Raw genomic sequence first — 144179 nt, 5'->3', positions numbered from 1 at the left:
AGACAGCAGACCACCATGTCCGTGACTGCTTTCTCACTCTCAGCCCCTCCCTTTTAGAGTTTTACTAGGCCTTCTCGCCGTTCTTTTGCCGCCTTTTTTTGCCGCCTTTTCTTATCCCCAGACCTCCAGGCCTCCTCGCCGCTCCTTTTCCCGCCTCCAGTTTCCCCCGCCCGCCCGCCTCCCGCCTCCCAGCTGACCCCTCCTCCCCGGCTACCCTTAAATGGCGGCCGCTGCGAGGCAGAGGTAGCGACCACTGACCCTCGGGTAGGTCGCTCCCCTGCTCACGCAGCGCCACCAGTCCCCGACTGCCCTCCTCACCGTCTCCCCTCCTGTGAGTGTGTGTGAGTGTGCTCCTTCTTTACCCGTGTACCCCGAGTTCTTGTGTTGACGGACTGACTGGAATCCTCTTTTTTCCCGTGTATCCCGTGCGTGTGCCCCTGAGTGCCACTGAGTGCCGTGTGCCCCCTCCCGCCGTTCTTCCTCACTCTCAGCCCCTCCCTTTTAGAGTTTTACTAGGCTTTCTCGCCGTTCTTTTGCCGCCTTTTTTTTGCCGCCTTTTCTTATCCCCAGGCCTCCAGGCCTCCTCGCCGCTCCTTTTCCCGCCTCCAGTTTCCCCTGCCCGCCCGCCTCCCGCCTCCCAGCTGACCCCTCCTCCCCGGCTACCCTTAAATGGCGGCCGCTGCGAGGCAGAGGTAGCGACCACTGACCCTCGGGTAGGTCGCTCCCCTGCTCACGCAGCGCCACCAGTCCCCGACTGCCCTCCTCACCGTCTCTCCTCCTGTGAGTGTGTGTGAGTGTGCTCCTTCTTTACCCGTGTACCCCGAGTGCTTGTGTTGACGGACTGACTGGAATCCTCTTTTTTCCCGTGTATCCCGTGCGTGTGCCCCTGAGTGCCACTGAGTGCCCCTGAGTTCCGTGTGCCCCCTCCCGCCGTTCTTCCTCACTCTCAGCCCCTCCCTTTTAGAGTTTTACTAGCCTTCTCGCCGTTCTTTTGCCGCCTTTTTTTGCCACCTTTTCTTATCCCCAGGCCTCCTTGCCGCTCCTTTTCCCGCCTCCAGTTTCCCCCGCCCGCCCGCCTCCCAGCTGACCCCTCCTCCCCGGCTACCCTTAAATGGCGGCCGCTGCGAGGCTGCGCAGCGGGCGCGCCGCTGTCGCGCCGAAGGCGCGCCTAAGGCAAGCCCGTCTGCGCCCGTCCGCGCCTGGACCGCGCCTAGCGCCACAACCCCTGGCCCCGCGACTCCCACCTCCCCCGCCTGACCCACAACTCCGCCGTCCTCACCGCTCTCAACCCCGGCCGCACGCCGGGCTGCTGCCGCGCCACCCCGAAGCGGACCCACAGACCCTTCACCTGCCACAACTGCCATTTCACCTGCCTACGAACTCACACCACACCCAACAGGAACGACTCGCCCGGAAACAACCTCGACTGCATCCTGGTCAACACCAGATCCGTCCACAGGCACGCCATCGAACTGTGGAACCTCATCGACTCTACAAACCCGGACATCGCCTTCCTCACCGAGACCTGGATGAAACCCTCCTCGGCACCCGACATTGCCATAGCCATCCCTGACGGCTACAAAATCATCAGGAAAGACCGCACCAACCGCACCGGAGGAGGCATCGCCATCGCCCACAAGAGCTCCATCCGCATCGCAACCTACACCGACAACTCACTGCCCGACGCCGAGCACCTCCACTTCTCAATCAACAGCGACCCCAAGACCACCCTCAGAGGCACCCTCATATACAGACCACCAGGACCACGCACAAAGTTCAGCGAAGACATCGCAGACTTCATCAGCCCACACGCACTCCCGTCCACCAACTACATCCTCCTAGGGGACCTCAACTTCCACCTGGAGAATCGCACCGACAACAACACCACCGCCTTATTGGACAACCTCGCCAACCTGGGACTGAAACAACTAGTCAACACCCCCACCCACTACGCCGGACACACGCTCGACCCCATCTTCTCCTCCAGCAAACACATCTCTTTCAGCCACACCACCGTACTCCCCTGGACAGACCACAGCTGTGTCCACTTCAGTTTCAAGAAGACCAACGTACACCACCACGCCCAACAACCACCAAGAAGACAGTGGAACCGAATCTCCTCGGAACAACTCGCATCGACCCTCTCTCAGAACCCACCCACCAGCACTACAGACCCCAACGAAGCCGCCAACAACCTCATGAGCTGGATCTCAGACTGCGCCAACCTCCTGGCCCCCCTGAAGACCCAAGCAAACAGAAACAGCCACAAGAAAAACTCCTGGTTTACCCCCGACCTCAAGGACTCCAAAAAAGAATGCCGCACCCTCGAGAAGACTTGGCGCCTCAACCAGACCGACGAGAACATGTCTGCCCTCAAAAACGCCACCCGCAAACACCACCAACTCCTCCGTGCAGCACGAAAATCAGCCTTCCAGAACAGACTAGACAGCAACGCCCACAACAGCAAGGAACTATTTGGCATCGTCAAAGAGCTCTCCAACCCCGACGCCGAAAACAACTCCATCCCTCCCCCACAGGACCTCTGCGACTCCCTCGCAGCCTTCTTCCACCACAAGATCACTGACATCTACAACAGCTTCACCACAACCAACACGAGCCCTCCACCGGAACCCGCCACCGACAACACCACCATCCACACCTGGAACCCAACCTTCACTGAGGAAACCACCTGCGTCATGAACTCCATCCTCTCAGGATCATCATCCGACCCCTGCCCGCACCACATCTTCAACAAAGCCGACAACATCATCGCACCCCACCTCCGAGACGTCATCAACACATCTTTTTCCACCGCCACCTTCCCGGAGAACTGGAAGCACGCCGAACTGAACGCCCTCCTAAAGAAACCAACAGCAGACCCCACCGAACTCAAAAACTTCCGGCCCATCTCGCTCCTACCGTTCCCCGCCAAAGTGATTGAGAAAATCGTCAACGCTCAACTCACCACCGCCCTGGAAACCAACGACTCACTCGACCCTTCACAGTTCGGCTTCAGAGCTAACCACAGCACCGAGACCGCCCTCATCGCAGCCACGGACGACATCAGATCCCTGACCGACAAAGGAGAAACCGTGGCCCTCATACTCCTGGACCTCTCTGCAGCATTCGACACGGTCTGCCACCGTACCCTGATACGTCGCCTCAGCAACGCCGGCATCAGAGGCAAGGCCCTGGAATGGATCACCTCCTTCCTCTCCGGAAGAACTCAGAGAGTCCGCCTCCCCCCCTTCAGATCCAAAGCTACGGAGATCATCTGCGGCGTCCCCCAGGGATCCTCCCTCAGCCCCACCCTCTTCAACATCTACATGACCCCCCTGGCGAACATCGCACGCAAACACGGACTCGACCTCATATCCTACGCAGACGACACCCAGCTCATCCTATCCCTCACCAACAACCCCACCTCAGCAAGAACCAGACTACACGAAGGCATGAAGGAAGTAGCAAACTGGATGACAGACAGCCGGCTTAAACTGAATACAGAGAAGACGGAGGTCCTCATCCTCGGCCCTACACCTACCGCCTGGGACGACTCCTGGTGGCCTCCCGCCCTAGGCAGCACTCCCCAACCCACCGACCACGCACGCAACCTCGGTTTCATCCTGGACTCTTCCCTCTCCATGACCAGACAGGTCAACTCGGTGACCTCAGCATGCTTCAACACCCTCCGCATGCTCCGCAAGATCTTCCGCTGGATCCCCACCGACACCAGGAAGACCGTCACCCACGCCCTCGTCACCAGTCGCTTGGACTATGGGAACGCCCTGTACGCCGGCATCACCATCAAGCTGCAGAGGAAACTTCAACGAATCCAGAACGCTGCCGCACGACTCATCCTGAACATACCCCGCCACCACCACATCTCCGGACACCTGAAGAAACTCCACTGGCTCCCAGTCAACAAGAGGATCACCTTCAGACTCCTCACCCACGCACACAAAGCCCTGCACAACCTCGGACCAAAACTCATCAACCACCACATCTCCTTCTACACTCCTCCTCGCATCCTACGCTCGACCGGACAAGCCCTGGCAGCCGTACCTCGCATTCGCAAAGCCACTGCCGGAGGCAGGTCCTTCTCTTACCTAGCAGCGAAGACCTGGAATTCTCTTCCCAGCCACCTTCGTGCCATACAAGACCACCTCCACTTCAGAAGGCAGCTCAAGACCTGGCTCTTCGAGCACTGACCCCCCCCCCCCAGCGCCTTGAGACCCTAACGGGTGAGTAGCGCGCTTTATAAATGTGATTGATTGATTGATTGATTAATAAAGCATTTTTTTTTTTTCTATCTGCAGCCCGTTTTCCTTAAAGGAAAACGATCTGCACTTAGAAAAAAAAACCGAAACCTTTTGTTTCGGTATTTTTCAGACCAGGCAGTGGTCCATAGGACCACTACCTGCTCTGAAAAATTATTTTTGTTTCCATTCACAAAGGGGAAGGGGTCCCATGGGTACCCCTTCCCGTTTGCGACTGGGTTACCATCCACTTCAAGTGGATGGTAACTGCGATTTCATTTGCGACCGCTTTCGTGGTCGCAAATGAAATTGCATAGCATTGCGAGTCGCAAATAGGAATGGAACACCCCTTCCTATTTGCGAATCGGAAATGCATTTTGCGAGTCGGATCCGACTCGCAAAATGCATTTCTGCATACCGGAGAGGATTTTGCGCCTCGCAAACAGCGTTTTTCGCCGTTTGCGAGTCGCAAAACCCTTCGTACATCTGGCCCTAAGTCACTAGATGTGGGAGTGGCCATGCGGAAAGCAATAGAGAAAGGATCACAAAATAGAATAAGGGCAAAAACATTTTTATTGATCCAAAGCGAACTTTGAAGAAAAGGGAAATACAAATAGAAATAAGGATAAGAAGGGAGGGGAAAAGCACCTGACACCGAAAGGTCACTTAACCTCATAAAAATAGAAGAAACAGACACCCTGAGGCACAATTAAACAAAATAATTGAAAAGATAAATTAGAAAAATATGAAGATAATTAAAAAGTAAGTGACAATGCACCCTGGGAGACCATCCTCAATCACAGTGGACAATAACTGAAAAACATATCTTATATCTAATATTTCCTAAGTGAAGGGGGGACCTCAGAATAGAATAAAGGCACAGTATATGAATCAACCACACAAATCTCAAGGTAGCCACCTGTCTAGATATATTACAAACTGGATAATATAGACGCAGTCCAAGATGGATTGAATTGAATAAGACATATGCAAAACTAAGGAAGCAACAAGGGAAACATCATAGCAAATAAGGCCCAAAACAAGGGACAAATTGTCCTTTATGTTCTATCTTGTGTCTTAAAAGTGACCAGTTCCTTTTGACCAAGAGAAGTTGTACACCAAAAGAAGATTTCGTAGTAAGGCAGTCCAATCTTTTTTATAACGAATTTTTATTGATTTTGCAATAAAATAAAGTAATACAAAACAAACAATACAATTATATACTAAAAATAAAGTAACAAGGCGCCAATGGGCACCAAACAGTGGTCAGCTCCAAAGCCCCAGACAGCACCTTGAGTAGATAGACGGTACATGTCAATACCAACGTGCCACGTATGTGTCTCATTTCCCTCCAAAGGAGTTGGTGGAGTGTGTAAGGGTTCTTCTTTCCACTGTGTCGGTCCGCATCCCAGGGGGTTAAAATGTCATTCCGTCCCACTTCCCCCAGATCTTGTTAAGGCAGTCCAATCTTACAGCTTATTCAATCCATTGTGTAGAGTGTCTGTGCGTAGGAGCCATTTCAGTTCTTCCTTATTCAGAATTGTTGAACTATTCCCACCTCTCATAGGCTGGTTCACCACAGAGATTATTTGCCAGTGTATTTCATCTTCACTGAGAATGTGTTGTAAAAACTGTTCTACCAATGGGGCAGTCATGTCCTTATGCCCAAGGTGACTCCTACGTTGGCATATTCTAACACAAATTTTCTGTGTGGTTTGCTGAAAGTATACCAAATTACGTGGACGCATAATTCCATAAACTGCATTACTAGTATTACAGTTGGAAAACTGTTTAAGAGTGATTTTCCCATTCTTGTATATGAATTCTTTTGATTTAGTTGTCAGGGCACAACCATTACACTGACCACACTTAAAATGACTGACAGTGGACATTTCTCTGGATTAGATGCCTTTTGCCCTAGAGATTGCTCTTTTTTTCAGAACCGTCCATCTCCAAGAGTCTTAATTGTATGAGTTCTGCAAACATGACTTTTCACCATGCAAAATCTATCCACTGTAAGAAAAGCTACCTGGAGCAGCAACTGCTGCAACAGTAGCGTTTCACTCGCAGGCCTGTTTCTACATGTGCACTGTGATAGACAGAATGCAATCCTGACATGACAAAAGGGGTTGTCCTGGCAGACAGTGTCCACCCTAGTATTCACGCCCACCTGGGAACTGTCATACTCCCTAGCACATGCAGGTGTGAGCTGAACCATCAGCAACCATTATCAGTAGTGATCTCTAGGTCTGGATTTCAAATCCCAGCAAGTTCAATCCAGCCTTCCATCCTACCCAGGGTGGGAGACTGAGCAACACTGAACAAAAGAGATGTTAACTTCTCTTATTTACAGCCATAAAGGTGCTACATAAAAACATATTATTGCTAAATAGAATTCTAGCCAGAAAACATATTAAATAGCACTTCTGTGCTGAGTAGGCAGCAGCAGGGTAGAATTGCTGTGATTAAGCTTCCATGGCCAATGTGTTTTTATTCGTTCTTTGTCCTATGCCTACATTTTATGTGATAAACAGTTGCAGGAAGTATTTCTTAACTAAAGCCTCCAAGTTTGCAATATATATTTCGCTTGTTGTAAAGATTAAATTGCTATTTATTTCCAAATGTGCAAAATATTTCTGCAGATTTAGAGGTGGGCATGCCAGCATATTAATAGGAGAAGCTGAACCAAACCAAGTGTAGGGCTTTAACTTTAAGAGCCCCTGCACAAGCTGACCCTTGAGAATATTTGGCATGTAAATCAGGCAACAAACATGATGTGAGATTTGTTACCCAATTCTCTACATCAACCAATGACATACTGTATATATAAGATCATTAGGAAGCATTGGCATTTACTATTGGAAATAGCTAATATTCGTAATTGTATCCCGAAAAAAACTCAGATAATCTATCGAAGGGGTAGAACCCTTAGGGATCACTTGTGCCCTAGTTATATTGCTACAAATAAATCATCTATGTGGCTACCTATGGGCCCACTAGGTTTCTTTATATGTCATGAGTGCAACATCTGTAGCTTCGGTATTGATAAGATCAAAATGTTCTGTTACAATTCTCGTAAAAGCTATGAAATCAAACAGTTCATCAACTGTAAAACGAGATATGCTGTTTACATTGTAGGATGTGGATGTGGTAACATTTATGTTGGCAGCACTATAAGGCCTCTCAAACTCCGTATACAAGATCATGTCCGTGCAATTAAGAATAAAGACATTAGATATCCTCTGTCACTGCATATGTTGGAACAACATACAGATGGCAATAAGATCTGATTTCATGGGATTGATACAGTACCATCAAACAAAAGAGGGGGTGACAGAGAATTGACCCTGCGGCGCAGAGAGGCAGCATGGATATGCCGCCTATGCGCCATGAGTATGGGCCACAATACAGATGAAGAATTCCATTATTTCCTTTAAATAGGCATCGTTTGTCAGGTCATTGTTCTCTTTTTTCCCCTGTTGGCTAAATTCTATTTAGAATTTCAAAATTATTATTTTTTTTTTAATTGGATACTTACCGTCAATTGATGGTGGGCCATAATTGTCATATAACCTATATACATTTAGTATAGCTGACACCAGTTCAAAATGGCCGACGCCTTTATCCAAAATGGCGAATATTTCAATGATACTATGGTCGCTATAGTGACGGGTATGTTTCCTGTGTTCTATTCATCACGGATTATCTTTCTCTTCTTACCTTGTAGGGCTTTATTAAAATCTTTTTCAAGCCCCAACAATGTTTTATCAATATTCTTCCTTGTTTTGTCACCATCTACGTTATTGATTACATCTTTTTAAGATGGCTGACACTCCATTTTAAAATGATCAGTTTTTCGTGGCTCTTCCTATGTCATGTTCATATAACATGGCATAGTTTGTAAGCTTTACACTTTAGGGCTTTATTATAAGAATGTCTTAGGCTCCGTTGGTTCTCAGTATAGTTGACACCAGTTCAAAATGGCCGACGTATTTATGCGATATGAAGAGTAATTTTATCGTATAATAGTCGCTATAGCAATTTATATGCCTCTTGGGTCCTGTTTAGTATAGAGTATCAGTTTCTTTTTACTTTTTAGGGCTTTATCAAAATTCCTGTTAAGCCCCTATAATGCTATATGGATCCTATACATCTGCTTATAGAATGGATGACACCATTAAAAAATGGCCGATCTGTTTACCTAAGATGGCGACTATTCTCATTACAGAACGGTCGCCATAGCAATGAGTATGCCACCTGTGTCAAATAATCTTGTTATCAAGATTTCTAGGGTTTAAAAGCAGATGTCAAGCTGGGCTCGGTTTACTTTCTTTGACGACCGGGACGGACATGGCTGATCCCTTACTTTATGGGGTAAGCAGCTACTAATTGATTGCAATTTCACATGCTTCACGGACCTTTCAGGCAGTATTATCGATGACTAGGCATTTAAATTTAAATATACTGCAAATGCCCTATCTTTGTAAATGTCATCCTGTGAAACGCTGTTTTGTATTATGTTTATTAATTTCCTCTCCCATTGGGATTGTTTTGTAGTGATAACACAAATTAATAGCATATTAGTATATGTGTGGTGTTAGAATTTATAAATATATGTTTTTGTCTAAGCACTTGTAGGTTTGTGGGGTTATGGTTTATGAGTTGTGTTTTTAAAAAAAATAGAAATAGCTATATTTATATATTTATTCATTTAAGCTTTGGTTATTATCTTTAGAGCTTAATTTCTTGTGTCTTTTTGAAATTATATCATGGGTTCTTTTGGTGGTCTTTCTTTGTGGCATTTTTGGCCATTTTTGTGGCTATTTGTTTATGGAGTTTGTTGACTTCTTTTTAAATTCTCCATCTTTTGAAAATTTTGAAAATATTAAATTTATGTATGGGTAGTCTATAACTTTGGTTGTTACTCGTTTTTCAATCCGTGGGATATTACATAGTATTGTCGTTCTTTTAAGTAATAATAGGTTGGACACTTAATTCCAATAATATGGAAAGACAATCAATTTAAAGACTGTGCAAATATAAGGTATGACATGTTTGATATCATATTTATTTCTTTATAGATAAAAAAAATATTTTTTATTTTCAATAAATATATTGTTAAAAATTACAGAATGATGGGGATATTATAAAAACCTTTAGAACTATGTAGACTATATCCTTTTTTTTTAAAACTGGTGTTTGTATTTTGTCTTTTGTATTTTGTCTTTGTAAATATTAGCAATATGTGTCATGTGGTATATCAATATATATGTCTCTATCGATTATATGTGTGAATAACATTCCTGGTAGCATGTGTCCCTTGTCTCTTATGATTATGAGTTCTTTATGATCATAAGTATGTGCATTAGAGGTGATTTTTTGTATGTTCTTGTACATTTTTTTGTTGTTTAACTATTTTTGTATTTACTGTGTCTTATCTGTCCTGGTGTGATATATACATTCTTTTTGTGTTACATTTCAGCCCTGAAGAAGTCCTTTTGTGTAGGACGAAACGCGTTGGCTGATTGCTCGTTTGTTCAAGAAAAAGCAATAATAAAAAATGAAGATGTTTAAAAGACAGCGTTGTGTTACTGAACTTTACTGACTTTGCGCAGTGGTGCACTTTCCATTTCTTTTTTTTTTTTTTATGATGTTAGAATATGATAAGGTGTCCTCAAAATTCGAAACTAATTGTATTTCTTTAACACGTATATCGGATGATATCTCATCAATAAGAATTATTTATTAAAAGTGAGAGTTTTTAAACATGAATCAGGAAACATTTCCGTCCCCGCCCTAATGACAATGCTATTAGTATACTAAGAGGCAAGCCACGGGTCATGTATACCGTACATGTGGCCTAGAATCTTATTAAAAATGGTGCAACATTATAGTCTATTAAATCAAACATGAGTAATTTATGTACAGCGCACACCCTAAGCTCACTTATTTGAAAGTGCTCTCATATGTGTTAGTAAACAAAAATAAATCTTAATAAAATAAAGTATTTGCCTAGGAAAACACAATTTGATCATGCAGAGAAGCTGTGAATGATCCCAGGTTTTCCAGTTTCCCAGTGTATAATTCAGCCACTAAATGGCTCGAGCTTTCAGTTGTTCACCCACCTATATATAAGGCTGGTTTTAACCAAGCTGAATATTGGGAATTCAGGAATATTCCCTTGAAACAAAATTAACAAGGTACATAATGGTGCATTAATGACCCACTTGGGCAGATCTCATTTTCATTTAGACTTACATTGACAGCTGGGCTCACAAAAGATGCTGTGTATTTTCGTAAATCTGAAGCCATAAAACCAGAGAAAGTCGCCAAGCATATTTCTTTTTTTCTTTTTAGTCGCAGCTCACGGGGATTCCTGGGGGGAGGGGGGTGGCGCGCGAGGAGAGGAAATGGGGTGGGGGGGGGGGAGTCACGGCAGGAATTAAAAATAAAAATAAAATAAAAACTTACAACCCCTCGCCTTCGTCTGGATGCTGCAGCCAATACTGACGCTGCTCAAAGCAGCATAAGGATTGGCTGGGAGTGCTCAGCCAGGGCGCTCCCAGGCAGACTGGGAGCCTGTGCAGGCTCTCTCAAGCCCGGCAACTCTGTTGCCGGGCTTGACAGTTGCCGTGCTTGAGAGAGCCTACTGCGCATGTATGTTTGCCCGGCCCGAGACCGCGCATTGAGGAGGAGTGCTGCTCCCCTTTCAAAGAAAAGGATAATAAACATAGAAACCTTTCAAAGAAAAGTATAATAAACATAGTTTATTATCCTTTTCTTTGAAAGGTTTTGCAGCTGCCACTGCTGGGGGGGGGGGGGAGAGGGCAACGCTCCTCCTCCTGTATGGAGGAGCCAACCCCGGTATGATTAAAAAACAAATAAGAAGTAATGAGCTTGAGTATAAGGACTTTGCTCATCTATGGATAAGCCAACATGTTTCTGCCCATTTACCAAGCCTCTACAGGTCTAGAGCATTCATCAGGGCTGCGGAACCCTATCTAAACCAAACACTAAAGAGTGTAAAGTTAATAGTTTAATCTAAGTCCGTGATTGGAAATAGCGAATTCACATACGGCCTACCTGAGATTGATTGAATGCATTTATTTGTTCCCTTCACCGGGATGAATGTGGAAGCAGCTGGGAGGAGGCAATACGCATATGTAGCATCCTGCGATGCACTCTTTGACAAATGTGTGACTATAAGGGGCATTGCCCTTTTCCCAGACATGAGGCCCAAGATCCATTAACTATCGATCCTTTAGGACTGACAGATTCTCAGATAGACCCTGTGTGAATCCCAATGGTCCGACAGTGGTCGGACTTGTACTCAGCCAGGGGGGTGCTGAGTTCAGCGCCACCTGGCTGATTACAACTCAGCTTTCCACCAGCCTTCGCATAGCGGGGTCCCTGCTATGAGAAGGCTGATGGAAAGCCAGTGCCCGGGGCCACAGGGGGAGTCCCTGCATTTTCAATGCCCATGGCATGGCCAGTGCAGGTACCCCCCTTGCCCAGCACAGTCTGAATGCGCACTGTCTAGGGTGCTGTGTGATACGGTATTGACCTCAGCTCCCTTAAGGGAACCGAGACCAATATCGTAGCACTCTTGAACCGTGTACTACAATGTTCCCGCCAGTTAGCCCAGCGGCATCATTGTAATTCGCTCTGGAGGGACGCCACCACCATGGTGGTGGCGCCCTCCCGCAAGTTTGGCAGTCCCGCTGTAGGACCGTCAAACTCATAACAAGGTCCAATATGTTTTATAGGATAATTATTATCCCTGAATTAAGGATTATAAAGGAATTTGATGATATTTTAATGAAGTCAAAGGCATATAAAGTGATAAGAACAAATTTTGAATCATCACATAAAATGATAAGATTTTGAATCCAAAGTATAAAAAGTTATAAGAAAAGATATTGTATCAAGGCACATGAAATAAGTGGAGTGAGACAACAAATGGTTAGTTAAATTTTTGAGGTACCTGGTCGGCATGTCTTGTTACGTGGTGGATTAGGGCTTTGTAAGCACAATATTAGGGATGTGGCATAGAATCACAGTAACATTTGAATGATTTCATCATATAACATTTTTAAAAAGAATAATAACAAAGTTTTTGTCAAAATAGATTTTATTATCTGTAAAAGAGCTGCAGAGATAGTTTTATTTCGACACAGTGTCTACAATTTCAGTGAAACCAGACTTACATAACAGCAAAAACACAGAGGTAGTTAATTTCAGATTCATCATTCAAAATTGCATATACTTTATCTTGTTTAGTGATAATAAACACATAGAAAAAAATATATTTGGGTTTAATAATGGTATACTGAGGTAGTTATAAAATACATTATGATCTGCAGCATAGAAATCCAGGCGCGGCCCATCCTTTATGGCGGAGGGGCCACGCCCCCCACCTTTTGCCCACCATGAAGAGTGCCTGTCAGGCTGAACAAAGGTCAGCCTGACAGTCACTCTTCATGTTTAGGTCAGGCAGCCAGGAGCTGACATGCATGAGTTGCGCAGACTCCTGGCTGCCTGAGCTGAACTTTGCTGGGCTGAAGAGGTCACAACTCCTCTGGGTGTGACTTCCTCGGCTCAGCAAAGGTGCCTCGAGGCCCTCCCCCGGGTGACGCGGAAAGCGTCACTCATCGACTTTGACCTGGGCGCTTCAGGTTTAAGCCCTGAAGCGCCCAGGGCGAGTGTCAATCAGTGACACTTCTTCACAGAGTGGGGTGGGGCCAGCAGTCTCACTGACCCCATCCCACTCTGTGACGAGGCTGGGACTGCTGCCTTCCCTCATTGGCTGCTCCTGGGACCTCTGAGGCTGAAGGTAAGTGTATGCGTGTGTGTGTGTGATGTTTTAAAATGAATGTTTGGTGCGTGCGTGCATGTTTGAGTGTTATGAATGTTGTTAATGGATGTGCGTGCATGCGTGTGTGTGTGAAAGAATGAGTGTGTGTGATCTTTTAAAATGAATGTTTGGTGCATGTGTGCATGTTTGAATGTTATGAGTGTTAATGGATGTGCGTGCATGTATGTTTGAATGTTATGAGTGTTAATGGATGTGCGTGTGTGCCTGTGTGAAAGAATGAGTGTATGTGTGATGTTTTAAAATGAATGTTTGGTGCGTACGTGCATGTTTGAATGTTATGAGTGTTGTTAATGGATGTGCGTGCATGTCTGTGTGTGAAAGAATGAGTGTGTGTGTGTGTGCTTCCCGCCCTCCCCACTCCCTCCTAAAGCTGCCGGCCGCCACTGTATAAATCACAGTATCGTTATCAGTCATAAAATCATACAGACACTACAGGCCTGTCGTAAACCAGTGGAAACACTATTTTAAATGCCTACTTCATAGATGAGGTCTACCACAAAGCCTTTCTTCAGAGGACGTTCACTTCTACAGTGCCCCAAGGGCCGGTCAGCGCACAATCTGCATCAGGGTGAGCACACAGGGTCACCTGTCTGGCTTCTGTGCATGCGTGACACATGGTAAGAAGCCCTCTTTGTGAGACTGAAATACTGCAGGTGGTCACCAAAATCTCCATAAATTATCTCAGGATGTCTTAGAGGATAAATGTTTGTTTTATTTACAAAGAGGCATAGGCTTGTAAGATCATTGTAAAAACTCTTCATCAGCAGAGGCCTTTCAATAAAGGTTAACAACCTTAGTTCACCCCGCAGAGTTAATCACAGGGCTTCATGGGTTCGAGTCAGTCACGTCCCTTCAGAAAAGTCTGCAGTTCCATATTGCTCAACTACCAGAGCTAATTTCTCTTGCCCTTTGTATTGCAAAATACTTCTGGCATTAAGGTTACATCTTTTTAAAAACTCATGTTTAATAGTTGTGCTGTTAAACAACTGCCCGAATGTACACCTGTCATCTTGTTAAAGTCGTTTAAAGCATAGCAAATTGGACAACCATGAAAAAAGCAACCATTAAAGATGAAGGCTCTGTGGCCGCATCAATATCGGCACAGCTGTCTAAAACATAGGACCCAACTTATAGCTCACGCTGCTCAAAGCCTATCGGGTGGCGAGTCCTTCATGTGTTCCAAATACATCGACCTCTGAATAGTGGGTGTTAAGAATCTCTTGTCTGTGGTGATTATCAGAGGGGAGCAGCACTAACATCCAAGGTTTTAAAAAACAGAACCCGAACATCGCCAAGCAGATGGTGCCAGAGTGATATGTAAGAAAGGGAACTTTATACGCGTAATTTGGGTTCACTAGGATTTATTTCCTAGCCCTTGTTATGACACTATGGCCCTCATTACAACCCTGGTGGACGGTGACAAAAGGGCCCCCGCCCCCATTGAAACTACCACACATACCCCCCCACACCCCTCTACAAGCACCCTCACACCACTCACACACATACACGTGCACATACATGCACACATGCACACATACATACATGTTACATTTCCCTTACACACATTACACCCCTGCGTGCATACGCACACTCACACAACCCCTGTACACACTCACACGCACACCCCCATGCACACACACACACCACACAACACCCCCCCAACCCCTCCCCTAATGGACGATCACCTTACCTGTTCTGGTGATCCTCCGGGAGGGAACGGAATCCATGGGGGCTGCTCCGCCGCCAGCACCGGTGTCAGAACACCGCCACGCCGAATACTGAGTCGTATTACGGTGGGCGGTGTTCTGATGAGGTGGCGGTGACAGTGTTTTCTCAGAGGGTGACATCTAGTTTACACCATAAAATTCTGCACAGAGCGTTACAAGCGTATATTTCTGATTCTGCAAAATGTTAAAGTAATAAGGATCTGGGGAAACCCCGGCCTGGAAGGAGTTTAGTGAGCTTCATAGGCAGGAAATTTATGGAGTTGAGAAATCCGATATTGAATACTTTGGTTGTAAGACACATGTATGTAACTTTTTTCCTGCAGTAAAGGTGTCACTACAAAATAACAGTCATATCCTCTACAGAAATGTGCCAGAAAACTCCCAAGTTGACTCACCGCAAATATGTCTGGCAGAAATATAATTTTTTTTAATTACATTTTTATTTGATTTTGAAAGACTCATCACTAAAGGCACCAACTAGTGCCTAAAACAAACAGATACACAGAGCGGAAAGACTTCAGTACATCAGGTATTGCCATATAAGTGAATTAAAGCAATATTGGAGAAAGCTTAAGTATGTTAAGGGGGTGCTGGCGTGATGGTCCAAATCACCTAAGTTAGTGGTTGTTGGAGGAAGATATATGAATAGCGTCATCTTACACATCACGTCAATAGTAGTTGATACAGCTATCCCACACTTTATGAAATTTGCACGGGCATCCCCGGCTCCTATACGTCACCATTTCCACTGCCATGGACATATCTATTCCTGTTTTCCACTTCATCAAGGTCGGAGGTTCAGGGCCTCCCCGGTGTTTGACTAGAACCCTCTTTGCTACTACCAGGCCTGGGGAAAAATATAATTACACTCATGAATGATATTTTCCTGATGGCATTCCTTGTCATAAAATATATACTTCTCAGTTTTGGTGGGGGTTTAAGATTCCCATTAAGCACAGATGTGAGTTGAATGAAACACCCAGACTTTACAGATGTTACATACCAGGCCTTTCCAGTTATGCCTTTAGAGCCCGTAAAGACTACATGAATCGCACAACTTTTTGATGTGACAATTCACTTTCCCCACCTCAGCAAACGCTTGGCGATGCTTTAAACACTTCTTAGACTGTACAGCACTGTCGACGCATTTGAAGATCGTTGGTAAGAGCTTCCCATACAAGCCTTACAAAAGTCAGCACATGAGTGGCTATTTTTGTGGATAAAGGCCGAGTGGCAATATTCACAGTCATACCTAGAGCCAGGTACTTTATTTATATCTTTTGCGCCATAAAAATTGTTTTCATGAAGAACAAACACAATTTTCATTAGGGCACAGCTGGTGAAATACTGTCAGCCGCCTTCATGGTATAATACTTTGTCACACCTAAGTAATTTTCAAATGCCAGTATGTCTTTCAAAGTGACAGCTGTATCTGGGGGCATCATGCATTAACCTGGCTTGCTTCCAGGTGTTTTTTGGTATCCTTAATGCCATAAAATGGTTTTCATGTAAAAGAACAAACTGAATTTTCTTTAGGGCGCTGCTCATGAACTACTGCTAGCCACCTTAATGGAATAATACTTTAATTGTCACACCTAAGTAATTTTCAAATGCCAGTATGTCTTGCAAAATGACATCTGGGGAGATGTTCAGGGCGTCATGCACTAACCTAGCTTGCTCTGTCACTTTTGCATCACTGGGTTGACCTTAATCCAATAACTCCAGTAAGCAGCCAGCAAGGCACACATTTCCTGCAGTGTTGTTTAAATCAATCACCTAAGTTTCATTTACATGATCTCACTAAACAGTACCAAGTTAGTGATAGTGTCTTCTTCATGCTTCTGGCTTTTGGTTTTCGGATCAGCTTCTGTCAGCCTTGTACACCCTAATCACAACCGGTCCTTGTGAACTTGGATGCGATGCTTGACCTACATGGATTGTCATCACATTGGCATTATCTGAGTTATAAAAAACACAATTTCAGTTCAGCCTCTGAAAGCGACTGGAGGGCCATCGTAACAGGCCTAAAACTAGACTTGAGGCACAGACTCCCGACCCAGATACGCAGACACAGCCACGCAGACACACACACGCAGACACACACACACACACACACACACACACACAGACACACACACACACACACACACACAGACACACACACACACACAAGCAGACAATAGTACTCAGACTGTCTATATTTGAAAATAATTTTTTTAATCATTTAACAATAAAATGATTGTAACCATAATGAGTGCTATAACCACGTGAAGCAGAGCTAGAACCCTGAAGTGAGTTGTTCAATAAAACTGCTTCTGTTTCTTGAGCAGCTGCCTGTGAAGGGGAAATGAAAAACGCGGTAACACATTTTCCAGCAAAGAGATAAATAAGGAAATGAATTGATGAATATGCTACAGCTAAGCACAATGAAATACATATTTACACAGCACACACACAAAGACACATGAGCACACACACAGACACATGAGCGCACACACAGACACATGAGCACACACACAAAGACACATGAGCACACACACAGACACATGAGCACACACAGACACAGAAATACACAGGGCCTGATTTAGATTTCGGGGGTCAGGTTACTCGTCACAAAGATGACGTATATCCCGTCCGCCGAGATGTAAATCACATAGGAAATAATGGGATTTATATTTCATCGCACGGGATTTCCATCACCGTTGTGACAGAGTAACCTGTCTGCCGAAATCTAAATCAGTCCCACAGTTTATGACCCGCATAACGTCAGACAGAGATGCCACTTCATCCATAGAGAGCGGCGTGAGTCCTTCTGAGACTGACAGAAGCCTGGAGCATCCTCATCAAACCCCAGACACAGAGACAGACCGAGGCAGATATCAGGGCACACGCTTCCATCTTCAAGCTTCGAGCAAGAGTTAACTTAAAACATTTGTCTGCATCTCAGGAGATCTTGTGGCTAGACAAAGCAATATTTCTGTAAATTACCAAAAACTGCTAAATAATAGTTTTCCTACTCGTTCTCCATGCGCTAAAAAAAAACAGAATACTGTTTTACGTACGTAAGACCGAATTAAAGCCACACATTGACAAAATAGCTATCATTCAAATATCAGAGACTGAATCAGTGTAAGACGCCAGGCGTGCATAGTTGAAGTAATAAGTATTCATGTGACGTGGAGAGAAAAACATGGGTACATAGGTCCATATTTATACTCGGATTGCGCGAATTAGCGTCATTTTCTTTACCCTACTTCAGCGCAAACCTAACTATATATTTAGACTTCGGCGCTAGACATGTCTAGCACCAAAGTTATGGAGTTTGCAACGGTTTTTGCTTGCGGAAAACTACCTTTCATCAATGAGATGCAAGGTAGGCGTTCCCTGGCAAAAACCAACACTATGGCACTAGCGCCATATTTATCCTCCCGTGTTGAATTCACGCACGGGAGGAGGGCCTTAAATAATGTCGCTAAGCCTGCTTAGCTCCACTATTTAACGCCTGGGTATGGGCAGGCGTTGGGGGACCTGTGGGCCTTTTTCCATGGTCAGAGACCATGAAAACAGCCCACAGATGCCCTTCCCTGCCCCCAGGGGCACCCCCACCAATCCGCACCCACACCTGGAGGACACCTAAGGATGGGGGGGCCAATCACACGTAAGTCCAGGTAAGTATTTGTATTTTTTTTAAAGTGCCATAGGGGGGGCCCAACTTAGGTGCCCCTACATGCCACTGTGCCCAATGGCCAATGGACATTTGTCACCTGGGCATGGCCATTGGGCTGGGGGGCATGACTCCTGTCTTGTCTAAGACAGGAGGCATGTCTTTGGGGGTTGTGCATAGATAGAATGGCGCTAATCAGGTTAGCGTCAGTTTTACGACTCTATCCTGACTAGCACCATTCTATCATGCACAATCTCCATTTTCCCCTACGACTCCCCCACCCGGTTAGCATCAGGAATTTTGGCGTTAACCGGGCCTTAGTGCCGGCTAGCAACAATCCATAAATATGATGCCCTACAGGCGTCCAGGATTGGGGCTAGCCGGCGCTATACTTTTTGACACAAACCTGGGTCATAGTCAGCAAAACAATCTTTCATTAATCTATAAGGGATAACCTTAAAGGTTTGTTTGAAACATAGATCAATGTATAACAAGTCCACTCTGATGTAAATGTGAAACAAACAATTCATGGATGTAAAATCCAGAAATGTACCGTCGACATTGTGGTTTCTAGTGTCAGAAGTATGCAAGACCAACTTCAGGACTGTCTTAGCTACATGAAATGTATGGTTAATAGAAAGTCGCAGACTCAAAAGGAGTCAGTTCAGTCTGGATTTACTTAGTATGAATGTGTCAAACCTGCCTGTTGCAGGGCCTGAAGCACTTCCAGGAGGTGACAGGGGTGGCCCTCCCAGCTGTTACTGAGGGCAGCTGTCATCCAAGTAAGCAATAGAGGAGGCCTCTAACCCCACAAGTACCTTGATCACCAACCTCTTTAAGGTGTCAGAAGCGTCTTTTAAGTAGAAGGGCATCACTCTGAACTGGTAGTGGCCCTTTGGAGTGGAGAAGGCTGACCTCTCCTTTGCTTCTTCAGTTAGGGTGATCTGCCAGTACCCTGAAGTAAGATCAAATGTACTTAACTACTTGGCAGCCCCTAACCTGTCAATCAGCTTATCTGCCCAGGGATGGGATGGGAATGAGTTTTGGTTACAGAATTTAGCCCTCTGTAATCCACACAGAACCAAAGTCCAGGTGTGATGCTTGGTGGGGCAGTTTTTGGTACCAGAACCACAGAACAGGACCAGGGGCTGATGGAGGGTTCTGTGACCCCAAATCCAGCATTTTAATGAACTCTCTCTTGATGCTGGCCCTCACCTTACAAGACAACATTTAAGACTTCTGCTTGACAGGGAGGTTGTCTTCTGTGTCCACATCATGGGTACACTGGTGGGTAAGCCTTGGAGTAAGGGAGATAAGCAAGGAGAACTGTTCCAATAGCTGGTGACAGTCCCTCTGCTGTTCAAGAGTCAAAGTGGTGGAAAGGATTAGTCCTTCCACAGACCCATCCTTCTTCTTGGAGGCTAAGAGACCAGGAAGAGGTTCACTCTCCTCCTCATCAGCTCCATCCGTCACCTATTTTGCTATGCTTTGTGGGGTTGAGTAAATTTAAAGCCAGGGTTTGAAGCCTCATAATGAGCATAGTGTTTGTAAAGTCATTTGTGGGTTGTCAGGATTACTGTGACCATATCATTCACTATTGGATAACCTTATATAGTTTTCATTGTTGCCCAGTATTTCTGCCCAGAAAGGTTTAATACGAGCACATTTCCACTGAATGTCTTGAATGTTCCTTGTAATCTGTATTCTCTCCAGCAGCAAGGGCTTAGCAATGAGTGGAATTATGTATTTTTGGGGGGATATAGGCATTAATAATATGTGACTTTATTGGGTGCTTCTCTGCATTATATATTATGTGTATTTTTCATTAGGTCATTCAGTATACCTAACGCTGGGCCTGTGTGATGTCTCTTCCTATTGATATTGACCATCTATTTTTGTGTAGATTAAACACTTGCGGGGTAGATGTGCATTGTAAAATGTATAATGTGGATATTACTCATTTGGATTGGGTGCCTGTCTCATGAATTTAGATGTAGTTGGAATTGACAGATATAATATCCAGTGCTGTATCTGAGTGTAATGTAGCCTTTATATCTCTGCTACATTTATTTTTTACATTGCTCTAATGTTTTATTTTAAAAACACAGATTATGGGGGTCATTCTGACCCTGGCGGCCGGTGACCGCCAGGGTCACCGACCACGGGAGCACCGCCAACAGGCTGGCGGTGCTCCCTCGAGCATTCTGACCCCGGCGGTTCAGCCGCGGTCAGAAACGGAAAGTCGGCGGTCTCCCGCCGACTTTCCGCTGCTCGGGTGAATCCTCCATGGCTGTGGAGCGCGCTCCGCAGCCATGGGGATTCTGACACCCCCTACCGCCATCCTGTTCCTGGCGGGTCTCCCGCCAGGAACAGGATGGCGGTGGGGGGTGCCGCGGGGCCCCTGGGGGCCCCTGCAGTGCCCATGCCCATGGCATGGGCACTGCAGGGGCCCCCGTAAGAGGGCCCCACTGTGTATTTCAGTGTCTGCAAAGCAGACACTGAAATACGCGACGGGTGCAACTGCACCCGTCGCACCTTCCCACTACGCCGGCTCCATTCGGAGCCGGCGTCCTCGTGGGAAGGTAGATTTGCCCTGGGCTGGCGGGCGGCCTTTTGGCGGCCGCCCGCCAGCCCAGGGCAAATCTCAAAATACCCTCAGCGGTCTTGTGACCGCGGAGCGGTATTTTGACGGGGGAACATTGGCGGGCGGCCTCCGCCGCCCGCCACTGTTAGAATCACCCCCTATGTTTGGAGTGTTTGGCATAGAGGTATATTGTTAATTGTAAGCTTGCGTTTAGAAAGTTTAGAAAGTCCCAGACTCTTAATGAATTGGTTGGTGCACTACAATATTCTTGGGTGGTGGGGGATTGGTCTTGTCTGGATTTTTACAGGAAGTCACAAAGAGTTCTTCCCACCACTGCCACATCCATATGTACACATATTTTGTTCTGTGGTTCTGGTGCTCCACTCAGGTAGTCCTTGGAGTTGAGCCTCTCTGTAGTAGGTCTTGAAGTGTGATAGTGAAAATCCACCCTCTTGTCTAGGTCAACTTGTGGGCTAGCAACAAGAAATGTTTAAAAGTTTTGGTAAATGCTGAACAACATCAGCCACAGGAAATGCCATGGCCCTTTCCAAGAAAATTACAAAGCCAAGGTGAGGCCCATTGGCTTTGCCAATGCTTTTTTCCCCAATTGCTTCAGATAGGCCTGCCACACAGTTTCTCTGCCTAATAATTTGCCTGCATGAGAAACAGAAACTATGATGGCTACTTTATTCTGTCTGAGGATAACTGTGAAGTCAGCACATTATGAATGAAATCCGCCATCACACACCTCATTCATGCAAAAAAAGGCATCAGAAAAAATTGCTTAACATAAACAAAAGGCAGAATGCACGCTCCACAACAAACAAATTAACAGACAGAGATTGAGGTAAGGAAAAATAGTCTCTCAGAGAAAGCTTCTGCCTTTCAAAGAAAAATTAAATAAAGTGTCTGTGGTGGTTTGTTTATTTTCTTGGTGTGGTGTGGTGTGGCCATTCATACCATGCAGTGCTACATGAAAACTAAATTAAAGTAAACAAAACAGAAAATGTTGCATCCGGGCATGGAACTAATACAAGTGTGATCTATAGTTTATGCTCTTGAATGCACACAATGAGGAGTATTCACAAAGATAACTTTACTTGACAGTTAATCTACACATGTAGAATTACTCTTGCAGTTTAGAGTAACTTTATTACTTTGGGCTTTTCACAGTTTACAAGTGTAACGTTAGACAAAAGTGAATGTTCATGTCCCCTCCACCTGATATAGGGGTGGAGTCAGACGAAATTTATTATATGACCGAAAAGTAGTGACTTTATGACAGCATTTCACCTTCTACACACTTTGCAGAGATCTCCCTTTGGTAAAGTATAGAGAAATTTAAAAAAAGTTTATTAAAGTTGAAAAATAAAAAATGTGTATATTCAATGTTAATGTTAAATATTTTTACATATGTTTTTAAATGTAGAATAATTCTTTAAAACTGCTACTGTGATGTTAACCAAATTTTAATTTTTAATAAATGTAAGTATTTGAAATTATATTAACATTATTTTTAAACTTTATCAGAAGATTCATTAAATGTTACTGAAAGTTGTGTATATAAATAATTTAATTACTTTAAATGTTGGTTATGTTTCTTTTTAAATAAAATACAGCTAGCATTGTCCCTCAGTAAACATCCCCTCTAACCATCCTTTAACCCCTTCTTATGCCTCCCAAAACCCGTCCCATTTATTCATAAATATTTTCTAGCCACTCCCCCTGTCCTTCCCACATGTACTACTAAAGGCATACCTATGTGTGCACAGATCTCCACAGACAGGGTGGAGAATTCTGGCATGAAGAGAGGTAGAGAAGGAGATGTCAGCATGTAAGTGTGTGAATATCATTTTGTAGTATGTTAGTAGTACTATTACAGTGCTACTACCATACTCGAAATACAGTTTGTGAATGCCAATATATGTGATTTTATGTGCTGAAATCGAGCCTCCTGCAATGATCTAAACAAAATCAGGACATGGGTTTTAATCCAAGAAGGGGAGTGTTTTTATCTTCCGAGTTTGCTAAAATCAGTGAGTTGACTAATAGTCAGACTTGCTATTTACAGTGTTCTTTACAGTGTCATTAAAAAAGTGCTACATAAAATTCGATTTATTTTATACATGTTAAATGAAAAAAAGAAAGGTTTTCAACGGATGTTTTGAATATAATGGGTGTAGACTATAGGGCCTAAAAAGAGAAAATCTGAAATAAACCAGGGCCATTAGAATTGACTTTGGACTGGAGTATTTTTGGTGTTTTATGCATCTGAATGGCCTTTCGCTATTTGTAACCCCTAGACCTGTGTGCCAGATGGCGTTTTCGTCCTCAGGAGACCCATTTAACTAGTGGTTCAGGATGAAACATTGACACTTTCTCAGGAGTAGCCACTAAAATAAAAACAGGGCATATAAGGAATAGCATTCAGATTGGGCTTTAAATCATGTGAAAACAAGGAAACTTTTGGTTGCATATATGTTTATTATATTGTATATTCCATATCACTTTTGAGCACCGTGCCATCTGCACTGAAGTATGATGTTACACAAACCGAGGGAATTACAAGACTAAAATTGAATTGCTCTCTTTAAAGGTCTCTATTGTGGAATTTAGTATATAAAGGTGAGATTACAGATCCTTATACATGGAATAGACCTGCTCAGAAATAAGAGCCACAGAACCATTTATTCTAATTCTCATGTTTTACCCTTGTTCCGGATTCTGCCATAAAGGGTTTTGTCCTGTGTTACAAACTAGATTGTCAGAATTAGCCACTGAAAGAGTTGCTAATGTTGTCCAGATAGTATACAAATCCCTACATGATGGACTGAAGAAAGAGCTTTTGCCTGCACCTGCTGTTACCAATACAAATGGGTAGAAGTGACTTGGGAGAGAAGGGGTCAGATTTACCAGGTAACTGCAAGGGATACCATTAGGGCTCCTTAGAAAGGAACATTTACCCAGGGAATCTGTCACTTTAGGTTCGATTCTCGTAATAATTCCTCCTTTTGACCTCGAGTTTCACTCATATATTTCAGAAGCTTTTAGCAGACAAACTCTTTGGGTGAAACAAAACAGATCCACTGATCTCATACAAGCACTCTTTCAGCTGAACCAAACATCTGCCCAATCAAATGTTGCACTAAAGAAAATCAATATCTGGGTGAAGCCAAAGCCCCTGTCTCAGTTGTACTACTTACATTTTTTTCTTAATCACATAAGGACAACAACAGCTGTGCTGTGAAGCCAGACCTAAAACATGCCTCTGGGTGAATCCCCACCATCGCCCTCTTTTAAGTTATCTTCATATTGTTGTCAATTTGGCTAACGTTATTGGCCTGATAGACTTTAAAACCTTTTTCTCCTGCACATTCCTCGTTAACTTTAACAAAGTATTAGGAGCGAACAGTATAGCCATGCAACAATATTGTGTGTGTGAGGGTTTGCTATACTTAAGCTATCTTTACATGAATGGCTCTAAGGTGTATGCTAGCTTGTGCCCTTTGCCAACTATATGGCTTTGGCGGTGTGTGCATGAGGTTGTGGAGGCTCTGCTCTCTCTGGGAAAGGCAAGTTAGAAGTGTAATTGGGAGGGTGTTCTGTGGTCTGCATTGCTGAATGGAAAATGCATGATGGAGGAAAGTTGGGTGTGTGTTGCAAGGCCTGTCTAGGGTGGCTGTTTGGTGCATCTTACGTTTGAGTGATGTTTATATCATAGTGATAGGGAAGTGTTTGCTAAGTTTGTGTCTCATTGCTTACATTGAGGTGTTATGTCAATCAAGTAAGTCCTATTGACAGGTAGAATCTCCAGATGGAGAGATGCCAGGCCATAGAAACAGAGAATAATGGCCCAGATGGTTGAGCACTGGATAGGGCCTCGGCAAAGTGATGCTTAATGGTGGCACCAAAAGGTGTATTTTACACACTTTGTTCTGCCTCTGTTTCTTCACTGTGATATCTAAATGTGCATCGCCACCCTGTGACCTATGTCACATTTGATTCCATCAGCCATTCCTGTTTTTGCGGCTTTTTTGCCAACAGCATTCCAATAAAAACAGGGGCTCATTCAAGCCTTGCTGCAAAACCAGGGCACCACACCCCCGTTGGTAAAATAACATTTGAACAAGGCATTGAGTGTGATTCGCACCTGATTAAAATAGTAGAAGCATACGGAAATAAACCCAAACCACTTTTATGTCAGTTTTGCCTGTTAATATTTCTTTTTTTCACATTACCAAGTGAATGCCAATGGGAAATGCCTAAGGTTACTAAAGAATGCAGCACTTCACCAAGGCTAACCTGTCACCTTTCAGTTGCTGAATGCTGTGTACAGGTATTAAACTGGTACTAGAACTATACATTTGCCCAGAAAGTAATAATATCCCCAGGTGATGGATTGAGTAATAGTTTTTGTCATCAGCCCTGAAAAAAATATTAGAATTTAGTATTTAAATGTAATAATCAATAGTATTCACATGTAATTAAAACAGGGTGAAAGTAATATTTGCTTCGGTGTCATCAAAATGCTTCATTTGTACAAATTCATGTTACACGGACATATATGTTTTCAAGAGCGCACCCAAATGCGGAGAATGCCAAACCTTTTCCAAATTTAGTTAATGTTTGATATTTTTAATGTTAAAGACAACGACAGGCTTTTACATTTTACATATGTAAAGTGAGATAATGTTCTGCAAGTGTACTTCTAATGGCCATGTCATTGATACGGAATAAAACCAACATTGAAGACATTTCCAAACATAACTGGCACATACAGAGTTAAAAGAGCCCCCTCCTTTGAACTGTGCAAATGTCGGCCTGGCTTCAGCTGAGGTCGAACTATTTTACTCTGGGAGTTAAAAGAAACAGTTATAATAAATAGGTGTTCATGTACATCCGCGCAAAAAAAAACCTCTTCAATTATTGCTGGTGATGAATAACATGTTCTAGTGAATACGAGCACTTATAGTTAAGATCTGGTGTACAAGTGTACTTTTTATTCAGAAACCATTATATTTTGCATAACATTGGAATCTCTTTTGCGTCAATATATTTTAATGTGAAACAATTGTGACATGTTGCTATCACACAATTTGCCTTTTACTTTGGTATAGTTTAGTCAACGGACGATGGCAACACTTTCTATGCCGGTACCACCCACAAGAACCTCAAGATATTATAGCTCATCCAAAACGCCTCCGCCAGATTCATCCTGGATATTCCCCACTGCAAACACATCTCTAGTCACCTACGAGACCTCCACTGGCTCCCTATTGAGAAAAGAATTAACTTCCAGCTCCTCATCCATGCTTACAAGCCCCCCCCAACCTAGGACCCGCTTACCTCAACCACCGCAACACCATCTACTCTCCCACCAGACCTCTCCGCTCAACAAGCACTAGCCACTGTACCCCGCATACGGAAGACCTCGGCTGGTGGGAAATCCTTTGCCTACCTTGCGGCAAATTGATGGAACTCCCTGCCCCTGCACCTCAGGTAGTCACTATCGCTACCCCAATTCAGGAAGGACCTTAAAACCTGGCTCTTCGACTGAAGCTCAGAGGACAAACCCCCCTAGCGCCTTGAGACCCTTACGAGTGAGCAGTTGCGCTTTACAAACCCTGATTGATTGAACCCTGCTGCATAATCTGGCCCTCCACTGGTACATAATTCTATTGTCCCTGGTTTAACCCTACAGATTAACTTTAAATGATCTTGTAAGTCTCCAATTCTTGTGTGCATTTAGGGTGTCTCATCATAACAGCGGTAAGTAATTAAAAAACCGGGAGCCTTCGCAGGTCTGGCAATACAGTCCATATGTAACAGAATCATCAAATTTACAAATTAAAATACAAATGCGGAAATTAATGAGGCTGTAAGGTAGAAAAAGACCGGTTGAAAGGAAGGGGCTGGGACAGAAAGTCAGAACGAATTAACTAAACCTTCCTGAATTTGCCGGTTTTCAGCCATGAAACTGTGCATTCTACAACAGTGTCATGGAGTTGGGGGGGGGAGTGCAACGTCGGCTAAGGGCTTGTATAGGAACAAGCCGTTTAATGAAGTGGGTTTGACCTTTGATCCCTAATTTACTGCAGAATACACAGCCCTGGGCCCTTTCTGATTTGTGTCCCTTTGTCCGGCTGACCCGCCTCCTGATTCACTGCAACTGCCAGACTAAAGCACAAAGACACATGCTTCTAACATGAACAGAAAGCACTGCCTGAAGACATCACCCTACACGCTCCCACACCCCAATCCCCCAAACTGACTATTCTGAAGGACAGCCAGTAAAAGAGAGGGGCGCTGCTGTGTGTTCACAAACGTGCACCCGCTGCTAATTTTATCATCAAAAGTCATGCTCTTTAGGGCTTTGATTTTCTCCCCCAGAGGGAGGACTGTTATTTCTTCGCTCATGCTGTAGGCACAGGTTATAAACAGTGCTAACATTTCACAAATCTATATATTTATATACAAGGCCACTAGAATTATCTGGCTCGGGAGGGCTAAATTATGCTTTAGAATGCGACACATTTTGTGATAATGTAATTTAATTAATTTGTCATTTTTACACGTTAACACGGTCAGGCAGTGGTCTGCAGCTTATTGGTACCAGTTTAAGACCTAAATAGAGCAAAAGTCAACAAAAAGGTGACTAGTCATCCTTTGCAAAGGGCCTTCCACTACGCTGCAACACATTGCTACATTGTTAGTAACTTTTGAATAGTTTGAGCTAGGAACACTATCTTTTTTGTTAAAACCTGCAGATTATGCCACAGATGATGTATTCTGTAGCAAATGTGGCAAATCCACAATTATATGAAAAACGCAGCGGCCATGCAATTGCATAATTTTAGTGGTGCAGTTTTTAGGTCGAGTATAGCAGCACGCAAGCGCTCCTTTTCCAACATGTTGGTATGTATCTGGGTTTGTAACCATGCCCACCGCATGCCCGTCACTATCACTCGTTCATGGACTTGCCTTTCAAAAATCCTTTGCTTTCATCGGTAACAGCTTTACGTTTGTCCCTCCTTTGGGGAGGGGGGGGGTTGTTACCGCCTTGGCCATCAACCCTGTTACATGGATAATTGCACTTTTGTAGATAACTTTCACTGCGAGCAAACTTCTTTTTCCTTTTGGCTCTCACTTCAGGTTCATGGCGGCGCTTTGAATTGGCTTGCTTATGTCAACTGTTTTACTTTTTATTTTCAGTTTGTGTGGCAAGAAAAGTCCAGTTAGGAATTTACAATGCTAATAGCTCTACCTCGAGCAAACGCGAGACCCATTGCATTGGAAATGCTTGTTAAATTCAACCATTCCTGTGCTCGGCCTTCAGACGTGCTGGGCATAGGATTGGTCGCACGGTTCCTAAACAGTGAAAATGCCCATGGTGGACCCCATCTTCCTGATAACCAGCTTGCCAGATGGAATGCCTCCCAATCTCTATGTCTGAGAGGAGTGGGAAAAGCAGCGAAGAAAAAGAAGAACCCGCCTGCATTCAACATAGGCAGGAGAGAGGAAATGGAAGCTGGCTCCTGCACCAACTTTTCAACAAGCTGTACCAGCACAGGGAGCCAGCTGGACCACCCAAGAATCCCAGGATCGTCGGTGTCTGGTCCCGTCTGTAGTCTGCTTTTGTAGCAGGATAAAAGTAGAAGAAAGACCTGTGGACTCTTATTATTGAAACTGTGATACTTTATTGACAATGGCAAATTTCTCAATTACATGTTACATTATTTATCAAGAACATGAAAATTATTTATTAACAAACACAATGGTAACAGACAAATAATACATGTTTTCTTGAAGGTAATTGAAACGTTTTGAAGAGCTTTAATTACAATTACAAGGTTAACAGTGAGTCCTAACAAGCCTTAAAGAAAGTCATTGTAAGGTGGTACCATCAATGCTGTTGTTTTGGTTTATCTTGACATATTCTTGCTTTTATTATTGTGGTGACACCATAACAAAACCATTACACCTGGCTTTTGATGACAAACCCTATTATATTGTGTCTATTATAGGTGGGGTATTGTGGCTATACAGTCCAGGGTTCAATAGGGCTGTGAACTGTAATAAGGGTGTCACCATGAGAATTTTCTTCTACCTGCTTGTACTGTTTGGAGAGGGACAATGGGTTGCTAAACTGGAACTTGGTAAAAGTGACTCTATTGTGACGCACAAGCATTGTTGTGGCCTGGCAAACAGGTCAAACCTTGTTAAATGCCACCAGCACATCCACTGGGCAGCAAATACACACCACTGATTTCCCAATAACATTATGATCTCTTAGTTAGGAAAATTGAAAGGGAAAGAGATGCTGAATTCCACTTGAGAGCTGCAACTCCCGATACAATAGGTGAGCAATCCTCTAAAAGCTCGAGCAAGGCTTAAGCCTTGTGTCTGGCTTTGGCACAGCTTGAGATCCTCTTGGACCCTCGACCTCAAAATGAGTGGAGCATTAATGTGATTTCTGCCTGCCACCCACGCTCTAACTTTATGCACCACAAATTAAAGAAACAACATTATCATTTGAAGTAAAACAGGACAGGGAAATAGACAATCATTGGTAGATCTGACATCCTTGTTGTGTTTTCCCTGTCTTTTTGCATCGGCTTTCTGTATTTTTGACTGTGTGCTGGACTTCATTTTTGCTGTTTTTTGGTGGTACTCTGAGCACTTTACCACTGCTGATCAGTGCTAAAGTGCAAGTGCTCCCTCTATAAATTGTAATTTGACCTGCTAAGTGTACCCACTTGGCAGGCCTAAACCCTCCCTTTTACTACGTATAAGGCACCCTTAAGGTAGCCCCATGGCCAGGGTGCAGCGTATTTAAAAGGTAGGACATGTACTGGTGTGGTTTACGTGTCCTGATAGTGAAATACTGAAAAATGCAGTTTTCACTATTGCAAGGCCTGTCTCTTCCATTGGTTAACACAGAGACTGCCTTTAAATATTATTTAAGTGCAGTTTCCCATTGGGGGCAGATAGAGAAATGGAGTTTCGGGTCTTTGAAGTCACAATTTAAAAATACATCTTTTGGTAGAGTTGGTTTTTAGATTTTCTGTTGGAAAATGGCACATTTAGAAAGTGGGCATTTTCTTGCTTAACTATTTGGTGCCTCTGCCTGCCTGTGGAATCCACGTCTGGGTCAGACTGACAGTTGGGCTGTTTGTGAATTCCCTCTAGACAGTGAAACAAAGGGAGCGGAGGCATGTCCTGCATATCCTGATGTGTCTTCTGGGCTAAAGTGGGGCGGGAGGAGCTGATACCTGCACCTGAAAGGGCTATACCTGCCCTCACAAAATGCAGTCCCCAACCCCCTGATGCGTGTCTGGGGCCATAATTGAGCAAGGCAGGACCTTGTGAACAACAGAGACGTTCCTTTGAAGTTTGCCTACCTCAAAGGCAGAAATTAGTATAAGTAGTGGACCCAGAACCCCAGAGTTTAGAATACTTCTGGATCAAGAGGAACCTCTTCCAAGCAGAAGAGCTGGATGAGGAGTATTGCCCCTTTGCTGTGTGTGTGCTTTGATGGATTGGCCTGCAGTTGCTGCTTCTGCCTTAGAAAGGACAAAGACTGGACTTTGCTGAGTATCCTGCTTATAAAGTTTCTACAAAGGCTTGGACTGAGCTTGCCCACTGTTCAGAAGTCTGCCTCGCGGCTGGAGAAACGCCAAGGCGCCTGTTCTCAACACTGACTCTTCGAACAGCACATCGGAAATTTCCATGCACAGATCATGGGTGTCAACATCTTCAAAATCACTGCATGAACCAGAGGCTGCGCGGTCTCCCTTGCGAGTAAAGAATCAACGCATGCCATTCGGGGCGAGTGGAGCACTGATGCACGGCCTCGCTTGCGAGTAAGGAATTGACGCATCGCTTGCTTTTCTGATGCACCATTGCCCTTGCGGCTTTATTATTGACGCATACCAGGTACTTTGTGCTAAAACAACACGTCCATTGATTTCTATGGATTGACTCTTTTTTACTTCAAAAATTCAAATCTTTGCTTGTGTATGTTGGATTTTTGTCGTTTTGGTCTTGTTTTAGATAAATATTGGCTATTTTTCTAAACTGGTGTGGAGTCCTTTTGTGGTGTTTTCACTGTGTTACTGTGTGTGTTTTGTACAAATACTTTACACATTACCTCTGAGTTAAGCCTGACTACTTGTGCCAAGCTACCAAGGGGGTGAGCAGGAGTTATCATAGGGGTGTATCACCCTTACCCTGACTAGAGTGAGGGTCCATGCTTGGACAGAGTGCAAACTGACTGCCAACCAGAGACCCCATTTCCAACACTCATCTACTGGCAGAAAGGTCAATGTGGAATCAGAAAACCTAGGAATGTTCCTGACATCCCCGCCTGATAAAACTGTGTGATCCAAGGCAAATATTGTATTTCACCATGCTTCCTTTTTTATTGCACGTCAGACCACTTTGAAATACATGAGTTCACCGTGTGTGCTACATAAGCACCTTGGCCCATATTTATACTTTATAGTTTTTTTGACGCAAAACTGCGTTGGCGCAGTTTTGCGTCAAAAAAACTTAGCGCCGGCTAACGCCATTCTGAAGCGCCATGCGGGTGCCGTATTTATTCAATGACGTTAGCCGGCGTTAGCCGCCGGTGCTGTCTGGTGTGCGTTTAAAAAAACGACGTACACCAGGCAGCGCCGGCGTAGGGGGAAAATGGCGTATGGGCGTCCAGAAATGGTGCAAGTCAGGCTGAGGCAAAAAAATGGCCACAACCCGATTTGCGCCATTTTTTTACGACGCCCATCCCCCATTGAAATGACTCCTGTCTTAGCAAAGACAGGAGTCATGCCCCCTTGCCCAATGGCCATGCCCAGGGGACTTCTGTCCCCTGGGCATGGTCATTGGGCATAGTGGCATGTAGGGGGGCACAAATCAGGCCCCCCTATGCCACAAAAAAAAATAAAAAAATATACTTACCTGAACTTACCTTAATGTCCCTGGCGTGGGTCTCTCCATCCTTGGGTGTCCTCCTGGGGTGGGCAAGGGTGGCAGGGGGTGTCCCTGGGGGCAGGGGAGGGCACCTCTGGGCTCATTCTGAGCCCACAGGTCCCTTAACGCCTGCCCTGACCCAGGCGCTAAAATCCGGCGCAAATGCGGGTTTTTTAGACCCGCCCACTCCCGGGCGTCATTTTTGCCCGGGAGTATAAATACGACGCATATGCATCGCAGTCATTTTTTAAGACGGGAACGCCTACCTTGCATATCATTAACGCAAGGAAGGTGTTCACGCAAAAAAATGACGCTAACTCCATGAACTTTGGCGCTAGACGCGTCTAACGCCAAAGTATAAATATGGAGTTAGTTTTGCGTTGAATTTGCGTCGAAAAAAACAACGCAAATTCGGCGCAAACGGAGTATAAATATGCCCCCTTGTGTCTTAAATGAATCGACTATAGTGTTGCTTCATGTAAGACTCTAGGTCAAGTAAAGGGTGCATATGACAACTGACTTGCCTCTTAATTCACTAATGACATGGTGATGGGAGAGTGGGACATGAATATTTTTAAGTTCATGTTTAAAAACAGTCACTTTTGACAAAGCCTTTTAATGCAGTGATATAATTGTTGTACTAAGTTGAAACGCTTCTGCATGTTAAAGAAATTGCACTTCCTTGAATTTCAAAGAATCTTTATCGTATTTTTAGATGGTGTTAGTTGCACAATTTGCATACCAAACATGTTCAGGGCTTGACTTGTGCGTGGGCTGCTAGAGCCCAGCCAAACCCTCAGCTCTGAATGTTAATTTGTTGGCTTGCCCGTCACCACCTATACAAGTCAGATTTAGAACTTGCTTCAACTTCCCCTACCCTACATGCCCTATGAAAAGCCAGGCAATAAGTTGCTTTAATTGTACTGCTTCAAGGCTGAAGGACTTAAATCTGGGCGGGAATTTACAACTAAATCATTTTTCACATCTAAAGGAATTCAGTGAAGCTAGTTCCTGCCCTCAAGTCTCACCCAATCGGTTAGAGTCTTGTGGATATGGAATGAGCTGTCATTATCCTGGGTCCTCGTTACTTTGGCAAAGAAAGATAATATAGAGACAAGTCTTCTTGTACAAGCCGGAGACTTCCCTTCACCCCACACATAATCAGGATATCACCACAAGCCTCCAGTGAGAACAACTCTCCTCGTGGCATTTTTTATGAAACCAAATAATGCGGGAATGCTCCCTCTGGGGCTTTCCTTGTCTTGGGGCTCGACTGGCTGCGGCGAGGTCTGGGAGAACAGTGGACTATTCTGCCAAAGATCTGTTGGGTATGGAATAGCTTGTCTGCTGCCAATTTCAATTCTCAAGAAAACCAAAGTAATGGTTGAGCCACAAGTCTTTTCTACAGTAACTGGGATTCCCAAGTTCTCCATTAGACCAATGAAGACTGACAAAGAGATCTTGAACTGGGAGAAGCCTCTTGGCTCCAAGAATAGGAAATAATCGAGGTAGTGTGCGACCAGCCTAGGCCTTAATCAATGTGCTGAAACAATCAATATTAGGTCTGGGTGAAACTTCCTTTATGCTGGTTTATTCTTGGGTAATTTTATGTTATGCTGGTCATGCGCAATTCTCTAAATGATACTATTACACTACATCACATCATTATGTGCAGTCCATGGCAAACATTTAGCACAAGTACATGGGAACAACACAAAGGACCACAAAATGAGCAGCTGCTGTTTGCAGCACCTATGTTTTTTTCATTTTTTGCACAAAATTCAGGTTTAGTATTTCACATAATAACACGGAATTTTGAGTAATTGTTCTCAAAATGTCAAGAAATCACACAAAATCAAAATAAGCCCAAGAGAATGCACAACCCCCGGGCATGCATTTATCAAAAATATACTGTCAAATTAGAAACCTAAAATGAGTAAATCTAATTGAATTGACAGCAGATGGGATGCAGACATTTTATCACCTTTTGCCAGGCGTCCACCTTTTCCAAGCAACTTCATCATGGCAATGGCATGATTAAGGGGTGTGTATCTGACTGAGCGCAGAGATGGATCTATGACTACCCTTTGGGAGCCAACAGACTGTGGGGAAAAAATCTAAAGGTACCTGGCTCCTCCTTAGGAACAGTGCCTAATGAAGAGCACACAACATTCCTAAAAGGTTCAGACTCAAAACAACCAGGCACCCTCTTTACAGTCTTTCTTTTTCAGCCTTCTTTGTCACTTCCTTGTTTGCTAATCAGGACAGCTGCGCCCCTTTGCACCACTGCTCAGGATTCTGAAGCTGTGGTGAAAACCAAAATGCAGTAGTTGAGCTGCATGTGAGTTGGGATGCAAGTTAAGCCATCGAATCACTGCCTACCAATCAACTGCAGAAGGCACTTTAAAAAGTATCACTGGTGCTGCACCTCACTTCTGACCGCCATTTTCTTAGATTTCTTGAAGCACTTAAACTTGGGATGGCAAAACAGATATGCTTAAATTTGCATGTATTAGCATGACATGTGCAGCATGTTTTTTAAAATCACACAAGCTCCTTTCTTCTGGTGGTTGAGGTGTCTGAAGGCGTAGATCTCCCCACTTTCGTCCTTTTTAACATTATACATTTCAATCATGCAATCCCTTCTGTTCGATCCTCCATACTCGGATTAGATGCCGTTTTCTAGCGTAAGGCCCAGTCATTCTCCTTCCAACAATTCCCACCGATTGCATCTTGGTCATTATCAATCTTATTCTAGTTGTAAACGCCTGGCAGCCCTACAACGTCCACTTTCCAACACAACAGACTGGTAGATAGTAAAACATTTCACCTAGTTTGTTAGTCTCCTCAACTTTAAGTTTCCATTGTTTATGAAGTCTCTCTTTGGAGTCTATGTTATTCTCCGCACTCAGCATCTTGGATATTAAACCAATTAGTTCAAACAAAAGGCTACTTATGAATCCTTTCTTTAACCCCATCAGACAAATATAGCCACAAGTGATCCTTCAGTAAAAGTATTGGCTCTCGTCTGGCAGGGCTAGAGATTTATCTTCTTTTCGGTGTCCTTGTCATCTATCTTACCCCTAACTAAAGGCATGACAAGTGAGGACTGTGAATGTCTAAAACCCCCTAGACTGTTAAACACCGGACCACTGAGGCTGGGTAGATAACCCTGCACCAGTGCTTAATTTGTGCTTGTTGTTTCCGGTGCTGAGCACCGGCACTTATTTTTGAGGGCCGGTGCCTATTCTTTGCCCCCAAGCATTTGCTGCGAGCAAAAGACACATATGGGAAAGACGGAGGAAGGGAAAAACGAAAAAGCGTCACAAAGGAAGAAAGAAGAAAGCTGCAATAGTGAGCTGAAGGGGCAGGGAGTGGCTTTTTATGGATTGAAGAGGCCCAAGATGGCTTCAGGATTAGCTTCCTGAGTATTCCGTGTTCACACATTTAATTGAAGCAGCTGCGTGTTTGAGGAGGGCTTTGAGCGCCGGCACCTTTTTATTTACAAATTAAGCACTGCCCTGCACCAGCCACAGGGGAGGAATAACTGAATTATCTCCCTCACCTGTCATCACTCTGCTGCTAATAATTTTGCCATGGTGAGGTTGTCCTTGCTGGCACCTTAGACTGCACCTCCTGAATTAGAAACAACAACTAATCCCACCCTGCCCCAATTTATTTATCCATGGATGTACCTGAGCCAAGGTAGAAACAAATTCAGTGACCTGATTGGCTCCCACTGGGCCATCTCCCAGGCACAGATCCAGCACCTGAACCTAGTTGGGTCGAGGAACCACTGAAGGAGATATTACTTGTGATGGCTTCACAGTAACAGGTACTTATGGAGTGGTCGTAGCTACTGGTGTGTCGAGAGCCCCCTGGTTTCTGCCCTTTTTAGAGGAGGTGTTTTTCCTAGGCGTTGTAGAAATGAGTGGAAAGACATCTTAATCCTGAGGAACTCTCCCACCATAGCCCCTTTATTATCATTACGTGTCTCCCTAGCATCAGAAGTACCTGGCCCCTCTGAGGACCTAAGCAATGCCAGAAAGTCCTTAGTACAGTCCAGCCTACTCACCACCTGGGTCATACCCACATCCTTCCATGCCTCTCCCCCTGCTTTGGGGGCCACAATGCTAATAATATCCCCATGACATTAGGATTAACCCCAATGCTATGTAAAACTGTGCCCTACAGAATTAGCAAAGAGCACAACTGTGATTGTAGGGCAACTAGCCTCAAAATTATTTGAAATTCCTGAAGTAATAATCACAGTAAGCTCAACTGCAGACAACCAGCGCAAACATGAATCAACAGCAGTCACTGTAAATAGGGCATTAAGGTAGGTGGAATGGCAAAAAAATGTGAAAGTAGATGCTGATAGTATAGTAATGTTGAGAAGAAAACCTCACTCAAGGTCTAAAGCTCCATGAACCATGGACCCATTTTTAGGGGCTGGCTTGGCAGCGCAGCTGTCACCAGACAATAGTGAGAACACAGGGAAAGGAGGTTTGGCATGTTGGCAGCCATGAATCCATGTTTTGATTGGGCAGAAGTTGTGTGCTTCCACAAAAAAGTGCTTGCTCTCCACACAGCTGTGATAATTTTATTAGACTTGAAATTTCGAGGGCACGCATATGCTATTAAATTGTTTTAAATGACTAGCTAATTTAAGGTGTTTTTCTCTGGCAGCCGCACAGATGGGAGGAGGACAGTCATTAACCTAAATGGATTCTTAGGTCAGGCTTGACAGTGCAACTATCTTCTCACCTTTTAACCTACACCAATATTATTTGACAGTTCTTTGCTTCCACACAAATATATATCCATTCCCACACTATCTAATTGAAATGCTTCAAATTACCATACAATGTTATTTTAGAAACAGATCTATTGGGATTGCCAATCTTTGTTTCACCCAAGTGGTTAAAATACTGCGCACAAAGAAAACAAGCGTTGGCAATGCCAATAGTTCTTGCTTACCTTTACATTATAACCAAGACGAACTGGACTTGGCAAAGATTGTTTAAAGTAGTCTTCAATGTCTGTCAAGATAAGTGTTATCTTCCACATTTCTGTTTCAGTTTTTCTTGTAACTACTAGATAACACTGAAATCCCGCAAACTGGTTTTTACAAGAGGCTCTGTATTCTTACATATATGACTGACAAGTCTACTAACGCAGAATCAAAAAGCTCTTGAGAGCAGATCAACCATAGAAAGGGAGAAAAGCAACTGCAGCTGGCCATGTTTCCTGCAGGGTAATATAGAGGGGACAGCATCTTTTTGTATGGCCCCTACTATGCAGGATGGGCAGTCCTCCAAAAGGTTATCATGGGTAGAGGAATCCCCTGCTGTTTATTGCCATACAGTGTCTGAATTGGGAGGGTTGAGGCCATGGGGTTCTATAAGGTCTCAGCAAGTAGATCAGGGCCTCTTCAGTCGTTGGTATTCTATATATAATTAAGAAAAATAAAAATAAATAATAAATGAAAAACAAGTTTGGATGTTTTCTTTTAAATTGGCATGGTGCAGTTACAGAGCAAATCTAAGGCTTTTTTTACAACAACAAAGGTCTCATGATAGAGGATCTTGCAGCCAAATAGAAATTTCTCAGGTCACTGGGCGTCATTATGCCAAGTCCTGAGATGACATACCAGTGCTCCTTAATCTTTCAAGCAGCAGTTGGAATCCTGAGCAACTGTGGCCTTTGGTTTCACTCTGACTTGTCAGGAGCATGACACAAAAAAAGGATTAGGGTGGCAACCCAGGTTAAGTGAACGAGCTGTAAAGTACTGAAGTGCATCGGCCCTGGTACCATCAATTGAAAGCCATCCAATCTTGAGTAAGGATTCGCTCTCTGAAGTATAGTATGTAGTGGCGTCTCCCAACAAACAGTTGGAGCTGTCTTTAGCGAGCCCACAAAAATGAGCCCAGGTTTTGCTCTGCCCTAAAACATTCTGCTGATTGACCTGCCCCATGACCTGTATTTTAAAAACAAATGAAGGACTCAGGGAAGCCAGTAGCTCTCTGTGCAGGGATAGTAATATTTTACTGTCAAGTCTGGTTACTAGAGTCATGTATATATGTTCGCATCTAGTTTCTGAATGGGAATAGGATGCGCTAACATCAGGGAGGGATCAACAGCACCTTTCCCCACTTCAAGGGCACCTTCCTGTAGGACAGAGAGGAATCAACACCACCTCCAGGCTGGAGAGGGAGCTTCACACCAGTTTCCTCCCACCGGGGGACTTTCACCACTGCTGCTAGTGCTAGTACCTTGTTCCTTGTTTTGGTGTAAGGTGGTCCTGACTGGACCACTTTCCCACAGAGACAAACCACTGTGACTACCCTTGTTATAAGTTGACCAGACTTTGAGATGGGACCAGAACTTAAATCACCAGCAGTATCTCCACATCAAAGTACAAACAGTTTTTTCCCAGAGATGGAGACTATCTGCTTGGTCCCATTGTTACTGGGTGCTTTATCGGGGAGTGTTTTCTGATTTTGGTAAAGATAATGTGAAGTTTTGCACCCGCCCTGAGGAAGCAGAACGTGTCACTGGAAATGTCGATGCAGGTTGAGGGGCAAGATGGTGTGAGGGAGTCCATGACATGCTTGTCTGGCACAAGCATGTCGGACTCCCTCACGCCATCTTGCCTGTTCCCCCAGACCGCTGAAGGGGATGGGCAAGGGCAGAGAAATGTTGCTGATCACAGCTCCTGCCCTGTAGCATTAGTGACCTGCCCAATGTCTCCAGCCCCGAAATTATCTGCTCTCGAATTTTCAGATCTGATAATTCAGGACCCGGACACACTTAGAAGGGTGACTCCGGGCGAAACACCTCAACTAGTAATTAGGTCCTAAGAGGCTGTCAACGGAGTGTATTTTGTGCTACAAAGAATGAGAAAAGAGATTCCTTTACCAACACTCTTAAATTCTCAAAATCAAACTTAGATGCATACAAGCTTGAGCCTAGTGCATCCATTTCTACTTTACTGCTATCAGTCTGACTTAATGCCACAAGAGAGTGCCTCTCCCTTATAGCACTTGCTGTTAGTTGTCATGTCTGTATTAACTTCTTGTTATGTTTGTGTTAACTTACCACTGTGCAACACACATGAAAAGGGGACTCTTTACTGATATTCTTCTTCCTGCCCGCTCCCTCTTACTTATGATACAACGCCCTCGACCCTCATCCAGACTAATCATAATACCAGGCCATCAAATCCAAAACCTGCCACTCTCCTTACTAACCACACCAACTGACTGACAGTAGCATTCCTGAATGAAAATACTCCTACCTTGCCTCTCCAGAAAATGCACCGAGAAATTGAAGTGGATGAACCAGCCAAAGTTGCACTGTGATGAAACAGGCATATATTGTACATTATATAAACCCGAAAGGAGAAGCGAAATACAGTGGCAACTATCTCTGCGTACTTACACATTTCTCCAAAACTACGTCACTGATGAACACTGGAGCAACCAGAAAATATCCCACGCCAAGGGGAAGTGGTAACAACCTGCTGGAAAGCAAACACATGTTAGCAACAGCCCTCAACGGGAGTGCAGGTGGAGACCCGAACACAAGAGGAACCGATAAGGAAAAAACAAAATACATCTCCAAGTGCTAACAAAAGCAAGAACCCACCACAAGGTTGCTAGGTAACGTGACTTCCTTTTGACTTCTTGTACTGACTTGGAAGGCCTCATCTGACCTTTGCGAGTGCCTAGTCTCACCCTGCCAGCGTGCACCAACCACCACTGGCCCGTTCTCCACCCTCTCCACTGGGATCTGTAACAAAAGGAAACTGCACGACCCCTGTCTGGTGTCGGCTTTTCCTGCGTGGAGTACGAGGCTTTGGGAAGATCCTGATAGAGTGTGGACGATAACTATCCTGTGGCTTTTCATTTTCATAAGAAACATAACAGTGAAACTCTTGCTGTATGTTTGTATAAGTAACTTAAAATTAGATGAAATTGAGAATTAAGACTTAGAAGGATGGCCTTGTAGCCTATGCTTCTCCTATGTATTTAAAAAACCAGAGGGGCTACACACAGAAGAAAGGTTGCATATATTTTTATGAACTTTGTTATCCGTATATTAGGATAATTTGATTTTGGATACCATGAATCATTATGTATATAATCCTACGTTAACACTTCATCCATTCTGATGGACCATAATGTTCAGCTGACTCATAGAATCCTCTACTTCTTAAAGGCTTGGTGTTAGTGATTTTTGATTTAATTGGTCATTGAATTCATTCAGCAGGCTATTGTAGTCAACAAGCTGGCATACTGAAAAAGTGTACAACCACAATTTCGAATTCCCAGTTTCGACCTATCCTTATTTTGCACCCTGGAATCAGGGTGCAAATGAAAATTAAAACAGAAGCTTATTATTGTTTTATTTTTCATCTGCTGGCTCAGCCAGCGTGTGAAGAGAGGGGCTGGGCCACAGGAGGTGGGAGGGTGGATAAGGAGAGAGTGTACCTAAGTGCGCATGTGACACCTCAGCTCCATCCTGGAATCTTCTGGGATATTCCGTAAAGTGGGGGCTAAGAAAAAGGGTGGGTCACAAAACCCTTTCCCACCCCCATTCATCTTTTCATATGAACTTTAGACACAGCTACAGCCAAAATGTCTGAACGGATTTACACCAAATTTGGTAGACAGCTAGATCTAGGTCCAGCTTCTTTGATTTGATGTATATCCCTTCAGTAGTTTTTGAGCAATCAAGGTTTACAAAAATTATACATTTCTTGCCACAGAGGATCTGCTGCACAGACAGGTATCCTGCTGAGATCTGATTGGCTGCCACCAGGATGTGGTGACAGCCATCTTAGACTCGGTATTCAGTCCTGAGTCCTAAAAAAGGTCTAAAAAGACATAAGGGGGCAGGGTATGGATATCCTGATCCCCTGGGCCCGGTGGAGGAGTCCTGGGGCCCAAAAACATTTTGTTTTAATTTTGTGCAAATTCACAGAGGATTTGCAACATATATATATATATTGTTTTAAATGTGGGCTCCAGTGTTACTATAAACCCCCCCACCTCAGGTTGGGCAAAGACCCTGGGGGCAGTACAAAACATTATATAGGGGAGGGAGGGCACATGCCCCAACCTCCCTGAGACTCTGGGAGGTCCTGGAAACACCACCCCAGGGCTGACATAAATACTAAGTGGAGAGGGGGGCAATCGGCACCTCCTCTCCGAGCCTAAAAAGGCTGAGGTACCCTATCCCCCGGAGCCGACATCACTGAAAAGACATAATAGGCTCTAGGGGCCCCACCCCATTGGCCGATCTCAAATCAAGGGGAAAGGGGTGTACAGACCCCTCCCTAAGCCTGTAAAAGCTCCGGGGACCCTATATCCCGGAGCTGGCTTAATCACTGGGTCCCTTGGTGCCCACCCCACAACACAATAGTTTTGCTCCCTCCAGTAGCATGAGCAGGGGAAAAAAAAGCTTGCTTTCACCCGGCGGGAGGATTTTTAAAGCTCCCGTTGGGTGTAAGCAAGCATACCTGCCCTGTTAGAGGGAACATGGGCAGGGAAGGCATGTCTGCTCTCACTAGTCAAGAGCTTTCAAAATACTCCAGCCGACTGGGAGCCGCCTTTTGCTTCCCTGTCTGCTCTTTTGCAGGCAGGGAAACCACATTGCTCTTGCCCAGCAAGATAGTTGACAGGTGCTTCCACCGGGCAGGAGCAATGCTGGCTCCCACAGCACATAGGATGGGTGCATGTGGGGAGTCAGCTGGGGCCTTTGGGCATTCAGGCTCCCTCTGCAGCTCCCAACGTACTGTTTAATAGGTGCCTAAGTAGTTGCCCAGCCAGAAGCACCTCAGGCCCCAACAGATGGTGTCCCTGGTGCCACTATATGCTGGGGGGAGGGGGCTGTATGTCCCCCTCCCCTTTATAAGAAAAGATGGCCCAGGGGATGGGGTCCGAGGGGTCAGTATTGTGCCTTGGGCCCCCTGTGGCTCAGGGAGGGGGGCTGCGTACCGCCCTCCCCTTTAAATATATATTTTGACCCTGGGGGATGGGATGCCATGGGCCTCTATTGGCGCAGGGAAGGTGGCCATGTGCCCCCCCTTAGTTAAACAAGAATTTGCAATCCAATTGGTATCGCATTCGCTTGAGTTAGAACTGTTGGCGTTGTAAATTCATAACTGGCATTTTCTTGCCACAAAAATTGGTCAACCCTGCCTCATAATTTGGTCTTTCCTGACACATAATTCCAGTGGCCCTGTGTAGGAAAGTACCATCTTGCCTGGCATGTTACCCCCATTTTTGACTGTATATATGTTGTTTTAGTCTATGTGTCACTGGGACCCTGCCAGGCAGTGCCCCAGTGCTCATAAGTATGTGCCCTATATGTGTTCCCTGTGTGATGCCTAACTGCCTCACTGAGGCTCTGCTAACCAAAACTCAGTGGTTATGCTCTCTCTGCTTTCCAAATTTGTCACTAACAGGCTCATGACTAAATTTACCAATTCACATTGGCATACTGGTACACCCATATAATTCCCTAGTATATAGTACTGAGGTACCCAGGGTATTGGGGCTCCAGGAGATCCCTATGGGCTGCAGCATTTCTTTTGCCACCCATAGGGAGATCTGACAATTCTTACACAGGCCTGCCACTGCAGCCTGCGTGAAATAACGTACACGTTATTTCACAGCCATTTACCACTGCACTTACGTAACTTATAAGTCACCTATATGTCTAACCTTCACCTGGTGAAGGTTGGGTGCAAAGTTACTTAGTGTGTGGGCACCCTGGCACTAGCCAAGGTGCCCCCACATCGTTCAGGGAAAATTCCCCAGACTTTGGGACTGCGGGGACACCATTACACGCGTGCACTATACATAGGTCACTACCTATGTATAGCGTCACAATGGTAACTCCGAACATGGCCATGTAACATGTCTAAGATCATGGAATTGTCACCCCAATACCATTCTGGTATTGGGGGGACAATTCCATGATCCCCCGGGTCTCTAGCACAGTAGCCGGGTACTGCCAAACTGCCTTTCCGGGGTCTCCACTGCAGCTGCTGCTGCTGCCAACCCCTCAGTCAGGTTTCTGCCCTCCTGGGGTCCAGGCAGCCCTGGCCCAGGAAGACAGAACAAAGGACTTCCTCTGAGAGAGGGTGTAACACCCTCTCCCTTTGGAAATAGGTGTGAGGGCTGGGGAGGAGTAGCCTCGCCCAGCCTCTGGAACTGCTTTGATAGCCACAGATGATGCCCATCTCTGCATAAGCCAGTCTACACCGGTTCAGGGATCCCCCAGCCCTGCTCTGGCGTGAAACTGGACAAAGGAAAGGGGAGTGACCACTCCCCTGACCTGCACCTCCCAGGGGAGGTGCCCAGAGCTCCTCCAGTGTGTCCCAGACCTCTGCTATCTTGGAAACAGAGGTGTTGGGGGCACACTGGACTGCTCTGAGTGGCCAGTGCCAGCAGGTGACGTCAGAGGCTCCTTCTGATAGGCTCTTACCTCTCTTGGTAGCCAATCCTCCTTCCTAGGTGGCCAAAACTCCTTTTCTGGCTATTTAGGGTCTCTGCTTTGGGGAATTATTTAGATAACGAATGCAAGAGCTCATCAGAGTTCCTCTGCATCTCCCTCTTCACCTTCTACCAAAGGATCGACCACTGACTGCTCAGGACGCCTGCAAAACCGCAACAAAGTAGCAAGACGACTACCAGCAACATTTAGCGCCTCATCCTGCCGGCTTTCTCGACTGTTTCCAGGTGGTGCATGCTCTGGGGGTAGCCTGCCTTGACTTCCGCCCCATCTCTCTTCTGCCTTTCCCAGCCAAAGTAATAGAGAAGACCGTCAACAAACAGCTGACCACTTTCCTGGAAGACAACAACCAGCTCGACCCCTCACAAACCGGATTCCGAACCAACCACAGCACTGAAACCGCCCTCATCTCAGTCACTGACGACATCAGAATCCTGATGGACAACGGTGAAACAGTCGCCCTCATTCTGCTCGACCTCTCGGCTGCCTTTGACACTGTCTGTCACCGCACCCTAATCACCCGCCTCCGCTCCACCGGAATCCAAGGCCAGGCCCTGGACTGGATCGCCTCCTTCCTCTCAAACCGTTCCCAAAGAGTTTACCTCCCTCCGTTTTGCTCAGAACCCACCGAGATCATCTGCGGCGTACCCCAAGGCTCATCACTCAGCCCGACACTCTTCAATGTATACATGAGCCCCCTCGCCAACATCGTACGCAAGCACGACATCATCATCACCTCCTACGCCGACGACACGCAATTTATACTCTCCCTCACCAAGGACCCCGCCAGCGCCAAGACCAACCTACAAGAGGGTATGAAGGACGTTGCAGATTGGATGAGGCTCAGCCGCCTAAAGCTGAACTCTGAAAAAATGGAAGTCCTCATCCTCGGCAACACCCCGTCCGCCTGGGACGACTCCTGGTGGCCCACAGCCCTCGGCACCGCACCGACCCCCACGGACCACGCCCGCAACCTCGGCTTCATCTTGGACCCTCTTCTCACCATGACCAAGCAAGTCAACGCCGTGTCCTCCGCCTGCTTCCTCAACCTCCGCATGCTCCGCAAGATCTTCCGCTGGATCCCCGCCGACACCAGAAAAACCGTGACCCACGCCCTCGTCACGAGCCGCCTGGACTACGGCAACACCCTCTACCCCGGGACCACAGCCAAACTCCAAAATCGCCTGCAACGCATTCAAAACGCCTCGGCCCGCCTCATCCTCGACATACCCCGCAGCAGCCACATCTCCGCACACCTGAGACACCTGCACTGGCTCCCAGTCAGCAAAAGGATCACCTTCCGACTTCTCACCCACGCACACAAAGCCCTCCACGACAAGGGACCGGAATACCTCAACAGACGCCTCAGCTTCTACGTCCCCACCCGCCTCCTCCGCTCCTCTGGCCTCGCACTCGCTGCTGTCCCTCGCATCCGCCACTCCACGGCGGGTGGGAGATCTTTCTCCTTCCTGGCGGCCAAGACCTGGAACTCCCTCCCCACCAGCCTCAGGACCACCCAGGACCACTCCGCTTTCCGGAGACTCCTAAAGACCTGGCTGTTCGAGCAGCGATAACCCCCCCTTTTTCCCCTAGCGCCTTGAGACCCGCACGGGTGAGTAGCGCGCTTTATAAATGTTAATTATTTGATTTGATTTGCCTTCACCCTGCACCAGAAGCTCCAAAGAAATCTCCCGTGGGTCGACGGAATCTTCCCCCTGCTAACGCAGGCACCAAAAGACTGCAACACTGGTCCTCTGGGTCCCCTCTCATTCTGATGAGCGTGGTCCCTTGAACTCAGCAACTCTGTCCAAGTGACTCCCACAGTCCAGTGACTCTTCAGTCCAACTTTGGTGGAGGTAAGTCCTTGCCTCCCCACGCTAGACTGCATTGCTGGGTACCGCATGATTTGCAGCTCCTGTGCCCTCTTCCAGGATTTCCTTCATGCACAGCCAAGCCTGGGTCCCTGACACTCCTTCCTGCAGTGCACAACCTTCTGAGTTGTCCTTCGGCGTCGTGGGACTCCCTTTTGTGATTTCGCGTGGACTCCGGTTCACTTTCCTTCCAAGTGCCTGTTCAGGTACTTCTGCGGTTGCTGCCTGCTTCTATGAGGGCTCCCTGAGTTGCTGGGTGCTCCCTCTGTCTCCTCCTCCAAGTGGCGACATCCTGGTCCCTCCTGGGCTACAGCAGCACACAAAAACCTCTACTGCAACCCTTGCAGCTAGCAAGGCTTGTTTGTGGTCTTTCTACGTGGGAACACCTCTGCAAGCTTCATCGCGATGTGGAACATCCGTCTTCCAAAGGAGAAGTCCCTAGCTCTCTTCTTTCTTGCAGAACTCCAAGCTTCTTCTGTACAATGGCAGCTTCCTTGCACCCTCAGCTGGCATTTCCTGGGCTCCTGCCCACTCTCGACACTGTTGCGACTATTGGACTTGGTCCCCTTGTCTTACAGGTACTCAGGTCTGGAAATCCACTGTTGTTGCATTGCTGGTGTTTGTTCTTCCTACAGAATCCCCCTATCACGACTTCTGTGCTCTCTGGGGGTAGTAGGTGCACTTTACACCTACCTTTCAGGGTCTTGTGGTGGACTATTTTTCTAACCCTCACTGTTTTCTTACAGTCCCAGCGACCCTTTACAAGCTCACATAGGTTTGGGGTCCATTCGTCATTCGCATTCCACTTTTGGAGTATATGGTTTGTGTTGCCCCTATACCTGTGTGCTCCTATTGCAATCTATTGTAATTCTAAACTGTTTGCATTACTTTTCTTGCTATTACTAACCTAATTTTGGTTTGTGTACATATATCTTGTGTATATAACTTATCCTCATACTGAGGGTACTCAATGAGATACTTTTGGCATATTGTCATAAAAATAAAGTACCTTTATTTTTAGTAACTCTGAGTATTGTGTTTTATTATGATATTGTGCATATTACACCAGTGGTATAGTAGGAGCTTTACATGTCTCCTAGTCCAGCCTAAGCTGCTTTGCCATAACTACCTTCTATCAGTCTAAGCTGCTAGAAACACCTCTTCTACACTAATAAGGGATAACTGGACCTGGCACAAGGTGTAAGTACCTCTGGTACCCACTACAAGCCAGGCCAGCCTCCTACACCCTGCATATAACTAAAGCACTTCCATTTATTTTCTTCCTCTATCTGCAGATCAAAAAGGAAATGTTGCCATTTAGCATCCTAATTTAAATCTGCCATGCTAATTCCAATAGAATACTACTTTCACCACCCCACCAGCAAAGTTGCTAGCTGGCTAAGACAATTCCCAAAAAAACAGACACAAGTCAGCCATGGAGGAGTAACGAGATAAATAAACTAGAAGGGTCACCCAAATATATCAAGAGTGTTCGAACAGTCATAGTGTAATAAGGATGTTAAGTTGGCTTGAATCATGGTCATAATGCAATACGAAGAGATTAATAAAACAGATACAATTATCCTGTAAACCCTTTAAAACCATTATCAGAAATACATTTTTGGCATTAGACTGTAATGTTCAGAACAGCACCTAGAGGACACCACAATGAAAATAGCATTTGTAAGAAACATGGTCATATAACCATTTGGACATAACCAGATAAAAATAAAACGACCAACAGTAATGCAGTGTAACCATATATTTGGCCCCTAGAGAACATAGTGCATTATACATTTTCAGGACTGGTCATCAGGCCTACTGCAATTATATTACAAACAAGACCCTGAAAACACAAATTACTCTCAACTGTAAAACAAACATTCCAGCCATAAGAGAGGTTAAAAAGACACTCAATGGTGTCTGGAGTTATTATTTTGGGATCCCCTCTTACCTAGTGTGGGGACCCAGGGATGATCTAGACAGAAAAAGCAGGCTGTGGTGAACGTTTTGAAGGTGGTCCCATTGTCCTAAAACCATCACAGGCTGCGTTATGAGCAAAAATGTTTTATAAAAATAAGTCCTGAAAAGCATTATGGGACGACAGAGTGCAGCAAATATTGTAGTATGTTGACTGTAATGCTCCAAATAGCCCCTAGAGGACACCATGGTCACGTAACCATATAGTCAGCCCCTAGAGAGCATAACAACATGAAAACAGAATGGAAGACAGTAATGCAGTGCAGCCCTATATTTAGCCCCCAGAGGGTGTCGTACATGACATATTTTCAGACCTAGCTGGCCAGCTGCAATAGCGAATCAAACTGGTATGTATGAATGTTTTGCAACTGGAATACGGTTGTAAAACATTCATACTTTACCGACTCCGTGTAGGAGGTGGTAACCATTCGCAAATGGGAAGGGGTCCCCAAGGGACCCCTCTCCCTTTGTGAATGGGGGTGGCAACATTTTTTAAGAGCAGGCACTGGTCCCACTGACCACTGCCTACTCTTAAAAAATATAAAGAAAACTTTTCATTTCTCTTTTTGTATTACATCCCATTTTCCTTCCAGGAAACCGGTTTGCATTTTTTAAAAATTGCTTTATTTAAAAAGCAATCACAGACATGGTGGTCTGCTGACCCTAGCAGGCCACCATCTCTGTGTTTGTGGCCATCCCCAAATGGGTCTCAAATTGCAATTTGCCTCATGAATATTAATGAGGCAGGTCCCTTGAGACCCATTTGGGTATCGCGAACAGTGTCTGAGACACTGTAATACATAGTAGTTTGCGATTTCCTAACAGCAAATTGCATACATGCGCTATTAGGAAATTGCAAACCACTTTTTAGTGCATCTGGCCCTTGTTTTTTTTTTTTTTATGAATTCCTAAGGGTTTTTTTAATTATATTTCCTAACTATAATGTCACTGTAAACCTTTTTTCAGTGCATTTCTAAGGCTTTTTAAAATTAAGTAATATTAAATGACCTCACATTAATCCAACCCTTGCGGTGCAAGGCCTTTAGCTGTGCGCAGCAGGGGGATGGCTGCAGGGCCTAGCCTGCAGCCCACACCCCCAGGCATCCCACCATGCACCATGGTGCAGCAAGGGTTGCTTGCAGGGCCTGGCCTGCGGCAAGGCCTTGTGTCCACACACTCCTAGGCATCCAACTCTGCCCCACGCAAACTGCAGAGAAAACACCCTTGCTTTGCCTTGAATACATTCAATAACTTGAGAGGATTTGTCCTTTACAGAAGCCGAGCTTCAACTGGGGCACCTGCTATGTTTTTATTTTTAAGTGCTTCCAGTTGAAGTTTAAATTATGTGAAATGAGCATAGGTGCCAAAATGAACCCTCATCTGCTTATTTGTCCAAGAAGAGTCCACAGTTTTGCACAAAATGTCTACCCAACTGGAGTAATTTCTATTGGCTAATTAGTAAGTGCTACCTAGTTGGATAAATGTAAACTGCACATTGTACACTCCCTCTGCGTAAAGCACCACAAGTGACCATGACTGGTGTAATTTGGGCAATCTGACTTTTCCTGCTGCGTTTTGCGTTGACTGTGGAATGAGCCTCAATTCCCCTGTGGTCCCATTGCTCCCGCACACAATGAGCGGCAAGAAATGCTGCTCCCGGCATGAGGGAGCCATTTTTTTATCTGCTTTCCTGCAAACAGATGAAAAGTCTTCTCCCAGAGAGTGGGAGCAGTTTTCCTGCTCCCGTCCGCTAGGAGCAGCCTTATAGTTTGCTCTCGCTTGGGAGGAGCTGTCATAGCTCACGCCAAGCAAAGGCAAAACTGCTATGTCCTGAAGGGGGGCACCTTGAGACATAGGGGTGGTGGTCCCCAGGGCCATTAATGCTCCATGTGGGGTGCAGTGCGGCCCCCTCATTTTATTTATCAGGAAACAGACCCAAGGAGGTGGATGCCGCTGGGGCACGATCCAGCCCATGCGCATCCCCCCCAGTTAAAATATGGCCATGCCGCAGGGAAATGGTGGTCCCCAGAGCTGATGATGGCATAGGAGCAGTTTTCCTGATCTCAACCTTTGGGCGTGGACTTACAGTTTGCGCTTGGTTGGGAGGAGCTGTCATAACTCCAGTTAAGTGGCAGCAAACCTTTATGTCCCGAGAGGGACACCTCAGGACATATGGAGCTGGCCCTGGGAGGTGGGGATCCCCAGGGCCATTAATGGCTCCAGGAGTGGTGCCAATTTGCCAGGCTCCTTTTATTATCTAGGGCCAGACTCGGGGAGGTGGTGGTACCCGGGGCCAAAAACAGCACAGAGGTGGGGGGGGAGGGGCACGCAGCCAACCTCCTCTTTTCATAATTCTGGTCACCCCAGGGAGGCGGTGGTCCCTGGGGCAATTTCTTAGTAAAGAGGGGTTCTGCAAGACCCCCCCTCTCTTTTCCAAGGCAAAGCCCCAGCGAGGTGGTAGTCCCCAGGGCCTTAAAAGGCCTACGGAGAAAGACCATGAGGTCTGCCTCCTTATATTTGCATATTGGAACAGCCCCGGGGAGGTGGCAGTCTCCGGGCCCCATATCAACCAGAGTGATGGGGGAGGCCAGCGCCACCTCCCTAAAATATATCTCTAAATATGTCCCTGGCCCACCAAGTGGCTCACATTCAAAAAAGGGTGGGATACCACGCATGTATTTTTTTTCACTGGGATTCAAGGATCCTCTGAGATTTTTGTTGTGAATTTTTTTAAATGATGTTTGGCTGAGGTGGCGTCTAGGGGCTCAGGGTATTCCTACACTGACCCCTTTTCTTTATTTTTTAAGTTTTTGCTTTTTTTGGGACTCAGCTGTGTCTGAGTCCCAAAATGGCTGCCCTCACTTCCTGAATGAAGTGTTGGCAACCAATCAGATCTCAGCATGAGATCTGTTGGATTAGCATCCCTAGATACCTATATATTTTTTTTGCTTTAGTATCTCTGAAACTACAGAATGGATTAACAACAAAAGCACACTTTCGGGACCAAATCTAGAGTTCTGCCAAATTTGGTGCAATTCCCTCCAGCGGTTCGGGTTATAGTCATGTCTAAAAATTCCTACAGAAATTTCATGGCGAAAAGCACCTTGGCACTCCCCTTTTATTTCGGCCCCAACTTGACGAAGCACCTTAAAAGTTTCAAGACAGCAGCGGAAGTGAGTGGCAAACTAGTTTTGAAAATGTCATGAGGATGTGTCAAATGGACCAAAGTTATTGGCAAAACAAAAAACATTTTTTCTATAGAAACGAGGTCCTAACTATCACTAGCTACTAGATACCACCAGTACAATATATATATATATATATATATATACATATATACATATATATATATATATATATATATATATATATATATATGTTCACTGAAGGTTACACGAAAGTCATAGTTAGGCTCACATTCAGCTGTTGTAGTTGTAGTTATCTCAAGTAGCTATAATTAGTGCCCCCATGGTAACTACAATTTGCGCCACGCCATGCACATCTTATCAGTAATTTTACTGCAGATGTTACAGTGACATTATCAGTGATGTTATTAAAGATGTCATGAGTGCTGTAATCTGTGGGATAATTAGCAGTGCATCGAGGGCGGTAATTATAGTTACCTCAGGGTACGAGTTATAGGTATTTGAGATAACTCTAACTATAAAAGCTGAATTTCTATGGATTTGTGTGTTTAAAATGTGAGCCTAACTATAAAGTCCCTGTAACCTTTGTTTTTTTAAGTGAACTGCTATGTGTTTTTAATTTTATTTCTTTTTTTTTTTAATAAAGATTTTTTTTATTATTTTAAAGAAAAAACAAAAGGGAAAAACCATAACAATGATACATTGTAGCAATAATTGAAATATACAGATGACAATACCATAACACCCTCTTCACGATGTATCGTCTGCCACTTCTGTCTTACTCGTCCTGTGGGCCGAAGGGCCCTGGTAGGCCTCATGGCCTCAGTATAGTCTGGAGTAAATTTTATTTTGGAGTATTTGATTTTTGGCCTCGTCATTATAGCACTAGAGTAAGGTGGTGACCCTTGTTGATGTCACTTCTGAGGGAGATCAGCCTGCTCTCTAACTCGTGCGGCCCTTGTCTGGCCCCTCTCACACACAAAGCGGGGGTTGCTATTGTTGGTGCCCCATATACCCTGGGTGACTTTTGTTGTGGGGGAACCGCCTATAATTATCTGCTGTCCCAGATTAATCAGTCGGCCAGCAGACCCACCCAACTCCCCCATATTCTATTATATTTTTCAGGGCATCCTCTCGCCTCGTATACCATTTTTTCACATCCTGCACACCAATCCACTCCCCGTCTCCATTTGTTAAGGGACGGTGCTTTTACGGCCTTCCATTCCGACATAATGTCTCTTTTTGCCACTAGGCAGGCCACTCCCAGGAATTTACGACTCAATCTATTTAGCCCTGTCTCGCCCATTGCCCCCAGTAAAAGTGGTGTCGGAGATATCTCCACTGTTGATTGCAATACTTCGGAGACCTCCTCTATGATTGCTCTCCAATATGACTCAGCAACCGGGCAGGCCCAGACCATGTGGAAGAAGTCCGCCCCCGTTTGAGAGCACCGGGGGCACTCATCTGTGGGCCGAAGACACGCTCGGTGGAGTCTCTTAGGGGTAAAGTAGGCTGCATGTAGGTAGAGAGTCTGTAACAGCTGAAACCGTGTGGATATGGCCAATGTTCGGGGAGCCATTAGAGCCTCTCTCCAGTCTAAATCCTCCATGGGGCCCACCCAGCCCTCCCATTTCCGGCGAAGTTCTTCAAGGGGAGGGGATGTGTTGGTAAGGATGGAGCGGTATATTCGAGAAACGCCCCCTTTGTTTAGGTGCCCCATCATAATTTTCACTTCTAGCGGACTATATTCTGGGATGTTGTCCCCGGGTCGTACATGTACCAATAGAGCATGCCTGAGTTGTAGATATTTGTGAAACTGGGTGTTATTTAAAGAGTATGTTTTCTGAAGCTCCTCAAAGGGTCGAATGTGTGTGTCGTCCCAGATGTCGCTAAGTGTAGTTATCCCAATAGTGTCCCATTTCTTAAAGCCCTTTAGCGTGGAGACTTCCTTTAGCCATTTCCCCTGCCAGAGAGGTGTCTGTTGAGTTAGACAAGACCACCATCTCGTGGCCCCCTCTGCTGCTCTCCATCCCGTGAAAACCAATCTGGTCACCTCTGGGATGGACTGCGGGATCACGCCCCCATACAGGGCACTAAAAACCCCATTTTAGCCCATCTCCTGAAGTTCCAGTCTGTACGCGGGGTCGGTCCATCCTCCTGATAGCCAGTCGTTGATCACCAGTAGGCGCATGGCTAGGTAGTAAAAATAAATATTGGACATTCCCAGTCCCCCTTCGTAGATGTCTCTTTGACATGTGGCAAGGGCTAGTTTGGGGTGGGAACCGTGCCACAGAAATTGGCGTGCCATAGTCTCGACCTTGTTAAACCATTTCCGGGGGATGAGGTGGGGGAAGTTTTGCAGTTGGTATAGGAATCTGGGGAGCACCATCATTTTGTATAGGGCTATTCTCCCCAGTGTGTTGAGTGGTAAATTCTGCCAGCGTTGAAGGTCTTTTCTGGAGTTCTTAATGAGCGGTGTAATATTTAGTTCCCACGCAAGCTCGGGGAGTAGAGTTATGTGAACCCCCAGATACTTAAAACTATTGCGGCGGATTGGGATATTTTTCTGCCAGCTTACACAGTCTCTCGAGGGATGTAGTGGAATCAATAGGGATTTGTTAGCGTTCAGGGTAAGCCCTGAGGCTTGTGAGAAGAGCTTCAGGAGTTCTAGGACTCGCGGGCCACTCATTGCTGGGTTGGAGAGGTAAAGGAGGAGGTCATCAGCGTACAGTGCTACCCGGTCCTCTGGTCCCACAGGCCAAGCCCAGCCTGTTATTAATGGGTCTTCTCTCAGCAGCTTTGCCAGTGGCTCAATTGCCAGGGCTAAGAGTAACGGAGAGAGCGGGCATCCCTGTCGGGTCCCGCGACGAATGGGAAATGGATCGGATGTCACCCCATTTACCTGGATACGAGCTGTCGGATTGGAGTAGAGCAGTTTTATCAGGCTTCTGAATTTGGGTCCTAATCCGCTCTTCCTTAGAACTTGCTCTAGGTATGACCAATCCACAGTATCAAAGGCTTTTTCAAAGTCTATTAGAAGGAGGGCAAGAGGGGACTTGGTCAAGGTGCCGCGGCAAGCCAAAGCATTATGCAGTCTCCTAATGCAGTGTCTGGTGCTACGTGAGGGCATGAAGCCGCACTGATCTGGGTGCGCCAGCGAGGGAAGCACTGCCTTCAGTCTGGTAGCAAGTAGTGTTGAGAGCACTTTGATTTCAGTGTTCAACAGGGAGATGGGTCTGTAGGCTGAGCGGTCACTTGATGGCGGATCTTCGGAATCACCACTATTGTGGCTTGATCAATTCCGGTGGGGAAGCGGCCTATTTTCATTGCTTCATTAAACATATTGAGCAGATGAGGGCTTAGAATATCCCCACATCTGCCATAGAGCTCAGATGGGAAGCCGTCTGGTCCAGGTGTTTTGCCTGATGTTAGACCGGATATGGCCGTTGTTATTTCGGCAGGGTTATGGATTCCTCTAGGGTCTCTCTGGTCGCCTTCGGGATTTTAGGGAGGATTATGTCATCTAGAAGGGGGGATTCCCTTTCAATTTGTGGGCGGGGGAGCATGGCGTATAGCTGGGCGTAGTATGATGCAAAACTCGCAGCAATTTCACTGGGGGTCTGTGCGACTGAGCCTATTTCGTCTGCGACCTCTGGGATAACTCTATCGGCTAGGGGGCGCGAGGCCAACCAATGCAGGAGTTTGACATTCTTATCACCCCATCCATACACCCGGGCCGTCAACGCTCTCCATGTGTGCCTTGCAGCCTCAAACACCAACTGTCTTATTTCCTCTCTAATCACTGTTAGACGCCTCAAAGCAGATGCTGATGCTGCGGTAGTCTCTGACTGCTCCAGGGTCAGAGCTTTGGCTTCAAGATTTTGATCAAAGTACTGGGTAAGGTGGTCCCTTATATCGAGAGTGAAATAGTTATTTTGTAGGTACCATGCGTTCATACGCCACATGGGGCATTGATTTGGGGCTATGTCTCCTACCCGGATACGCACTGGGGAATGGTCCGAGACTCCTCTAGGTAGTATCTCAGCACCCATGACTCTAGGGATGTCTAAGGCGGGCATGAGCACAAGGTCAATTCGTACCTGGGAGCCATGGGCCGCTGAAGTGTGTGTGTATTGTCGCGTTCTGGGGTGCCATGTCCTCCAAACCTTGCACAGGCCTAGGCCTGCTGTCCAACCGTGTAGTTTGGTTGCTCTCCCGACTCGGGTGGATGAAATAGGTCCGGATACATCTATTTTAGGGTCTAGGACCGAATTAAAGTCACCTCCAATAAGCGTGAGTCACTGCGGGAGGCCTATAATCGTCCGGCGGAGGGTTAGTAAGAAGGTATCAAAGCCAGCTGGGGGAGCGTATGCGCATACGATGTTAATCGGCGACCCGTGCAGTATGCCGGTCACCGCAACAAATCTACCCTGTGGGTCTGATTGCGTGGCTGTAACCACTATGGGCAGTGAACGATGAAACAAAATGGCCACCCCTCTGGAGCCCCTCGAGAAGCCCGCATGGTAAGTATGTCAAAGCCTCCCCGTGCTAGGATAGGGCACTTGGTTCCAAGTAGGTGGGTCTCCTGTAGGAGGACCACCGAGGGGGCATACCTGCACAGGGTGTTAAACACTGTGGTTCTTTTAATTTTATCTAGGAGGCCGTTGACGTTCCATGAAATAATCTGTGTCAGTGCGGAGGTTGTATGTGCCATGAGTGCGTTACGGGAACTCGGGGACCTGACCAGGGGCTCAGAGACAGGCCTATTGATTGGAAGGGATCGGTACGGCAGGTATCGGCATTGCTATGGTTTCTTGTCATAAACACTTCATTAAGCCCTAACATGAGCTTTAAACTCCCCAACTTCCCCCCACCCCATACTTCTACCTCTGAAGCATCTGTCGCCCTAATGCTCAACGGGGGCTGTACAGCCGTGTAGACTGCCATCGAGTGGAGTGGTGGACCCCTACTGTGTGTCGGATCAGTTGCAGTTAATTAACAAAAAACCCACTGCCTATAATAAAGTCTTCAGCTTGCTCGGCGTGGTCCCGTCGTGGGTGCGCCTCTGCACCAGTCGCCCGGGACACCAATCGGTTCCGCCGGAGCGGGCCAGTGTGTAGGAGCTCAGTACATGTAGACCAGTGTTAACTGAGTTCGGGGGACTGGCTCAAGCGGCCCATTTCTCGTTCTTCTTTCGAGGCTCGCTCTCCGGAGTGAGCCACCGGCACCTCCCCCGATGGGGGGACCAGGGTCAAGTGGGCATTCTCGTCTGTTTGGGCATTGGAGTTCCTCGGCCTTCCCCTTCTGGATCTGGTGCGTTTTCGACCTCTCCTCATGGTTGCTTGTGTGCCTGGGTGTGATTCCCGGGGTCCCCCAGACGGATCGGCAGGTCCCTTACGGTTTCCGATACCTTCCTCCGTCAGCCAGTCCCACGCCTCCTCGGGTGATTCAAAGAAGTACGCCTTACCAGCAAGGATTGCCTTCAGGCGCGCTAGGGAAGAGGAGCATGTACGAAAGTAGAATCGCTCTCAGCTTCTGTTTCTCCTGTTCATACGATCGGCGCTTGGTCTGGACTTCTCGAGTGTAGTCTGGGAAAACCAAGATCTTCTGATTGTCCCAAAGGAGGTCGGGGGAGTGCCTGGCTTCTCTGAGGATTGCGTCACGGTCTTTGAAGTTGAAGAAGCGCGCTATCATGGGTCTTCGGGGGCCACCCGGGGGGGCGCGGGTCCAGGGCTCTATGCGCTCGTTCAATCGCGAACCATGGCGAAAGAGAGTTCTCTGGCATCCAGGATTTAATCCAGTTCTCTAGGAATTCGGTAGCTTTGCCCTCTTTCACACCCTCCGGGACACCAATGAATCGTAGGTTGTTGCGTCTGGAGCGGTTCTCCGCGTCTTCCGCTCTACGGTGGAGTTCGCCGGTCCGAGTTTGTAGCTGGGCCACTTTGGCTCTGAGGTCGGTCAAGTCGTCCTCTGTCTGTGAGACACAGTTCTCCACCTCCATAATGCGGCCTACTGCATTTCTGAGATCCTGTCTTACGAGGCCCATCTCTTCTCTCACTTCTCCAATCTTTGTTTCCACCGCTCGTTGTGAGGTTTGAATTGCAAGAAGGATAGTGTTGACCCCGTCTGCAGCCTGTTCATTAGGCGGAGCATCTCCTCCGGTTCGGGGGACCGTTGGTGTGGTAAACTGATTAATCTTCTGCTGGGATGGCTGCGCCTGTTTGGAGGCTCTGTCTTTACCCATGTTGTCCGATGGGTCAAGTAATCGCAGGTTTGGTCTATTGGGAGCAGTGCATATCCATGACAGAGCTCCTGTGTCTCTTGCTCAGGTGGGACTGACTCGGGGTATTCGCCCGGGGCGGGGAGCCCAGTCAAGGGGCGATCAGAGTTTGTGCAACGCCCAGAGACTGGGGCACTAGGCCTGTCTCAGGATCCCCCCCACTTGATATGTCTCAGGATTAGTCAGCGGAGAAAGGGAGTTCACCCCTCGACAGATCCGGGGCATGGACGTGTTTAGCTGTTGGGTTCCTCCGGAGTGATGGTCCTCGAACAGGCGAACCGACTGTTGCCCCGACTTCCCCCCGGTGTGCCCGTTAGGCGGAGTTGCTGTGCCAGTTGGGCGCCGTCCCTCAGTGGGCCGATATCCCCTTCTGGGCACCAAATTAGGGATATCAATGTGTCGGTCCACCTGGGCCTAGGCCCTCGTCGCTCCTTCTCATCACCCCTTCCTTGCTCCTCCGCTCGCTCTCCCCACTCCAGAGCCGGCTCGATTTCAGCGCCTCCCTGCCCGGGTGCGCAGCCGGCGGACGGCGCCCCGAGGGGGGCCAAGGCCCAGCAGGGCACCGGGGCACGGATCCCAGGCCCAACCACCCGCTGCGCGGCGGCGTGTAGCGCTGTCTTCTGGGGCCTCGGAGGGCGCAGCCCCCAGCGCACGACCCTCTGCGCCGTCCGCCCTCCGAGGCCGCGCCGCCTCTTACCGGTGAGCTGCTCGTTGGGCTCCAAGTGCCCGGTCCGGAGGAACACGGGGTCCCAAACAACTCCGGTGCCCGTCGGCTCCGGGGCCGCGCACTCTCGGCCCCGCCGCTCCCCCGCTCGCCGTCCTCTAGGCTCTCTCTCGGGCACAGCAGAGGGTGCGGCACCTCCGGGTGCGGCCCCGGCGGTCTCGGCCGGCCCCTGCCGGGCTGGGACTGGCTTGCTGTCTGGTTGCTCGACGACCTCGGCCACGGGGCGGTCCCTCCTCGGGCGCGGCCCGGTCTTCGGGTCTGCGCCGCCCCTCGATGTCCACAGGCATCCCCGAGCCCCAGATTTCAAGCTCCCGGTGTCAGATTGCACCAAGGCACCCCTCGAGTCTCGGTGGGGATCACAGCAGGATCATGTGCGGTAGTGGATTCTGGCGGATGACGGAAGGGTCCGGAGCACTCTTAGAGTGCGGCCGCCATCTTGACGCCCTTGGCCACGCCCCCTTAATTTTATTTCTTAAAAATAATCTCCCTCTAACAGTTTCAGTGAATTTCTATGTTTTTTTTTAACATAAAATAATTTTATTTACTATACGTTAATTCAACCTCCGCCGCGCCTGGCTGCAGGGCCACCCCCTATAACTACCCAACACCTCGCCACGCAGGCCTTCGGTCGTAGGCAGAGGGGGTTGGCCGCAGGCAAGTTCCTGTGTCCAACCCCGTATAACCACCCAATTCAACGTCAGGCATGGCCTGTGGCTATGCGCAGTGGGATTTGGCTGCAGGGACTGACCACAGACCAGGCCTTGTGGCCAACCCCTAATAACCACCCAACTCCAGCCACGCTTGGCCTTCAGCTGTGCACAGCGGGAGTTGGCTGCAGGGCCTGGCCTATGGCCAGGCCTTGCAGGCTATTCCTCTTAACCACCCAGAGAGTTTTTCTCAACTTGGGTCAATAATATACTTATAATGAGATATCTTAGGACAAATTGAAAAGAAAAATGTATTTGTCAATTAAAAAAGTGAGCTCATATTTCAGTATATAACTTAAATATTTGAATATTAAAAGTAATTAAAGCAGGAAGGGGGCTACTGACACACCCAGATTGGAACCCTCAATCTTCAGGATGACAGCCTGAGACGTTAACCTCTAGTCCACAGGTGACTCTTTGATATGCAGTTTGCAGACATAGATATGACATTCAACCCAAAGATTTTGATGCCAAAAAGATATGTTCCATCGCTAGGAATGTTTAAGAGTCAAAATATTAGAAATAAACAGACACACTGCCATGAGATACCAGGATTTGAACCTTCAACCTATTGAGTAACAGTCCAAGATCTTTACCAGTATGCCAGGCGTGACTCTGGTCTGCTATGACTCAAAATCCAGTGATAACTTTCAAACCTAACATTTTGCTTATGTGTTGAGCTTTGAAGTTGTTCTACAGAGAGACTATTGTTATTGGAATCCTCTCTCCATAGAATGACTTCAAAACGGCACCAAAGCAAGATGCTTAGTGCCAGGACAGGACCGCTGGGGGAGCCAGAGGGTCCCTGCGGTCCACGCCATCAATGCTCCAGGAAGCAGGGAGCTGCTTTAAATAGCAGCTCCCTGCTTCTGGGAGCAATGTTTTCATCTCTTTCTCTGCACGCATATTTGTGTGCAGGGAAATAGATGAAAATTCTGCTGTCTGCAAGCGGGAGCTGTTTGACAGCTCCCGCTTGCAGAAAGCAGAGTTATGTTTGCTTTTGCTTGGTAGGAGCTCTCAGCTCCCACCAAGGAAAAGCAAACAGCTACCTTCTGAGGGTGGGCACCTCGGGAGGTAGTAGGAGCTGGGCTGGGCTGAAGGGGTTGGCAGTTCCCAGGGCCATTTATGGACCCCATTTTTTATTTTCTGATGTTGCCCCAGGGAGGTGTTGCCCCCCCGAAGCGCATATTTGTAATTCATGGTGAAATTTGCAAATTTGCCAGGTTTTTAGCCGTGATTTGAAACAAAATAATTTTAAGCCTTGGGGGGGTCCCTGGGAGACCCCTGCACCAAGCCTAAGGGGATAGGGTAACAGTACCCTGCACGTTTTCTTTTTTCCTTGCTTTTATTTTAGACCCGGCTAAAACCAAATCTCAAAATGGCTGCCAACACTTTCTGGTTCAAATTGCTGGCAGCCAATCAGATCTCTGCATGGGATATGGAGTATTTGGAAAGAGTTCATGCCTTTAGATATACAAATTTGGTTTTCCTTTAATATTTCAAAAACTACTGAACAGATTTACACCAAATAACAGAAAGCACTCTTTCTGGACCAAGCGCTACCTTTCTGCCAAATTTGGTGTAATTCCGTCAAGCAGTTCGGGCTGTAGTCATGTCTAAAATCCCTATTGGTATTTAAATGAGAATTGCAGTTTTTTTTACCCCCCTCCCATTTTTTTCTCTGCTCCTGCTTCATGGATCACCCCAAACCTTTCCATGCACAACAAGATTCTCTGGTGCACTTTTTTATACCAAAGACATAGGCAAGTCAAAAAAAGCATGTTCAAAGGAATCTAGGTCCTAACTATAACTACCTACTTGTGACCGCCAGTAGGTAATATATATATTCACTGAAAAAACAGAGGTTACAGGTATGTTATTGTTAGGAAACACATTTTTTTAAAACACAGAAATTCACTTAAAAAGCCAAAAGTTACAGGGACGTTATAGTTACGTTCTGAATTTACTTGGACTAAATCTCAGAAATTCACCATTTATAGTCAAAGTTATTTCAAGTACTTAAAACTCGTGCCCTTTGGTAACTATAACTTGCGCACCTGCCATACTCTGTTTTTTTAGGAACAACTATCAATGATGTGATAAAAGATGTCAAGAGTGCAGTAATATCTGGGGTAATTAGCAGTGAATAACGAGGGTGTGAATATAGTTGCCTAAAGGCATGAGTTATAGTTGCTTGAAATAACTTTAATTATAACTTGTGAATTTCTAAGGTTTTGTACAAGTAAATTCAGAACCTAACTTTAACGTCCCTGTAAGCTTTGGTTTTTTTAAGTGAATTTCTCTGAATTTTTTTATTCTACTTCTTAACTATAATGTCCCTGTAATCTTTTGTTTTTTCAGTGGATTTCTATTTTTTTTAACATAAAGTAATTTTAATTTCTATACAATAATCCAACAACCGGTCATGCGTGGTGGGGGTTTGCCAAAGGGCCTGCAGCCAATCCTCTATAACCACCCAACTGCGTGCCGTGCACTGCCGAAGGGTCTGTTGCTCTGGGTGTGAGAGGGGGTTTCTGGGTGTGAAAGTGTCTGTCTGGGTGTGAGAGTGAGTGTGTGAGGGTCTGAATGGATGTGTGACCGTCTGAGTGCATCTGTGAGTGGGTGCGTCAGTGTCTGAGTGGGTCTGTGAGTGGGTGCGTGAGTGTCTGAGGGGGTCTGTGAGTGGGTGCATGACGGTCTGAGTGGGTCTGTGAGTGGGTGCGTGAAGGTCTGAGTGGGTCTGTGAGTGGGTACACAAGGGTCTGATTGGGTCTGTGAGTGGGTGCGCTAGGGCCTCAGTGGGTCTGTGAGTGGATGTGTGGTGGTCTGAATGGGTCTGTGAGTGGGTGTGCCAGTGTCTGTGTGGGTCTGTGAATGAGTGTGTCAGTGTCTAAGTCAGTCTCTGAGTTGATGCGTCAGTGTTTGAGTGGGTCTTTGAGTGGGGAAAGAAATTGAAAGAGATAAATTAGGAGAACGAGAGAAAGAGTGAGTCGGCGAGAGATATAGAGTATTTTAGGCTTTGATGAATGATATACTTAGAATGAGATATTTCTGGACAAATTGAAAAAAAAATGTGTCAATTGAAAAGGGTGAGATTACCTTTCAGTATGAATCTTAAACTTTTGAAGTTCAAAAGAAATTAAAGAAGGAAAATGACAACTGTCACACCTGGTGTAGAACCCTAAACTTTCAGTGTGAGGGTTTGTGACCATACACTTTAGGCCATAGGTGACTCCTTACTGTGATGCTTCCAGATATACCTATGACCGTCAAACCCATGCATGTGATTGCAAAGAAATATAAATGTTCCATCACTAGGAAGGTTTAGCAGTCAAAACACTAGTAAATAAACAAACACACTACCAAGCTATACTAGGATTTGAACCTTCAGACTACTGAGTGACAGCACAAGACCTTTACCGTTAGGCGAGAAGTGACTGTTCTGCTCTGCATCCAAACTTAAAATATAACAGTCATACCAAACATCTTGCTTGTCAAACTCTTTTAAGTCATTGTACTGCAATAACAATCTCTCTCTCTCTCTTCAATCCCTTTATAGGATGGAAGAGAGACAGAAAGTGACAGAACTGCAGGGAGAGCCTGAAGGCCCCGTGGTCATACCTGGCTCCCCACGTCCTGTGGGAGCTCACATTGCTCCCACAAGCAGGGAGCTTCTTTAACAAGCAGCTCTCTGCTTGCAGGAGCAATGTTTTCATCTTATCCCTGCATGCATATTTGCGTGAATGGAAACAGATGAAAACTCTGCATTATGCAAGCAAGAGCTGTTTTATAGCTCCTGCTGCAGAAAGTGGAGGTTTTTTTTTTCTTGGTGGGAGTTATCACCTCCCAGCAAGTAAAAGCAAACAGCTATGTTCCGGGGGGGGATACCTCGGGACACAGCCAGAGCCGGATCTGGGGGATGGTGGTCCCCAGGGCCATCACTGGCTCTTCAAGGGGGGTAGTGTGGTGCCACTCCAGCATGAACTAGCCCCAGGGAAGTGGTGGTCTCCGGAGCCGGGGGTCCATGTTGGTCAGACCCCTTTCTATTTTAAATTCAGCCTTGGGTGCTGGCGGTCACTGGGGCTGCCGGGGGCTGCATCCTCTCCAATTATGTTTAAAGCTCGGGGGAAGTGGTGTTCTGCGGGGCTGTTGGGGAGAAACGTGGCACCCCCTCAACTATGTTTAAAGTCCCAGAGCTATTGAAACTATTCTTTTGCCCCAGGGACTTGGCAGCCCCCGGGGCTAATAGAACCCCAGGAGGGGAACCCCACGTGCCTCTTCTTTATTAAAGCTCCCAATGCCCCCAGGACCTGGCCCACTCTGGGCTAATTAAAAGAAAAGGACAGAAAACAGCCCCTTTTAAAAAAAATAAAAAAAAATAAAAAAAAATCTGCAGATCCAGATCCACTGATTTGTCTGACTTTTTTTTATGTATTTTAGCTCTGTTGTGGTACCTCTGGGACCCCTGCACCAGAACTATAGGGTCAGGGTGTCCCTACCCTGGCTGCTTTTCTTTTTTTTAACTTTTTTTTCTGGGGCTCGGCTGAAGCCAAGTCCCAAGATTTCTGCCAACACTTCCTGCTTGGAGTGTTGCCAGTCAATCAGATATCAGCACTGGGGCATTTGGATCTGTGGGGGATCTGCGTCCCTATATATCTATATTTTTTTTACTCTAATTTCTCCAAACTACTGATGGGATTTACACCAAATCACAAAAAGTGTGCTTTCTGGACCAAGACCTAGCTTTCTGCCAAATTTGGTGTCATTTCTTTCAGTGGTACGGGCTGCAGTTGTGTTAAAAAATGTGAAAAATCCCGTTGACATAAAACGGGCCCTGCTTGATGGATCACTTAGAAACTTTCAACACAGCAGCTGACCCAACTAAAGTATACGTTTTAAAATTTTCGTGGAGATTAGTCAAGCAGCACCAAAGTTACTGGTAAAACAAAAAACTCTCTCTCTGTGGAAAAAATAGTCCTAACTATAACTACCAACCGCCAGTAGGATGGATATATATATCTTTTTTGTTTTCACACATTGAGAACGAACTAGGGTACATCAAGTTGCCAGTCTGTGCCCATCTCAACAAGGCGCAGCTTACATTTTAAAAACAAGCATTAGCAAAGCCAATAAGTCTTGCTAGATGCTAGAGTTCCGTAGAGGGGAGTATTGCAGAGTGGAGTGTTGTGGATTACAGTGGAGTGGAGGAAAGTGGAGTGGCATGGAGGAGAGTGGAGTAAAATAGTAAAGTGTCAAAGTGGAGTATAGTGGTATGGAGTGGCGTAGCAAGGAGTATTGTGGAGCAGAGTGTCGTAAAGTGGCTCAGAGTGTCGTAGAGTGGAGTTGTATAGACTGGAGTGGCCTGGAGTGCAGGGACATCTTAAGGATTTTGGGGGCCCTGAGCCAAACTTATTTTGGGGGCCACTGTTCGTAACAGCTTTGAATTTATGTTCCAGTTTCAACTCTTTCAAGCCCTCTTTGGCCAAGTCACTGACAGTGCACAGGCATACTCGTCCACATTTTAAATGTGTTTACATCCAAGATTCAGGGATAGTGACTTGTTTTTAATACTGTAACACAGCAGGGGCTCACTAATTTTACTGAAAATAACCTCTGCAACAGCCTCACATTTCTTATATGTGAGGTTGTGTTTTCATCTAAAAGAAATATTTATGGATGTTGAACGAAACATAAACACATTTCTATGCAAATTATATGTCATAAACTCTCCCCCAACAACCATATTAAAATGAATTAAAGGAAAACAGTATTTAAAGCAATATGTTTAAGAATTATTCAAGGTCATCAATACAAGACTCTCTGCAGAACAAAATTGGCTCTTTCAGGGGCCTCCTGAAAGGGTGGGGCTCTGGGCCAGAACCCCTTTTGCCCATGCCTTAAAACGTTGCTACTGGAGTGAAGAGTGGAATGGAGTAGCGTGCAGTATAGTGAAGTGTCCTAGAGTGGAGTAGAGTGGCCTAGAGTGATGTGCCATAGAGTGGCATAGAATGAAAAAGGAGTGGCGTAGATTGAAGTGACATAGAGTATAGTGAAGTGGAGTATCATAGAGTGGAGTGGAGTATCGTATAGTGGAGTATCGTAGAGTGGAGTAGCCTACAGTGGCCTGGAGTGGTGTAGCATAGAGAGGTATAGAGTGGCATAGAGTGAAGGAGAGTAGAGCGGAGTTACGTAGAGTGGAGTATGCATGGTGTGGTAGCGCACTACCATTACAGCCAACACATTTTCAAAAGGAATGATCATTACATTTGCACAGACATTCTGTTTTACTGATAAAGTGAATACAGCACACAAACAATAATGTGTGGGAATTGAATCAAGTGCACTGATTTGTTTTAAATGCATTAAAATAATTGTTTCCTCCACACTTCAAAATTACAAAAAAAGTTTTTCATTTTTGCTTTGCTAATTCTGATATATTCTGAAATATTTGCACAGTTTATTTACAGACCTGTAAATTGTGTTGTGTGCTAAGAAAAATACCATCACACACCATTTCCTCTCACGTGTGTTCTCAGCAGGATTGTCACATAATTGCTATCACTTTGAAGTCAGAGACAGAAAAGTAAACAGAAAGTTCCCGTAGAAGACTGAGCCTGACATTTGACCTCTGCCTTTGAATGCACAGCAAATGTGACAGCATAACAACAGAATTTAAAGGCTTGTCTGCAGAAAGCGAGCAATTGTGGAAGAATACAAGAAGCAATGGTGAACAGGCTATGCTCCAAGAGAGGGACCAAGACTGCTGGACAGCCTAAAACAAAGCCAGCAAACAGAGAGCAAGCAAATGTGAGTTACAAACCACAAAACCAATGGTATGCAATGGTGGGGGCTGCATTCTGAGGTAATTTTTCAGAATGTCATAAGATGTCTTTGCACATTAGACAACTGCGCTGTCTGGCTGTCTGGGAGGCTTCAGCCTAAAAAGCAAAAAAAAAAATAGATTTAATGACCCACTGCCATGAGGAACTACTCAGGGCAACAAGGGATAAGGTTGCTACTTTGCAGCTGCATCCTGTCACTTGCACTAAGCCCCACCCAAGGATACTTTAATATCCCTTAGAGAACCAGACATAGACAGGAAAGTTTGGACACCTTCACCAGGGTCAACTTTTCCAGAATTTGTCAGAGTAGGAAGGCGTAGGGTGCCCAACTGTCTTCATTTCTGCAGGTTTGCTCGTCAAGTAAGATCTAGTCCGTCACACATCTAGCTATTGTGAAACTTTAAATATTCATTTTTTGTTCCTCACTGAGCAAGAGTAGCCTGAGGCAATTGTAATCTTCAAGAAATATTTATCTGCTCATAGTGGCACAAAATATTTTACCCTAGGTCTTAACTTTTTAGGGTCGAGCCTGCGTTGCATGCGCTCGCGCATGTGTATCGCAGCGAGACGCTTTAGTTCTTAGAAAAGGGCTCGGAGCCCTGTCGACGTCACGTCAGTGTGTTTCATTGGTTCGTGGGCTTGCCTAGTAAAATCTGCTTGCTTTCATTAGTGGAAGGCGCGCATACGTCATGCCTTTTCCGGTGGTTAGCCCTCCCCGAGCGCAGCGACCAAGTACAGAAAACATGCGAGGCTCGCTGTTTTCTGCCGGATCGTGGACTACTTTTTCTCTATTTTCCTAGTGCGATTTCACTTGGCAGAAGTCGAGCGCTTTACACAGTTAGTTTCACTTTTTTGCGTTACGTACATAAAAGCACTTTTGCCGATAGATGAAAATCCGGGTTAGGAGTTTACAACGCGATCAGCTCTAACATGAGCAAACGCGAGACCCGTTGCATTGCAAATGCTTGTTATCTTTCCAACCCCTTTGAACACTTGACCCTCCAAGGGTAGTGACTGCAGAGGGTCGACCAACTCGGACACAATACGATACAGTAATCACACTTGATAAACTCAATGTCATGTCAGGTCTAGATCTTTTAAAGAGACCGGGACCTTATTTAGAGGAGGTGTCATAGAATAACACCCCAAAAAATGTGCTCAAAATGCATGACCCTCTCAAATGATCAGCTTCCGTTCTGAAACTTGACAACAGAAAGCTGGACACCCTGCTCTGAAACGAAGAAAGCTGGACACTCTACACGGGTGTAGTAAAAACTTCAACCAATCTTGAATCCGGGCCATGATTTGTTTATTTGCATGCTGGTGCAATAACTCGTGATTTTATAATTAGAGAAACGCCACTGCAAGTTCCCACAGTGCAGAAGAAATAAACGGGACCTCGAGGGCTACTCGCGCATGAAATATGGAAACTTGAGAGTTCTGACGTGAGTTATTAAATCACAGCTCAGCACTTCCACGTTGTTGTGCCTACAGGGGCCGGCGTATGGAGCCGAGGCTGTGAGGCGCCCGTACCCCTATGCGGCTCGGCACTCGGGGTGAAGGCGGGGATGAGGCAGTGACCACCAGTGAGGTCTGGGGGTCTGAGGCTGTGAGGGGAGGGACGGAACACCGAAGAGCACTGAAACCGAGGCGGCGCTGCTCCAGTTCTCACATGATTCGGGGAGGGCCTTGCTCCGGTCCCGCCCCCACAACAAACTCCCAGAAGAAGCCGAGACTGAGCGGCACGGAGAAGGGACTGAGGCGACGAAACCTGTTCTGGAACCGGAAGAATTCTGCCACAAAAACTGTAAGTAACTCCCTCTCTCACTTCCGCCGCTTTCTATGAATATGTGCCTTAACTCATAAGCAACCCTTGGGATACAGGGACCCCCTCCCTTTACCCCCTGAAAACTTACTGTTTTCGCTGTGTCTGGGGCTACGAGACCTCTTGCCCCGCGGTCTCTGGGGCTATAGTACACGGAGCTCTCCCCGGAGCTGAGAGAGCACCCCTCCCCATCCACTTGGAGTGCGACGCCTAATCTTGTAGGCTCAAGGGCTCTATCCTTTTTCAGCGACTCTCTATCAATTTGGCTGGATATGATCACTGTTCATTCCGATTCTCATCCCCCCTCCCCGGAGCTCCAGGGCCGCCGACAGTAGCACTCCAGGATCCCATACATAGCTTACACCTATAGTTTGTGCCCGTTCCATGAGTCAGAAACTCGCCCACTCCAGGTTTTGCGTTTCGCGCTAAGACTTGATGTACAGTTGGTTCTTTCTCTGAGATCGGTACTCCCAAGTCCAAGGATGTAAAGGCAAACAGGTGGAATGGCTGAGCAGCTTACCCAGGAACCTGACAAACCGGAGACCTTCGAGAGCTGGCAAGTCATTCCATGTCATATAGTCCTGCTGTTTAGCTAAGAGCCCCCTCCTGCTGGGTATTTATCATAGGGTCACACCGAGGACAGTCCCAATTATAAGGCCCAAAATGCAATATTCTGGTGGCTGTATGTCTTTTGTCAATAGCCCTAAGACCTTAAAGCAGTGTCCGAGCTACATAAAATCCATAGCTTAATTAAAAAGTCAGGGCAGGCGTTGCATTTGGCAATCTGGCAGCAGTAGCAATTGATGCTCAAACTGCAGTTGCATTTATATAGCGCTTCAAAGTTCTGAGTAGGCACTTGGGCCTATTTACCTCCATCTTCTGCTATAAATGGCCCTTGCCTTATCTTGGGGGGATGTAATATTCCCTTATTTTAAGGCTGTAGACCCCTGTCCCAATTTCTTTAGAATACTGTGACCCCCCACTTCTCCCTGGTGCTCTAAGACACCCTCCCAGGGCTTTACGTGGGATGGAAAAAGTGGGGTCCTTAAAAGAGGCATGACCAGTGTAATTAAAGGCATAACTTAAAAAAGAAACTAAATTTCTGTGATTTCATAGTGTGACATTTGACCCTATATATTGGTATCTCTCTGAGCTTTCGGTTATTGCATCCAGATTTAATAACTCAACTCCCATACACCTAAGACCAGCCAGGACTACTGGCTTTGTCAGTGTTTGTCTCTGTGCGCTTTACAGGGAGACCAAGGATTGCATGAGCATGTACTCTGGACGTCTTTTCTGGCTCACTGACAGACACTGTGAGAAACCCACACTGCCTTCAGCCTTAACGCCAGAGCTCCCACTGGAAGCGATTCTGATCAAAGTATGCACTATACAAGAGTAATATGATACACGGAAAAAAATACAAAAACATAACATTCTGAAATAGTCTATGGAGTGCAAAATTAAATAGAATGTTTTTACCAGTAAAATTAAGGACATGAATAATGGGCCTTTATAGGGCCCTCATTCAATGCCTGTTTTATTTACTACCAGGTCTGGGACCTGGCCTGCTTAAAGCCCTGCCTCCTCCCGTTGTGACGATATTCCCCTGGTGTCTCTACCTAGGAATTCTGAGCACCATCCTCTTTGGCAAGCCTCACCCTCTCAATTTCTGGGGCTCGATGACTTCTCAGAAGTTTCCTTGGTTCTAGCCACATTTCCTGAGATGCTTCAATAACCTGACTCCTTAGTTCCTCCTCCCACTTCATTTGGTCGGCTCCATCACGTATCCTAGGTCCTGGAACATCTTCCCCGGTGATCTCTGTCAACCCTCGCCCCCTGGAGCTCTCATCCTAACCAACTTCTACCACGTTTTCATTCCTTAATTGCTCTTCTGGTGATCTGCCTCTGGCCTCTCGCCCACCAAAGTCCCAGATTCAGACGCTGCTTTATATTGACACCACAGTAGCTCTGATGTAGCTGCCATCTTTGAGAGGAAGAAACGCCCATGAAGCTCTTTTAGCATCTAGCTCTGGAACCGGTCACCCTGCCGCCGCCCCCGCTCCCCCCCCCCCTCCTAGACCTCTGAGGCTGAGCTGGGTCTAGACACTGTCACTGTGATTGATATCTTTTTCTGGTTTTCCTGTTCTGCTGCTTCTGACAGTTTTCTGTCTTCTCCAGGGTCCTCCTTGAAGCTTCTGCTGCATAGTCCACCAGCTGTTGGTTGATGCTCTAGATACAGGGACTTCCAGACCTTTGATGATGACCCAGAAGCAGACTCATCGTTGATTGACTTTCCCAGCTACGTTTTGGTGCTATGTCCTAGATGCGGGTCCCCCTGGATGTTTGTTGAGCTGGCACCACGTCATCTGGTTGATTGATGTCCCGCATAGAGGTTTTCCTTGTTGTTTGTTGATGACCCGGATAAGGATTTTCCAGCTGTTTGATGGCCCAGATGGAGAATCACCTAGCTGTATGTTGATGACATCACCAAAGGGCCTACTTCCTATCCTGGCTTATCTTTGACCTCCACAATGGTACTGCTGCCCAGCACCACCGCAGTCCCGCTCCCTGAGATATACCTGTCGGAGCAGGTGACAGTGTTGCTGTCTTGCGCCCTGTCCGTGGCAGGCTGCATGCTCATCATCTGCACCCATGCCCTGTGGCCTGAGCTGCGCAGTCGGCCACGCGAGTTGCTTCTCTACCTCTCCGTGGCCGACCTGTTGTCTGCTGTTGCGTATTCGTATGGCGTCCTGCAAAACTTTAAATCCACCACATGGGACTGTGTGGTGCAGGGTGCACTGTCCACCTTTGCCAACACCAGCTCCTTCTTCTGGACTGTGGCCGTGGCCTTGTACCTGTACATCACCATTGTGCAAGCCAAGCCCAGCCTAGCTGATAGCCTTCTCTGCACCTTCCACGCAGTCAGGTGAGCAGGGGCTACATGGAAACAGGTGCTTGAGTGGTGGAGGGAGGGAAGCCAGTGTGGATAATTTCTTGCCTTCCAATCTCAAATTCTCAGGTTCTGATCTCTTAGATACTGGAAAGGGGGTGTCCCCTCTCTTCAGACCCTGCCTACCTCATATTGTGCAATAGTTTGTTTAAAAACCAATAAATCACTGACTATAAATCATATCCCTGTATATTCTCAGTGACAGTTTTCCACTGAAAAAAATATAAATTGTGTGTTTCCAAATAGAGAATCACGTTTATGACACTTATTTTTCAGACATTTCCGTCGGTATGTATACATATTTATTTTGTTATCCTCTTCAGTATTATTTAACTGATAAACATGCATCCACACTTTTATGTCTAGGAGGTTTTAGTGCACATAGTAACTTTTTTACAAAAGAAATACTCTCGCCTGAGATGACTAGCGTTGTAGCCCCTCCACATGTGCCCATTTGCCACTACTTCAGCTTCATTAAGAAAATAAAGAAATATATTAGCTGACTTTTTTTTTCTGTCCATGTGCACAGCATTTAGACTGACGGCATGGAGTGACTCTAAAAAGATGCAGTGGTATATGTTTATGTTAAATACCACATGCAAAAGAATTCTATTGTCCTCTACTTTGGGGCCACGTCCTTTGGCTAGAGGGTTGGGGGGTTTTCTGTCTGTAGTTATGTGTAAAATTCGGGAAAAAGGGGAGCACATTTACCACAGAACAATTTAGTTGCACAGTCAGAGATGTGCATGAATGAATAAAGGGACATGAAGAGGGACAGATGGGTACATTTGTATGTCAAGGGTTTGCTGCTGGGAGTAGGCCCATGCGTTGTGGACTGGGATTAGACTGGCTAGAGCTGGTGGTCTCTAACTTTTTCTGTTGTTAGAGCTACTTATTTTCAATGAAAATCATCCTGAGCTGCTACTATTATTGTTGAAATAGTTCCCAGCTTTGACACGATTACATTAGTGGCCACACAATGCAGGATTACTGTTATGGGCTACCTCGGTGCATCCAGTAGATTTGAAAGCAGTAATGTAAAAACAGGCTTCATCAATTTAGAATGCCTTTACACTTGACAGCCACAGCTGAAATGCCCCTAGCACCAAGTTAATGGTAGTTGTAATAAGTCTCCCCAACACTGCATGAATTTTCATGCAAATATCAGCTTTAAGTATATTCTTGAAATCCATTTTGCTTAAAACATCACTTTATGAGCATACGATTTCATCCAGAATGCATGCTTTTCAATTTTCTGATAAGTATATTAATTCAACAAAGCAAAATCTCCAAATTTAGTGGGCTGGTCTGCATGCAAGAGAGCTACTTGCAGTGAGCCAGTGAGCTACCAGTAGCTCACAAGCTACTCTTTGGAGAAGCCTGGATTAGAGCAGTGAGGGTTGAGAAGCTTCATCTACCAAATTCTGCCTGGAATTTCTGGCCTTCACAGATTGTTCTGTGACAGTCTTTCGGGGCGCTTTCAGGGATAACCCCATCCTTTGTAAAACCAGTGCAGGGTTGGGTTGAAAATGGCGACAGGCGCCTTAAATGAAATATACAAGTGCATGCAGTCACTGACCCTACCTTTTCCTATTGAGAGAATGGCAGCACTGGAAAGGGGTCCTAAGCATGTGTGACATAAGGAGGACCCGCTTTGACAAATGTATATCAATAAGTGGAGCTCAGTTTCCTAGTGACTGATGGGGCCTTGCCCTGACAATTGCAGGGACACACCTAGAGTGCCAGGTAGGAATTAGTCTTACCTTTATGCATGTATGAAAACATGTCATGTAACAGACAGTAGGAAACCAGACCAGACACTTTTGCCCTGATGAAGGCCACAGGACTACTTGGTTCAAGAAGTTCTCAAGTCCAGTAGTTCTGAAAGTGCCGAAACATGTTGGCATCCATACAAAGCAGTAATTATGGTGTACTGGTTCATCGAGACCTGTATCACACCATGGTCTTGTTTTTATCCCGACCTTGTGCCGTCACTAATAAAGTATTATCTTTTGACAGACACTAAGGTATTTTATTTAGCTTCCTTAACCCTGGTTCTCCCTGACCAGAACAAATATTATTCTGATCTCCTGGCCCAGTATGAGCAGGCTCTCCTGTGGGGCCACGGTTGAGCCCGCCTAAACCAGCATCAGCTTGGTTTAGCGGGTTGGCCTGGCCAAATGATGAAGCATGCCACTGTTAGGTGGGTGAGGCCTTTCCATCAATAAAAGAATATATTTTTCTCGTCGGAGACCGAGAAACGAAAAGGTGATAAGCTAGCAGTGATATTTGCTTCGGTAAATAGGAACCCACTCCAGTGTGTGATATAGAGGCGTTATCTTGCTCTGAAGTGTTTCCCTTTGTAACCATTGGTGTTTGCAGCAGGGGGCAAACGTGAGGGCTGCGTTGGTGTACTGCGGTTCGCACACTGTGTTGCCAAAGCCAAGTCATTTAAAGCCGCTTACAACTGTCAATCCTTCCTCGCTGTGGGGTCCCCGGGATGAGCAGGGCACTTCAGATATGTATTTCCAAGCCTGCTGCTTCCCACCCTAAGGGGCAGATCGACCTGGCTTGGGGTAGGATGGTGGAACGCACAGAAGGCTGCCTCAGCTTCAGGGAGGGAAAGACAGACTCTGTGGTGAAGTGTGTTGTTTGTTGTGAAGCTATGTATGAAGTGTTTGGTGTTGTGGGTTCACGATCAAAGAGGTACGCTCATCCTGCTTTGGATATAGCGCCTAGCAGTGGGATGGAGCGCAAAGTGTGAGAGCTGGATTTGCAAGTGGGAATTGAGATTAGCTGTCATATAATTTGCTCAGGGGCACCTGTGTACCGTTTAAAACGTTCCATATAACCTGTAACTAATTCTCATGCTGATTACAGATCCTTTGTCATTTTCTGTGTGGCGGAGAAGGGGCAAACGTGTCCTTCGCAACCGTCGTCCTTTGTGATTGAGGTGGCCAAGGTTGGTTGGGCAGTATGGTGGCTGGGGCCCTCAAGAATGGAGTACATTAGTCATTCAGTGGCCCAGCTCCACGCAGCAGATCTCTTCAGCCATTGCCTGTCCGTTTTGACGTTATGATGAATTGATGTCGTTTTTCTCATGCTACTGCGTGCCCTGAAGCAGTTCTAGGTCAGATATTAATGTTTTAACTGGGCCTCCAAGTGGCATAACAAAACTTGAACCCGCCCTCTGCAAAGTACCTGGAGGGGGCACCCTCCCACTGGTACCCAGACAGAGGCCTACGCCAGTGCACAGTGTACTGTGCTGAAGGGGGCCCCCCTGGAGCTCGCCCCATAAACCCACCCCCGCGGGGGCCTTTGTTACGCCACTGGGACCTCCACGGGTTGTACGTGCCCTGTGTCCTTTACCGAATGCAGCTGGCCACTTACCTGCCAGTGTTTTCTTTTGCCATTTATATATTGCGGTTTTCTGGCCTACCCGGATACAGTCGGCCGTGAGGTACACCTGCCTTGATAGTGGTCAAACGCGAGAGCATGCCAGCTGGTGTGGCTTATCCAGCCTTGTGGTCACTCAGGGCAGTGTGTACAGAAATTGCTATTTCCGGTCTTAACGGTCCTGGGACTCTGTCCACCCTCGGGCAGTGTTGTGCAGTGATCAGGACTGTAGTTTGATGTTGAGATCAAAGAACAGGGTTGTCTTGAGCCTTTACCAATTGGCAAATATAGGGGGCGGCTGAAACCGGCATTTGTGTAGCACATTTCAGCCTTACTCATGGCTTCTTAGCACTCTGCCTTCCGAAAGAACCACTCCTAAACGACCTCTGCTTCCTCGCTGCCCGGAGTGAGGAGCACAGCGCCTGAGGTGCGCTGGACTTTGATATTGACCGGGTGGGAGTGGTGTGTATTTTGTCTGCACTTGCATCCACATTCTGGCAACTTCGAGGCGCTTTGAAAACAGTACTGTAACACAGCTATATCGTTTATATCGACCACATACAGATGAAGCATTAGGTCTTCTATGTAGGAATTGTAGCCACGTCACGCACATCTCGCGGACAGTGATGCTTAAAGATGACAAGCTATTTTACCTCTGAGAAATCCTCGTCAGGCTGATGTTCTTGAAAGATCGACAGGGCTGGGGTCCAGGAAGCAGGGGTGTAGCTTCAAAATGTATTGTGATAAAAATTTGGGTACAAGTTCTTTCATTAGGGTATGGCGAGGAGTCTTTCGCATTTCACCAGGAATTTTAACACACAGACAAAATGCGCGCGCACACACACACACACTCTGTGTGGAAACACTTACAAAAATATTGGTTATTTCACAAAATGATGTGTTTTCCCTCACTTGGAACCCCTACCAGTCTGCGTTCCTCTCTCTTCGCGTTGCCTCTTAAGACCCCTCCGTGCGCCCTGTTGTCGTATAACGTATTTTATTTATGTGCCAGCGTGATTGCTGGGACATCTGAAGCTCGCACTGCATTAATATTACTGACCAAGCAACGCGCCCGCCCAGCAGTGACATGTTTACTGCTTAAACGGGTCCTAGACTTGCTTTTCTCACCGGCAAGAAACTACGAGGCTGGCACGTCGTGTTTTTTCCTTCCAAGTTCCCGAGACACGTGGCTTTGGTAGCAGGCTTCTCCTCTCACTTCCTCCATGAAGTGACGCGTCAGAGTTCTGGCCAGCTGCGGATATTTAAAGTTGCCTGCGTCATCGTACGATCGCCCTCACTGGGGTTCTCAGACGCTGACAAGGGTTGCAGTTTTAACTTGCTTGTGTCCTGTCCTGCTCGGTGTGTTGACAGCCGGGTGCACAGAATTGTGTGAAAACTGCAGGTCACTAGTATAAATCTGCATTCATCCTTCGGGGCCGATAGACTGAGGAACGCACCTGTCACTCAAGAGGCAGTGCAGTTTAGTTTTTCGTGTGCACCATATTCGTTGTTAGTATATATGTTTCGTTGTAATTAAAGGGATCCGTCTCATTTTACCTTTTAGTTTCTGACCAGAAAGGGGGGTCTTTACAGCTGTGGCCGAGTGAAATATTCGTAGACCGATCTTTTTTTAGGAAATTGCAGACTACTCGCTATCTTTACTGTAAAGCTGAAGTTGGCTCTCACGTTGTCGCAATCGGTCTGTCCTCGGAAACCGCAGCTCTGCAGATATATACCCTTCCGGTGCCAGAAGGGGAAGTGCTCTGATTGTTCTAAAGTGTCTGAAACCAGATTTTAAGGCTCTGGTTTCGGTGACGCAGGGTCGCCAAGGGGATTAAACACTTTCTGTGCCTGAAGTATCGTGCGTCACCGGAGGTGCCTGGTCAAAGCCTACAGACAGACCTGGTGTTTACACCTGGAGCCCCTGAAATCTTGTGATTTTGAGGCTGCTGCGTTTTTTGCATAATTGTGTAGTTTCTGCATTTGCCTCATAATTCACCACCAGTTGCATAATTTGCAGATTTCACCAAAATAAGTTTTGTTACTAGTTTAAGCGGATACAAAATTACAAAAACAGCAAAATGTTCCACATACTGGCGAACCTTTGTAAAGGTTAACAGATCACCTAACAGTTGTCGATTGCTTTATTTAGGTGTGAACTGTTACCGATTACCTGCACCTTTAATCACCAGTGTTAATAGGTGTTGGAATGACAAACCAATGTAGTCACAGGTTGTGCTGCATTAGGCCACATAATTTTCCTTTTCTTGTTTCGTCAACCCTTCTACATAATTTATCCCGCCATTGCTACATAATTACAGCAGACCTGCCTATAGCTCCCAGGGAAGTCCTTCCGCCCTAGCCTTACTGGCCTGTTAGAGTTCAGCTTTATTGCAATTGAGCTGCTGCCGCCGTTATGTTGCAGGTGCCACCCCAACTCTACCCCTCTATTCTTTGTTCGATCGGACTTGTTGGTTCCCCAACTTTTTTAGGTTAGTGCACGTGGTCTCCCATAGTATGATATGATATACTAACCCCAGGTTCTCCCCCACCTATTATAGCAGGTCAAGGTTCGGGTCTCCCATTTTGGGGTACTAAGCACTAGAATACCCCAGTTCAGGGCTCTGCGGTGCTACCTCACCCCTTCCTCGGTTTGTCGGTGCCATGCCCCCTTGTTGCCTTGGAGTTCCCGGGATCCTTAGGGGTGCTTAACCTTCCTGTTGCTTTATATAATGGACCCGGGGCAGGCACCCTTGTTAGGCTGGGTGTACTTGACCCCCCCCCCTCCCCACACCCCCCCCTCCCCCTCCCCACACCCACCCTTCTGTGGGGCGAAATATCTTTTGCTTACATGAGGGGCCATGACACCCTTGCTACGTCAAAGGCCGGGGCCCTACTGCAGCAAGCAAAATGTGTCTCCCCCACTTCCTGTTTGAGTACTGAAAACAGAGCGAGTGCGGAGGGACTCGGACCCAGCGTCCCCGCGGCATCATAGATAGCGGCATCCCTGGTTTCTCTTCACATTTCCCTACAAAACCTACACATTTTAGCTAATATATTTGTATAGTGAGTGTTCTGTAAAATTACTATTTCTTATTTCATAACAGCTGAACTCGCATGGGTGTCAACTCTGTCTTCCTGGTATTAAAATATTTCAATGCCAGGGCGGGTTTTAGTGACGGTCCAGCCATGGAAGCCGGCCCGGGAGCAGCAAGGCCTGTGTGAGGCTCCTTAGGGCTCGCCCCGGCCTCACCCTGCCCTAGGAGTGAAGCCAAGAGTTCCTGCACCTGAGATGAAGTACTTGTCGAACACGCCCACTGCTGACCAGGGAACACGTGCCCGACACGTAGCGGTAACCAGAGCCAACAGAAGGCCCTGTGTCCCCATCAAGCCGTGTTCTGTTCTCGGTCCGTGACGGCCTGGGAGGAGATCGAATCGGCCAATGATTGGTTATTCTCATTAGTCCGCTTTCTGGTCGCATCCCTTGTTGCCTGGCAGGATACCTGCCTCTTGGGCTGTGTGAGCGCTTGTCCCGCACCCTTCGCAGGGTTTCCGCCAACTTCCAGGCAGTAAAAGGAATTATATTCGGGATTTTTACCAGAAAGTATTCCCCCTCCAAACTTGGAGGGAGGATAGGTTGTAAGAACGTGGAGGAACAGTGTGTAACTCTTTGCTTCCGAGGAACACCAAAGAAAAGGAGGCGTCTGCCCTGCCTCATTCGAAAACAAGATTTCACAGAGTCCACTAATCCTGGAAATAAAATAAACAACATAAAAGTGCCGAGTTCAATGTTTGGCCTATTCTCAACCACTGGTAATTACTCTGGTGTGTTCTGCCACCACATCTATTTTTTTTTTAGCTCCCTGTGCCACTAAACACCAGAACAAACCTTATGCAAATTGTCCTTGGTCCTGCTCCAATACGTACAATCCAGCTTGAACCGCTGTGCTGTATTGCACCTAAGCAGGAACTATAGCAACCAAAGATCAGCTTTGGCTTTGTTGGACTCCTATAGTGAGGTTCAGCTTGACTTAGCCTTTGGCACTAAACTAGAACAGAAAAATTACCAAATCATTGTACAGCAGCATACAGGGCTCTTGCACGAGTCCTTATTCCAGTGCCTTCCACTATCAATCTGTACAGTTGAGCAGAGACCTGGGGCTTTCACCACTAGTCAAGCTTCTCTCTGATCAAATTCCCATAAACTCCTGTAGAGAGGGAAACCTGAATAAACAAATAAACCAGGAAAATGGTGGATCCGATTCACCTTCTGAAGGTGACAATGGATGATTTCTTCGTGACCTGATGCACAAACACCTTTCAACCTCATACAAGTGATCTCTCGAGGTACAGACGTATTAACCTGATAACATCTAGACCAAGAAGGCTAACCTCTTCCGCAGAAGGAAAAACATTTAGAAGGTCCTTGGCTGGAACTGAGAACAAGTGAACAACTTTCAGCCACAGTTCTGGATCAGGCCTTGTGACTAAGGATTCCTAGAGCACTTTTAAAATTAGGAGACTGCGGCACTCAGCTCTTTAAAACATGTAACATATATATTTGCTCAAGAAATTTAGGTTTTCAGGTCTAATACGATCCGAAATGAAGCTTGCAGTGCTTCCCGTCACCAGGAGAGATCCGATGCTGGCACAACAAGCTGAGAAGGGTTTGGGACAGCATGAACTTGCAAACAATCTAGTTACTTTAGACTGATAGCTTTCTTAAAAAGTAGCTCAGCTTTCTAAGTGAGGGAAACTCTTTCTGTAGAAACTGACCCATTACTGGAAAAATACAAGACGGGAAATTGTAATCCTTTAAGTCATTCCATCTCTGGAAGATCTTCCACCGCCTGCCAAAGGACAGTGTGATTGGTGTAAGTAGCGGGCAGGCTCTCGGGACCACCCATTGCTTCATAAGCCCTCATGCTCAGTCTGCAAATGACTAGCATTAGACACTGAATTGGCAACTCTGATTAAACGGTCTGCTGAAAGCACATACAAAATATTTTATTTTGTGTATCTTACTATTTTGTAGAAAAAGGACTCATTCCTACATGGTAGACCCCTCCGTTTGACGTATATACCCAAATAATTGCAGTTACAAGGAATCAACCCAGCGATGATCACTATCGAAAGCAGTATTTAGCTGGGCAATGTATACAAAAATAATAATAAATACAAATACGCAGGAGACGCCTCACAAGGGTAATGTTTTGGGACCACAGAGGTTACGCTCTACTGCGTCCTGGGCTTCTCATATAGATGTTCATATTTTCCAAACGGACAAGGTTTGCAGAGGGCAGAACATATCCCTTTCAGCTCCTCGTGCACCGCCTATAGTGAGAGCCTAACCCTCACTTGCTCTGTACTTGGATAGTTATAACTAGACAGGGATGTTAAAAACAATATGTAATGATCTCTTAGAAGGGTGTCCTCTCCTGTATAAGTAGGCAATAGTAGTAGGGGTCCTGGGGGGGGGGGGAAGGGGTGTGGCAGCACCACAAACGATGACTCGGTTACATATATCCCAGTCCCGCCATGTGACATACATTTAGTATTTTTCTGTAGAGTCTCATTTTGTGGCCGCACTTTGGGTTCTCTAACTTGGTGAGTCTGGCATTAGCAAAAAAAAAATTCTCCACCCAATACTTGATCTTTTGCATGTTTTCTAGATGGACTCTTTTTGAGTCACTTTGTGCATGCATCAGGTGTAATAACTTTTTATTCTACGAATGACCTACTTATCTCATTTTTTTTCACACACTGACTGGTTCTGCTTGCACTTGGGTGTTTTACCTCATTAGCACTTTTCTATCAATGATTCTCTTTGAGGAGCATCTTCATTTTCTTATTGACGTCATATCATTCGATGATATGGTTTTATTTGTATATATTGTTTGCAGCATTGAAAAACTCAAGTTGACAACACTTGTTGGCTGTCTTTGTGCCTATATGAGCACCGTTCATCCACATTGCAAAGAATCGATGGATGCTGAAAGAAATATGAGGAATCAAGTTCCAATCACTTTTATTTACTAGAATTGACTTTGGACCCTACATTTATATATTGTTTGCACTTTATGCATATGTGTGCTTTGGTATAATTATTCATACATTTTCCGCTCTTGAGCAGACAGGTCGGTCGTATCACCCTTGAGAGGCAGAGTGACCATAACATGTGAGCACCAGTCAGCAAAAGAATATTGCACTTTTCTGATAATGTACTCCCTTACTCTGGCTTCCATATAGATTTGCGAACATGTGGCATAACCACCATTATATTTGTAGCGCCCAAAACAATAACTGTGGACTTCAGTGGGTGAACGAGCAACAAAGGAGACCATTGAATTTTGTTTTTATCTTGTCACATTTTCTGTGTGTTCAAAACAAAGGTTTAATAACAGGCTATGGTTCCTGGCAAATGTCTGCTTATTCTTTTAACATGGAGACTTGTCCTTACTTTTCTTGCTCTGACTGCAAATTGAGATGATTTTAAAAAGGGAGTTATGTGACAATCTTGCAAGGGCACAACCAGTGTGAAAGGAAAGGCTGCACAATGTCAATATTATTCTAACACACTTCAACATTTAAATGCCTGGAAATGACTATATAAATATTTTAAAATTTCAGTCGTTAGGGAGGCACTTTCTATTATTTATTTTGGTCATTCTGAAGTGCGATGGAAATAAAGATTTTAATACGATCCAAAATTAAGACACTTTTCTTTGAGATGCACAAATGATGATTTGCTGAAACCAAATTTCAACATATTGTTTGTGCACTATATAGTTTTTGAGTAAAACTGCTTGACAATGCAAATTTAGTGTCCATTTCAATGGAAAATGTGCTGTTTGTAAATGGCAGTGTTCAATCACACCACGCTTTAAAAAAAAAAAAAACTACTGCCCACATACTGCACCCTTACCACTGTCCTGCTGAATGATTGTTCCACATTTGCTACTCCTGTTCCTTGGGGGCACTTGGATTTTCCACAATCTCTCGGACTTAAGTGATGTAACATTGACCTCACCCCCACTCTGAACATTTTTCCAGCCCAACTATATGTATGGTGTAGTTGTAACACAAAAAATTGCTAAACATGTGCACAAAGAAGTAATGTATTTAATAGTACATCTTGAAACACATCTACATGAACCTGTCATGAATAATGTGTCATTAAATGTAGATATGTTTTAAAACCCTTGTAGGAGTTTTGTTTCTAATCCTTTTTTTTTTAGGTTTCGCTTCCACACTGTGCTTGCCAAATTGTTCATGGATTAAGAAAAAATCTTAAAAAGGGCTCCTAACCCACCCCTTACTTACCTGAATTTACCATTGCCTTAATCCAATATAGCTCTAATTTACTTGCTTCTGATTGGCTAGCAAATCCTCTGCTTTTACTTACTGCTCTCTGTTGCTTTGCTGTCATGCCATCGGATGGATTCTGGACCAAGTACTCCTTCCCGCCACTGTCATTCACTAACGGCCAGTCTCCTTCCACTAGTTACTCCACTGTGAAGTACCTTTTTAGGTTTTGCCTGCACACGCGCTTGTGAAATATATTGTTGAGAAAAACTTTACTTACCTGAACTTGCCATTGGTTTAGTACAACATTGCTGTGATATACTTGCTTCTTATTGGCCAGCATGTTGTCTGCACGTCGTCCTGCTTTACTTCCTGTTGTCTTCTTCGCCATTCTTGCCATCCGGTTCACTTTGGACCAACTATTCTTGCAGTCACTTCTCTTCGGACACTGACCAGTGTCCTTCCTCTCTGGGTACAATGCAGAAGGCCCTTCTTTTTCCTTTCTGCATGCTGTCTTCTTTCTTTGTGACGTCTTCTTTTTTCATTGCTGTTTTCTCTGCCTTCTTTCTTCACTGCCGTCTTCTTTCTTCTTTACCGCATGCAGTCTTTTGACTTCTTTCTTCACTGCTGTCTTCTTTCTTCGCTGCCATCTTCTTTACCGCATGCCGCCTTCTGTCTTTTTCTTCACTACCGTCTTCTTTTTTTCTTTACTGCATGCCGTCTTCTTTCTTCACTGCCATCTTCTTTCTTCTTCTTTACCGCATGCCATTTTCTTTCTTTACTGCAGTCTTCTTTCTTCTTCTTCACTGCATGCTGTCTTCTGTCTTATTTCTTCACTGCCATCTTCTGTCTTCTTTACCGCATGCGTCTTCTGTCTTCTTTCTACACTGCCATCTTCTTTACTGCATGCTGTTTTCTTTCTTTCTCACCGCATGCCATCTTGTCTTCTTTCTTCACGGCAGACTTCTTTCGTCGTCTTCACCCCATGCCGTTTTCTGTATTATTTCTTCCCTGCCATTTCCGTCTTATTTCTTCCCTGCCGTCTTTTGTCTTATTTCTACACTGCCATCTTCTTTCTTCTTTACCACATGCTGTATTCTTTTTTTCATTCTTCACTGCCGTCTTCTTTCTTCACTACTCTCTTCTTTACTGCATGCCGTCTTCTGTCTTCTCTTCACTGGTGTCTTCTTTACTGCATGCCATCTTCTGTCTTCTTTCTGAACTGCTGTCTTCTTTCTTCTTTACCGCATGCCGTCTTCTTTCTTCACTGTCATCTTTCTTCTTCACTGCATGCCGTCATACCAATAGGTTTCGCCTTTGTTTCTTCTTTCTATCTAACTGGATTACAAATATTAGATATATTTAATAATAATAATGTTTGTAAGATAGAAGAAACAAAGGCGAAATCTATTGCCTTTGACAGTGCTTGTTTTATTTACACACGGGGGCACTGCATCTGCACTCCCGCCCTCCTTCCACTCTCCCACAAGACCAAATGCTCTTTCCTCTTATCTTTAGTGCAGTAGTTGGAGAAGGATTAATATTTGCTTTTCTACATTGTCACTTTACAGAAAGCAGTAAAAAAATACTCATAAAAAGTCGGGTGACATGGTTGTTTAAGCCCGGTTTGCTTTGATGGCTTGTAAACATTATAGTGATTGTACAATCTGTTTACGCTGTCCATTTTCCCCGAAGGGTGAACGCACTTCAAGCGCCTGCGATCGTTTCCTCTGATCTCTTGGCACACGTAGCGTCATTATTGAGCAACACCGGCGAGTCACTCACTGAATTTTTTTCATGTACACTGGTAATTTGAGAAATGACTCACATGGCATAGTTTTTCAATATGGCCGAGACCCTGCAATATTCTCTGCAGTCGTTGTTGGACTCGGACATCTGTTACTGTTTTACTGATTATGCAGTTTAACATTGTTAAAAACATCCTACATAAAACAGGTCGGCAAAAAATAAAGTCAAGAAAGGCCTTCCAGTGAAATTGTAGGGAGAGAAGCAGGGATATCGTGAGTGATAGGTTGGTTTTAAATGAATGTAGTTAAATTAGAAACCATATTCATGGCTTCACATACGGCTTTCTTAGAATGCGGTCGTATGATCAACATTACACAGAGAAGTACTTATATCATAGATCGGGACAAAATTTAGTTGACATGCTTCGCATGCGCCAGAAATTACTTTTCTAATTTAAAACTCTTGTGTTACCATCTGGTCCTGGGTGAGTTGTATCATTATGTCGATTCTAGAATGACTTCTATATTGGTAAAGTTTAAAAAAAAAAAAAAAAAAATGATTTCTAATATTTCCTAGATACTCTCATCTCATCTATCGTCCTACAGTTATTTGGAAATTTGAAAGTGTATCGATGCTTTTCTGAGTCATTCCATCCCAAATTCCTTTTTGTCTCCTTTGCTCCGATTGGTAACATTCAAAATTGCTTCCTAGCTTGTGCCTTTGACACACTAAAACATAAATGTGGGAAGCAGCGTAGAGATGACAGCTTCAAAGATGACAAAAAACATTCAAATGTTACAACTTTTGAAGACTGTTTATTTAAGCAAATGTATATTTTTTTAATATATATTTTTAGGTTTTATGTAGCGCAGAACACTTCATTGACAATGTTTGAGCAGTTTAGTTGGGATGCAATTAACGAATATCAGTACATACAAAGAAAGAAAATCTACATCACAGTGACACAGTAATGGAAACCGAGTGTTTAAATTTGTGAATATCTTAGGTGGGATGTAGTTTCTGCCTGATTAGCCTAGGTTTTTTGCCTTTGGGCAACGCTTTCTGGAAAAACAATTTGGAACTTTTCAATCCTTCTCTTTTTTTATTTTATTTATATATATATATATATATATATATATATGTGTGTGTGTGTGTATATATGTATGTATACATATATATATATATATATATATATAGATATATATCTAGCTATAGATCTAGCTATAGCTCACGAATGCCAGACACCTGAGGCTACTATAACGGTGGCGGTCCGAGCGTGGATCTGGCTCTCCACAAATATTCCAACAATTTCTCCAGATAATGTATCGATACATTATCTGGAGAAATTGTTGATATATAAAAAAAAATTGGTTTCAATTTTATATTCTAGGACTTGAGTTAGAATAGTAAATATGCACCCTGTACTATTTTTCTGAGAACGTTTCACTTTCCCCAATAACTCCAATAGTAAAATTGGTATAGTATATTTTCCTTCCCAATCTCCATAAGTCCTCTGCTGCCCTGAGATTGTAACTGAGCTTTCGGTATTGACGCTCTGCGTTTAGTTACAGAAAGCAAATACTGGGGAATTGTTCTGCTTTGATCTAAATCGTCTGTTTACCAGTAATTCTTTCACCCCTCTCTGGAAGGCCATGTTTTGGGTTGTTGCACTAGGTGCTGGGCTCTCATTTCAGGCTCCTGGTGCAGAACTAGAGAAGGACTGGCAGAGTTTGTTTTATTTATTGAATTTTTGGATTTCAGAGTGAGTTCTTTGTTCATTCACTTTCTTGAAAGCGCAGGCATTTAATGTTAGCGCAGGCATTTAATTTTCGAGTTGGGTATTTCATAGGCTTATTGGGTAGGGCCTTCAAGGTGATCTATACAGTTCCTAGTACGCATCGTCTGTCCATCTGCAGTCAAATTCAATTGTTGTTCATTTCAAACATTTGCTTGGAGAGTTGCTTCATGCCCCTCTAAAAATATAACTGGTTCCAGTGGATGGTGGAAAATTACCTCCTTTGCTTTTTAAAACCATTTCATGAGATGCCATCAGGGTCATGTGACTGTCCTTCCTCCGAAAGGGATCCAATACCCTGAAGGGTCTTTTCTTGTGGCATTGTAGGAGTCCATTAGGATAAGATGCATGATGTCACTTCCACCATTCCAATATTTAGATGGATAAGCATCACTGACCATAGCAATATCCTAAATGTCATATAACATAGGACCTAACTGGTCAGTGTGTTACTAGCCGATTGCGTCCTTTTTCTCTTTTTTTTTTTTCTTCCTACCAAAGGTTTGTGGATTTCTGTTTCTTCCCCGGAAAATAAACTAGGGTAGAAGAAGCTAGTGAGTGCTGCTTTGTGTTGCAGTGGCACGCTTTTTGTTGCAAGCATCATATTTTCTTTTGTGTATGATTATGATTTTGCACAGTGTGTATGAATTTATAGTCCTGACAATGATGGTTTTCAGAGAGAGCCAACCTAAGCTACTAAGCATTTCCAACTACCTGCCTAAGGGGTGGAAGAGCAAAGGCAGCGGAGACTACAACTTTGCAAAAGACTATTAAAAACCGGTTAATACAGTCCTCGTCTGCCTTCTGTGCTAATGTACTGTGTGTCAAAATACCCGTTTGCTGGCAATCCCTCAGCGCATGTGCCACTGATATCTGTTTCACAAGCTATAAATAAAGGCTTCCACGTATCAGCTGGCACTCTTTCTCTCACAAGCTCCCAGAACAGATGTTGTTTCTCTTCTGCTTTCTCTTTTACAGTCAGCTGCTGTGTGCACTATTTTTAGGTCTTGCATTAGGAGTCGTCAAAGACCTATTGTGTATAGAATCCGTTCTTATAGGGACTTTGAGCCGGGCCGATGCCTGTTTTAGGTAGGCGGACGAGCCAGTCTCATCTGCTTCCTTCTTATTCAATGGCTTTCCCTCCTCTGCTTTTGTTTGCCCCTTGACTTGTATTCTTCCCCGCCTGGCATTAGGGAACTACTGTTTAGGTCTAGCCTAAGTCCACTCATGTTAGTTTACAGTGGGCTTAGAGGCCGCCCATTACTTACCATTGGTTGGCTTCATTGCCAATCAGCGTCGTGATTGGAAGGGAGTCTGGAAGCCTTGTTTGCTTCAAATTTGTTAGCATGTATTGGCTTTGCTTCCTCCTCTTGGGTTTGTCCCTGCCCGGCAGCATGCACCTGTTACTTATGTTGATCCACTGTTCTGTTATCAGGTGCTACTTATTTCTTTTGATTTGCACACTCTAAAGTGTATGTGTTTCTAGCAGTTTCCACCTACATGCCTCCCTCCGCCATGCTCGTCCTTGTTACGGTTTCACTGCCTGTGTGCTTACAAGAATGCTCTTGTGTGCTTCTACTACCCCCGATTTCTTTTTCCTCCTGGTGCTTCTCCTCCACCTTAATATTGAGCTGTCTCTCATCCTTTTGTCCCACCCCTCCCCACTGCTTGTTTGCTTCCACCCACCCTCTGTTCTTCCCACAGCCTATTTGCTGTTACTTCCATTTGCGCTTCCAAGTAGCTTCATGCACTGCATCCAGTTATTTCCCCGTTGTTCTCTCTCCCGCATGTTAATTCCCCCTCCTGCTCTACATTTTTGTTTTTCAGCAATCCAACCTGTGGCTACAAATTAACGCAAGTTAAAAGTCACTCTGCACAGCATCAGGAATGCTGTACAGTATGGCTAGTTGCACTGGCAAAGCCATAGGTCCTGCAGAAGAGAACTATTGCCTTTGCCAATGCTTGTTTCTTTTTCTTTCAGCATTCCATTTGAGTGCACGTTTTCTTTCCCTGTACCTTACCTGCTGTGCCCCATCACGTTCCTGCCCCCTGCAGTCCACACATTGATGCACCTCAATTCCTCCGTCCACTTCCCCAGTTTTTACTGTTTTACTCTTTTTAAAAAATTCTTGTTTGTATAAACAAGGCCCCCACAGCTGTACACTGCTACCAGGCCTTACGCTGCTTAGTTTTAGTACTTGAGCATATTTTCTTGAAATTTACAGTTCCATCATGGCGCAAGACTTGTGGGATCAATACATCAAGAATGGATGCCTGTTCATCATAAGGTAGTCTCACACATGTGAAAGTAGTCCTGGAATGGTGGGGAAAAAGGAAAACATCTTTTCACTATTCCAAGATGGCTACTCTATGCATGCACCTACGTCATGATGTATCAGTGACCATTTTTAGTGTAGTGTTCCACTATGGTGGACAGCACGTTTGGAATGGCAACTTAACCAAGCATTAACAAAGCAGGTAGATCTTGCCTTTGCTAGTGGTTGCTGACATGTTGGCATGGCAAATTGATTTTTTTCTTTTCTTTTTTTCTCAGATGGGCAGTTGCCAAGCCATCCCTTTGCCTTTTTCTTCCAATACCCTGTCCTCGTCATCATTGCTTTAATACTTTTTATTCTTAATTTGCATGTGTTTGGGCCACCAGCTGCATACTTCTGCGGGGTTGATTGCTTTCCCATCTATTGCTATATCACACTGCTCCTTCCATCTCCTCCCTCCTGTGTCGCACTTTCTCTTTCTCTCTCTTAAAAAAAAAAAAAACTTTTTTTCTGAGATGGCTCCTCAGCTTCACACTGCTGCCAGATTGCTAGTTTCCATGTCTCTTGTACCTCCACTTTTTTTTTAGGGTGACCCTGCAAAAGCATGCATCTCGCTTGCGAGACACTGTTGTTAACAGCACGCGCTGGCAAAGCCAATAGGTCTTACTAATGCTGGAGCTATCCGCTTTGCCAGCATGTTTTAGCCATATTGTACAACAGGGTGGCTGCTGTTCCGCCTGAGTAGAATAGCATAGAGTGGTGCAGAGTAGAGTATACTGCTGTGGAGTAATGCAGAGTATAGTTCAGTGGCATAAAGTACAGTGATGTAGAGTGTAGTGGCAAAGGGTGCAGTTGTGTAGAGTGCATTGGTTAAGAGCAGAGTGACGTAGAGTGCAGTGGTGTGGAGTGACGCACGGTGGCATAGATTGCAGTGGCATAGAGTAGATTGTTTCAGAGCAGAGAAAAGTGGTGTATAGTGGTGTGGTGCAGGGTAGAATGCACTTACATAGGGTTTAATGGCATAGAGTGAAGTGTAGAGTGCTGTGGCATAGAGTGCAGTGGTGCAGAGTAGATCAGAGTGGCGTACAGTGTGTTGGCATACATTGCAAGGGCATAGAGTTGTGTGTTATAGAGTAAAGTACATTGGTGCAGTGTTGCAGATGGTGAAGAGTACAGTGACGTAGAGTGGAGTTGTGAAGGGTAGATTGCTGTGGCCTAGACTGGAGTGGTGTAGAGTGCATTGGCGTGGAGTAGAGTGGTACAGGGAAGAGTGGAGAGGCACACCGTGAAGTGGTGTAGAGTAGAATTGTACAGAGTGTAGTGGTGCAAAAGTGGAGTGGTGCAGAGTAGAGTGTGGTGGTGTGGAGTGGCATAGAGAGGAGTATGCATGGTATAGTAGCACATTGCTATTACAGACAACATATTTTCAATTGAAATGACCATTACATTTTCACAGACCTTCAGTTTGACTAATAAAACTATACAGTTCACAAAGGAAAATGTGTGAACATTACGTCACCTAGTGTAATGATTTGTTTTGATCATATTAAAGTATTTGTTTCCAGCACACGTCAAAAATAACAAAAAAAATGCTTCATTTGTGTTCCCAATTGTGATATATTCTGAAGTACTTACACAGTTTATTTAAATTTTGTCATGTGCTAGGGAAAAACCTCTTTCCTACCCCTCATATCCATCAAGACTGTCACATAAATCCTCTCACTTTGAAGAGAAAGAGGCACCCTGAGAAGACAGCACCCGACATTTGACCCTCTCTTTTAATGCACAGCAAATGTGACAAGATAAGAACAAGATTTAAAGGACTCTACAGAACGGGTGTTTGTAGAAGAATACAGTAAAGACTGTTTAGGCAACAGGAGGAACAAATTGAACCGGGAGAGCCTAAAGCAAATAAAGTCAGCAAACAGAAAGCCAGAAAATGTGAGGTACAAAGCATAAATGGTAATCAATGGCAGAATGGATTCCTAGGTCAACTTTCTGAAAGTCCCCAAGATGTCTTTAGCAACCAGACAGCTGTGCTGGCTGGTATGCTGTGACCTAAAAAAGGACCTGAAGCCTACCCGTTGCTTACCATTTGTTGGCTTGAACACCACTCTTCTTTATAGCCTTGTGATTGGTCATGGCAGGCCTAGCATCGTTTCCAGCCCATTCTGTGGAACAGGAACCAAGCACTGATTGATTCAACTCAATCATTGCCCATCCGCTGCTCCTGACGTGAATGAGGGACTGTTTCATTTTTTTTTTTTACTTCTAGTGCCCTGAAACAGAAGGCGTGTGACTGCAAAAACGTGCCTGGCTTGACAAACAAAATTGCAAAGCTTTATTTTCTGTAGTTAACCTTTAATTTTGCCAAGTCTTCTTTTCTCACTTTGCACTTGTGTTTTGTTTTTTCTTGTGGGCTCTGTTCTCAAAAGATGTCTATCTTGCTCTAAATATTGCAAAGCAACATTGTTTCTTTTTTATATGTAATTTTTCGAAATTATGCTTTAACATATAATCGTGCAGTACACCCCAATCAATGCCACTCTAGTCCACGACAATCCACCCCACCTCACCCTACACCAATCCACCCCACTCAATTCAGTCCACCCCAGACTAATGTAAACCACCCCACTTCCTCCAACCCGCTCACTCCAATCCACCACACTTCAGAACTCCCCACCCACCCACTCCAATCCAACACAATCTGCCCAATCCAAAGCAGTCTTCCCCACTCCAGTCCAAAACTATCTGCCCCACTCCAGCCTGTCCCACTTCAATCCAAAACAATCTGCCCTACTCCACTCTGCCCCTCACCATGCTGCCCTCTCCAATCCAGACCACTCCCATTCACACCTCTCCTGACTACCCCACTCCGGTCCATCCCACTCCAGTGGAATCCACCTCATCCCAATCCAGCCCACCCACTCCATTCTATCCCATTTCACCTCCTCCTATCTAGTCCACCCCACACCAATTCAGTCCAGCCCATCTAATCTACCACACTTAAATACACCTCATCCCAATCCAATCCACCCTAAATGCCCCCCACCCGCTCCAATCCAGTCCACCCCATTCCAGTCCAAACTAGTGTGCCCCACTCCAGTTCAAAACAATCGGCCCCAGTCTAATCCAAAAATAATCTGCCTCAGTTCAGTCTGCCCCCGAATCCCCTCCAATCTGCCCGTTCCAAACTGCCCAACTCCAATACAAAACAATCTGCCCACTCCAATACTTTCCACTCCAATCCATAACAATATGGGCCGCTCCAATCTTCCCCCTTCCTGTTTGTCCTGCTCCAATCCAAAATAATCCGCTCTGCCCCAATCCGCCCCATGCCAATCCAGACCACTCCAATCCACACCTCTTCAGTCCACCCCACTCAACTCCAGTCCACCCCATTCCAATAAATTCCACCTCATCCCAATCCAATCCACCCGCTCCATCCCAGTTAACCCCCACTCCAATCCAGTCCACCCCACACCAATTCAATCCAGCCTACCCCACCCCACTCCAATCCACCTCGCCCCAGTTAAATGCACCCTAAATGACACACTCCAATCCAAACCAATCTGCCACACTCCAATCCAAATCAATCGGCCCTTCTCTAATCTGCCTCAGTCCAATCCAAAACAATCTGCCCCACTCCAGTCTTCTCCACTCCAGTCTGCCTGCCCCACTATAATCCGCCCCACTCCAATCCAATCCACCTCACACCAGTCCAGTCCACCCCATTCTAATCCAATCCATCTCAACCAAATCCAATCCACCCATTCCATCCCAATTCACCGCACTCCAATCCACCTCCCACCAAACCCATCATCCTCTCATGGAGCATGGCCCAAGCACTTGTGTCCTTCCACTGCTTCTCTTCCAGGGGCTACTTTTTGCTTTATCTTTAAACTGTCCTTGCAAGTGCAGGTCTCACCTATCTACTGAGTTTTACCCTTTTTTCATAGTTACTCATTTACTTTACACTTTTGATTTTCTTTATCACATTACTTTTGTTTTATTCATTAATGGTTCAGCAGACATGATTTGTCATTACACTTTCAAACAAGGTTCTTTATGCTCTCCATTCTATGTTTCCTTCTTGTTTTATTTATTTATTTTCTCCCCACCTGCCCCTTCCCTCGTTTATATTGTTTCTTTTACATAGTCTATGCTGCTTCTTATCCCATCCACCTTCACTGTCTGTTTCCTGTATCCCCCAACCACCTTGTCTCATCTATCACTCACCCGTCTTGTCCCTGTTCCAGATAGAGGTCTCTATTTCTTCTTATCCTCCTCGCCCCCTTTCCTGTTAGGGTGACCACCGTCTGTAATTTTCATGGACTGCCCTTAATTTCGCCCTGCCGTCTGTTGTCCATGATGAAAGGCTTAATGGACGGCACTTGTCTGTAATTTTAGTCTTTCACCTAAATGACAAAATGTAATTAGGACCGATAAGTTCCCTCAACTGGATTGAAAGACAGGGAGGGGCAGACAGGTAAGAAAAGGCTTTCTTGCCAGGGTGTCTCCTTCCCTAAAGAAATGCAAATGTGCGCAACTGGTAAATCTGCAAATGTAAAGGGGCTTTGAAACCTGCATTGACTTTAATCAGGGACACTTGAGCCTTTTTGAATGACAGGGATATTTTCTTTTAGAGAGGAACTGTAAGGGTGTTCCAAGGTGAACTGTGGAGTGTGTGGTTTTATTGGACTGTTATAAAAAAAATGTTAGTACTACGAAGAAACTGTGTATTATTCAAATCTGTATTTCAGAAGGACTTTTTTTATTTAACCAAAATGTATTTGCACATTTTGTAGAAGCCTATATTACGATGTGTGTAATGCATGTTTAAAATAAGGACTTACACATTCACAGTTCTTTCAGGGACCTCGGTACCTCATAGTACTATCAAACATTGGCAAATCCAATAGGTCTTGTCTACACAAGAGTTATTGGCTTTGCCAAGGTGTTTTAGCCATGTTATACACCAGAGTGGCTGCTGTTCAGCATGGCTAAAAGTTAGTGGTAAAGGGGTATAGAGTGAAGTAGAGCGCAGTGGCATAGGAGCAGTGGCGTAGAGCGCAGTGGCGTAGAGCGCAGTGGCGTAGAGTGCAGTGGTGTAGAGTGGCGTGGGACAGAGTAGAGTGGCATAGAGTGCATTGGAGTAGATTGGCATACACTAGAGTGGCAGAGAGTGCAGTTGTGCAGAGTGGTGCAGTGACGTAGAGTACAGAGTAGACTCTTGTGGCATAGAGTGCAGTGCATAGAGTGGTGCAGTGGCATAGAGTGCAGTAGTACAGAGTAGAGTGGTGTAGAGTACAGTGGCGGAGAGTGCTATGTTTCAGAGTAGAGTGTAAGTGCAGTAGTGTAGAGTTGCACAGAGAGCAGTGGAGTATAGTACAGTGCTGCAGAGTAGAGGGCAGTGGCATACAGTGCAGTTTAAAGTGCATTGACGTAGAGTGGCATGGGGCAGAGTAGAGTGGCATAGAGTGCAGTGGAGTAGATTGGCATACAATAGAGTGGCAGAGAATGCAGTAGTACAGAGTGGTGCAGTGGTGTAGAGTACAGAGTAGACTCTTGTGGCATAGAGTGCAGTGCATAGACTTGTGCAGAGTGGTGCAGTGCAGAGTGGTGCAGTGCAGAGTAAGGTATAGTGCTGTAGAGTACAGTGGTGTAGAGTGGAGCAAGGGGCGGAATGCATTCCAAAGGAAGCTCTATGAATGTACTTAAAGTGACAGCCGTGGGATACTTTGTGGGGAAAGTCCAGTATTTTAGTCCAGTCCGTATCTTGCAGAGGATTGGCCACATCAGTCACCCAGGTAGTATGACAAGAAGACCTGGAGTGGTCTCAATGTTGCAGGAAAGGTCTGTACACCCATTCTATCAGTTTGCCAACAATCCCTACAGTGTAGAGCTTCTGGCACACCTCATGGGGGGTTAGTGCTTGGTGGCAGACATGAAATAGAGCATTTAATGATTGTTTAAGGTGGTTGTAAGTAAGGAGTTGACCGGGGTGAAGATGGTAGTCTTTCCCAAAGGTTTGGAAATTTAGTAGTTTGCCGTCTAGAAACAAATCCCCTGCAGTATGCCACTGATGGAGTTGCTCTGAACACAGTCATCCTGTGCGAGTGGGAAGGCTTAGCAAAGGTAGTGCAGGAACACAGGGTTTCTTTGTGCCAGTGAATTTACAAGTTCTAGCAAGGCAAGAGAAAGCTGTGCATGATAACCCCGGATGGTGATCCATAGAATGGTCTGTAGGAAACAATGAGCAGTGCAGTAAGCCCTTTGTAAAAGTCTTTACAGATAAACCCCATCTCATGGAGGGGGGTGGGCAGAAAGCCAGCAAGCCACCCATTGGACCTGTGCAGCTGAATAATATAGTTTTAAATCCAGAAGGCCTACTCCACCCGCAGTCACGGGTAGTTTTAGAGTGAAAAGGGCTACCCGACGGCACCCCAGTGACCAAATCAGATGTGTGGCATATCTGAATAAGGAAAGAAGGACGAGCAGGTGAAAGTTTGCAAAATACTAGCATCAGGGTAGCACACTATCTTCACTAGTGCCGTGTGGCCCACTACAGAAAGCAGAAGAGAAGACGAAAAAGCAAACTGGGCTCGGAGGGACCACCGTGATCCTCTGCCGAGATTTCCATCCAGCAAACCAGTGGGAGAATGGTACATATTAATCACTAGGTATCGAAAGGTAACTGTTCCCCAGTTCGGTCTGAGGTCTAATTGTATATAAAGGAGAAAACAGTGCCATATGTTTAAAAAAACACTAATTACATTTTTAAATGTTTACATTTTGTTTGTGCAATTGACATCCCAAATATTTTGAAGATTCTATGTGTACTTGACACTTAGACATAACCTAGATCACTGGTTTGGCTTTTGTTCAATTTCAAAACCATTTTAAGACATGGACAAAGCGGGCAATTGCCTTGCACATCCTTGCAAGGGGTCTGGCCCCTGCTCACCCTTCACAAGCATGAACAGCGAACCATTGCACCAGAAGAGTTTGCCAAGGTGGGTGGGTGCTGCTTGTTTAACCACTTGACAGTGCCTCTTCTATATCTCTCCTGTCTGCAGAGACAACTCCCCAGGTACCCAATACCTTCCGATAGTCTTGGTGGACCCATCTTGTCTGATTTTTAGGAACTGGCCCACCTTGTTCTTCTCTGCCTTATTTATCCTGTTCTTAGCAACAACCTCCCATTTGATCTTGATTTCATGCTCCTCTTTTATTCTCTTTTATTGGTAGTCCGGGCTCCCAGTTCTGAGATAAATGTAGAATCCCAGACAAACACTCTAGTGCTGTGAGACTACAAACAAGTTGTGGGTACCTCACATCCTGAAATTAGGTGTGAGATTGTTGCCCACACCATCTGCCCTGCCTCATTACATTTGTTTTTAGATTGAAAGTACATGGGCGGTTGGGGTGAGCCAGATGTTTTTGTTCAATTTGTTTAAACTAGCATAGGGTTAATTACCTTAATGTTTCCCAAACTGTTTTCCCAGGGGTTTTAAAATGTTCAGAATCATGATAAGATGTTTGTTGTTACTTTCCCTTTAAGAAAGATTGGGTAGATTTGGGTAGGGGTGATGGTCTTGACGCAGTGCTGAAGGGCATTAAATTACTACTGAACAAGGACTTAATGTGACACCTGAATGTAGCATACCAAGAGGCAATCACACAAAATCCACAGTGAATAAATAGTGCTATGTTAAAAAAGAGTAAATAAATGCACCCATAACGTAATGTGGTATGGCCTCTCTTGGGTGTGTCTGTAAAACTGACGTTTGTTCTTGAACTTTTGTCATGAATTTTGAACCTTTGTCCTGAACTTGTTAAAGTCTTGTCCAGAATTTGCTTCAATGCCAGGTGGTCACCCTAGTTCCTGTTTCTACACCCTCTCCCAAGGGACAGAAGGAGAAAACAAAAGCGCTATGATGGGGCCAGCACTGGCCGCTTTATAGTGCCTTTTTTAACCGTCCTGTTCTCCACCCCTACCTGCCCTCCCGTTCACTACTGCCATCCGAATGACCAGGCCAATAGCTTGCCCATAAACTAGACCCCTTGGCGTTGCCATTGCTTGTTTCCCTTGGAATTACCATTGTACAATGTGATTAGGTTTCAGCATGTGATCTGGACAATAAATCAATCAATCAGGAATTTGTAAAGCGCACTACTCACCGTGAGGGTCTCAAGGTGCTGAGCGGGGTGGGGGGGCAAGAATGGGAGGGGGTGCTGCTACTGTTCGAACAGCCAGGTCTTGAGAAGTTTTCTGAAGGTAAGGAGGTCTTTGGTCTGGCGCAGGTGGGTGGGAAGAGTGTTCCACGTTTTGGTGGCGAGGTGCGATAATGATCTACTGCTGGTTGTAGTTCTGCAGATGCGTGGGATGGTTGCAAGGTCGGCGTAGCGGAGGTGCCAGGTCTGGGTGTCGAAGGGGAGCCGTCTTTTGAGGTATTCTGGTTCGGTGTTGTGCAGTGCTTTGTGAGTGTGAGAGAGGAGTTTGAAGGTGATTCTCTTGTTGACTGGGAGCCAGTGCAGGTTTCTCAGGTGGTCAGTGATGTGGTGGGGGATGTCCAGGATAAGGCGTCAGAAGGCGTTCTAGGTGCGTTGCAGCCTCTTCTGGAGTTTGGCTGTGGTTCCTGCGTAGAGGGCATTGCCGAAGTCCAGTTTGCTGCTTACGAGGGCTCAGGTGACTGTTCCTCTGGTTTTGGAGGGGATCCATTTGTAGATCTTTCGGAGCATGCAAGGGTGTTGAAGCAGGAGGAGGAGATGGCGTTGACTTGCTGGGTCATGGATAATAAGGAGTCCAAGATGAATTCTAGGTTGCATGCGTGGTTGGTGGGAGTCGGACCGGCTCCGAGAGTGTTAGGCCACCAGGAGTCACCCCATGCGGAGAGGGTGGAGCCGAAGATGAGGACTTCTGTCTTGTCGGAATTGAGTTTGAGGCAGCTACTCTTCATCCATTCAGCGATGGCCTTCATTCCTTTATGGAGGTTGGTCTTGGCGGAGTCCTTGGTGAGGGAGAGGATCAGCTGGGTGTTGTCAGCGTATGAGATGATGTTGAGGTTGTGGGACCGGGCGATGTTAACGAGCGGGGCCATGTAGACGTTGAAGAGTTTCCGGCTGCAGGACGAACCCTGGGGTACGCCACAGATAATTTTGGTGGCCTCTGAGCGGAATGGGGGGAGGCGGACTCTCTGGGTTCTACCGGTGAGCAAGGAAGTGACCCAGTCCAGGGCTCTGTTGCAGATTCCTGCATTGCTGAGGTGTGAGCGTAGGGTGTGGTGGCAGACGGTGTCGAATGCGGCCCACCGGTCCAGGAGGATGAGAGCCGCGGTTTTGCTGTTGTCCAGTATGGTTCTGATGTCGTTGGTGGCAGCTATGAAGGCGGTTTTGGTACTGTGGTTGCTTCAGAATCCGGATTGGGAAGGGTCCAGGGTGCAGTTCTCCTCGAGGAAGCGGGTTAGTTGCCTGTTGACAGCCTTCTCAATGACTTTTGCCGGGAAGGGGAGCAGGGAGATAGGCTGGAAGTTCTTGAGGTCCTTTGGGTCCGCCTTCGTTTTTTGAGGAGGGCGTTGATCTTACCGTGTTTCCAGCTTTCCGGGAAGGTGGCGGACTCGAAGGAGCTGTCGATGATCTTCCGTAGTTGGGGTGCGATGACGGAGCTTGCTTTGTTGATGATGTGGTGAGGACAGGGATCAGATGGAGAGGCAGAGTGGATGGTGTTCATGATTTCGATGGTGTCGTTGATGGGGGTCCAGGACAGCAGGAGGTTGGCCGGTGGTTAATCTGTGGTGTTGGTGGTTGCCAGGGGGGGGTCTGGGTGCTGAAGCTGTCGTGGATGTTTGCAATCTTGCGGTGGAAGTAGAAGGCTAGGGAGTCGCAGAGGTCATGGGATGGCGGGATGTCATTGGCTTTGGAGCTGGGGTTGAAGAGTTCCTTCACGATGTTGAAGAGCTCCTTGTGGCTGTGAGCATTGTTGTTGATCCGGTCTTTGAAGGCTGTTTTCTTGGCAGCTCGGGTGAGTTGGTGGTGTGTGAGGATGGCATTTTTGAAGGCTATGTGGTTGTCCAGAGTTTGATCTTGACGCCAATTTCTTTCAAGTCTTCGGCAGGTTTGCTTAGATTCGTGGAGGTAGGCGGTAAACTAGAAGGTCTTTCTGTTGTTGCGTCTGTTGGAGGGATTCTTGACTGGGGCGAGAGTATTGACACAGGTGTCGACCCATTGCCTGAAGTGTCAGTGTCGGTGGTGTCGATGGTTGGGTTCCGGGAGAGGGTCGTGATAAGTTGGTCTTCGGTGACCTTGTTCCAACTGCGGTGGGGGATCCGTTGTGGGTGGTGGTGTGTTGTGGGTTTCTTAAAGGAGAAGTGGATGCAGCGGTGATCTGTCCAGTGGAGTTCGGTGGTGTGGCTGAAGGAGACGTGATTGCTGGCGGAGAAAATAGGGTCGAGTGTGTGTCCTGAGGAGTGGGTCGGTGTTGTGACGAGCTGTTTGAGGCAGAGTTTGGCGAGGTTGTTGAGCAGGGTGGCGGTGTTGTTGTTGTCTGTGTTCTTGAGGTGGAAGTTTGAGTTCCTGAGGAGTATGTAGTCAGTGGATGTGAGAGCGTGCGTGCTGACGACGTCGGTGATGGAGTCACTGACCTGCTGTCAGGGGCCGGGGGCCCTGTAGACTAGGGTCCCTCGGAGGTTGGTGTTGGGGTCAGTGTGGATCTGGAAGTGCAGGTGTTCAGCGGTGCTGAGGGTGTCTTCGATGCTGGTTGTGATCCCGAGGGTGTTTTTGTGGATGATGGCGATGCCTCCTGGTTTTTTGGAGGGGTCCCTGCCAGTGATTTTGTAGCCGTCCGGGATGGCTATGGCGATGTCAGGCGCTGAGGAGGGGTTCATCCAGGTCTCGGTCAGGAAGGCGACTTCTGGAGAGGCTGAGTCGAGTAGATTCCACAGCTCTACTGCATGCTTGTGGATGGAGTGGGTGTTGAGGAGGATACATCTGAGATGGTTGCGTCCTGCCTTGGTAGGTGTGTTGTTGGCGTGGAGGCTGGTGAAGGTGCAGTTCTGGCAGGAGAAGCGTCCGCGGGGAGGCTTGAAGGTAGGCAGGAGAGTGGCCGGTGTTGAGGGTGCGGAGGGTGACGGTGTTGTAGTGAAGATGTGTGAGGCGGCTGTGGGGGGGGGGGGGGGACGAGAGCCAAGGATTCTAGAGCTGGGCACGGTCCAGATACAGACGGACTTGCCTTTGGCGTGGCTGCGCAGCAGCCACCATTAAGTAGGGAGGCGGGGGGAGGAGAGGTCAGCTGGGAGGCAGGAGCGGGGGCGAAAAATGGCACAAAAGGAGTGGGCTGCAGGCCCACCAGCGGTGGGAGTGCAGCGAGAGTAAGAGGTGGGGGTGGGGCCGCAGGGGCAGCAGTGGCTGGGGGGAGAGAGAGCGGGCAAGAGCGAAAGTGAGAGAGAGAGAGCGGAGTGAGAGAAAAACGAGGAAGGGTGTAGCGCGAAGCAAAAGAAGCACAAAGGGACAGAAACAGAAGTGAAAGCAGAACAGAGAGCAAAGCAGAGAAAAGAAGGAGAGAGGCAGAAGGCAGCCTAGTAGGAAAGCAGAGCTCTCCCATTAGACACCAGGGATGAGGTGAAATTCTGCGGGTAGAGGAGGTGCTCAAACTCCTGACAGGGGTCAGGAGTTCAGAGGAGTGAAGGATGAGGGCTCTTCTTGCCAGGTGGAACCACAGGAGGCAGAGCAGTGCACTGACCAGGTCAGTGGACACACATGCTAGGCTCTCTGCTCCCATCTAGTGTTGGTTTGGGAGAAATGCAACTTGAACTAAGGATTTCCAGTGAACAAAATCCCAAATGCAGCAGCAACTCATGTGGGTGGCCACCAGGATGTTCTGAGACAGATTTAAATACTGACAGAGTGTGCTTGGCAAATATTTGTACCAAATGACTGGCCTATATGACATATGCACACCACGGGAGACTGATAATCTTGATTCCTGAACCAAGTGTGATTCCACTAGCGGAAGCTGTGTACCCACATAATATATGATGTATTGTTGTACAATTTTCCAGCCCATCTACATTCATGTGGCAGAAAATACAACCCCATACAATGTCCCACACTTTGCATTCATGTAGCTTCAGATGTGAAACGCTCATTCAGTTCAGTTTCCATTATATTCTGGGACCTGTAGTCCTGCATTTCTAATGGCTTATGTCAAAGTACAAGTACCAAAATGGAAAAGTAGGGGAAAGAGTAGGGGTTCATCACTGACGAGGAGCGGCAGACCCCATTTCATTCCTCTCCCTTCACATTTTACCCTTCCACGCTACACCACAATTAGCTGTTTTTGCAGTTCTGCATTGTGCAGATTTATTCTGCATATTTTTGTCCAGGATGAATACCAACACGTGGTTGGTAATAACTCTTTTCATTGATTATTTATCTTTTAAATTTACTTTTGATATTTTTATGCTTGATGCCTCTAGTGCTTTTAGACTACACAAATTCATCACCAGAAGATATGTTACCACTGTGATTTTACAAAAGAGCACAAACGATTATCCCCTTCTTGTGCCAACAGTAAAAAGGATAAGACTATATTTATGGAATCTAGGCTAGAAATACATTATGACCGAATTGAGGGCCATATGTACGAACACATTTTCCCATAGACACAGAATGGGCAAAACTGCTTGCTATATCTGGCCCTTAGTCACACCAGCACCCTTATATTTAAACTTTATCTACACAAGCTGTGCTCTAATTAAGTATATTGCACTTGCATATGGAAGTAAAAAAGATAAATGTTTAATAAGACAAATTGCACAAAAATGTAGGAAATCTCCGTGGAAGATTTTTCTTTTACATGAATAGTTTTTTTTTTTTTTTTTTTTTTTTTTTTTAAACCAATAATTCTCTACATTTTCAAAATATTTATGGAACAAAGGGCCAGATTACAAAGCACTTTTTGGGTTGCAAACGGCCTGATTCGCAGAATCAGGTTGTTTGCGACCGGAAAAATTAGTTTTCTAATGTGCAAAATGCGATTCTGTAACTTGTTACCAAGTCCCTTTTTACATTTGAGATTCAGTATTTGGGAGGGGCGTGTTTAGGGCATCCCTTCCAAATACCAAATCTGTATGGTATGTATACTGTTTTGCGACTGAATTCCGGTCGCAAAACAGTAATACTTTACTACCAGTTTACAGCTAGTGGTAACCCATTCGCAATAGAGAAGGTGTCCCTGAGGGGCTCCTTCACCTTTTGAGAATGTAAATAACATTTTTTTTATGAGCAGTCAGAGGTCACATGGACCACTACCTACTCCTAAACAAGCATTGGCAAAGCCAATAGGTCTTGCCTATGCAAGAGCTATTGGCTTTGCCAATATGCTTTAGAATCTTTGGCTGCTGTCCAGCATGACTAAAGATAAGTGGTGTAGAGGAGAGTCATGTGAAGTGTCATAGAGTGGAATGGGGAAGAGTGGAGTAGAGTGCTATCGTGTTTTGGGGTTGCATAGAGTGGAGTCGCCTAGAGTGGGGTAGAGTACAGTACATTGGTGTACAGTGGCATAGAGTGCAGTGGTGCAGAGTGCAGCAGCATAAAATTTAGTGGTGTACAATGCAGCATTCTAGATTCCAGTGGCGTAGATTAGACTGTTGCATAATAGAGTGCAGCGATGTAGAGTACAGTGGTGTGCAGTGGTGCAGAATGGAGAAGCGTAAAGAAGAGTGGCATAGAGTGCAGTAGCATGGAGTGGTGCAGAGTAGAGTGGCGTAGAGCAGTGCAGAGTGGAGGATAGTGCATTAGAGTGCAGTGCGATGGTATGGAGACATGTAGAGTGCAGTGGCGTAAAGTGCATTGGCATAGAATGCAGTAGTGCAGAGTAGTGTGCTGTAGAGTGTAGTGTTGCAGAGTAGAGTGCAGTGGTGTAGATTGCAGTGGCATTGAGTACATTGTGCAGCGCAGAGTGGCTTAGAGTGTTGCAGAATATAGTGGTGTAGGGTTACAGTGGCATACAATGCAGCATTTTAAAATGCAGTGGCTAGGTTAGAGTAGTGCATAGTGCAGTGGCATAAACTGCAGTGGCATGGAGTGGGGTTGAGTGGCATGGAGTGCAGTGGCGTAGCATACAGTAGTGCAGAGTAGAGTGCAGTGTTGTAGAGTGGAGAAAAGTGCAGTGGCATAGAGTGCAGTGATTTGGAGTAGGGTGTCATAGAGTGGAGTGGGGCAGGGTAGGGTGGAGTGGCGTGGAGTGGTGCAGAGTAGAGTGGTTTACAGTAATGGAGTAAAATGGCAATCCCTTAGAGTCCAGTGGTGCAGAGTAGAGTGGCATAGATTGCAGTGTCGTAGAATCCACTGGCATAGACTGCAGTGGTGAAGAGTAGCTTAGAGTGCAGTGGCATAGAGTGGTGCAGAGTAGAGTGGAGTCGCATAGACTAGAGCATAGGCGAGACGTAATGGCTTTGCCAAAGCTTATTTATTAATATGGCTCTGCGTGGCTTTTGCCCCTTTTGTGCATCACAGAGACTTTGGGTGCTGTACTGTGTTGCACTAAAAATAATAAATATGTCCCTAAATGTTTCTTGGGAGGACTGCATACATGCCACAATGTTTAGTGTACATGGAAGAAATTATATTTTCAGCATGCTATTTGCTAGGAAAATGTTAATTCACAATTGGGCAAGGCAACGATTCCACGTCGATCTCCAGCGGTCCCATTCTAGGAGTGGGGAGGTCATACATTATAAAATAATAATACATTGATTTTATATAGCTGGTCACTCTATAGTCTGCAGTTTCTAAGCACTTCGAATATCAAACATTTTATTACTCAATCTAATTGTACTAAATTAACTGACTTCAGAAAATGGAAGGTTGAGATTGCCTTTCTTGGATTTGAACACTTGACATGCAGATCTCTGCATGTTTAAATCGTTTTACAACAAAGTAAATTTATATTTGATTTTTTTATACATACATTATTCAAATTAGATTTTTACATTTTATCATATTCACAATTATTTAAAAGGTTTTGGTTGCAGCACTTGGGGGCATCATGGTCGTCCTTATTTGGCACCCCATGGAGGTTACGAATATTTAATGAATGCCCATTCAGAACCTGTAGATTTGTATCAGATTTACGTGAAAATAGTGTTCTAAAATGCACTTTGGCATAATGTTTGAAAACTTTCTTTGATGCCGCGAAGGTCCTAAAATAAAGTCTGGCTCCCTCATTTGGTGCAACCTGGTGCCGGCATTTACCACTTTGTAAGATAACCTTCTGTGTTATGTTAACAGAGATTTGTTTACTGCAATATTGCTATTCTTATAGCTTTGAAGCATTGTGGTGCAATAATCAGTATGAAAGAACTAAGGGCACATGTATCAAGAGTTTTTGCATTTGCAAACAGTGCGAATGGCAGTTTGAGAATGCACAGATGCCTTTCATTATGTATGAAAGGCATTCGCTACGCCATTTTAAGGAATCGCTAAAATAGCAATTCCTTAAAATTGCGAGCCCATTTAGAGAATGGCAAATTGCGATTCTCTAAATAAGAAATCGCAAATAAGGAATCCTTATTTGCGATTTCTTAAGTACATGTATGAAGCTTTTCCTTAATGCGAATTGGGCATTAAGGAATCGCAATTACAACCAAGTAAAATTTGGTGGTAACCATGTGCAAATTTTAAAAATGCATTAAAAATGCATTTTTAAAATTGACATGTAACGCACACATGCCCCTTTGGCATATGTGCGTCTTACATGTCCTAAATGTATTCTTTTGAGGTGCAGCAGACTGGGCCTTAGGCCCCCAGCACACTGGGGTTTGCATTTCCCAAACTGCGAATTCCAGTTAGGAATTCGCAATTTAGGAAGTGCAAAAAATTCACAAATATGGGCCTAAAGGCTCATAGGTGCGAATGGGTTCAGAATTGCTATTTGCGATTCGGTAATAGCATTTGCGATTTTTAAGAAATCGCTATTACCGAATCGCAAATATGATACATACCATTTTGACACTCAGAAATAGCGATTTCTTAAACGCTATTACCAAATCGCAAAAGGGTTAGATGATACATCTGTCCCTAAAGTATGTAATTTACCGAAGGATTATTAGTTGTCAGCCAATTAAATTGTGCCTTCAAAAAACAAACTAAGATTGATTTCCACAACGGAAGTCATGACTGTCTGTTCACTGAAATTGTGTAACCCATTCAAAATGAAAAAGTACCAGCTTTCCCCAGCAGTGTCTTCTTAGTTCCAGAAGTTATTGTAAATCTATTTTGCAAACTATCACAAATTATCTTTATGCATGTTCACAGGGACTTCCGGGTTTCAGTAGTATGGTCTCTCGCAATTTGAGACGTGTTGGCACTACAGTCTCAAAGCTGTCCCCATACACCTCCCCACCGCCATTCATACATGGACAACGATAAGAAAACCAAATTGAAAGTTGTTATAATTATATAATGCAAGATATGAGGGAGTGTATAACGCGATTTTTACCAGGGCTATATATACTGGAGCAAGTGCATTTAGAAGATGCGTTGCATGAAATAGTTGTGAAGTTACCCCATGTAATGTCTGATATCTTCGCCCAAGATGGACTTTTCTTTTGCCCACAACACACTGCATTATGGGACTTGTATATTTGCATCTCCCATACCAAGCATGCAATTACATCGACCAGCATGCAAAATTGTTGATTTAAGAATCATAACTGGGTCTGTGGTAACACTGCTGTGGGATTATTATTTTTCAACAATTTAAGAATTTTGGTTTAAATCTTTAATTTTACACTGACGCCCGTACTGCGAAGTGAAATTTTTTGTAAGAATCCGAACTAGCACAATTATCTACATTATAGCACTAAGCACCCCTGGAAGACAGAGCCTGACATTCAACATCATTATTGGAATGCACTGAAAAATCTGCGAGATAAGAACAAGATTTACAGGCCTGTTTACAGAAAGGGAGTCCTTGGAAGGATAAGACAGTGCCTGATATTTGACCTCAGTCTTTGAATGCCCAACAAACCTGATGAGAGAAAAACGAGATTTAAAGGTCTGTTTACAGAAAACAAGTTAACCCCTTCGCTGCCTTTTCCCCTCCTGTGCCGAGCCTTTTTTTGGCTATTTGGGGCAGTTCGCACTTAGGCCCTCATAACTTTTTGTTCACATAAGCTACCCACGCCAAATTTGCGTCCCTTTTTTCCAACATCCTAGGGATTCTAGAGGTACCCAGACTTTGTGGGTTCCCCTGAAGGAGACCAAGAAATTAGCCAAAATACAGTGAAAAGTTTTGTTTTTTTAAAAAAAATTGGAAAATAGGGCTGCAGAAGGCAGCTTGTGGTTTTTCCCCTGAAAATGGCATCAACAAAGGGTTTGCGGTGGCAAGCTCACCATCTTCCCAGCTTTCAGGAACAGGCAGACTTGAATTGGAAAACCCAATTTTTCAATATAATTTTGACATTTTACTAGGAGAAATACCCCGTTTTTACTATTTATTTGTGCTTTCAGCCTCCTTCCAGTTAGTGACCATAATGGGTGAGAAAACAATGCTGGATCCCAGAGAGCTAAACATTTCTGAAAAGTATACAGAATTCTGAATTCAGCAAGGGGTCATTTGTGTAGATCCTACAAGTGTTTCCTACAGAAAATAACATCTGAAATGAACAAATATTGAAATTGAGGTAAAAAAACAGCCATTTTTCTCCACGTTTTACTATGTAACTTTTTCCTGCGATGTCAGAGTTTTGAAAGCAATATACCGTTACGTCAGCTGGACTCTTCTGGTTGCGGGGATATATAGGGCTTGTAGGTTCATCAAGAACTGTAGGTACCCAGAGCCAATCAATGAGCTGCACCTTGCAATGGGTTTTTATTCTACACCGAGTATACAGCAATTCATTTGCTGAAATATAAAAAGTGAAAAATAGGTATCAAGAAAACCTTTGTATTTCCAAAATGGCCACAAGATAAGGTGTTGAGAAGCAGTGGTTATTTGCACATCTCTGAATTCCGGGGTGCCCATACTAGCATGTGAATTACAGGGCATTTCTCAAATAGACGTCTTTTTTGCACACTGCCTTACATTTGGAAGGAAAAAATGTAGAGAAAGACAAGGGGCAATAACACTTGTTTTGCTATTCTGTGTTCCCCCAAGTCTCCCGATAAAAATGGTACCTCACTTGTGTGGGTAGGCCTAGCGCCCACGAAAGGAAATGGCTCAAAACACAACGTGGACACATCACATTTTTTCACAGAAAACAGAGGTGTTTTTTGCAAAGTGCCTACCCTTGGATTTTGGCCTCTAGCTCAGTCGGCACCTGGGGAAACCTAGCAAACCAGTGCATTTTTGAAAACTAGACACCTAGGGGAATCCAAGATGGGGTGACTTGTGGGGCTCTGACCAGGTTCTATTACCCAGAACCCTTTGCAAACCTCAAAATTTGACCAAAAAACACGTTTTCCTCTCATTTCGGTGATGGAAAGTTCTGGAATCAGAGAGGAGCCACACATTTCCTTCCACCCAGCGTTCCCCTAAGTCTCCCGATAAAAATGGTACCTCACTTGTGTGGGTAGGCCTAGCGCCCACGAAAGGAAATGCCCCAAAACACAATCAGGACACATCAAAAATATCAAATACAAAACTACCTGTTTTTGCAGGGGGGCACCTGCGTTTTTGGTCCTGGGCTCAGCAGCCTTCTAGGGAAACCTACCAAACCCAGATATTTCTGAAAACTAGACACCCGAGGGAGTCCAGTGAGGTGTGACTTGCGTGGATCCCCCAATATTTTCTTACCCAGAATCCTCAGCAAACCTCAAATTTAGCTAAAAAATCATATTTTCCCACATTTCTGTGTGAGATCACCGCACTGGGACACATTTCATACCACGCAATGTTCCCCTCAGTCTCCCGGTAAAAATGATACCTCATTTGTGTAGGTGGGCCAAGTTCTTGTGAAAGGGAAGAGCCAAAAACATGTCGATATTGAGGGGGAACAAAAGGGGTCCAAAAGGGCAGTTTGCAAAAAAAACATTTTTAGGCTGACGAGTGCAGCAGAATTTGTATCGGTATAGATAAGACAATGCTGGGTGGTAGGAATTTTGTGGATTCCTGCAGATTCCGGAAGGTTCCATCACAAAAACGTGGGGAAATTGTGTGATTTCCAGCAAAGTTGGAGGTTTGCAGGGGATTGTGGGTACAACAATGGTGTGGTGTGCCTGTGAAACACACCACCCTGGAATCACCCAGATGTTTAGTCTTCAGATATGTCTAGGTCTTGTGGATTTTTCTACATGGCAGCGTCCCAAAGTCCATATAGTGCAGTCCTCACCATTCCAAGAGGGACGATTTTGAGAGTAAGCCAAGTTCTCATGGCCCAAATGTAAAACTAAAACCCAAAATAATCAAATGTCTTTTTGCTTGCTGTGGGATAAGATGTTTTAGAGTGCATGGGGGAGCTGAAATACTGTTACCCCCTGCAGTTGAGGTGGGGGCGTAACCAGGCCCATACAGGTTAATAGCCACCACCCGAATATTGTTTTAAATTTTTTTTTAATTCCCTGGCGTCTAGTAGACTTTCTACCCCCCTCCCCGGGGTGTGGATCAGGGGTAATTGCCCCATCTGCCCACTAGTGGGCAGAACAACTTTGGCCCCATTTATTTGGGGTGGGGGTATGGAAAAAAACTTCCCTGGCCTATGGTGGGCTTTCTGCCCCCCGTACCCTTGGGGCAGATGGGCCTTCCAAAAATAAGCACATCTGCCCGCAATGGAGGGCAGATAAGCCCAACAGTAATGTTCCCCCATGGGGAGTGACCCTTACCCAAGGGGCTGCCTCCCTAAAGAAAACAAACGCATACACACACACCAATCCCTGGTGCCTAAGTGGTTTCTGCCCTCATGGGGGCAGATTGGCCTAACAAAAATTGGCCGATCTGCCCCCAAGGGGGGCAGAAATGGTCTAAATACAATTTCCCCCCCAGGGGAGCGACCCTTGCCTAATGGGTCACTCCCCATCTCTTAAAAAACAAACAAACAAAAAACAAAACAGAAAAAAAAAGTATTCCTGGCGCCTAGCGGTTTCTGCCCCCCCTGGGGGCAGATCGGCCTAATAACAATAGGCCAATCTTCCCCCGGGAGGGCAGAAATGGCCTAAAATAAATTAACCACAAAACCCCGGGGAGCGACCCTTGCCTACGGGGTCACTCCCCTTGCGTGACAATAATGGTTTCTGCCCCCTTGGGGAGAGATTGACCTAAAATCGGCCGATCTGCCCCCAAAGGGGGCAGAAATGGCCTAAATACAATTTGCCCCTCCAGGGGAGCGACCCTTGCCTAAGGGGTCGCTCACCATCTGTAAAACAACAAAACAAATCCCCGGTGCCTAGTAGTTTCTGCCCCTCTTGGGGGCAGATCGGCCTAATTAAAATAGCCTGATCTGCCCCCCAGGGGGCCAGAAATGGCCTAAAATAAATTTGCCCCCCAGGGGAACAACCCTTGCCTAAGGGGTCGCTCCCCTTGCGTGAAATTCACGAAGAAAAAAAAACTCCCTGCTGTCTAGTGGTTTCTGTCCCCCTTGGGGGCAGATTGGCCTCATAAAAAAAGGCCAATCTGCCCCCAAGGGGGGGGGGGAGTAGAAATGGCCTAATTTGCCCCCTAGAGGAGCGACCCTTGCCTAAGGGGTCACTCCCCACCTCTAAAAAAAAAAAAGCTCAGCTTCCAGCGCGATGGGAGGAGGCCTCTGTGATTGTCAGCGCGCGATCGCGCGCTGATGTCACAGGGCTGGGGGGTTTGGGGTTGGAAGGGGAAGGGGAAGGGGAAGGGATTCACCTTCCATCTACGACCGGGGGATGTGGGTGGGGGGGCCCCCTGGTTCCCGGGTGCAGGACGAGGTCATCTCGTCCAAGGAACCCAACAGGTTAATGGAAGAATAACTTAAATACAGTTTAGGCAAGGGGAGTGACAAATTGAACCTGGACAGTCTAAAGCAATTAAAGCCAGCAAATGGAAAGCAAGAAAACTTGAGTTACAACCCACAAAGCCAATTGCAAGCAGCAGGCAGAATGCATTTCAAGATCAACTTCTGAAGGTTCCCAAGATGTCTTTAGCAAACGCAGACAGCTGTCTGGGAGGACGTGATCTAAAAATTTAATTGTAAACTTGTTTTTTTTTTCTTTTTAAATGCATCTCGTTTTCCTTTAAGGAAAATGGGCTGCATTTAAAAAAATAAAAAAAAAATGTAAAAAAAAAGCCTTATCAAAAAGCAATCACAGACAAGCTGGTCTGCTGACTCCAGTAGGTCACCGTTCCTGTGATGGCTGCGATTCCTAATGGGTTACAAATTGCAACCTATCTCATTAATGTGCATTATTTAGGTCTCTGCGATCCTCTAGGAATTGCTAATGAAACTCAAAAGAATTTTGTACATTATGAATACAGATTTCCTAATTGCTATTCGAATAGCATCGAAATAGGAAATCACTATTCCTGATGTTAGTATATCTGGCTCAAAAAGCCTAAATGTCATTACTTAAAATAAAGAAAATTCAAATCGGGGTGAAATAGGATTTTCTGTTTCTTATGAACTCTTCCATGCCTTTGACTGAAAAGCAAGCACTACATTGACTTTGTCTCTTTGGTGAACATGGCTGCCTGGTTGGTAAAACTGAAGCAAATGTGATTTTATTTCTTTATTTTTAAGCAAAGAGTCTATTTGTCCTAGTGTTAGTTACTGAATAACTGTCCAATCAACAAACACACTTCCACATTGGAAGGATATTTTTTTTATTCTACCCTTTGTACGAGTAGGAATAAGATTGGAATGGGTTTCTCAGTTTCTAAGGGAGTGCTGAACCCATTTCTGAAAGAAAGTCGTGCACCTGCCGATCTGTGATATCACCTGGAGTTATAACTTTTTAGGAATTCACAAACTTTCCAAAAGTGAACCTGGAAACCGGCAATAGCTTCAGGTTTCCAGATGTACTCGTAGAATTCTTTTGCGAGTTATAATTTCTTATAAGATAATTAACATTTTTGTATGGACAAACTGTCAGCGGCATTGCAAGTGCAGATCCTATCTATTTAATTGTCTTGCTTTTCTCCATGGCAAAACATTTTTCCCTTTTGGTAATACCCTTCCTCATCACCTTTATCAATTTTAGGGGGTGTGATGGACAACCCCTAAAAGGCATTTACTTCTGCCATTGACAGGAGTAAATATAACTCCCCTTGACGTCGACTAGGAAAGGATGCTAGAATTTTTGAACAGTTACAAATGTTTATGAACATTCAAAAAATTGCAGGGCAATGAAAGCGATGCAATTAAATTATATTTAATGCGTATATTTATTTATAACTTTTCTTTAGAAACTATTAAACAAAATTTTGCATCGAAGAATGTTATCGAGCAATAAAAGTCACAGAATAATAGAGCAAACCTTTTTGCCACCCATTGCCACAGAGGAGGATTCTGTTCAGTGTGGGTTGTAATGACCCATACATGTTCAAAGTCCTTAATGGTACTGACGTTTTAATAGGCTTAGCAAAGTGACTGTACATTGAGATTGTCCCCTTCGACCTCTCTAGGAACAGCTTATGTTTTCATTTTTAATTTGTGAGAAAACTTTGGTGTTAATAGTCCTCATTAAAGAAGATTATCTTCCCAGTCTTCTGATAAGTTAGGAAGGGTGTTTTGACTGTTCGTTCTCTTTCTTCTGCAGCTGGGGCCTCCCGTTACTTATTACTGTGGTTGCGGTGTCCCTCAACAAGATTGGATATGATGCTTCATACGTGTCGGTAGGCTGGTGTTGGATCAGCATAGAGGCAAAAGACCGCATCCTATGGATGCTCCTGGCTGGGAAAGTGTGGGAGATCTTGGCCTACATCATCCTTCCCATCCTCTACATCCTCATTAAGAAGCACATCAACCGAGCGGTAGGTGACACTAAGGGTGGTGGGATAGAAAGCATTGCTCACATCAGTGGTGTCTACCTCAATGTAATCCTGTATTCTTAGGCTAACCTGAAATATGTTTTTAAGTGTTGGGGGTGGGGGACCCTGGATATGTCGTTTGAGCCTTCCCCATCCTTCCTATTCTCTTAAATAAGAAATGTAGTAACCAACAGCGAAATACTAAGAATGCATACTTGATATGATGTACAAGAAAAATATGTTCTCTCTGTTTGCTTGGTTGGCATGTTATGCAATGTACTGGTTCTATGGCGGGCATTTACTGTTTCTTATTTGTTAATTGTTTGGTGATCCACACACACTCCTTGTTCTGTGAGCACTTATTTGTGTTTCACATGTTGTTTTATGGGTGATTCATGGTCTTTCCACTAGCTCATAGGTAGGGGCATTGATTCTTCACATTCGTTTGTTTCTTGATGCTTCATCTCCTTTTTTTGGTAGGCACACTGATGGCCATTTTGTATTTAATGGTTATGTTATATACTCTTTGCTGGTTTGTTTATCGGTGCTTTATGCTTCTCATCCATTAGTTGGTGAGTTAATGGTTCTTGCTTTTCAATTATTGGTGCAGGGGCAATCTGCACTCCCGGTTGGTGAGTTGGAGAGCTCCTAAGTTCTTCAATGGTTGGTTGATAGGTGCTGTGTGGTCCTTACTGTTTGATTAGTGAGTAATCTGCGTTCATGTTGGGTTAGAAGGCAATCTATGGAACCTCATATTTGGTGGATGCTCTATGCAATTCACTGTTTGTATGGTGAGCAGTTTATTTACCTCATTTATTGTTAATTCTTAGCTTCTCTCTGCTTGGTTGCTGGGCTTTCCATCACTGGTAGATTGGCTGATGTCCTTTGCCCTTCATTCCTTGTTAATACAGATCTCATTTTGTTTCAGCATGATGCTCTTTCAGAATACCGCCCCATCCTGGCCTCAGCACCTGCCTGCCCTCCTAGAACTGCCATCGCGGACAAGAAGCTAATTTTCATCCCTCTCATCTTCATTGTCCTGCGCATCTGGAGCACCGTGCGATTCATCCTGACTCTCTGCAACTCCCCTGCAGTGAACTTCTCGTTGTTGGTCGTCTTGCACGTAGGTTCCTACTTGAGTCTTGGTCTTGAGGCACTGTGTAGGAGGGGATGGTAGGCAACCTCATTGAGATGTGTTTATTATTTATTTATTATTCTGAATAATACTTATTTTAGTGATACACAAAGTGGTGTCATCTGTGAGAATTGTATCGTAGTTCAGTTCTGCTCTACAGTATACACTCTGCTGACTTCCACTCATGTCAAAAAGTCTACCTTCATCCAGGAAGCTGGAGCTTTGCCAATGAGTGGTCCTTTTGATTTTAACCCTCTTTACCAGCATGCACTGGACAGATGATCAATTCATTCAGTACTTGTAATCTATACATGTGTTATGAAGTCCCATTTTCTCCTTAACTATTTGTGTAAACCTGCTTTTCCTTTTCAAAATTCATGTCTACATTCTTAGCAACAATGGACCATGGAATGCAGGTCGTCAAACGCAGGTGTGAAACAGGAAAACAGATTTCACTGGATAGTTTGTAGTTTTAGTTTGAGAGCAATTCCTAGTGACATTCACCATTCCACCAGCCACACTGTCAAACTGAGATGAGCAGCTTGGAAAAGATTGTGCAAGCAGCCTTTTTGTGGACAATTTCTCTGAGCTCAGGAGCCAAACACGTGCAGTTTGCGAGAACTGCACAGCCAGACTGCCTCCCTAAGCTGCATTGTGCTGCACATTGCACTGCCTTTCCCCCAGTTTCACGTAGGAGACATCATTTATTTTTCCAGTTTCCTGTACCTACATGCCCTTCTCGATTTCCCTAATATACAGGGGTATGACGTGTATCTTTGGTGCACCAGGTACAAAGGGGCCCGGAGTGGGATGGACCCACTGCACCACGTGCATCTATCTTAGATCTGAATTAACCCCAGTAATGGTTCTATATTACAATGCCACCCAGTTGGGATGGCCTGTGCTTCTTGCTTGTATTATCCCATGTGAACCTTCCCTGCTCAGTCTGATACCCTGATTGTAATTGTCCCTGGGACCAGAAAGCCTGTATATGGTGTCTTTTGCCCCGTGTAACAGGCTGGACCTCTCTGTACACACTTGTGTATAGAGTCCCTACAGGACAAATAGGAAATGGTGTGCTGCAGTATCCTTGCTCGCATTGGGAACAGTACATCGTGGTATTAGTCAATGACAGTCCTGTAGTATGCCAAGAAGAACATCTTTCTGAATTTCTGGAAGGCCATCAACTTCATAGATTTCACTTAAGTGGTGCTGGACTGCAGGGTTTCAATTAATGTTACTGGGGCCATTTTGTAAGTGCGTTTGGAGGCCTGGGCTCACTTAATATTATGTGTTGAACACTCACGGCACAACATTAATGCAGTACCATTCACATTCTCTCTCTCTCTGCTCTAGCCGACCTGAAATATCAAAGAGTAAGCTTTGGCAAGCATACGATTGTAACTTGCATTTTGAGTTCTGACTGCAATATTAAAGAAAAGTCTGCTTCAGTGGAAAACAAATCTGTATGGAATGCATCTATGAGACAAGGAACTTGATGTGTGGTGGTTCAATTTACTTTTAATATGTAATTAGTCCTGCATGCACAGTAATGCAAGTATTCCATAGGAGGCAGAATGCACTAAACAACCACATAGCAGAAAGTGAAAGAGTAATATTCCTGTGGGTGAATCTGACTCTCGCTCTATGTAGATTTTAAAGCATTGGTAACAATAGGTTTTGCTGACAGCTTTTCTAACAAGCCAGACTTAACAAGCATTTGCAAAACCAATACGTCTCACCTCTGCAAGAGCTATTGGCTTTGCCAAAGTGTTTTGACCCTCTCCACGGTGGCTGCTGTTCAGAATGGCTAAAAGTTAGCGTTGTAGAAGAGAGTCGTATAGAGTGTCATAGAGTGGAAGGTCAAAGAGTGTTGTAGAGTGTAGTGGCAGAGAGTGTTGTGTATTGGATTTGCATAGTGTGCAATGGTGCAGAGTGGAGTGGCATAGAGTTGAGTGCTTCAGACTTCAGTGGCACTATGTATAGTGGATTGTCAAAGAGTGCAGTGGGGTGTGGAGTGCAGAGTAGAGTTTTATGGAGTGAGTAGTGCAGAGGAGAGTATAGTGGAGTGCAGTGGCGTAGAGTGGAGTAGTGCAGAGCAGAGTTCAGTGACGAAGAGTACAGTGTTGCAGAGTAGAGTGTCAGAGTGCAGTGGTGTAGTGTGGAGTAAAGTGGCATAGAGAGCAATTGTGTAGAGTACAGTGATGCAGAGTAGAGAGCAGTGGCATAGAATGCAGTTATACAGAGCGCATTTGCACAAAAAGTGCAGTGGTTAAGAGAGTGGTGTATAGTGCAGTGACATAGAGTGAAGTAGTGTAGATTGAGTAGACTAAAGTGACGTAGAGTGGTGCAGTTGTGTATACTGTAATAGAGTGTAATGGCACAGTGTCAAGAGGTGTAGAGTTCAGTGACATGGAGTGCAGTGGTTCACAGTAGATTAGAGTGGTGTACAGTGGATTGACATAGAGTGCAGGGGCATAGAGTGGAGTGCTACAGAGTAAAATGCATTGGCATAGAGTACAGTAGCTTAGAGTGGAGTTGTGCAGAGTAGAATAGTGTGGCCTAGAATGTAGAGTGCAATGGTGAAGAATGTAATGTTGCAGAGTGTATTGGTGTAAAGAGTGCTTTGGCACAGAGTAGTAATACAGGGTAGAGTAGAGAGCCATATCATGAAGTGGCATAGAGTGATCAGTGCAGTGGTGTAAAGTGAAGTGGTGCACTGTGGAGTGGTGCAAAGTAGATAGGAGTGATGTAGAGTGGAATATCCATGGTGTGGTACCAAACTGCCTATTACAGACAACACATGTTCAATTGAAATGGGCATTACATTTACACAGACATGGTTTCACTAATAAAACACTAGTGTAATGATTTTTTCCGATCATATTAAAGTGTTTGTTTCCAACACACTTCAGAAATAACAAAAAGTGCTTTGTGTTAGTTAAATTGATATATTCTGAAATACTTAAACTGCTCATTTAAATATTGTCCTGTGCTACAAAAAAAAAGCTTTGCTACCCCCAGTATCCAGCAAGATTGTTGCATAATTCCTCTGACTTTGAAGTCTGAGCAAGAAAAGTAAACCAATGTCCTCCGAAGACAGTGCCTGACATTTGACCTCGGTCTTTAAATGCACAGCAAATGTGATGAAATAAAAACAAAAAATACAGTCATGTTACAGAAAGAGAGCCCTTGGAAGGATACTGTAAATAAGGTTTTGGCAAGGGAAGGTACGAACTCGAGCTGGCCAGCTGAAAACAAATAAAGGCAGCAAATGGAACGCATTAAAATGTAAGTTACAAAGCCACTGGCATGCAAGAGCAGAATGTGTTCCTAGGTCAACTTTCTGTATGCCCCCAAGATGTCTTTAAGAAACCAGACAGCTAGGCTTCAACCTAAAAAGGGCTTTGTTGATCTGTCTGTATATTCCTTCTTGGATAAATAGCTCTTTTCACGAGTTAGCATGCCATGATCATCTGGTGCGTCTTTAGAGCGCCACAACTTTTTTTTAAACTTCAAATAAAAATGTCCGAATGATTCTTACAAACATTGAGTCACATGACTTATCTGATTTTTGTCCCAGAATTCCACTTTTCCGAATAACAGCTGTTACTTTGTCAATGGAGTAATGAGTCCAAAGAATGCTGGAGAAAACAAGTTGCTGAATGGGATTTGCCTCACCCAGACACACATTTTGCACAATTATTGGCACATGAAATAACCAAGGCCCAGTATGTTAAATAATAGCCTAAGAAGAAAACGCTGGGTCGAAATCTGTTACATTGTTGCAAAGCAGTCCCACTGCGTTGCCAAATAATATATGAAACAAGTTATTGTAACTACAGAGACGTCTGGAGATAGTGTATCTTGCAGAACTTGAAAATCACTAGGAAACGCGTGCCACTAAATTCAGCCTTTGCAGCTTTCCAAAAAATTCAGAACTGGTTCCTTGTCCGTCGAAGCTATGACTACACATTAGTATGTCCTGGATGGGTATGTATTAGGTTGTAGCTAGGTTTTTATTCATCCTTGGAAACTAAAATATTCGGGTTTGAATCTTAGCTTTCCAAGTTGGTCAAAATGAGTGCTCCTGGGCAAATCGCTCTGTCCTTCTACTTTGGTTCACTTTGCATTTTGTGTTGAACAAGAAACTACATTTCACTATATTGAAATTCATAAAAGCTCCCTACTCTATTATGTCACATGTGTTTGCTTTCACCACAATCCACCCCTTAACTCCCAAATTGCCATACGAACAGCCGGGACCTTCCATTAAAATGCACCTGACGTGGATGAAGTTGGGGTTCATTGCCTACTGGGGACACACTTGAATACAGTTCATGTGAGTCTAGCCCTATGTTCTTCAAACTTTGTTGAGGGTAAGCTCTCCTTGATTTAAAACAAATTGATAACCCCTATGAAGTAACCTGCCGAATATTGCTGAAAATGATACGTTAAAAGGGATATTTGGGATCAAATTAAAGATGGTTGAATAATCATGATATAGGTATGGTATGTACACATTCAGAGATTAAGGGGGTTATTCTAACTTTGGAGGAGGTGTTAATCCGTCCCAAAAGTGACGGAAAAGTGACGGATTTACCACCAGCCGTATTACGAGTCCATTATATCCTATGGAACTCGTAATACGGCTGGTGGTATATCCGTCACTTTACCGTCACTTTTGGGATGGATTAACACTCCTCCAAAGTTAGAATAACCCCCTAAGTGTTACAACACATTCAGCAGCAGCACTTAATGTCTCCATCGGAAGCGCTAAAAGGTCCCAGGCAAGAAGTGCAGGTAGAGGTCAAGCAGAGGCAGCGCGTGCTTTCCCTCTAATGCAGAACAGCCATAGGAGTGTGAGCGTTTAAATAGAAAAGGCTGCAGCCTGGCCAGTGGCCACTTGATGGACAGAGTAGGTACAGCAGGGACAGCATAAGCCAGTCCTAGAGGGAAGGCGTACTTTAGGGGCCATCTGGCCTAAAAGGTGTATGAAGACTGGTGGAAGAGGATGGGGATCTGCTCTGGTCCGCTCTCCCTCTTGCAGTGTGCGATCGAAGTTTAGAAGAAGTAGGAGGTCTTCATGCCCCAATAGTATTACTTCCACCAGCAGGTGTGTTTCTGGAGGCACGAATCTACTCCCAGGATGGGGCAGAGGCCAGTTGCTGGATCCTTTGCCATCTCTGGGAGCCACCTTGTAGGCTACCTGCCCCACTAGATTTGTTTGCTGTCAGCCTGCACTCAGTTACCCTCAACCACCTCTTAAGGGTTCCCTTGGCTTGCCTTCAGATATCATATGCTCGCTCCCTGGGGACCGTTGCTGGCTCAGTAAGCTACAGTTCTCTCAATGCCCATCTGGTCCTATTTTGTTATACATCTTCATTGGTTTTAATCACAGAAAAAAGAGACAATAACCAGAGCAGCCATACTTGAAGTGAGTCATTCGCACACGGCTGCTGGTCGAATGACAGACATAAACCGTGTAGTCCCAGTGGGCTGGACACGCCACTCCCTGTTGTGGGGTGCGGTCAACTGTCGTAGAGAAGAAGGCACCCGCACCAAGGGCCCGACTGCCGTAGCAGACATCGGGTGTTTTCCTGTGGGATGGAAGGGTGGGGCCTGGTATTTCAGCAGTGGGGGCTGTATTTGTTACTGGGGGCCGGTTTTGCAGCAGTGCTGCAATATTGGTCCCCAGTAACAAAAGAACAAAAGCAGCAATGCTTTGTCACCCCACCTCGTCCCAGAGGGCTGCTCTAACAAAATTGCCAGGGCTGCTTTGGGTTCCCAGTCTGGCCGTGCCTGCACCGGTGTAGTTGAAGCTAACGAAATGTGACAATAGGACCTGGATGGTGGGGGGGGGGGGGGCTTTTAGCAGAAGAACCCATCCAGGAGGGGCACCCAGACACACCCACCCACTGGCGCCGATGAAACATCCTGGGACTACAGCAGAGATTCTTACAGGCCAGTGTGAGTGTGTGCCCGAGCAGGAGTACTAATCCTGGGGTGCCTACCAGAACCCCCATCAGACCCCCCACAAGCACAGAGGGACCCGGAAATGAGAGCGTGAGACCTAAACTAGATGTGGGGTCTACTAAGGGACATAAACCTACCTCCCTCACTCCAAATGAACCCATCATGTGCTCTGCAGCGTGGGATCCACGAAACTAGGGTAGCGCTCAGGCTGGACGTATGTCATTTTTTGCATCCGATTTCTAATGTAGGCATCTCGGCTCCAAAACCCAGCAGTTCCCCCTCCCACCCAACCCATGTGTGCGTGCCACTGCAAGGACATCTAGCACAGCCTTTGCCCACTGCAGCAATGTGGAGATTTAGCAGTGTATGTCGGGGCTTGCATGCACCTTCCAGGGCAGCGCGATCTGCTGCATAAAGAGTATAAAAGCAAGGGCAGTAAACCTATACAAGTACGTATCACCATTAGCCTTGAGTAGAAGCCCAAGGAGGCATGATTCGGGTGGGTGCAGGAGCAAATGTTTCACCACTGCGGCAGTTATTGTCGTGACCTCCCCCCAGGCCCTCTGCACCACTGGACCTCTCAGACCCTATGGTAGAAACCCCCCTCAGGCATCCTACATCTGGGACACTATACGGATGCCGTGGGAAACATGCGCTTGACATGCTGCTGCGTGAGGTAGGCCAGATGTAAATAGTTAAATTGTGTGAAGCGGAAGTGAAACCTCCTCGATATGCTAGAGCGCATGGGATCAGAAACTGTCCGTGAGCAGTGTCTGAAGATCCGTCATCCATCTGTTGTTAGCCCTGCCATCTGCCCTACAAAGGCACAAAGGCAGTGCAATATACATGGTCATAATAATTTACAGCGTGAAACAGGGTGGCATGCACTGCCAGTGATTGGGGAGGCTCTACCCTCCCTAGCCCCCATATCACATTAACCCCTACATCGCATGAACCTCATCCAAAAAATTACGTGCCACAATCTCCTGAAAGGACATGTGTACACGCTCCAGGAATACGTGCCCCAGTTGGTCAATTGCCACCTCTTTCCAGGGCATCAACGAGTGATATGGATTTAAAAATAAATCCAAGATTTGGAAAGTGCATCAAGGTGCTAAATTGTAGGCACGGAGTGATTAAGTGATTTGCCCAGAGTCACAAAATGTTGAGCTGACGCGGAGACTTGAACCTGGATCCACCAGCTCTGAAGTCGGCAGCTCAGGCCCTTACATCACAGCCTCTCCTGGAGGCCCTTGCCATGTATGTATGTGTGCTCGCAATGCCGTGCTACCTTCATGTGATGAGTCTCATGTGGCAGGCGGGCTTTGAGGTCCGACAGCCACATATATATGCGAGTCCCCCCCCACCCAAGAAGCCTGCGGATCGCCGTCCTCACAGGGAAATTGTCTGTACCCAGCCAGCACATCAGCCACTGTAGCTTCTCTGCCACATAATACGACTCATAATTGAGGGCACTGAGACAGTCTTCAAGTCGCATACGCTGGAGTATAGAAAGTTATAACACACAAAATGTTCTTGGTGGAATCATTTGAACATCAGTACATCAAAAATGAAAATGGGCACTTAATGATATAATTAACCATGAATCAATTCCATGTCTGAATAAATCAACACACACTGTTTATTTATTTTTTAGAAAAAATCATGTTTTATATATTCATAAATCTTCTTCAATTAACAGTGCAACAAAAATAATACCAGTTTACAAATATCGTTTATATGCACAAGTACTGGTAACCACTATGGTCCACCTTCCTCTACATCTAGGAGATCCTGCAATGAAGTCAACCATCCTGACCCTCCCAAAAGAAGAGATTTTTTGACAGTCCTCTATGATGCCAATAAGACAGTTGAAATCACTCTCAATGAACTCAAGCAGTACATGCGATTCATTCAGTCCTGGGGGGTTTATGGTTGATGTTATGGTCTCACACAGCGCAATCCGTCCCTGAGACCATCCTCAGGACAATGAGTCAAGCAGAAATCAATTCCAAATGTTGTTCACTACTGCATTGTTTAAATAGCAAGACAATATTATTTTGTCGCGTCCAGGCATAGTGAAGGGAAAAATCACCAGTTTTGTTTGAATTAATCGGACTGCTCTGACATGGAATTGATTTATGGTTGATCATTTTCATTAAGTGTCTATATTCATTTTTGATGTATTGATGTTCAAATGATTCCTACAAAAACATTGTGTGTTATAATCTAGATTACCCAGTTCTTGGGGAATAATGGGTTACACTATCATTTGCAGCAGGAGTATAGAAAGTGCCACCCACCTCTTGGCCAAGCCCAATATCAGCTCCAACAGGAGACAATGAAGGTCCCCAAAGAAGCGCCTAGGAAGCAAGAGTGTCGGGCAGCAAAGAAGTACAGGAACCAAGGTAGGAGAAGCGTCTTGGAGATCACCACCCAGCCCCGGGGTGAACAATGGCAAGGACAGCCATAAGGGGAGCAACTTACAGATCAAGCCCAGGGCCTGTCCACAAGATCTCTGTCAGAGTGGTATATCTGGACACCCAGGTATTTAAAGGTGTCATGGTACCATTCAAGCGGAAACCTCAGCTGTGCCCTTTTATTAGGCTCCGAGACAGAGGGAATAGGCATGACTTTGCCCAATTCACCCTCAGGCCCAACACAGTTCTGGATTCTGCCAGGATTTCCATCTGGGCTGGAAGTGAGGCAGTGGCTTTGCACAGATGGGAGCATTGTCTGTGTATAACAAGACAATATGATATTCATCAGGCGCCAGTAGTCCCCACTGCTGCATATGCTGACAGAGGCTACAGACTCCATGACACATGCAAAAACCAGCGGAGACAGCCCTGCCAGGTACCCCTCTTTATGTCAAAACTGGCAGAGATCAGTTGACCCATCTCGACTCTTGCCATTGGGTTCTTAGAAAGGATGCGGATCCAACTGATATAAACCGGCCCGACGCCCATGTCCCCCAGTTTCACCAGTAGGAAGTCCTGCCCCAGGGTGTTGAACACCTTTTCTGTATCAGTCAACACCGCCACCTGATCCCAATTCTCTCTCCTGCGTGTCTTCATCTGGCGAAGCAGGTGGAGTATGTTGAGACAGGTATTCCCCCCAGGAATAAACCCAGATTGATCCTCTGCACGAGGGTGCTGACAATGGGGAGCAGCCTGTTGGCCAGGACCTTTCCCAATATCTTATAGCCTAAGTTTAAAAGGGAGAGCGGGTGATAGTAGCTGAACTCAAGGGGGTCCTAGCCCGGTTGGGTAAATCCACTAAGACTCGAAGTGAGTCCTGAAACTGACACTCATCCTGGCCTCATTAAGCACTTCTAATAGCTTCTGGGAAAGGTGCATGCTGAAAGTGACATAATATTAGATTGGGAGGCCATCCGTCCTATGTGTTTTACTCAGGGCAATTTAGGTGATTGCTGCACATATCTCCTTAAATTGAAGGGCATCATACGTTCCGCTCGTTGAAGCGGCGTCAATCAGGGTAACAGAAGCCCCTGCAGGAATCCCTAGGTCTGGATAGTGGGTAACTATCTAGCCACATAGAGGAAGTGATAATACTCTGCAAAAGGGGCATTAATGGCCGCCTACGTATTGACCACAGTGCCATCCTCCAGCTTAATGGCCCCCATGGGTGGGCATGTCTGATTCTCTTTAACTAACCCTGCCAAAAGCGAACCCGAACAATCGTGTATGAAGAAGGGAAAAGTCACACCTGTAGTCATGGAGCCCTATGCGTCCTGTGCAGCTGCTGGTGCTGTTCTTACATGGCGATCCACAGGGACACCTCTGTTTCAAGTTGTATCTGCTTGCGTTCCAGGTCCAGTAGTTCCCTGCTATGGGTTCTATGGACTCCCCATGTAGTGGCAATATAGTACCCCACATGACTACCTTGTGGGCATCGCACTCTGGTGGGTGATGTCCCTGTTAAGTTCATAGTACTGACAATATGTGTGGATATGGCCTCCCTAAACAAAGGGTCCAGCAATGACTCAGTATGTAGCTGCCAGGTCGGTATAAAAGGTCACGCCCTCCCCCTACATAACGTGGGCAGAAAGGGTATGTGCCAAGTACGCCACCCTAGTCCGCTGCATGCCCAGCGGTTTACTACAGTGAAAAAGATCAAGCCTGGTGTGGCAATCATGAACCGGGGAATAAAATGAGAACTCGCTAGCGACCGGTTGGCACAACCGACACATATTGTACTCTTGCCTATGAGCCATCCAGTCCCAAAAGCATTGTGACACCCAGATATGTAGGGCACAGTTTAGGGGAGGGGTAGAGCGGTCTCAGATGACATCCATATCACTGTTAATATCGCCGACCCATACGCTTGGAATGTGTGGGTCATGGAAGAGCGCTGGGGTGAGAAGGTCTAAAAAAGCAGGGTGAATAGTGTTGGGGGTGTAAATGCCCACCAGCATGAGTAACATCCCATCAATTTGGCCCTCCACAATTACATACCTGCCCTCCACATCAGTCCTGTATGTGTTCCTGCCACAAATGGGACCTCCAGGGCGGTCCCGATGAACACCCCATGTGCATACGCCAATGGCGTTCTACCGTACACTTGTCCCTTCCACTTCGCATTCACCTTAAGCAACTCTGTCTGCTTCCAGTGCATCTCTTGCAGGCAAGTGACGTGCATGCCTCTATGCTTAAGGGAAGCATGCATCCAGTTCTGCTTTCTAGGAGTGGCCATGCCCCACACATCATCATTGTATAGTGTGGGGTGGAGGTGCGTGCGTTTGTGCCCATGAGCTATAGCGTTAAGTAGTAAGAGATTGCAGCCCGCAAAGCTAGCCCCCCTTCCCAGCTCTAATATGGGGCTTCCCCTGCGCACCCAGCGTACATGTGTGCGACCGGTGCAGAATCGAGCCATGCCACAGCAATATATTTAAAAGACTCCAGCTGTGCAGCAGCTTTGAAAAGAGAAGAACATATGCAGTTCCTGCAGCCGGGACTCCACTGAGCAGCCAGCCATAACCATTCAACAAATAAACAGTAACATGAGAAATACAAAAAGAATAAACAGCTATTACAGGCCTCGGTCTAGCTCCAGGCTGAGGCGACCGCCCCAACAGATGATGCGCACGTTCCACAGAGAAGAATTTTAGCACCTTGCCCTCAAGCCCAGGAGACCTCAACCAGTGTTCGAGGAAAACCTCCATGCTTGGGCTTTCCAGTCGTTCCAGGAAGCCCAAGAAGCAGACATTGTTGTGCCTCAAGCAACCTTCCACCCGACAGTGTAGGAAAGTCACCTCAGTCCTCATGTCTTTCATTTGGGCTTGAATTTCCTGCAGTCTGGTCCGCACCTTGGTCAGGATTCAGCATCATCCATGTGATCCACCAACTTTTTATGGTCCACACAGAGCACTGTCACATCCAAGAAGCCTGTGTCGATCTTGGATCCAGCGTGATTTTAGTGTCTAGAAATGCTTGCAATATTTTTTCAAACTGGGCAGAGTGACCATGTAGAGTGGCCTCAAGATGATCCAGAGTACAACTGCCACTATCAAGACGAGCAGCTGGACCCCAGGCCCGCCCACCGCCCGAGGCAGGGTTCTTTTAGGTTTTACCATCATGTCCACAGTGACACCGGACATGGGTGGTTGCCTTAGGAAGGGCTATCTGGTGCGTCAGTGCTCTGACCTGCCCCCTCCTCCTCACACAACCGCACTCACACAAGGGTCGTGACCCAGGCATCGCAGCTCACCACCAGAACGGTGGGCGTTAGCCACATGGCTGCTGTGTGTGACCCAAGGGGAGTACTACTGGCCCCTCATCAGCTCCATGGGTCAATGCAGGTATTACTTCAGCAGTGGAGGGGGTGGTGGTTCCACAGGAAATGACTGTCGTTGAAGAACTTGTTAGGATGCACCCAGGAGGCCCCCTATGTCTTCTAGGCCCCTATCAGTCCATTATGGGTGGGGGCCCACACTGGCCGCCTTCTGATAGAGAATGGCCCGCAGGAGCCATGCGGCTGAAGGCCCGCCCCAGGACCCACATTTGCCACTCTGTATGATGCAGGGCATGCATCAGCCAATGGAACTGCGGGCCCCCACTTCTCTCCTCGCAGCCCTCTTCAGACCATGGCAGCTATAAACACCAGACAGTCCACTGTTGGAGACGGCACCCCGCTCACCTCCGTCTTCGAGCACGGTGCGGTCCTGCAGAAACTTTGCAGCCGGCGGCCACCTCATGTCCTGGCCTTCTCTACTGCTGGTGACATTGGCAATCGCAGGGAAATGAGCATTGGCCGCCTCTGCTTGGAGGGGGAGAGGGTGTTGTGGTGTCACCCGCACAGCAGTGGGTGCCCCCAGGTCGGACTCCACACGATGGTCAAGGATGATGTTCAGGCCTGGACCTGACCACACAAAAACATGTCTGTGTCGGCCACCATCTTGACGACACCCGGCCATCCGGTCCATTTAAACGCTCATTCAATCCATAAAGTACCGCAGACAGTTGTAAGCAATCTCCTGGTAGACTGCAGCTAACAATAGGCTATTCCGCAGCCCACTTCTGCATAGTCCTCAGGGACCACTTTCAAACATCATAAACCCTCAGACTGCGTTCAGCTTTCCACATCCTTGGTCACTATTAAATCATTGTCCTGATGATTACTGTGTTGATGCTCAGTCTCCCACTGCAGGGACTCCGAGTCCATCAAACCCCTTTTCTTGGCACCTACCTTTCCATCGAGAACTTGTCCTCAGCAGGGTGTCCATGGACATACCCTGCTGGGCCCCAGAGACCCTTAACCACCACTAAGAGACCATTATATAACCCCAAGGAGCCCTAGCTGATCCTTAAATTCCTTTAAGCAGCCCCATTGGATCCTCTGCCGCCCTCCCCTTAGATCCTCTGCCAGCCCCCCCCGGATCCTCTGCCCATGGCCTCCTCCTCAACCCCCCCCCCCCACCTTTGGATCCACAGCCAATCACCCAACCATGAAGAGCTCTATACATGGCCCTCGAGCACGTTCTACTTTCTCATAAGTAACCTTAAAGCAGGGCTTTTAACCTGCAAACAGTCATTGTGATCCCTAAGAAACCCCACACTGGAAGGAACGCCCGATCAGTGCAGCTCACCACAGCTTGTTTGCCACTGCACAAGCTTTTGTAATACAATACAGGGGCAGATGATCCCTCGTTTCATAGGGCTCTTGCTTATTGACATCGCACCAGTACAAAATATACACCCATTTAATAAGTGTTGCCCTGGAGCACAAAAAATACAAATGCAAACACCCATTGTACCACATGACATTTCAGTAATACAGGCCCTGATGTTCAACTGTCCCTTCACTTCGTGCAGTGGGAGGGCTCTATCCTTGTGCCACAAAAAAAGTTTGATATTATCCATCTGCTGGAAGACATGCCGTTGTCAGTTGCCTTGCAGCTTTGGTGCTTGGCCCAAGAAGTGGTGCAGAAACATGGGGTTCACCATTGTGTGCAATGAGGCGACGCTTGTGACAACCCAGGGGCTGTCAGTCTTGCACACTTCATGATCAGGCTGTCAACTGGGGTGCCTCAGAAGAAGGAAAGGAAAAATAGTGTGGAATGAACATGGACATGGAAGGACCACTCCCATCCATCATTGACAGTTGCACAGTACGCACTACCCTGGCGTCAGCCTCTGTGTAGGGTACTATGTCATTACAACTGAACACGAGTTTGCGAGCTCGGTTTGGTTCCTGCACTGAGGATGTGATTCAGTCACTGTGGCTGTCCAGACACAATTCCGAACAAGCATTTGCAATGCAATAGGGTCTCGCATTTCTCCGAGTTATAGCTATTAGCAGTTGTAAACTCCCAACCAGACTTTTCTTGCTACATTAAATGGAGAAATGGATTAAATGGAGAAAAAAAACAGCGCGATCGCGCTGCTACAGTTCACTCGTACGGACAGTTGAAGGCGGCATGCAGGTAGAAAGATGAAAAAAAAAAAATGAAAAAAAGCGTGATCGCGCAGCTACAGTCCACTCGTAGTGAAACCTACCTGCAAAAGTGCAATTATGTACGTAACCGGCAAAAGTGCAATCAACTATGTAACAGGGTTGATGTCATGCAAAGCGCTGGACTTCTGCCAAGCGAGATCGCGCTGCGAAAAAAAGATAAAAAGTAGTCCACAAACCTGACTGGAAACAGCGAGCCTCGCATGTTTTTAGTACTTGGTCGCTGCGCTCGAGGAGGGCTAACCACCGTAAAAGGCATGACGTATGCGTGCCTTCCACTAATGAAAGCGAGCGGATTTTGAAAGGCAAGCCCACGAAGCAATGAAAGACACTGATGTAACATGGACGGGGCTCCGAGCCCTTTTTAAGAGTTCATGGCCCCACACGTGTGTATACAAGCAGGAAGGAGTTAATGGCCCAAAGGAGAGCACACCAGCAGCCAAGGTTCTAGGCCTCACAGGAGTGTCAGGACAGCAACGCCTGCTAGTATCACTGCAAGTAAGGATTTGGAACCTCTGGGTGTGTGTGGGCCAGGCAGCTCTTGGAGGCGGCGGCAGCAGTTATAAGGATCACTGGCATGCAGGAGTGTGTGGCACACCACGCCTGCTGATGGCTTAAGAAATAGGGCTCAAACCTTCCAAAGTATCATGAAGGCTAATAGTGCTCTAGGGGTTACACTGCTTGTGGCATGCAGTGTCTGTGTGTGGAAGCATAATAACGTGCCCAGGGGCTTATAGGAAGAGTATGTGTCACTTTATCTATGGGTCTCTGCTCGGGAGGAGTCTGCTATGCAATGCCTGCAGGCTGCTGCCACTTGGCTCTGATGATTGCAGATTTGTGTGCTTTGCTGGACCGTATGAACTATATATTAATATTTTAATTTCCTTATGTGCTCCATGTTGAAAGGCTGCTTCGGGATTCGTGCTGTGGAACTCCTGCAGGGGTGTATGCCCTGTAAAGTTTGCACATTGGGCCATTGGGGTTGTGTTATCTCCTTTTTTCTAGCTTCTATAGCATCTTCTCATCTGCCCTGAGGTGCTTAATATCTGTAGCAGTCACTATACCAATGTAAGGAGTCAATAACTGTGATTGTTTTTAATAGCAGTCACTGCAGCTTCTCGTGACATTATACCAATAAATGTCTTATTAATTATTTTTGCAGGGTGTTGGGAACACCTTCCAAGGTGGTGCTAACTGCATCATGTTTGTGCTGTGCACTGCAGTGGTGCGCCAGCGGCTGTTCTCCTGTGCCTGCTGTCGTCGATTACCCTGCATACGGTGGGTTGCAACTTCCCCGCCCGACCCGGCACCCACATGCATGGCGGAACCGGAGGACTTGTTGGAAGACCTGCAGCCTGGCAGAGGTTGAGCTGACAGTCAATGGAGGGTCCAGTGTTGGCCCAGGCAAGACCTGAACCTGTTAAAATGTAAGTTATTAGAGCTTATAAAGAAACATGGGGAGACCTCAGACTAGCCCCTTCTGAACTTCCGTGATTTCAAGGAGTCAAGTGTGTCGCGGGCATGAGGCTGAGCAAATCACCTATGGGAACCCTGTGCTCTAAAAATGTATGTCTTATGGCATTTTCACATCCATGAGGACCTTTACAAACAAGTGCATGCGAAGGTGTGGAGGGATGGATTCAGCCTTGGCGGCTTATCCCAATTTTGGCTACAGCCTTCATTGTTGCTACAGGTTTCTCTCTTGGCTGCCACCTCCGCTCCGGTGTTTGGGTCGCCAAATCTGGAGATTCTCCTCTCCATGAAACCCTAGGGTGATCCATGAGAGTTCTTCCACGATGCACACATTCACAAAATGTACAACATGCACAACTAACTGTGACCGCCCAGTTGGAGATTGCCCTTATATTGCAACATCTCAGGGTCAGATTCTTTATGCATACCTGAAAAGAAAGCAAGACCACCCTACAAACATTTTTATATGTCAACACGCCATTAGAAGATTCATGTGGACACCTGACAAGCTATGGTATGGACAAACTAATGTATGCTTATTGATCGGTAAGCACAAAATTAGATTGTTTTCTTTCCATCTGGCCTAAATAAAGCAAAGCACAGACTATTAGTGTTGGGTCTGTCTAAATTAGCCACTTTCCATGGCAGTTGGAAGGTCTCTGTTATAGGTTGAAGTGTTCAGTGGTAATCAGTCGACAGATACAGAAAAGTAGTGAAATTTGCATCAAGTTTAGGCCCCAGGACTTTGGCATGCCTTGAACCCCAGCCCCAGGACTTTTTGGACAAGTGTTTACTGAACACTTAAGATGGCAGAGGCGGCAGCAGAGGAGTACTGTGCATTCGGTTTGATTAACTTTGAGGGTTTGGGCATCCTTTTTTTTTTTAAAACGAATACCATTTTCCCTCTCACTCTGTAGTGATGGAAGATGGCATGTTGGTGATCTAGAACACTAAATAAAAACAACTATTGGAAATGCCAATCAGCCTCATTCATCTTTACATACAAGTGAGACGGACTGGCATTGCCAGTCTTCCGTGTCTGCCAAGGTTGAGTGATGCTGCAACTTCCACATTTCTACTGCAGTTATCCTAAAGACCACTAGGTAGCACTAAAATGCAACAAACTGGTGCTTAAACGTGACAGTTTTGTTAGATGCAGTGCTGCGTTCTTAGCAGGACAAAATAACACATCTACTGACGGTGAAGCCAAAAAGTTCGCAGAGTATGCAGAAGCTATATCCCTATCCCTTTCTACTACTCTGCATCACAGTTAATTACTTTCTTCTCTCTGTTGGGGATCCGCTATCTAAGGGGTTGGGTATCTGGGCTGTGTTATAGTGGTCACAGTGCCTCTGCTGCCTGGCTCACCCAGATCCGGCTTCGTCGTCGAATTCAAATCTCTCTCTCGGAATGGTAGCCTTTCCCAAATTACTAAGACAACCAACTGCATTTTCTCTTAGTTGGGACAAGGCAAGGTTGTTCTTGATTATGCTTATGTAATCTTTCCTTCCTCTTTCTATGTGTGTGCCTCCCCTGGAGCATGGATTTATTACTCGTGTCCTTCCAAGTGTCATTTTTCAGATACTTTTTTCTTCTTTTTATTTAGGCACTCTGAGAAGGCATGTGTTTTCCACCTCTCCCTAGCATGCTTCTCATTCCCCCCCACACTCCGTGTTGCACTCTCTTACCTGTGTGCTTCTTCCCTACCTGCTGATCTCTTGCCAGTTTACATTTCCTTCCCATGATTCACGTTGGTTTGCTTCCCCTCACGCCCTCTGTGTCCCCCCCCCCACCCCCGTAGCCCGTGTTTCTTCTGCCATGCCCTCTGTGTTGCCTCCCTGCGCCCTTCCTTTGTGATTCTGCCCCTCTTCTCCCACGCTACACATTGCTGTCTCTTGCCTGTCTTTCTCCCTTTGCATTAGACTCCCAAAGAAGCTGAGGATATTTGAATGCGCCTCGTACCTGGGCAGATCACCTGCACAGCTTTTGGACCAGCCAGCCAGAGGACTAACAGAGGGCACACGATTCCCTCCGTCATTGCTATATATGATCGCGTTTTGAAGAAAAAACGCGGCATGCATTAATGCCGGCGAAGGGCTCATATTGATTTTCGGGCCCACAGAATACTTACAGGAGGCACATACTTCCCTCGACGTTTCTTTGCCGAGATTTATCAGCAGACGGGCTTGGAGAGTAAACAAAAAGAATAGAAAGAGGGGTGAATAGTTGACTCACCAATAGACGAAACTAGCAATGTCCAGTATTTAAATTGATTATGAAGAAGGAAAAGATGTGATTGACTGTGGTTTTGAAACAGAGTATGGTAGATGTGATATGAATATAACGGACATAGAAGTGAGCAAAGCCTTGAAGAAGTCCAGTCAGGACGAAACACGTGTCGGCTGACGGCTATCCATTTATTTTCTTCATGTTTTGTATATATATGTATATGTTTATGTATTTAAGAAGATTTTTCCTTTTTGTATCAAAACTTATATTCGCATGGACATATTCTTCTTTTGGTTAGTTGTATATTTGTTTACAGTATGTTCTGGTCAGATTTATGAATGTTTAGTTCAGTTAAGGAAGAGAGAGGACCAAACAAGCATTCTAGGGGAATTTATTATGATATTTTAATTGGTCTCTTCAAGATATTTGACTATCTCTTAAGTAGAGATATTGTTTTGCTTGGTGTGCACCACTGGTTTGTTTTTGTAGCTTTTGGACCAGCTTCACCACGGAAAACATTATTTCAGCTCCACTTCTAAAGGGCACCGTAGCACGAGGATTCCTGGCACTTACAATCACGGTCTTCGATGATACAGCGGAGGAGGTCAGGCCCTCGCCCTTCTCTCACGAAAGTGCATAACTATCCCCCACCCCCTCACACTGACACGTAACAGCAGATGTGCTCCTGTCCTCACAGAGACACTCGGAGAAGCAAAGTGGGTGCTCCTTCTTTCCAATCCACAAGTTTTAGATTTGGCTGCACAGTTTTACAATCTCACAATTTTTAGGCCTCCCCTTTGTGACAACTGTTAACTATCTGTAGGCAAAAGCCTGTGGTTGACCACAGTGCTTAAAGAGAGATGACAATGGTGGTGGGGGGAGGAGTAAATTCCCTCCAAGAAGCGTGGCCTGTGTAATGAGGGCATGGCATAAAACATGTGAACTACAATCCTGTGCTTTACACAGCATGCGGCTTGACCAGCATTTCAATTCAGTGGCCAAGAACTGACCGAGCAAGGCATCTGACGTATCATACAGCAAGCTTCTGCATAAAACAACCCAGACCTACTCGCGTTGTGAGTACTTCTCAGCAGATTGATATTAATTAACAACAACGATTAGCATTGGTAATTGCAAATTGTACATATTTGACCATCATTCTATTATCACTGGAGAGAGGACCGGCATTGGATGAGCATGTAATCTGAACACGTACTGACTCTACTGCCGTTAGCATCATCTCAGGAGCTCTCAGTCGTGCCCCATTATGGACATCCTCCCACTAACAGAACTCACCTGGACATCTTACTGCACCCAAGCTCACATGTACCTTCCGAGTATTTAAAAACCCAATAACTCAGCCTTTTAAAGCCGAGATCTCTTAGTGAAATCAGTTATTATATAAAATTGAACTAAAGTAAAGAGGGTTTACAAATCTTAACACATTCAAATGATTTACTTGTTTAAAATGTGTAATGTATATACAGTAACATATTAAAATCATTGGCAAAACCAATAGGTCCCAAACTATGAAGGTTTCTACTGGAGTGGAGAGAAATCACCTCAGACCAATGGGTACTAAAGATAATACCATATGGACATTGTATGGAATTGGAACACAGAACACCAGCCATAAAACCAAAGAAAACGATCTTCCAAAAGCTCATACTAAGACAACAAAATGTGAAGGAACTGCTACAAAAACAAGTCATAGAGAAAGATGCCATGACAGAGCGCAACAAGAAGGTGTAGTCCTTGTATTCCTGGTCCCAAAACAAGGCCAAAAGTTGAGACCAAGAATAGACCTGAGGCTCCTCAACAGATAAAAATACAGCATTTCAAAATGACCACACTTCAAGTGGTTATACCGATGCTTGATGAAGGGAAGTACATTGACCAAAGATCTCAAGGATCTCAGTTTTCATATACCAATAAACAAGCACAAGAAATATCTCCTGTCTGTGGCAAGGAACCGACATTGTCCCCCTAAGCAGGTGTTTGAATTGATAGTCTGAACTCACAGTACTCATGAAATGCTTTAATGGCAGATACATGTGTAGCCCTACTTAGATGACTGGATGGTAAAGGGCAGCTCCATACAGAAGTGTAGGGAGTGCATAGAGAAACTAACGCACACCATATTCTCCCAAAGACCTAAGAAACTAAGATTTTCTAGTGTTGTCCCTAAACTGCAAAAAGGGGAGGTCATTAGCTGGGTAGAAGAGAATCGAAAGTGTCTCTCTATCGGAAGGGACAATCTCTGTCAGTAATAACAGCCATAAAGCTTCTGAATATGATAGCCTCTTGCACTCCTCTAACCCTGTTTTTCAGTTTACTCATAAGATCAAATCAAGAATGGTTCCAAACCCAATGGTCGAAGAAACTGGGAAGATCTAGTGGTTGTTATGTACAAGGTGCAAAAGGAAATGCAATGTAGAATGTTCAGCATATGTGCAAAGGTAGAATCTTCAAACAACTGCTCCCTCTGTGACCATCACAACAGATGCATCCAGCACCAACTGCTGATCCCACATGGGGACCCTGAACATCACAGGCCAATGGAGTCCTCGCACTGAAAGTATTCCATATGCAGATTAGTGGAAGGACTGCATAGATCCAAACAGGCAACACAACAACAATATTTTACCTCCTCAAACTGGGGCGGAAGAGTAGGAGGAGATCAAACTCTTGGAAAAAGATTGAATATGGGGCCTTGCAAAGGTACATGAAATTAACAGCCAGATATCTGCCTGGAGTCCAAAACAAAAAGGCAGAAGGACTAAGCAGGGTAGGAAACCCATCACAAAAGTAGGAATTCAGTCAAGAAGTGGTTTGTGACTTTTTTCAATAATGGCACACACCACGTATACTCCTGTTCGAAACAACCACAAACATGTTTCCAGGAACTCATACTTACCTGTCTGAAGGGATGAATGCTGCCAGATGTGCCGAGTAATTCCACTAGGCAGCAGGATTATTGGCCACAGCTGGCAGTGTTCATCCCTTGATAATGTGTGACTACAGTAAACCGCTCTACTCAATCCCTGTGATAAGAAAGCAGCTCTTACAGTAAAACTCCTGGGGCTAACCAAAACATTAAGCAAGTGAAATATTTATTGTTCTATTGGTTTTATGTATATTTCTATACTTGTCCGTCTTCAAACCAGACTATTGGACTTGAAGGACAAGACAGATACCTAGGGATCCGCATGTCCTTATGAAGGCCATCGACCTTCTTTGGCACACAAAATTGGCTGAAAATGTTAACAAAATGGTTGATAGTAGGGCAATAACATCCCACTAACCATCACAACTATATTTTTAATCCTGTTAGGGTAGCCTTGAAAAATCTTACAGTGGACTGCTTTAAAGGCTTTGCAGTCCCAAACATACAAATCTCATGCCCTACTCAACGGTAGAGCCCATCCAACATGTTTCGGATGTGGAGAAAGTCCAATGATGAAGCATGCTGCAAAATGTGGGTCAGGGCAATTTTTTTCTAGGAAGGGGGAGCTCCGCCTTTTGAGTTGCTTCATATCCTGTACGAGATTAGGATGCCTGCTAATCACTTTGTTTCCTAGATATTACTATGGGGAGAAAGTATTAGTTAGCTATGTATACCTCTCTGCCTTTTCCTGTGTGGTGTAGACCGTAGCCTGTGACTAGACGTTACATAATCACTTCTGTCCAGCATGTACATTAACCATCTAATCATGAGATCTGCTGGAAAGACAAACATCTCTACAGCATGTGCTTTATACCAAATGCCTTCTGTTCTAACCGGCGAAATAATCCAGAACAGCTTTACTATGTTTATCTTATTGTTAAAGTCTTTGCTGTCAGAATTTGTAGGAAAAAAATGCATATGTTCTAGCAAACTATAGACGGATTTTAATAAACTCCTGTCATATGCAAAGCGGAGGGACAGGAGAAAGGTGAGGTCTCAGTACCTGATGCTCTTAACCACAGGGACCAGTGGCTGCTGCGGTAATCAAAGTGGAGGGTCAGGGGGTGTTGGGGTTTTTTAATGGGTGGGAATAATAAATAAAAAAATAATAAAGTATCTGCAGCTTTGGTCCCAGTGCCGGCCACTCATCTCCTCGTCCTCCCAGCAGTCACTGGGGCAGAAAAGCACAGGCTCCCAATCCAGATGCTGCTCTCATGCTACAAGCATGACAGCAGCGTCAGGACTGGCCTGAGCGAGCAGGTTTGACGCTCGCACAGGGAGCCTTTGCCATTTCTACAGCCTGGGTGTATAACACAGCTGGGTTGGAGAAATCGAAGTGCACATGTATAAGACGGCCGGCCAAACTGACCACCTCTCCTCCTCCCTATGACCCTGCCCGCCATGCCATGGCTGTCAGAGAGACTCGGACAGTGACAAATCAAATGATAATAACATTATTTTATCATCATTTCATTTGTCATTACCTGACTGAACAGTGGGGTGACGCTTCGCTAATACGGAGGAGCCGCCCCTGATAGGGACGTAAGAGCTGTAAAAACCCTGCCTACCTGTGACCAAATCAGGACAAACAAAGGTCCACTCTTTTCTTAGGGCAGGGGGGATAAAGTCCTTCATTGCTTTGGGCAAAGGTGATGTTAAAGATCACCTTGGGGTGAGAGGGAGAAGAGACCTCTTAGGAATAAAAGCCAGTGAATCTCCCATTCATAGCCAATGTGAATGGCTATCAAATACGCACACTACCTACTCATGTGTGGGCAAGGCGGGGTGCACAGCCTCTGTTGCAAGCCTTTCCGCAATGTGGGAGCTGGAGCTAATGGGGGCAGGAGGGAGAGGCAAGCACCTCACTTCCACCAATGACATCATTTGATTTGGTAACGGGGCTATCTGGTGAATGATGTTGCAGTGGAGCTCAAAACCCCAGCTGGCGTCATCAAACAAGAGTTTTCTAGAATGTCTGTTGTTGCTGATTTTTAAGAGGTGCAGGACTGGGCAAAGGGGGGTGTTTTTTATCCTTATACCCTTGATGGTCCCTTAGATTTGTGCTAATTTACGTTTGTGACAAGTAATGTTTGCAACAAGTATTGTTTGCAAACCTCTGGAATACAAGTGAAAACGTACATGCTGACACCTTTGTCGAGAGACTCTGAGCCACACCCCAAAGACACATCTGCACCATTTACAGTTTATGCTTGAGTTATCCATGTCCTTCTCCATACCCCCTCTCCCCCGGCCCAACCACCGCCAGTGAAGAAACCAATTCATAACAACATTTATATAATTATTCAAGAGTTTTGCTTCACTTGACCAGAAAGACTGTTGATTGATTGAAGCCTTTGACAAGTCAAAGCCATTTCCACTCATGCTTTTCCATGTTTCTCTGTGTAGGGATAGGCAATAAACTACGCTCCATCAGCGGAGTACAAGGAGTTTTAGCCACTCCGCGTTACACATGGAAAGTAGAGTTTGGCAAAACTCCACAGACTGCCGCATGGCGGAGGTTTGTTTCTTGAGCGCGGCTCGCTAATGGCAAGTTGGTGAGCACAAGGGAGAATTGGCATCTACTAGCAGGATTTTTGGGGGCACCAGATGATATTTTTCCAATGCAGGCAGTTGCGGGCAGTTGTGCCCATTTGAGTTTGGAAGCTGCCACTCAAGTAGAAAATCTACTTGAGCTTCAATAAAACCAGCTGGAGCAGCAACACTGTGTGGCACGCCACATGGTGCCGTTCACGCTGATTTCTCAGTGCAGAACAAGCTCCTGGTGCTAAACATCAGCGCTTGTGGAGCTCTGCGGAATCTCATAGAGTTTTTATGTAATTCCATGGAGTGAGACTCCATGAATACCACCCACCCCTATCTCTGTGGAAACCTGTTTCATGTGCTTCCAAACCTGGCGCGGAGTACATCAGGGTGTTTCTCTGCAATAAGAGCAGATGTGGCTAGGGAGTGACTTAGCAAGCTATTAGCTCATTAATACAGTAGTCCGACTTGCAGTAGGTAGCCTTGTCAATGGCAGGATTGTTGCATGCATTGCAAGGTTGGTTACAGGAACATACAGTTGATGCAAGCAGTAGAATAAATGTTCACATACACTGTAGTAATTACCCTTCTCTGTTGTGAACAGGTATTTCCTCGGATGTTGTGGAACCCCAGAGTGGACCTGGTAGTCAATCGGCTGCCTGCCTCGACCCAGACTCCGCTGACACGCTTGCCTGTGTTTCCGTGAAAAGAAATTGATTGAGTGACTAGTTTCTGCTTGGACCCGCCTGATCAGCAACCACTGGTGTCTTTCTGGACTCTGTAGCCGGATATCACTTGTCTTAGACTGGACTTCTTCTCCTGGGGGACATGTCCACAGATGACACCTCAAATGCTGGTCACAGAGAACCATACTGGATCCTCCTCTCTGCTCCCCGAAGTGCCTCGTCCTACACTCTTCACTAATATACCTCATCGATGAGCAGCACCAAGCCTTGTCACTGATGTGCCTCAATTCACACCTCACAACAAGCCTCACTTCAGACGCCTCATTAAGTGCCCTACTTTGAGCTCATCACAGAGACGAGTCTCTGAGTTCTTCACAGAAGAGCCTCGTTTAGATCTGTGCCCACAATGGCCACACATTGTGATCCTTACATGCATGCCTCCCTTTGAGTGCCACACAGAAGTGCCTTGCTTAAAGCTCAACACACAATGGCCTAACGTTGTGCTCCTAACAGAAGTAGTTTCTTAATAGTATTGTACTGTCGATTTTTGATGCTCCCCAGCACTGAGGGTGGGGTGGGGTGGAGTGGAGTGGAGTGGGGAATTCATTCTGGGGCAACGTTGGGAGTGGCTGGTTGTGGGGCTAATCCAGTTATTCTATGTGACAAAGACTCTAGAAACTGAACATGCAGACCTGGAAGCTCTTCTGCTTGCCCGTGGCATCCATCCTTGTTGTCGACCCTGCACCTCACCTGACTGGCCAACTCTTCATACCTGCTGCCTCTTTTCCATAAATGTGTTTGCCCCTGCTCCATCCTGGCCACATCTCTGTGCTGGGGGCACTCGTCCACTTGATCGCGGGTCTCTGGCTGTCCCAAATACATATTTTCATCACTACACTTCCAGGTCCGTGCACCTCCATCAGGCTCACTCCTTTCACCTGCTGCTGTCTAACCCACCCAGTTAACTTGCTGCATTTGCTCCACTTCTACTCATCTTTCGCCTGTTCTTGGTCCATCCACTATGTTTGAACTCCTGATTTACTTGCTGTTTGTTCTACTGGAGCAATGAATTTAACTGCTGCGTGTGTGCCCTGGGCCTCCCCGAACTCCGTGTTTACTGGTAACACGCGATATACGAGCCCAGTCGTTTACCTGCTGTGCGCTCATGCTCCTCTTGCTCACCCTTTTACCTGCTGTGCGCTCATGCTCCGCTTGCTCACCCTTTTACCTGTTGTGCGCTCATGCTCCGCTTGCTCACCCTTTTACCTGTTGTGAGCTCATGCTCCGTTTGCCCACCTGTTTACCTGCTGCTGGCTCATGCTCCTCTTGCCCAACCGTTCACCTGCAGCTCGCTCTTGCTCCTTAATTGCCCACCCGTTTACCTGCTGCATGCTCATGCTCCTCTTGCTCACCCGTTTACCTGCTGCGTGCTCATGCTCCTCTTGCTCACCCGTTTACCTGCTGCGTGCTCATGCTCCTCTTGCCCACCCATTTAACTGCTGCTCGCTCATGCTCCTCTTGCTCACCCGTTTACCTGCTGCGTGCTCATGCTCCTCTTGCCCACCTTTTACCTGCTGCGTGCTCATGCTCCTCTTGCCCACCTTTTACCTGCTGCGCGCTCATGCTCCTCTTGCCCACCTTTTACCTGCTGCGCGCTCATGCTCCTCTTGCCCACCCATTTAACTGCTGCTCGCTCATGCTCCTCTTGCCCAACCGTTCACCTGCAGCTCGCTCTTGCTCCTTAATTGCCCACCCGTTTACCTGCTGCTCGCTCATGCTCCTCTTGCTCACCCGTTTACCTGCTGCTCGCTCATGCTCCTCTTGCACACCTTTTTTCCTGCTGCTCATGATCCTTTTGCCCACCAGTTTACCTGCTAATCGTGTCCCCCGGCTTACCTGCCCCCACAGGTTTTACAATTGCTCATACTTGTTGGGGCACCTGTTAGCCCACTGCTTATGCTTGCTGTGCCCACCGGTCTGTCTGCTGCTCATGTTCAAAAGATTTTCAGCCCTCTGATCAAGTGTGCCACCTCCCCCCCCCCCCCACCCCCCCACCCCCCCCCCCCCCCCCCCCCCCCCGTGTCTTAATCCTCGGCTGCCTTAGTTCCCATGTTTCAGGCTCCCATTCACTAGCTGCTTCCACTCTTGCTAGGGCCAGGGCACTCGAGGCCTGTCAGGTGCGTTCCAAGTAATTTACGTTTTACACTCCATGGATACTTTCCTTTACAAGTGTTCTAGAAGGTGTGGAAGTCTTTCTCCGTTTCATTGTTTTGTAACTCTGTTAATTAAATCACAAGGCTGAACTCCACTAATTGTTGTACACGCGCCTTAGTTTAAATTGAAGGCAACGCGACACATTGTGTCATTATCCCGCGCTCGCTGAGACTTGCAGGCTTTTGCAACAGGTTCAAATCCTTGCATACTCCTGCCACCTAGTGGTCGAAGTGGAATAATCCTAAATGTTAAGGGAAACAACGTTTGAGCTAGGCTCGCGTGTTATCTATATCTAACCCTTTGACAGGGTCAAGAATTATTCTCAGTTTGTCAGCATTTTGAGATTTCTCTGTTCATCATCGTGTCTGGTTATTTTTCTGTTTTTTTTATTGAGAACACAAAGTTTCTGTAGACTTGCCCTGCAGTCATCAACACGCAGGATATGTTTTCCTTCATGTGCCCCCGGCGCTAAAAGGGGGAAGGGGCATTGCTTTCAAACACCGGCTGCAGTGTAGTTGAACATGCAAACGTCCGTTGTAGGGTAACCTTTTAAAGGCCCAGGAGCAGACCTAGTATCTTCCTGCGAAGGGGTGCAGAGTTCATGATTTTGCTTCGCTCTAGTTCCACCCCATCCATTAATTGTTCCCTGAAGCTTCCCCAAACCACTGGCACGACCACTGGGGTGCCGCTTCCCTAGAAGGTACTTGTGTATAAGATGTCCATCGCTGACCGGGCTTGACCAGGGAACTGCTGCCTCGACTGGATGCCATCACCTTAAAGCTGGTGTTATTATGAACTCAGATGTCAAGTCAGTCGAATGTAGGGGCAAGCCGTTTCCATTTACCCTATTCCACACATGTTCTGTGCTCCCGCTCCGTACATGTACATGTACTCTGGCGGGTGTGCTTTGGGTGGACGTGGAGTTTACTTGGAGTCCATCAACCATGGCGTTGATATGTCTGGTGTTGGTGCTTATTACTTTGGCATTTGTGTTAGTACAACCTTCTGGGGTCGACTCACAGGAATAATCTGGTGAGAGGTGGGAAAAGAGACTGCAAGCCTGCTACTTGCTGAGTGGTTAGGGGGCTCCAGCGTGGGTGGTTAATGAAAAGATTCCATTGACATCAGATGACACCCACCCATGTAGAAGCATCGCTGGGGGTGACTTCATCAGGAGAAGAGTTTCTTCAATGAAGCGCTTCTCGCTCCCTGTTCAACAGCATCATCTTCAACGATCTATCTCAGCATAAGCAGCAGTGCTCCATCTATCATAGGACCTGCCTCTCCCCAGTCAAACAAATGATGAAGGACATGCAAAATGGCTCCACTACTGTTCTGCTTTCCTCTCCATGTGGGTGATGAGCGGGTGTTGGACTCATCCTCTCTTTAATTCTACATCATTGCTACGGGTGTAACACTCATCTGACTGGGGTCTGTGACCACCGTCTCCCCAGAGGTAAGGGGGATGCAGAGAGAACCAAGGTGTTCACCTTCCCTCTCTGGCACCTGCACTGCACCAGTGGGTCCTGAGGTCCCAGATTAAAAATTGTCTCCTTGAGGATAACTGGCAGAGGACAGGTGCTGCCCACCGATGAAAGGTCACCCAGGAGCATTGCGTACCCCCAGTGATACATCAGGAGGCAACACCACTAGGCCCCAGGCGCGCTCTTTAAACTAGAATGAGATTAAAGGCTGCAAATCTCTGGATCCAGTCCGGAGGCATGGTCCATGACTTCTACACGCCCTTCAATGCCACAGACGGCTGGGCTATGACAAATGATTGACAGTGAGGGGCTGTGGCAGGGACGCTCTGCAGTGGCACAAGGTATATTTAAATGCCACCACTTGCAGTGAGCACAGGCAAGATCTTGCAGTCGCTGCTCTTTCTATGGCGGAAAAACTACAGTGACCTTGATAGTAGTCTATTAAGTAGGCACCTGTCGACTTGCATCAGAAATCGATGCAACACTACCCAAAGGGGCTACCGCCACACCTCCGTGGCACCCAGGAGGGTGCCAAATACAATATCTGCGAGACATAACAGTAGTCTGTTTGCGGGGACTGCGCTATTACAGCAAGAGCAGCCCACAGCAAGTAGGAACTCATGGGCCTGTCTTTCCAGCCATGCACAGCCGCAGTGCTGTACTGCGGATTTAGAAATTCAGATTCTTGGTAGCAATCGCATCCCTAGAAGAGTCAATGCATTGCATGTACTCTACGTGGGAGCTTTATGAACTATTTCACAGAAATAAGATCGTTCCCAGACCAATGCTTTTATCTTGTCCAATAAATATTTAACTTTTAGTCAAGGATCCATTTTTCAGCCTCCTTCCTGTTTGTGCCCACTTCTGCCAATGAGACAAATTCTGCACTTTCTGGATAGTATGAAAGCTCGCTGCTAAATAAAGACCGTAGATTCATTATTAAACCGATTTTCTCTCTCGTAGCTCATACGAGTCCAGTCTGTCAAGGTCATTTGTGCTGTGCAATAAAATGCTAATTGAAAACGCAGCACATTCCAACATAGGGAAGTTAGCCATTGCTGCACTAATGGGTAATAAAGATTGTATTGAATTATCCGTGGCAGTGACGTGATAAACTGCACTTACATCTTTTACACGTAATATAGTTTGGCCTCGATTGCTCATTGGATGCCAATGTAAGGTCGGTAGCATTAAGTAATCTCTTCTCACAAAGGTCTATGTCTCTTGTTTTCCAGTCCTTGGCAACTAGTTACTACCTAGGGCAAAGCATGTGAACCAGTCGAAAATCCAAGCTGCAGTGAAGATACTCACCTATAACACTAGTTCTGCCACTTATTATTGACTATACGTTCACAGGTGTCCCACCCAACCTCCCTGTCAGCACAGGTGCATATGATGGAATACGTTGATTTTAATGCAGTTCATAGGCAAAGCAAGCTGAGAGTGGGATTGGGTTCGATTATGAGCCGACCCTTACTACTGTATGGGTCTGCAAAGAAATTCCATCTGTTATCCTGGAAAACATTGAAGACCATGCCGTATCTGACCTCTAGGTGGCAGGAGTTTGACCAGCATGTGTCTGCAGGCACTTACAAGCTGCAAACGGATGTTACAGGTAAGCGACCGTCATATCCAGCGCTGTTGTGAGTTGTGCCTGCATCCTCCCATGGAACACATATTTCATTAAGACTGAGGCCCTCTGCGGTGCCACCAGGTCCATTACACCTCAGAGTGTTAGTTAGCAGTGTTAATGATCAGATCTGTCGCTTGATACAGATATTCAGTGTTGAACAGGAGTTCCCTCCTGCTTTAAGCCCTCTGTTTTCCTCTTACATAGCCAGTGTCTGAGGCGCCCCATCGGGAACTGAGCGGTAGTGCAAAAAAAGTGATCTCCAACAATTGTGAATTCAAATGGAGAACAGTTTGTTCTTGGGCGGAAGGGTGAGAGAGTTGTAGATCGTCCCTGTGCACATAGGTTGATGTTACGAAACAACATATGTTACGCTTTAATTGCACTATTTCTTCTGTGTGCAGTAACAGGTGCATGTGCATGCTCTTATATGATCATTTACACTCACTTAGAAGCGGAAAGGACTTTGAGAGAAAGTATCCCACTAGGTCGGTCTGCCTGGGGCAGGGTCAGTCATGTGCAACTCACCCTATTTATCCCGTACTCTCCTTCTAGACGCACCAACCTTCACGCAGACCCCTTGATGCACTCAAATAGATCATGTTCTCCTGGTTGGAGCTGCGCACTAGAGGCTGTGTATCAAAGCCCTTTGGAGAACGTGCTGCACTGGTGTTTGCACGACAACACTTCCATTCATGAGTGAACTTTGTGCAAGGTCTGCCTTGAACTCTCTCCTGCGCCCAGTCAGAAGGAAGTGATCCCATCCTGGCTTGCAGTGTGTTGTTTTCCCTTGCTTACCACAGCGTGTGCATAGATTGTACACTGCCATGACTTGCACTAGTGAATAAAGCACTCATTAGGAAGGACTTGTGTCTCAGGATATTCATTGCTCTTCCCATTACTGGTGCACTATGTGACTGTAGTGGTATGTTCCTGGGGCCTACCATTGTACCATTGATGATACTGTGAGTTAAGGTTGCACGTGCAGGATTTTGTGAGGTCCTCGTTTCATTTTCTCAGTCATTTGTTAGGTTGCTAGGGGCCCACTGCATGAAAACAATCACCAAATGTGGAGGCGGCCTCCATTGTGTGTAGACACTTTCCCAACAGCGCCCTTTCTTCTCTCCTTTCCTTTTTCTTGAAGTTTACCAGGCACGAATATAACAGAGCTCCCCTTCTAACATGTTTTTCTAAAACAACGATAATCCCAGAAACAACGATTTTTTTTTGGACAATCAAGAACGATGATGCCCAAGTGCAATATTGAAATAAAACACTTTGGTGGTCATTCCAACCTCGGCGGTAAAAGGCGCTTACCGCCAGACAGAAGACCGCCATAACACCGCCGCGGTCGTGGTAAACCGCCACGGTCATTCTGACCCACAATAGGCAAACCGCCAAAATACCGACATCCACAAAAGTCCGCCACACCAAAGGTCAGCGATAAACGTGCGATGACCAAACCTCCACCGTCACGCCAACAGAAATACGCGCCCATGCAATTACGACCCACGAATCCACGCGGCGGTCTTTCAACCGCGGTATTCTATTGGCGGTACACACCGCCGCGGTCGAAATACACATACTCATACAAAACACTACCACATTGGACAATTCGAAATACACACACCTGATACACATACACACACCACTCCCACGCCCCAATACAATATAAAACACACACCCACATCACCCACAAACCCCTACGACCAGAAATTCTGAGAGAAGGCGAGAGAGAGACACCACAGTCAACTACCAAGCATCCACAGGCACACAATACCAATACCCACAGAACTTCCACGCACCTCACACAACACACCACTAAATAGCACCCCACCTATCACTACACACTCCACCCCACACATCATCCACACCACCCAATGGCACCTCAAAGACACCCCAGGTTCTCAGATGCTGAACTCAGGGTCATGGTGGAGGAAATCGTTCGAGTAGAGCCCCAGCTGTTCGGGCCCAGGTGCAGCACACCACCATTGCCAGGAAGATGGAGCTATGGAGCAGAATAGTCGACAGGGTCAACGCTGTGGGACAGCACCCAAGAAATAGGGACGACATCAGGAAGCGGTGGAACGACCTACGGGGGAAGGTGCGTTCCATGGTATCAAGGCACAACATCGCGGTACAGCGGACTGGCGGCCGACCCCCACCTCCTCCCCCAGATTTTACAACATGGGAGGAGCAGGTCTTGAACATCCTGCATCCTGAGGGCCTCGCAGGAGTAGCTGGAGGAATGGACTCTGGTAAGTCCCATCTTCACTACTTCATCCCCCCCACCCCACCTGCATGCCAACTCATACCCCCACCCTCACCCTCACCCCCATCACAACTACCCCTTGCAAATGTCTCACCATCACAACCCACCCATCCCAAAACGTAGCCCTGCATGCGGCCCCAAAGCATGGACACCCATCACCAAAGCATGCCCAATGCACATACCCATCACCCCCCCCCCCCAAACACCGTCACAACAGCCCCCACAAAGGAATGCCAGCACTGGGGTACACGGGCACCCACCCATGGCACGCCATTGGCACACACAGAAGCAATAACCATACTTTTATACCCCTGCAGGACCCGAATGCCAGGTCACCGCGCAGGAGGGTCCACAAATGTCCCCTCCACCCCCAGAAGAGGGCCACAGTGATGACAGCAGCTCTGTCTCCCTGGATCTAGATGGCCAGCCCGGTCCATCGGGGACCTCGGGACAGTCGGTTCCCCTCAGACAGGCACAGGCCACAGCAGACCTTCCCCCTTCTGGGAACACCAGCACAGCACCCACCCAGCGGGCCCATACCTCTGTCCCCAGGACACGTCAATCAGCGGTGTGTCCACCACTACAGGGAACCAAGGCTAACCCACCACCCCAACAACAACAGGGACCTGGGGGCAGTGGTAGTGGGCACACGGTCCAGGGGACGGAGGCCCAAGGAAACAGGGGAACTGGGAGGGCAGCTGTGCGACAGGGGGGGGACAGGCCAAGGGAACCCACTCTCCACGAGGCCCTCTCCTCCATCATAGGAGCATACCACCACTCCCAGGAGACGATGGCGACGGTCCTGGCCAGGTTTCAGGAAATCCAGCTTCTGCAGCAGCAACAGTATATGGGGTTCAGGGAGGAACTGAGAAACATCAGTACCGCCATGGGTACCATCGTAGTGGCCCTGAATGAGTTAATCTCCACATTGCGGACCACTGTGACACCTCAAAGAGCCCCTGACACTAGCATGGACCAAGAACTGGCTACCACCTCCGCCGGCGCTAGTGGACAGGAGGCCCCGACAGAAGACCAACAGGCCACCAGAACCCCACCCCCTGCAGAAGGAGAACCACCCCGCAAGCGGGCCCTGAGATCCAGGAAGAAGACCGAGTAACATGTCAAGACCCCCGCCAGCAAAGGATACCGCCCTGATTGTCATCCCACTGTCCCACATTGTCACCCTGTCCAACCTTAAACTGCCCCTGCTCCACTTCCCACAGGCATTTGGACAATGCACCTGTGAACCTGATAGTCTGGACTCTGCCATGGACAATCCTCCACCATCACCCCTCACCGATTTGCAACCACCCATCCAATTTAGAGCACTTGAATAAACACACTTATTGCACATAAACAATCTGGAGTCTGTCTGTGATTTTAACAAATGTATTAGACATGACAGTGCCAAAATTGTTATTCACATTGTGATGCCAACAAACCGCTGTCACACAGCTGTAGTCCATGGGGAAACAAAGCAGATGTCACGAAGTGGGGCCCACAGCTCTGAAAACGGAAGGGAAAGTCACAACTCAGTTACCATACACTGGGGGAAAAGGTCAGACAGTAGAGAGGTAGTAGTCTTTAAGTAAATGTAATATGCCGGTGTGTACTCTTACCTGTGTGTCACTGAAAATATTGCTCTATTACTGTGTTCCTGTTGTCTATGTCGTCCTCTCCGGCTTCCTCTTCTTCACTCTCCACAGGCTCCACAGCTGCTACACCACCACCATCTGGACCATCCTCCTGCAGAAAAGGCACCTGGCGTCGCAAAGCCAGGTTGTGAAGCATACAGCAGGCCACGATGATCTGGCACACCTTCTTTGGTGAGTACATTAGGGATCCACCTGTCATATGGTGGCACCTGAACCTGGCCTTCAGGAGGCCGAAGGTTCGCTCGATCACCCTCCTAGTCCGCCCATGGGCCTCATTGTAGCGTTCCTCTGCCCTGGTCCTGGGATTCCTCACTGGGGTCAGTAGCCAGAACAGGTTGGGGTAACCAGAGTCCCCTAATAGCCACACCCGGTGCCTCTGGAGTTGACCCATTACATACGGGATGCTGCTATTCCGCAGGATGTAGGCGTCATGCACTGAGCCAGGGAACTTGGCATTAACATGGGAGATGTACTGGTCTGCCAAACAGACAATCTGTACATTCATCGAATGATAACTGTTCCTGTTCCTGTACACCTGTTCACTCCTGCTGGGGGGTACCAAAGCCACATGTGTCCCATCAATG

At 46.0% G+C, this 144179-nt stretch overlaps 1 protein-coding gene across 1 annotated transcript; it reads left to right on the top strand.

The window, feature by feature from the left end:
- The first annotated feature begins 66670 nt into the window (after positions 1-66670).
- On the top strand, positions 66671-136375 carry GPR157 (G protein-coupled receptor 157). The gene is made up of 6 exons (XM_069241155.1): positions 66671-66957; positions 69157-69904; positions 109169-109382; positions 110308-110502; positions 125627-125891; positions 134259-136375. Exons 2-5 carry the CDS (start codon positions 69510-69512, stop codon positions 125831-125833), a joined length of 1011 nt encoding a protein of 336 aa, XP_069097256.1. The 5' UTR covers positions 66671-66957; positions 69157-69509; the 3' UTR covers positions 125834-125891; positions 134259-136375.
- Positions 136376-144179: the final 7804 nt, after the last annotated feature.

The sequence above is a fragment of the Pleurodeles waltl genome, chromosome 6 (genome assembly GCF_031143425.1).
Source record: "Pleurodeles waltl isolate 20211129_DDA chromosome 6, aPleWal1.hap1.20221129, whole genome shotgun sequence".
Lineage (NCBI taxonomy): Eukaryota > Metazoa > Chordata > Amphibia > Caudata > Salamandridae > Pleurodeles > Pleurodeles waltl.
Note: the sequence above shows the minus strand (reverse complement) of the source record. Positions and strands in the feature narration are given on the sequence as shown.

Bases quoted from the DNA above. Each gene is read 5' to 3' on its own strand.
- GPR157 (XM_069241155.1), top strand. From the start codon at position 69,510: ATGGTACTGCTGCCCAGCACCACCGCAGTCCCGCTCCCTGAGATATAC. The intron at 109,383-110,307 runs GTAGGTGACACT...ATTTTGTTTCAG, and splicing joins AGAAGCACATCAACCGAGCG to CATGATGCTCTTTCAGAATA. The intron at 110,503-125,626 runs GTAGGTTCCTAC...TTATTTTTGCAG, and splicing joins CGTTGTTGGTCGTCTTGCAC to GGTGTTGGGAACACCTTCCA.